At 36.3% G+C, this 121,896-nt stretch overlaps 1 protein-coding gene across 1 annotated transcript; it reads left to right on the plus strand.

The window, feature by feature from the left end:
• Positions 1 to 54,482: 54,482 nt before the first annotated feature.
• On the plus strand, positions 54,483 to 120,188 carry TMC2 (transmembrane channel like 2). Its single transcript, XM_074269531.1, has 20 exons — positions 54,483 to 54,528; positions 54,850 to 54,897; positions 66,084 to 66,429; positions 67,668 to 67,820; positions 69,584 to 69,674; positions 73,022 to 73,103; positions 73,261 to 73,367; positions 76,905 to 77,003; positions 80,190 to 80,332; positions 83,071 to 83,218; positions 86,309 to 86,497; positions 90,060 to 90,239; positions 92,792 to 92,941; positions 95,787 to 95,915; positions 100,952 to 101,019; positions 102,071 to 102,310; positions 105,234 to 105,359; positions 111,850 to 111,928; positions 113,198 to 113,309; positions 119,772 to 120,188. Exons 1-20 carry the CDS (start codon positions 54,483 to 54,485, stop codon positions 119,996 to 119,998), a joined length of 2,763 nt encoding a protein of 920 aa, XP_074125632.1. The 3' UTR covers positions 119,999 to 120,188.
• The last annotated feature ends 1,708 nt before the right edge of the window (positions 120,189 to 121,896 follow it).

The raw sequence follows: 121,896 nt of genomic DNA on the forward strand, positions 1-121,896 counted from the left end.
AGTACTCAAAGATATGGTTTATTTGTACCTCAGGACTTGAACACATCAAGTGCAGCTAAATGCTCTCTTACTATTCCTTCTACTTAAGTACTGATTCAGTATTAGCCATTTCTAGCCTGTGCTTTCCAGTCCAAAAATGATCTCCCTTGGTAGAAAACAGACAATATAATAAAAATCAAGCAGTTTTGCCTTTTCTCCAGGATGCTATCATTATCACACCCACTCCCAAGCAGTAATCTTATCTTTTATTTTTTTTAAATGTCCAATATAAAAGCCCCTATGTATATCTTACTCTGAGATTTTTCACTCTTAAAATTTTTACAGGACCATATTGTACTTTAGTATTCCTCTTCCCTTCCCATTTTTGCTCACATGTTCTATACATGACTTTTTCATATTAGTTTGCCTGATAAATTCCTTATTCATCTGCATTAATCTGTGTAGACTTTTTATCTTTCATCAGAATTATTACACAAGTTTTTTTGGAATGAGAAATGGATTGTAACCTGTGAAAAGTCACTGAGACAATGGACATGGTTAAATCTGATTGATCCTCCTATCAGTCTTCAACTTTTAATGTTATTATTGACCATCTTGTGCATCTCTCCTCCCTTAGTTTCTGTAATACTGCTCTATCCTGGTTCTCCTCGTGGTTTCCCAACATGGCCCTTTCTCAGTGACCTTTCACAGATTATAATTCATTTCTCACTCCAAAAAATTTGTGTAATAATTCTGATGGAGAAGAAGAGGGAAAAAAGTCTCCACAGACTAATGCATATGCACAAGGAATTTATCAGCCGAACTAACATGAAAAAGTCATCTATAAAAGATGTGAGCGAAGATGGTAAGGGATGAAGAATACTAAAATGTGATGTGGTCCTGTAAAGGTCTTTTCTCACTTATTTGTTAGGAATTATTGGTCTGTTATTATGGCTCTTTTCCTTTACATTTTGCCATAATTACTTTCTAAAAGATGTTCAGTTTTCCCTTGTTGTAACATATTAACAATATCCCTTGAAGGACTCATTTTTAATGTATAATCTTAACACCTTATGCCTATTGTTTAATACACTGTTCGTCAATAGCCATTATTAGTATTCATTTGGTCAGTCTTGTAATCTTGTAGGTCTGGACAAAAGCTACAGTGGTCAAAAATAATCCTTCAGGAGCAAAACTGATGTAGCTCCCAGGTCCTCCATGCAAAAAAAGTGGGGTGGGAGGTGGGGAGGTGGGAGGAAGGTTACTTTATAAGCTTTACAGAGCACAGTTTTCTGTTGGTTAGTGTCATGGAAACAGCTCTGTGTGGCTAGCTCTCCATTATATTGGAAGATTGTCATAAATTTGATGTGAAAGACTGTAGATAATACATATGCTCTGCTGGAAAATAGGATTGTTTTCAGCAAGGAAGAAAATCTAAAGCTGTAGAAAATATTTATCTTTAATGTTACATAGTCCAGACCCAACCAAACACACTTTTGGCTTTCCATAAGTCATAGGAAAGGCATCCTTCTATTTACCACAAGCACAGGGTTCATGATCCAAAAGGGTTAGTTCTTTGTGGTTGTTTCCCTTAAATCATCACTAATGTCCTTTTGAAGTCCCACCCTGAGGCAAAAAACAATGTTTTTTAATATATTTTTCCAGAGGCTGCTATTGTTTTGCAAGAAAATTTTTTAAAAAAATAAATACCAATATGATTCCTATATCCATCTTCCATATGTTACTTTATCATTTTATAAACAACTTACTTCAGGCCAGGCCTTTCAAATATGTACAATGCAATCTTTTCTATGGACTAATATATAACCTTGTTTCATACCTCAATGCAATATTTTCCCCCTTGGGTTTTCACCTGGAAATGAAAATTAGAATACAAAATTCTAAAACTCAAGAATAAAATTTGGGACAGAGTGGAGATGAATCAGAAGGGAAATGTGAGATGTTGGGCAGGGCTCCTAACTTCTCTGGGTCTCAATTTCTTTATCTATAAAATGGAGTTGTATGACTAATGTGAATATATGTTTAATATGATTGCACATGTTTAACCCATTTTAGATTGTTTGCCATTTTAGAGATGGAGGGAGAAAAAATTTAGAACTCAAAATCTTATAAAAGTGAATGAATTAAAAAAACTATCTTTACATGTAACTGGAAAAAATTAAATACTATTCAATAGAAAAAAAAACAAAATTAAGCCATTTTTTGTTGTTTTTTTTTATTAATTATAGTTTTTATTTACCAGATATATGCATGGGTAATTTTACAGCATTGACAATTGCCAAACCTTTTGTTCCAATTTCCCCCCCCCCCAGATGACAGGTTGACCAATACATGTTACATATGTTAAAATATATATATTAAAATAAATATATAAAATTAAAATTAAATTAAAATTAAATATATATAAAATATATATATAATAACAATATATTATACATGTCCAAACAGTTGTGCCATACAAAAAGAATTGGACGTTAAAATAGTGTACAATTAGCCTGTGAAGGAAATCCAAAATGCAGGCGGACAAAATTAGAGGGATTGGGAATTTGTGTAGTCGTTCACAGTCATCTCCCAGAGTTCTTTTGCTGGGTGTAGCTGGTTCAGTTCATTACTACTCTGTTGTAATTGATTTGATTCATCTCATTGTTGAAGATGGCCATGTCCGTCAGAATTGATCATCAAATTAAGCTGTTTTATATGACATTTCAATGGAACAATAGCTAAAATTTTTGTAATATTTCAAGGTTCACAAGACAGTTTACGTATGTTATTTTAACTAAGTTTCATGACAACCCATAGTAAGGTTGGAGGCCCTATAAATACATATCATTTTTCTTACTGATTGTGATTCAGAAGGAGTAAAAAGTTACCAGCAAAGAACTTCCTTTACCAAAACAGACTGGCACCTTCTGCACAAACTAGGGTTTTGGAGAGTTGCTTGAGAGAAAACGAATCACATGCCCAGAGCCATAAGGACAAAACATATCTGGGGCAGGACTTGAACCCAGATTTTTCTGTCTCCAACCAAACTAAGGGCTTCTGCAGCCTCTGGACCTTCCAGAGAAAAATGTCTTTACTGAAAAGCACATATAAGCAGACTAGCTTCCTACAAGGTATTTGAAAGCAATGACTCAAACAGCTCAGGAAAGTTACCACATTTCCATTTTATTTGCTATCCCAGATCCCTATTTTCATGAGTCACTGAGAGCTGGTAGCACCAGAAATTGTATGCTTGGCTGTTAGAACAGGAAATTAGACTATCAAAGCATAGAGTACTGTTTGTTCAAAGGCAGCCTGTTCCCATTCCTTACATGTCCTGTTAGGAATCAGGGAATGGGAATGCACATAAAGGTCTTTCAAGGCCCTTGGAGAAACAGCGTGGTTTAATGGAAGGAATATAATTTGAGAAGACCTGAGGTCCAGCTCCCACTTTCTGACACTTAGGAGCCACGTGACCATTCTGGACATTAGTTCCTTCATCAACAAAGTGGGCTATCCATATTGTTCTAGCTGGGAGCCACGTGATTGTCACCTGCTATTGTTTTATGATGAATTAGGTTCTTCAGAAAGAGCAGTTGAGCTTTTTGATCAACAGTTTTAAAGCTGAACATAAAGATTTTTGAGACTAAAAGATGAAGCAAGCAGGAGCCCAGCCACCACTCAGCGTTTATGGGCAAAGAACCCTAGACAAGGCCCCAGAAGAAGAGCTTACAAAGGAACACATGGTCCCCCAACATCCTTACAACTGAAGAAACTAATTGATATACAGTTGAAGAAACTAAACAGAAATATGTGGGAAAAAACAAAAGCAAGGTGATGTTTTAAATTAGGCACCAGGCTTGGAGTCAGGAAAACCTGAATTCTAATCCAGCTTCAGATACTTACTAGCTGTGTGATCTTAAGCAAGTCATTTAATCTTGTTTCTTTGGTTTATCCAATTGTAAAATGGAGATAACATCAGCTACCTCACAGTATTCTTGTGAGGATCAAATGTGCTATTTGTAAAGCATTTAGCACAATGTTTAGCATACACTGTTTATTTCTTTCTCCTTTGTCTCCCTATTGGAATATGAGCCCCTTGATAATCAGAGTCTGTATCTCCATAGATTAACTCAGTTCTTGATACATAGTAAGTAACCAATAAATGGTTTATAATTGATGATTAATGAAACATAATACAATAATGGCACTCTTTCCATGAAAGATATCAGTGCTTTTTTTCATAGTTCCCAAAAGCCCAGCTGAGATCATTACACCACGTCCTGGTAGACTGGAATGAGTGCTACAATTGACAGCAAAACAGAATCCTGACACATTCTATAAAATGGGGACTTTAATACTTGGAGTTGTCCCCTCGAGTACAGTTGTGAGGATTAAATAAGATGAAATGTATAAAATGAAATATCTTATTTTGGGAAAATTTTAAATTTATTTTAAACTTAAATAAAAGTGAGAAAAGAAAAACAAAACAGCCCCATGTACATAGATTATAAAAGAAGATTCAATGTAAAACAAAATAAATTTCCATTTAAAGAAAACCTAGATAATAAAAAACTACACTTTGTTTTCAGAGCTGCCCAGCTTGTCTTTGCTTCCTTATCAGTTTTCTTTTATTCTCTGTTGGACACTTTTAATTTTTCCCCTTCTCTCCTCCCCCCAACATAAAAAGGGTATAATTAAGCATGGAGATAGAGATAGACACATATATACATATACATATATATATATATATATCCATATCTATAAGCATAAAACATATATAGTCATACACATATATGTAAGGCAATACCATGTATATTTCCACTTGTGTTTTTCTGGAGGTAGATAACATCTTCTTTTATAGGTTCAAGATTTTCTGTTTTTCTAAATCAATCAGCTCATCATTCCCTACATCACTCTATTATTCCAACTTAATCACATCCTATCTGAGAGATTGTCTAGGAAAGTTTCTTCCCCAATTTTCTACATAACTTCTAGATTATATGGGTTTTATTTACACAAGAAAATTTTAATTGAAATTAATCAAAATTATCCATTTTATGCTTTGACAATGCTCTCACCCTATAATATAATTTAAGGTCTGATGTTGCTGAAACTACTTTCTTTACATCTTTTTTCCCTGGTTGCTTTGAAGTTCCTGATCTTTTGTTCTTCTAAATGAAGTTTTTTATTATATTTTCTAACACATATTTTATAGTAATTGACATGGCATTAAAAATAAATTACATAAAATTGTCATTTAAAATTATATTGGCTTTACTTACTCATGAACAATAAACATACTTCAGTTATTTATATCTGAATTTCTCTCTAAAAAAAAGTATTTTATGTTTATATTTATATAATTCCTGGGTCTATTTTTCAGGTATACCCCAGGTATTTATACTGTTTAGTTATTTTGAATGGTCTAAAACAATATTGAACATAGTACAGATACTTTAAGATTTTGTGTGTATTTGCAATTGTTTTTATGCTGTATTCTTCTACTTTTCCACTTCCATCTATTAAAGTTTATTCTGTACCTATTCCATCAGGTTCTTGCTGTTAACAAGATTGAATCTGGTTAATTGGGATTAATATCAGTGGCCACTAATTGGTTAATGTATTACCCTCTTCAGGAAACATATTTGCCCTTAACAAGCAATACAAATAGTACAGATAAAATGCAGAAAAGATGTCCTGATGAAGAGATTCTACTAGCAATTATTGCAGACACTCCTAAAGACAGATGAAAACAAAAAAGACCTTTCAATCAATCAATTCATCAATCCTTAAGCATTTATTAAATGTTGTGTGCCAAATATTATGCTAGGTGTCCAGTATCTCTGATTCTAGGTGAGATGTTAAGACAAAAAACTACATAGTCATTGTCCTCAGGGAGCATGTCTTAACTACTTTTGATTTTAGCAAGAAAAATTGCATTTCACTTTCTCTTCCCAGGACACCAGGATTTGGAGAGCTTGACTTTCAAACCCACCATGTCTTCATTTTTTTAGAAGGTAGTCCATTTTTGTTTTGTTTTGTTCTTAAAGTACTAGAAAAACTGCAACTGTGATTTTATTCTTCTGGTGCTCTAATTGACTGTTTGGAATGGAAAGACATTTCTTCCTCTACACTCCAGAGAGATAAAAAATTCAATTCATTAGTATGCAGCTGATAGCACCTTGACCATGAGTTTGTCCTTAGTTTAGCTGGCTCTTCCTTCTAGTTAGAGGTGCAATTTTTTTCCTCATCCTAGCTTAAAGACTGCTTGCTTTCTTTTGCAAACAAACCTATAAATTAGTTAAAATACCTTTCTCCCTTAGTACATTCTCAACTATAACTCTAATACTTTCTCAGCTATATACTATACCCATAATAATAAAGATACTTTTGCAGGGTGCTTTACAAATATCTCATTTTATCCTCACAACATCCCTAGGAAACAGATATTATTATTATCCCCATTTTACAAATCAACGAACTGAGGCAGAAAGAAGTTAAGTGTAGGGTCACATAGCTGGTACATGTCTGAAGCTGGATTTGAATTTCCATCTTCCTAACTCTGCATCCAGTGGTTCAACTACTACAGTCCCACCTAGCACCCTAATTTGACAAAATTGTCCTATTTGGAAGAATTCTCCTTCCACACAAGAAGGGCAATGCTGTCCCTGTCTAGTGTGGTATGTGATATTCTTGGACATTAAATTAGGGAAGACTGATTCCTTAACCTCTCCACTCAGCTTCATCTTGTATTCTCATCTCCAGTTAGGCTCAAGAATGAAAGAGTAAGGTTATCAAAGACTTCTCAGGGAAGAACATGACTCTTTCCATTATAGTAATAGAGTCAGAAGAATATAAAGTTCAAGCCAAAGCCTGCCCCATATGGGCAAACCTGCATTAGAGAATTAGAAAGGACCGATCCATTTGGGAGTCTTCAGCTCTGTACCACCAGCAGCCTATAGGCAATATAGATATAGATATAATATATCTCTCTTCTAGAATGGGTAGAAATGGATTTCAGGGCTCTTGGTTTTCTTACCTGATTACATGTGTCCTTCAATATAAGTCCTAATGTCTTTTAAACCACTTCCATCACCTGGTAATTCAAACCTAAGAACCAGTGGATTGGCAGGCTGATATAGCTGAATTGAGGCAGCTTCTGCATTTCCACAAAAATAGTCCTGATTTTGAAAGTACTCACTCTTGGGTCACCGTGCTGTCCAAATGGTCCAGTAGAACTGGAATCAAGAAGGTCCATCTTCCCAATTTCAAGTTTGGGCTCAAACACTTACTAAACAAGTCACTTCACCCTGTTTGCCTCAGTTTCCTCATCTGTAAAACAAGCTGGAGAAGGAAATGTCAAATCCCTCCAGTATCTTTGCCAAGAAAATCCCAAATGAGCCAATGAAAAGTCAGATGCAACTAGAATGAATGAACATAAAACAGAAGATCTTATAGGGAAATGCTCAATGTTTTTTCCCCTTCTTAGATGGAGGGGAGAGGAAGAAAGCGTATTGAAAATAAGAGATTGATATGACCTCCAAAATCAGATTTATGACAGAACGCTATAAAAAGAATTATAAGACTTGAAGCCTAGTTCTCATTTTTCAGGTTTAACTGGAATAAGTACCTAGAAAGTAGAGCCACAAATTAACTCAGGACACCCACCCCCCGGGGGGGGTATCAGAGGCTATCACTTTTGTTTCAAAAGATTAAAACTTTTCTCTTTGATTTAAATTTTTCTTAAATTTCTTAAATTTTCTTAAATTTTTGATTGAAATTAGGAAAAATAGAGTTGTGTGCAGTAGAGACTACCGAGATACTCCCTGGAGAAGTGAAATCTGTTCCTGTTGAGCCTATGGATCCTTTGCCTCCAGGCACAGTAGGCTTGACCATTTCACCTTCTGAGAGTGCCTACAAAACAGTGTCCATCCATACACTGATGTGGGAGACTGGAGAACATGTATCTAATATCCCAGTCACTAACACAGGCAGACAACGTGTGATTTATCAACCAGGAAAAGTAGTAGCATCAGGCTTATTGTTACGGACCCCTAATAAGCAACCTAGTGATAGTCGCCTAGATTTTGACTCCAATGAACAAAATCCAGGAATATATTGGACAGCAGCTGTGACAGCTGACCGACCTATGCTTACTATTTATATAAACGGAATACCATTTGAAGGATTGGTAGACACGGGTGCAGATCGTACAGTTATTAGAGGTGCCAATTGGCCCGGTCACTGGCCAAAGATTAAAGCAAACACCTATATGTCTGGGGTGGGAGGATCAATAGCAGCAGAAGTTAGTGCTAGGCCTTTGAGATGGGTATTTGAAGAAGAAACAGGAGCTTTTACTCCTTTTGTGGTTGAAAAAATCCCCATCAATCTGTGGGGAAGAGACATTTTACAGCAGATAGGATTACAAATAAGCACTTCGGCTTTTTAGGCAGGGCTGCTGTTGAAGGCCTACCTGCACTTTCACCAGTTCCTATTCAGTAGAACACTGATTCACCAGTGTGGGTAGAACAGTGGCCCTTAAGAAGTGATAAAATTCAGGCCTTATTAGACATAGTGAAAGAACAACTTGACCAAGGACACCTGCGGCCTTCTCTAAGTCCTTGGAATTCCCCAGTATTTGTGGTGAAAAAGAAATCTGGAAAATGGAGGATGATAACTGATCTAAGAAGAGTAAATGAACAGATGGAAACTATGGGAACTCTTCAGCCTGGACTTCCATCTCCTACTCAGTTGCCAAGAGAATGGCCTCTATGGGTTATAGACATTAAGGATTGTTTCTATTCTATTCCTCTAGATAAGGAGGATATGAAAAGATTTGCTTTTTCAGTGCCTAGTGTTAATTTGGCCGAGCCTTATAAAAGATATGAATGGACAGTTTTGCCACAGGGAATGAAAAACAGCCCTACTATGTGCCAAATGTATGTTTGCAATTATGGGTGTGCCACAAGCAATAAAAACAGACAATGGACCTGCATATACGTCCAAACATTTTACACACTTTTGTGCACAGTATAAGATTTTACATACCACGGGCATACCCTTTAATCCTCAAGGGCAGGCAATAGTAGAGAGAAGAAACAGAGATATTAAGACACTCCTCCAAAAACAAAAGAAAGGGGGAGCCACAGGTAGCCCTAGGGAACTTCTAAATTTAGTTCTCTATACCATTAATTTTCTAATTTTTGACAAAGATGCACTGGCTCCGGCAGACAGATTTTATAACCCACCAGAAGGGCAGTGTCCAGTGCGAGCATCTCCACTGTCCTTAGATAATCGCCAGGTGATGTGGAGAGATCCAGAAAGTGGTGAATGGAAGGGACCAGATAGGTTAACTGCCTGGGTGAGAGGGTTTGCTTGTATTTCTTCAGCAGGAGAAGGAATCAGATGGGTGCCAACGAGTCATATTCGCCTTGTCCATCAGAGAGAGACAGAAAAAGAGAAAGACCTCAAAATAAAGGAGAAGATCTAAGAAACATCTTACACTGAAAGAGCATGGCTAATAAAAAGACTGTTAAAGAAATTTAAAACCATCAGGAATCATTGGACTTCCTCACACAAGATGAGACTAATGGACAATGGACTTATGAACATTTATAAATTTTCAATTTATGATTATTTGATTATGTTATTTGTCATATACTTCTAGCATGTATTATGTTACTATGTTACTATGTGCTTATGTAATTTATGTAATTATGTGTAATACTTCCCATATTGATGGATTTATGTTTCAAGATCATGACTGTCCTATGTTCTAAATCAAAAGAAAGGGGGAGATGTTGGGATTACTAGGTGAGAACTCGGGTTGTCTGGATAGTGACAAGGTGAGAATTCAGGTTGGACAATTACAAGGTGAGAACTCAGGTTGACTTGATGGAAGGAGCAGGCTCATTGGCTGAGGTGGTTCTTCCCAGAAGCCCTTGCATTATCCCACGCCCATTCTCTGGGAGAATATAAGAGAGGACACCCAGAGATAGAAGAAGACTCTGCACTACATCTGGCTTGACGGGGCTCTCTGCAGGAAGGGAAGTCACTTCTAAGGACAAGAGTTAACAGCAACTGCCTGGAGACAACGGTTCACTACAGGAAGAAGAATCTGTCGGAGAGATTTGAGTAGAAGACACAGCAGATCTCTTCCCAGAGAGTAATCCGGCAGCTTCTAGAGACGACAGCTCACTACAACCTTCCACAATGCCTTTCAATTGGAGAACAGCTAAATAAGTTGTGGCATATGATTAAGAATTGACAAGCTGGCTAATTTCAGAAAAACTTGAAAAGATTTACACAAACTGATGCTGAGTGAAATGAGGAGAACCAGGAGAGCATTGTACAAGGCAACAAGATTATGTGATAATCAACTGTGATGGACATGACTCTTTTCAACAGTGAGGCCATTTAGTCCAATTCTAATAGACTTGTGATGGAAAGTGCAATCGGTGTCCAGAGAGAGAGTTAAGGAGACTGAATATGGATTGAAGCATAGTATTTTTCACCTTTTTTTTGTTTATTTGCTTTTTATTTTTCATAGTTTTCTTTTCCTTGTGGTCTGGCTTTTCTTGCACAACATGACAAATATGGAAATTTTTTTAAATGACTCTACATGACTAACCTATATCAGATTGTTTGCTGTCTTGGGAAGGGGGGAGGAAAAGAAAAGAGGGAGAAAAATAAGGAATACAAAGTCTTAATAAAATGAATGTTGAAAACTATCTTTACTTGATTTTTGGAAAAATAAAATACTATTGAGGAGAAAAAGAACAAAGCCCAATTATACTTAAAAAAAACCTTCCACAGTCTATCTTTGGCCTCTTTTTCCAGGCTCTGTGCACATTATTCTTTAATGTCAACCTTCCAATTAAACTGACCTGCCTCCTCTTCTGTCTATCTGTCTGTCTTTCTATATATACATACATACACAAACACACACACAACACACACAACACATGAAACCAAACGCTCTGTCTGCCTCCATATTTCAAATTAGTTCCTTTATTCCTTCAAAAATCAGCTTATGTTGTCTACTACAGAAGGCATATCCTGATACATACTCCCATGCTCCCAACTGCTAATACCCTCCCCATAAAAATATCTTCAATATGTTTTATATTTTATTTGGGGGGGGATAATAGCACCTACCTCCCTAGATTATTGTAGGATAAAATGAGATAATATTTCTAAAATGCTTTACAAACTTTAAAGCATTTGCTATTCTTATCTGACTGGTAAAGAATACAGTGCAATTATTCTTTTACCCATCATGCTGGACACTGTGCCTCTTTTAATGTAGCCAAAAAGGGCATCATTAGTTTTTTTAACTGGCCAGCATACTGAGTTTATAGTCCCCTAAAAATAATATTTGTTCTAAATTGAAGAGTTTATTATATACACCTTGGTCATCTTCACCATCTTTAAATAGGAAACCAAACAAGCAGCAGCAAGGTATTTGTGTAACCTATGAGTGAGCCAAAGGCCCCATGTATCTTTTGGAGACCTCTCATTTTTTTTGGTAGAGCCCAGACACTTTGGGGTAGGGCATTCTCACACCCAAGGACAAAACATATAACAATATTTTATTTATACATTAATGGACTTGGAAAGAACCCACATTTTATTCCACCAAGTGTCAGGTCAATAAGATACAATATTACATTTATTAAACACCTACTATGAGTCATAACTGTGCTACGCACTGAGGATACAAATAAGAAAAAGAAATATGGTTCCTGCCCTCAAAGAGTTACAGTTGAATGGGGAAAAACAATGCACAAAAGGAAACTAGAAAGCTAAAAAAAAAGGAGGTACCAGGAGGTATTCAGTGTGGGGGCATGAGTTTGATGAAGCTAAGCAGAAAAGTTGATGGGCAATGAGGATATAACTGAAAATTCTGAATCCTCTCTCAAGGGAAACTTCAGGAAGAGTTTGGGGTTTTTCCCCAATCTTTCAGTCATCCAATCAGAAGGGTAGAGGGAAGGGTACAGATAAGGGACTGAGTGTCAACACTGAGAAAAATCTCCAAATGCTGAGATTACTGGAATGAGCTATGAGGTCAGGAAAGTTGGATTTAAGCTGATGACTTCCTCAGGGGCCCGCCAGAAACCATACAGTATCTGGGATGTGCAGTCTTTTCTGAACTGGCCTTGAGCAAAGAAAAAGACTAGTGTTTGCTCCTCCATATTGGTGCCTTCTCCCAAGTCTGCATCTTGCTCTCTCTAGCAGGCAGCTTGCTCCCATTTGGTGCTCCCATTTCACATGCTCCCATCCCTCCTGAAGTTCGTTCTTCTCCAGAGAATTTGCTCAGTTGCCATTTGTCTTTCCATCTCTCATCTGCTTGGACATCTGGACCAAATTATTCAAATTATTCCAAGTCATTAAAAAAAAAAAAATCCAGACTCTGCTGTTCCCGGTACATCAGGGACAGAAGCAAAAGGTCTCAAAGACACAAATTTGTAGTCTGTGCTACATTTGAATTCAGAAAACAGAATAAACCCTGCACTGCTATGCAAATATGTACTTATATTTAGAGGAGGGCTTCTATCTGCCTATATATAAGTCAATAAAGATTTTATGCTCATCTCCAAAAGGAGATCATTTGAATTCACTGAGCTACAAAGAGCTGAAATCCTTCTCTTGCTACATAATTCATGGAATGTTTAAAAAATCATATTTGAAAGTTTTCCTTCTCTTATTCAGCTCAACAACTACTACACATGCATTTGTCTTTTAATTCAGTGTCACCTGAACTTGAAAAGTTCTTTAAATTAATGAGTGCCACCATGATTAGATTATTAGTAGCTTGATTATCTGTGGAGAAATATGTTACTAGAGCATAGTTTTTGCAGCTCTCTTTTCCATTCTTCAGGTACAATATCCAGATTGAGGATCATTTACTATAATAACTGATCTTTTGGAAAAGAACTATCAAAGAAGAATTGGGGTTTGCAACCATAGGTATGAATGAATCTCTACTCTTTCTATATCTTCCTTGTCTTCATTTCTTTAGAAAGAATCAGGAAAAATGATATGAGAGTGATTTGCATGCAGCTCAGAATAGCTCACCAAAAGCAATGGGGTTTGTATTGGAAAAAAAGCAGTTGAGTAAAACAAAAAAAGGCAAGAGGGCAAGATAAGGGATAAACACAGCAGAGACCTAGAAAGAACACAGAAATGGGAACCAGCAGACCTGAATTAGAGTGTTAGCTTTCCTCCCAAGGAGCTATGTGACTCTGAGAAATTCTTTCCCTTTTCTGGACTGCATCTTTTTTCATCTGCTAAAAATAAGAGAGGTGGATGAAATTATTTCTAAGGTTGCTCCCAGCTAAAATTTTGTAACGCTATGATCTCTGAAAGGATTTTTCTCTCTTCCTCCTTCCTTCCCTCTTGTTCTATCCACATTGAGTACAGTGAAATAACTATAGCTATGAACAAATACTGGGTCAAAAGGCTCTCAAATTTTTCAGTGTCATAAGAGTTATACAATTAAAAAGAAATCTTAGAAGCTTTCTCAGATTTTCTATAAGGCATAGATCTTGATTACACATGGGTATACAATGCACTGCTCTATAAAGTAAAGCTAATAGTTTTGTTTAAAGGTAGATTTTAAAAAGTGGATTTTCCAAATCTGTGATTAGCCTCAGTGCTAAATGGTACCCACAAATAGTTAAAAGGCCTAGGAATAGTCTTCCAGGATACTGGATAAATCCTTAGTAATGGATTTGTGGAAAGATATATATGAAAAATCACACAGTTGAGCTATGGATAGATTATAATTTTCACCTTTCAAAGATTGATTTTGATCAAATTGATGAGATTATTTATCTGTTGAAATATTGATATGAGTAAAGGTTTATAAGGCCCAGCTTGAAAGGAGAACCCCAGTTATTTTCCAAATAAGCTTAGTTTAACTTTTGACTTCATTCATGGATACCCTAAAAGCTCTCTTAGGCTCAAGTCACACTTTAAATCACCATCTGCTCAAAACCACAATTTGCAGGACCCCATCAGTATTTCTTTTACCAGATTAACCAACCATAGTAGACACAGAAGGGCAAATCAAAAGACATTTAATTAAACATCAGAGCAAAATACATAATTCCTCTCACTCTTCCCTTAATATATACCAAGGTAGACATTCCCATATTGAAGACTGAAGCAGGAACATGCATAGAGAACTAATGAATGAAAATCTGAAGAGAAAGAGCACATGCAGAGAGAACTCTTAAACAGGATACCTTAGGCTCCTACATCTGTTTTCCTACTAGAATCCCTCACTATAACCACAGCTGCTGCTATTTCCCATAAGTTCTCAATATCACTTGTGAGTCTTGTGATGTCATCCGGATGTAGGCTACTATGAACTCCTTGATGAGATCAATAATTTTTGTCTCAATTTCTCACCAGCAACAAAGTTTTTGGTCCTTATCCCCCACACCCAGGAGTGAGAATGTTTAAATAGCCAACATTCAATGATCCACACTATTAGAACAACAGAAGAAACGAGTGGAGGAAGAGAATTTTTAAAATAATTTCTGTCTCTATTTGCATTATTGCTGACATATATACTCCTCTCCTAGTTTTGTTGATTTATCTTCTTAGGTTTCTCTATATTCCTCATTCACTTTTTTATCACAGTGAAATTATATTCCATTACATTTTAGATTCCACAATTTGCTTGGTTGTTCCCCTGATGATAGGGGCACACTTTATTTCTAGGTGGGTTTTTTTTCATTTTTTTGCCAACACAAAAAGTGCATCTATGAATTGCTTATGGTATTCATAACTCCTTTTACAGTTCTGCCTTTTCTAAAGATGTAGTTTATAGACTATCTGAAATGATTCCTATTAATCATTGAGTCATTCTGTTCGCTCTCCCACCTCTACCCCTATTCTTTCACAACCTGTGAAAGAAAAGATCTCTCTGTTATCATCTGATAAGGATGAAGATAAATCATTATTTTCATCATTAGCCAGACCTTAGAAGTATCTTCCTTGTTCCCATATAAGTCATAGAAAAGAATTGAAATGCCAAAGAAAGAGCAGAGAGTAACTCAGACTACCCACTCTTCCACATGCATGTCATTGGGTTGACTTATAGATGAAAGTAGGCAACCTAAACCTGGCCATATTTGGTTAAATTGAAACAATTCTTAAAAATTGGGAAATTGGGAAATAGAGTTATGAATCAGATGGCTAAGGAGAAATTTGTTTATCATGTACCTGGGTTAACATTGCCCCCATAAAAGACGTGAAAACTCCAAATGAGGTCACAAAAAGTCAAACATGACTAAAATGAGTTGAATAATAATATAAAAGTTTTAGTTTTAAGATGAAAGAAAGAATAGGAGGGAGAGGGGAGAAGCAGAGACAGAAAAAGAGAAGGAGGGAGGCAGGGAAGGAAGAAAAGAGAAGGGGAGATAAGGAGAGAGATGGAGATGGAGATGATAATGAAGAAGACTAAAATACAAAATGCTGAGTAGTTTTCCAACCAGCAATTGATTTGTAAAGGAAAAACACTTTCAATAATTCTCTGGCTCAACAGAATACATCCTTTTCTCTCCTTTATATACTTTTCTGTTGTTTCACATTAATCAGCTGCTAGCACAAGGGTGGCCAGTATTTTTCCATCCCGGCACACTTCCAAATAGCTTCATAAAGTGACTACCTCCCCATGCATCCCCTGAATTCAGGCACTGAATATCATGAAGCAAAGGGAGCAGAAACAGTAGTAGTTAAGGCCCTCAGGCTGCCACTGCAGTTACATATCTTCCCCTAAGGTTATTCAGTTATTCACACACACAGCACACACACACACACACACACACACACACACACACACACAGCCCTTTCTTGCTCTATAATTAATATGTCCTGGTCCAATAGCTACTTCCCTAACATGGATTTTTATCATGACAAATTTCAACAAATAAGTAGCTTTCAAAGATTTTTTGAAGACTGTGATAGTAGCTTAAAGCATAGAAAAGCCATAGATTTCTATGTAGCCAGTAATTCAAGAGACAGTGTGGTCAAATAGAGTCAGAAAGAATGGAGTTTCAAAAAGTTATTTGACTCAGGGCAAAATTCTTTGTCTTTATAAGTCCCAATATCCTCATCCATAAAATGGAAGTAATATTACCTGGGATGCTTAACCGTGAGATTGTTTTGAAGATCAAACAAGATAATATCATACCTATGAAGGCTTTGAAAACTTAAAATGATCTATAAATATCAGGTGTACACATATTTCAGACCCATTCTTTCCACCTTCCAAATGAGACAAAGGAATCCCATTTTTCTCATCACCATGCAGGTGATAAGGAGACAAGTAGTTTATAGGAGCATAGATTTATAACTGAAAGGAACTTTAGAAATCATTGAAACCAATCTCTCATTTTCCTTCATTGTTTTGTTTGGGATCAACAGATTGTAAGTGTCTAGAGCAGAATTTAAACTCAAGTCTTTCTGTCCCTAAGTCTTTTGCTCTATCCACTGCTCTATCCACTGGAGAATCATGCTGAAAAACAGATAGATGAACAGATGTCACCAAAGTGGAAAATTCCTTCCAGAAAACAATCCTTCTCTCCTGCAGAGTAAGGAAGTACATATGTGTGTAGCCTAAGTGGGGCTGGAGCTGAGAGAAGTCCTAAGGAGATATGGAGACATGGAGACCCACTCTAAGTGATCAGTGGATTTTAGGGAAGTCATGGAGACACGGTAGGACTGAGGATGGGTACTGATCTTTATCCTATGATTTAGCACCTTAAACTTGAGCAATTTGGCGTTATTATAAACTGTTACAAATACATGATTTCCTACTTGATTTCTATAAATATTTGTACAGTTTGCCCTTTGGGTGTGTTTCATTGGTGGCAGGATCTGTTCTTAGTCTTTGAGAATCCTGAATAACAAGGAATAGTATAATGGAAAGAGCATAAGTTCAGAATCCTGATTTTGCTACTTCCATGCTGTATGACTTTGGACAAATCACTTCATTCTGCCTCAGTTTCTGTTTATATTGAATAATGGGATTGAACTAGATGATCTGTAAACTCTCTTCATCATCAATGATCCTATGATTGGTCCACGCAGAACCTTAGCTAGATAATTTTATCCCAGAATATTGAAATTTAAATATACTTCCCCCAAAAAATTAATACATATGATCCTTAAGCATCTGGAAACTACCAAGCCTAGTTCCTTTTTAGAAAAAAATAAATGGTATTTAGCAAGAATAAATAGCAAAAATAAAAAATAGGAAGAGAGACTAGATATACTCATGTATACATCACTAAAGTAATTAATTCTCTCTAATGCTCAACTGAATTTTTCTTGCTAACAATTTTTTCCACATCAGGAATCACAAAATTGGTTTAAGGGTGAATTTCTTGACATTTTCCCTAGATATGCTGCTTTATCCAGATGCCAAAATTTGACTCTGTTACCATGAACTTGTATTTATTTAATCATTTATCAAACAACAAGTATTTATTAGTGTTTACTCTCTACCAGGCACTGGACATATAAAGACAAAAATGAAATAGTTCCAGCTTTCAAGATACTTATATACTATCAGGGAGAATGATGTGTATACACACACGCACACACACACACACTAGTGTGCTTAGAATAATATAAATTTATAGTAGCCCAAATCAACTTGGCTGTATGACTTCCTCCGGGTCTGAATGGGACTGACTGAATATGAGTAAAGGAGACAGAGTATGGAAGCAGTCCAAAGTTGAAGTTTAATAAGGTCCAAGCAAATGATAGAACAAAGTGACAGAAGATTCCAAAGCAGAAAACAATGTGAAATCAATTCAGTTAAGTATAGGATTGAGATTGGAAATGGAAGAAAATGACATCAGAATAGATGATTGCCTGAAAAAATATTGAAGGATAGAGGGAAAAGTGATTGCAACAAGGAGAAAGAATAAATTTAAATGGGGTGAGTCAAAAGAAATGATGGAATTATTGGATATTGTAATAATATAAAGGAAAGAATACTTATAATGGTTAGATCATGGATGTGATCATTCCTGTGTATGACCCCGGTGAAATGGAGAAATGGATCATGGGATTGAAAGGGATTGATTGAGAGGCAAGATTCCAGAGATAGTTATACCTGCCTCTCTGTGAGAGACACATTAGGATACTTACCCACGTACATTATGTGTACATATAACCTACTTGGACAACAAACACATGCTTATGTGTCCATATAAGTTTAAAAAGAAGAGATATTCTTCTTCATTCTTATTTCCAGAGAAGGCACAACTAGTTCTAGATTCTCTTCCAGCCAAGACTCATGGAGAGAGGGAATCAACATATATAGGGGAACGATAGCTTCTCAATATGTCCCAGATTTTTAGCTTGTCCACCTAGAAACTTTGGGGAATTTCCCCATGGGTGAAAACTAGACCTCTTTCTGTTGGTTAAGATGATATTTTTCACTCTCATGTAAGTAGTTTGTTCACTCTGCATATTGTCTAATATATCCTAATCTGTTTTCTCTCTGCTATATACTTGCATAAATGAGTCCACCACAGTTCACTATTTGTGATGATCTTTTGCATAACTTGTTGCTACTGTTGTTGTTCACCCTTAATTCTCAAAAATGATCAATTATAAAATGAGGATAATAATGTTTTTGGATTTAAGGGAGCCTCACTCTCTCCTCCAGTATTATTGAAGTCCATTGGCAAAATAAGTAAAAATAACAGGCAATAACCCACAATGCATTGGGTGACCTATAACCAGAATCTGGAGGAAAGGGATCAGAATTGAGGATGTAGGCTTGGGGCACTTCTCCTTTAAAAATTAGTGACCATAAAATAGCTTACACCTAAAAAAAAAATCCCTGTATCCCCCCCTAACCGTGGCAGTAGTGAAATGAAAGGGATTCTAGAAAATCATTCCATAAAAGGGGAAGTAGAGTGGGAATCTAAGTGAAAATCTGTGTTCACTTTCTGTGGGGTAAATTAAATGGGACTCTAGATAAGAAAAAGAAGTATGACAATAAGAAATCAATAAGGAAAGTCATGGAAATTACTTATGGAAGAAAAATAGAATTGAGGGATAAGGAATGGGATAATGGGTCAGGATTCAGGATCACAGCTGGGAGCACCAGGGAAACCAGCCTTGACCATCAGATCAGCATGAGTAATGCCATTTCAGTCTTCAAAATCCCTTTCTCTATCCTCAGACACCTAGCAGCAGTGTCATTTGCAGGTTCATCACATGCTAAATATCAGCCTTTTAAAGCCAACCCTATTTTTTTACCTCCCTTTCATAATTCTTTACTTGAATAGTTGCCACTCAGAAGCATCTATTGCTGGGGGACTCTATAGCTTCTTCAGTGAAAATAATCACAGCTTTTTAAAAAGAGGGATAAATATGTTCATCAGCCCGTCAATGCTGCCCATCATGTTAGGGGGGAAGTACCAGGTCCTGGAGAAGCTGTCAGTCTCCTTCCAGTGAACAATTCCAGCTGTACACATAGAATACAGATGAGGCGAGGGCATGCTAGAAGGTGATGGCTGAATGGAACACAGGATGAGAAAGGAGGAGGTACAGGGAAAGGGGAAGTTAAGAGAAGGAGCCATCAATATCCTGACATCAAGGAATGAATTGTTTCTCTGGACTCTGGACTAAAAAAAAAAAGAGAGAAAAAGGAGAGGCTAAACTCATTAGCATTCTAAAAGTAACTAATACAGTAAAGCAATATTCATTCTCAATTGAAATTTCTAGATTGTGAATCTGGACACAAAACTCATTGGAAAAGGAAATTAAAGTCAGAAGCTGGAAGATCATTGTCAGATGGAGAAGCTGGAGATTACAGTTAAGGACAAAAAAAAATGTTTAGGAAAAAACGGAAGAAAAGAAAGTTATATTCAAATAAAAAGTATTCCTTTCAGAAGTTTTTGGATTTTTTTTTATTTTTTAATTTTTTTTATTTTTTTGCCTTTTAATAGAACCATGACCTCATCAACACAGTTATCACCCAATGGAAAAAAATATCCATCAGTGTATATCAGCACCTGTTGGGCAACTCACCTGAGGCACTGATAGGTCAAGTGACTTGTCCAAAGTATAAAGGTAGTATGTTGCAGGAGCTGGATTTGATACAGATTACCCTGATTCTGATATACCCAATATATTCTTTCCAGTATACCACATCTCTCTTTTTAACATATTCTATTGTCTGATCACACCCATATTTTCAGTTCCTTGAAAACACAGGCCTTGTTTTACTGATATTTATTTCTGTCCAAATGGTTAGCACTGCATTGGACTAGCTGAAAAGTCTTGGTGTAGTTTCAAGCTTTAAGCTTAGAACTACACTCTCAGGATACTTCATATTAGGAATTTCTTAAGTTTGTTAAATAAATGAATAAAAGATTTTTTAAAATAACATTTTACTTCTCCACCATTACATGTTAAACAATTTTTGAAACATTTTTTAAGTTTTTAATTCCAAATTCTTTGCCTTCCTCTCCTTCTGTTTCCTTGAAACATTAAACAATCTGATATAGGTTATACATGTGCAATCATGTAAAACATTTCCATAGTCATTTTGTACAAGAAGACAATTTTTTTTAAAATGAAAGAAAGTAAAAAATAGCATGCTTTCATCTGTATTCAGACATTATCAGTACTTTCTCTGGAAGCAGAGAGCATACCCTCAGGCTTTTGGGATTGTCTTGAATCATTGTATTTATAAACATATATTGTTGTTGTTGCTGTTGCTAATTAATTCTTGAATAGAACCATGAAAACAGGGAGATGATACCATGATATGCAAGTGAATTAGGTTTAAGTGAGGGAGGGTGTGCAAGGTCACCTTCCTCACTTTCCTCTCCAGAGCCATCTGAGTCCAGTGGCCAGATACAGATCAAGAAGATTAGAGATGGCTCTAGATGAAATGGGAGACCTTGGCCTTTTTAAGTTAAGGTCTTCAATAGGTCTCAATAATCATTCACAGTTCTTTGTTATACAATACTGCTATTACTGTGTACAATGTTCTCTTGGTTCTGTTCACTTCACTCAGCCTCTGTTCACGTAAGTCTTTCCAGGTTTTCCTGAAATCATCCTGCTTCTCATTTCTCATTTGCACAATAATATTCCATCACAATCATTTACCACAGCTCATTTAACCTTTTCCCAATTGATGGGCATCCCTGAATAATGAATAAAAGATTTAAAGATATACAATTCAGTACTTTTGTCACCAACATAAAACAGCTACCTGTGATTATTTCATTTACCATTCATTTATCTCTAGCCTTTAAAATAATCTTTTCTAATTTATCTTATTTTATTTTATTTATTTGTTTATCTTATTTTGTGTAACTAGTCAAAACCTCTCATCACTATATGTGGGTCCAGATTGCTTAGAGGGAACTTAATGTTAAAAATCCTTGCAAAATCCCTAAAATTAAGAGAAAAATAGTTTTGGGGAAGAAAAATATTTATAATAAATCAAACAAGGGGCTGACAGCCAAAATAGATAAGGAATGAGTATTCAAATATATGGGGCAGATGGGCCTGGAGTCAGGAAGATCTCAGGTCTAAGCCAGCTTCAGAAACATGGCATCTGTATGACCCTGAGCAAGTCAGGGAACCCATATTTGCCTCAGTTTCTTTTCTTTAAAACTGGGACACACTAGAAAAGAAAATAGCAAACCACTCCATCATCTTTGCCAAATATCCATATTTCCATGTAGCATCAGACACAGCATCATTTAATATATATAACTATGACTCGGGTATCCTTGCAGGCTGACCAATATAGAATCCTGCAACAAAATTTCATTCTTTGATTCACTGTTCCTATCTCTTGCCTTCCCCTAGTTGCACCATCACAGAGATTCAGAGTTTAATCCAAAACAAACTTAGCTTGTGTCTGTTTCTCTAAATGTAGATAATAGGGTCACTAATTCCCAAAAAGGCAATGCATCAGATGCAGGGCAATGTACCAAATACATAATGGTTTATAGAACAGCCTTTATTTCAACTCTACAGAAACTGAATAATACATAGAAGTCTCTTAGAGTTCACACCAGATACAAAAATACATAATATACTCAAACCACTCAGAATCACGTAGAAGATAAAACACACTTTGGGAGCTATTAAACATTACTCCCTTTCACCTCAGACTTGCTCTCTGAGTACTTCGCTGCAATAGCAGGGAGGTTCACAAGGGCCAGTTTTCTTGGCCCACATGGTATGGTTTTAGTTCTTTAACAATCCTGTGTTGGAAATCATCTTCCTTCTCTGAGAATCACATTGCTGAGGAAAGCTTCTCCCTTGGGAAGAAGAAGAATGTTAGCTGAGCTCTGGAACTTGAGATTATCCACAACTTTAACTTCATGGTTGAAAACTCCACTCTGAGGATCTCTCCTCAAGATGTGTAAAAAAGCAAGTCAGCTTCTTCCGTATAGGTCTGCAGGTCCTGAATCCATACCTAATTGCCAGAGTCATTTGGAATTCTTCTCCCCACCTTGTACTCAGAGGACAGAAAGATTGAAGGTGACATGGAGTTAGTTGAAGTCCAAGAACCTCAGGTCATATGGTCAATCTTCTTTAATTCCCAATCTTCCTTAATTCTCGTGCTTCCCCTCTATTAATTATTCCGTACTTTTCCTGTATATGGCTTGTATATATGTTTGCTTATTGTCTCCCCTAGTAGAATGTAAGCTCCTTGAGGGCAGGGACTATCTTTAATCTTTCTTTGTATCCCCAACCCTCAACACCATACTTGGCACATAGTAGGCACTTAATAAATGCTTATTGATTAACTTGTTGACAACTGTCATCGTGCTAAGTGTGAAACCTCTGTTTCACAACAGAGTTGATGTTCCTAGAAGAAATGGACCATGTATATGATGAGATTCTTGAAACTAGAAAACAGAAGTAGGGACTAAATTTAGCAATGACTCACAAAGAAGCAAATAATGGAGTTACTAGAATGGTTTCATTGTATAACCAAAAGAAACAAGAAATCTTTCATGAGATACTTGTCTTCTTGCTTTCTCCTGATGCTGAGAAGTTTAAGCAAAAACAACATGAAGATAAAAGCGGTTTATGTGCTAATATCTGTTAGCATGGAGGATGAGAAAGTAGCAACCTAGACCACAAACCAGGCAACATCTAACTTGATATTCAATAACTTCATTGTGAATATGGAAAAAATATAATGTTTAGGCAAGATAGATAGTACCTTCATTGATGGAAAAAAAATGTGTTGGAAAACATTGTTCAGATTTAAGAATTGAATGAGGTCAAATATTTGTATTGATACCTTATTTCTGTACATCACTGAGTAGACATAGATGTAGCAAGCCTTAAACAACATTTTAAAAATGAAGAAAGAAACAGAGAAATGGAGGAAAGGGTGGAAGGAAGGAGGGAGCAAAGGAGGAAATAAATGAGGGAAGGAAGAAGGCAAGGAAGGAAGGAGGAAGGGAGGAAGGAAGGAAGGAGAGATTGAGGACAGATGGAAGGAAGAAAGGATGGAAGAAGGAATGAAGGAAGGAGGGAGAAAGTAAAGAAGTAAAGGAGGAAAGGGAAAATGGAAGAGAGAAGGGAAAGAATGAAGGAAAGAAGAAGAAATTTTCTTTTATCTTAAATTCTGCTTATTGCCAGTACATAAATATATTTAACCAGTATAGATCAGTTATTGATGCAAAAGTTTGTAAGTTATCTCAGGCCAAAAAAAGGTAAGAACAAAACCCTGCTCTCCTTACAAATGAAGCGGCAGTTAAGGACACCAACACTATATCATATAACCTCATTTGCAAAACATGGTAGAAGAGGATAAACTGCCATGAGCAGTATTGCATTCCAAAATAGAGAAAAGTGGTAAAAGGGAAGATGAACCTATAGAATATTTGGCGAAAGATACGATTAAATAAGATTATCCAAGAACATCCATAAGTAAAACTGGAATCAGAAGAAAAACAGATGGGAAATGGAATTAATTTGTTGGTGTTTCTGTAATCATCTTGTCTCATCACCAGTGACAGTGAAGTTATCACATTTGGACTCTAACATCTCAGTACCCAAAGTGCTAACTAAGGCACTTAAGAAAATGTGTCTGAATATGAAAAAAAACAAATGAAATCTGTACTGAAAGCAACATCATTTAAGGCATTCAAGGATTTAGTTTCAAGCTATCTATCTAAACAAAAAAGGTTGCAGATGTTATTATTACCCAAAAAACAGTAACCAAGGAAATTTAAGCAACTATCGATCTACTTGCCTTTTTTCATCTCTTTAAGGTCTCTACAGGAATTATCTTTAAATGTATCGAGGATATATCAATGCAAATAAGAGTAGGAAATTGGCAGGCTTTCTATGAGACTTTTCTATCGCAAAGCACATCTTCACATTCATATGATTGATTTTGAGCAAGTCCAAGATCTCGTTTTGTTGATTAAAAAAGGAGCACATTTGACTCAGTGGAGCAAAATATAGTCTTAGAAGCTCTTTTCTAATATGGTGTCTGTAATGCATTTTGTTAAAATCATATAAGTTTTTTTAATAGTATTTAATTCTTTTCTAATTATATAAAAAGACAATTTTTTAACATTCATTGTTAATTTTTTTGAGTTTCAAATTTTCTCTCTCCCTCCTTTATCCCTTCCCTAATATGGTAAGCAATTTGATATTGGTCTATATATGTAAAAATGTAAAACATATTTACATATTAGTCATGTTGAGAAAGAAAAAACAGATCAAAAGACAAATACAAACACACACACACACATACAAATAAAGTGAACACAATACATTTCAATCTGTATTTCCCTGGATATGGATAGCATTTTCCAACATGAGTCCTTTGGAATTATCTTATGTCATTCTATTGCTGAGAAGAGCTAAGTTCTTCATAGGTGATCATCGCCCAATATTTCTATTGCTATGTACAATGTTCTCCTGGTTTTGCTCACTTTACTTTGCATCAGTTCATATAAGTCTTTCCACATTTTTCTGAAATCTGCCTGCTTATCATTTTTTTTTTTTGTTGAGGCAATTGGGGTTAAGTGACTTGCCCAGGGTCCCACAGCTAGTCTGCTCATCATTTTTAGAGCAAAATAGTATTTCATTTCATTCATATTCACCCATTCCCCAATTGATAGGCATCCCCTCAATTTTCAATTCTTTGTCACCAAAGAGCTATTGTAAATATTTTTATTCATATGGACCTTTTCCCCATTTACATATAAGATTTCTTGAGGGATATTACCACCAAAACAACTTTATTCAATACTTTTTGAGCAAGTCATATATTCACTAATGTGTGGACGGGAATATTTTATGTCAACTGGGAAAGATGGTGAGATCCTGCACATTTTCTTATTTGGGAATGACATGACATTGATTAAATCCAACCTGAGATCCAATGAGATCCAAAGCCTCTCAAAAGATTTGGCTAAGATTTGCCTGCAGAAAGTAAATACCAAATGATATTTGTTGCCAAGATTATGACAAGATAGATGAATAGCAAAATGAGTAAGTATATAAAATATAAAATAATTTCCTTGAATAACCGGATAATGTGTTGGGTCTATTCAAGATGCTCCATTGGCTCATTACCCTAGAAGAGAAATTACCAACTTTTTTTTTTTTGGGGGGGGAGAGTTATGGACCTCTTTGACAGCCCAGTGAAACCTACTACTAACTCCTCAAAATAATGGACAAGGAGGGATTAATTCAAAATTGAAATAAATTCTGAGTTTCAATTAGAGTTTAGTGAAAACAAAAATATTACATGCTTTCCCATCTAAATTCATGAATCTCCTGAAATCTATAGACCTCAGGTTAGAAATCCTATCCTAGAATAAGTATTAACTTTTTTCCAGCAAATCCCTTTGCAATCTGGCATGAGACTCCCTTTGCAGACATATCATGCAGTACTTCCCTTCACTTACTTCATACGTTCCAGTCAAACTGTCCTGCCTGTCACACAAGGACCTAAATCTCAAAGCCCCTTGGTATGGGACTTTCATCCTCTTATAGAGAGCAATAGTCCACATTTGACTGAGGATCAAGGAAGAGTTTGAGGGATTGGGGAAAAAACTGCTCTCTTTGGACTTTCTTGAGGTCTTTTCAATCTTGCTCTTTTTCAAGTGCTTCTGGCTTCCAGCTTAGAGAGAAAAGATGGATGATGCTTGCTGCATTTCAGGTTATTTAAAGGAGAAAAGTCTCTGAGATGAAGCAAACCTATGGGGATCAATGTTGCTGTCCCCAGCTTGCTATACTAGAGATTTCAGGGAATTTCCCTTTGGGTGAGATCTGGGATTTTCTCTTGGTCAAACTGAATTACCTCCCTCGCAATGGGACAGCTCTTTAATGCTATATTGTCTCACAAGCATTCTCATATGTGTACTTTTTCTGAATTCCTTTTTGCTGTTAATTTGGATAATTGGATTTCTTTGCTATTTGCTATGGGTATTCATTGTGGGTCTGGTATTTGGTGGAAAGGAAATCAAGCCTTGGATATAAAGTTAGGTCTTCCTTTCCCCTTTAATAAAGTTTAGCTTGAACCTGAAAACTATATTCCCCTAACCTAGTATATTTAAGGGAGCAATTAGATATGATTCTACCTTTGTACCTCTTATCTCTGAGAAAAGCAGACTGGCCAAGTTTTTGGTCTCAATCTCCTAATTCTCACTATGGCAAGAAATAACATTTCCATTGGAGAAAGATGGAGAAAAACAATTAGAGATACTATTCTGGCCTTCCTTCAAGGCATACAGTGATTTCATGCTATAGGTTGGGGATGGGGGGCAATTTCATTTCTCTTATAGAAAGTGTTCTTTCTCCATCTCTATGCTTTTATAGAGACAGTTTTCTTGTGCCATACATGAACTCTATCTTCATCCCTCCCTCTCAAAATCTCTATCCTCCTCTGATATAAGGTCTTTCCTGATCTCTCCAGTTGTTGGTGCTGAGTTTGTTTTGTATGTTCTTTCATAAGTATATGTTATAAGGAGGTGATTAGGGCCAGTCCCAATAGATTTGTGATGCAGAGAGCCATCTGCATCCAGAAAGAGTACCATGGGGACTGAATGTGATCACAACTCAGTATTTTCACCTTTTTGTTGTTGTTTGCTTGCTTTTTTCTTTCTCATTTTTTCCTTTTTGATCTGATTTGTGCTGTGCAGCATGATACACATGTTTAACATATATTGGATTATTTGCTGTCTAGGGTAGGGGGATGAGAAAGGAAAAGAGAAAATTTTGAAACACAAGGTTTTACAAGGGTAAATGTCAAAAAAACTATCTTTGCATGTATTTTGAAACTAAACAGCTATTATTTAAAATACTTAAAAATAATAAGTACATGCTGTTTTACATATAATGTAAGCTCCATGAAGGTGGAGATTGCTTTATTGTTGTCTCTCTATCCTTGTGTGCACCTATCATGATTCCTGGCACATAGTAAAGGTTGAATGTAAGTTTTATAATGAGTTAACTAATTAATGAAGCACACAATTAATTAACTAAAGTACAAAAGTAGGCTGGATTAAATTTAGGAAACATCAGAGGACATTGATTATGACAATGACTTGTCTACAAGAAGTGATATAAAATATGTCACTAGATATAGACTTAGAAATTAAGGAAGATTAGCCAGATAGTAAGAGCAAAGGATGATAATATTGTGCTGATGTCCACACAATAGTAAGAGTCCTAGAAAAGTCATGTAGCCTTTGGAGCTAGATTCTTGTAGTTATGTGAGGAACAATTAAAAAAACAGAGAACAATGGGGCAATATTTATAAAGGCAATAATATAGAAAGTGGGCTCAAATTTGGTACTTGAGAAGATTTAATTTCATGAAAAAAAACACCAAAAAAAGGCTTAAAGAAGGAATAAACAAATATAGAGATCATGAATTAAAGAATAAAAGTTCAGAATAAACAAAAAGAAGAAGGAATAAGGAGAATAAGAAAGAAATGCTTCTTAGAAAAGGGAGAAGTAAAAGAAAACAAATTTAAAGTTGGAGGAAAAGAGAGGAAAATTGTCAATTAACAATTTAACTGAAAAGGAGGAAAAGATAGGAAGAATCACATAACTATATCAAAGAAAGAAAATAAACAAATACATTAATAAAAACTCCAAAGTTAGGGGAAGTCTTGCTAAATGGGAGAAGGGATAATGGGAGGATGAGACAGTGAATGAGAATAAGGCTACAAAAAATTAGATTAAGCAAAACTAATTATAGGAACAAAATATTAACTTCAAAGAAAAAAGGAAACAAAAAGATCACAATTACAAAATATTCTAGAGATATGAATGTAGAAAACTATAAACCTAATTGGTGTAACTTCAAATGGATTTAAAAACACAATAAAAATGAGAGTTAAGATCAAAAAACTTCCATAATATGTTGCTTAAAAGAAATATATCTAAAAAGTAAAGGTATGCATAAGATAAAGATGAGAAGCTAAAACAATATTTACTATGCATTAGGTATAGCCAATAAAAAATGCGATGAAGTTAAAAAAATGAAAAATTCACAGTATAATTAGATTTTTAAAAGAAAAGTTCATAAGTATAAAGAAATTTTAAACAATTGAACCAATATCATCCTAAAGCTTATATGTCTCAAATGTCATAGCATTTAAATTTCTAAATTGAGGGGCAGCTAGGTGGCGTAGTGGATAGAGCACCAGCCCTGAATTCAGGAGGACCCGAGTTCAAATCTGATCTCAGACCCTTAACACTTCTTGGCTGTGTGACCCTGGGCAAGTCATTTAACCCCAGCCTCAGAAAAACAAACAAAACAAAACAAAACCAAAAAAAAAAAAAAAATTCTAAATTGAAAATGAAGTGTTAAAAAAAAAAAAATCAAATAATAGTAATAGTAGGTAGGTGGCGCCATTGTATATAGAACTCTGGGTCTAGAGTCATGAAGAATTCAAATTTGGCTTACTACCCTGGGCGAGTCACTTAACTCATCTGTAAAATGAGCTGGAAGGTAGCTAGGTACTTTAGTGGAAGCCAGGAGGACAAATGTGGCCTCAGACATATAACTAGCTGTGTGACCTAGGGCAAGTCACTTAACCCCAATTACTTAACAAATAAAAAGAAAAAAAAAAAAAAAAAAAAAAGCTGAAAAAGATAAATAGCAAACTACTCCAGTATCTTTGCCAAGAAAATCCTAAATGTTGGAGACAACTGAAATGACTCAACAATACTAGGAGGATAAATTGAACAAATCTTATAGAAAGATAAACATAAGGGAAAATCTAAAATTGTACAAATTGTTGAAGAATTTAGCACAAAAAATTATAACACCTTCTGAGTGGGAACATCAAATAACATATTTCTCATCACCACATGGTCCTTTAAAAAAAAATAGGCCATGTATCAGGGCACAGAGAAATTGCAAATAAATGTTAAAAGGAAGAAATAAGAAGCATATTCTTCATACCCCATAACACAATTCTAAAAGTTATCAATACAAAGATCATGAATAAAAGATGAAGATTTAAGTGGATTCAATATTGAAATTCTAAATAATAATGGGTCAAGGAACAAATCATAAAAACAATAAATATATAAGAGACAATAACAAAGATGAGACAACAGATTTAGAAATTTTAAAATGTAGCCAAAGTTGTTTCCAGGGAAAAAAATTATATCTTTAAAAATTTGTTTTGGTTAACTGAATGTGCCTTTAAAAAAAATTAGAAACATCAATAATCACAAAATAGGAAATGTATTTTTTTAAAAGAGAAGAGTATATAGATTGGAAATCAAAAAGGAAGTTTATAGTATAAAGCTGATAAAATTAAAAACTGGTTCTTTAAAAAAAAAAAAAAAAAGATAACAGAATTAATCCACCTTTTACCAACCTAATTAAAAAGAAGAAAATAGAAAATAAAATCAACTAAATAAAATATTAATAGGATAAAATTACAAAAGATCCCCCCTTCCTCCCAAAAAAGGAATTATCAAAACTTATTGTGCACCAGAAATGAGAACATAAAACAGAGCATTAAAATACAAAATAGTCATCATACTAACAGAAAATCCAAAAGAGACCTTAAATGACATAATTTCACAAAAGGAAATAGAATAAAATTTCCCCAAAGGAGGTGAAAAAAATAAACCTTCTTCATTCAGATGGGTTTATAGATGAATTCATCAAAATTGAAAGAAATATCAATACTTTATATATTTTATTATATTATATTATATATTACTTTATTATAAAATTTAAGCTCAAAAATTGAGAAAGCATTCTAAACATACACACACACACACACACACACAGCACACCACACACACACCACAAATCCACGGACCCCAGTTTTAAAGACCTATTGAATTTGGAGAACCCAAACGAGATTCACCAGCATGTAATCTGGTTATTATTGGAGCTTATGTAACTGAAGCTTCAAGCGCCACCTGGTGTTGTGAAAAGGTATAGAATCTTCTAAGCCATACCTTCTAATGGGAAAACACTCTGAACGTTGGGGTCATCCATGAATATCACACCCAAGTCCTTCAAAGACTTCTTGAGAACACATGTGACTGAAAATTGAGGTGAGTTAATTATATAATGACAGAGAAGTGTAACAGATGGACAGCCTGAAGGCTACAACAGTTTTCCTAAGATGCTAAGAGAAACAAATAGACAGGGAAAGAAAGAATGACAAGAGAAATAAAGAGGAGATGGGGAGAGACAGAGACTGAGACAGAGATGGCAAGAAGCATGTGGCTCTGGCAACTAGAAAAAGAAAAATCAGCAAAGACAATGTCCTGGACGAAGGAATATCAGAGTCCAACAAATATTAACAAACCAATTTCCCCCAGAAACAAATCCCAATTGGCAGATAAGCGGGCAGAGCCTGCCTAAAAACTGGACAACTTGTTGGATTTGGCTAATTCTGGAGGGAAACCAGCATCTAGGTGGCACAATGAATAGAAGCCTAGAGTCGGGAAGTCTAATTTTCTTGAGTTCAAATCTAGTCTCAGACACTGACTAACTGTGTGATCCTGGGCAAGTGACTTAACCTGGTGTGCCTCAGTTTCCTTATCTGTAAAATGAGCTGAAGAAAGGAAACCACATCTCTACCAAGAAAACGCAAATAGGGTCACCAAGAGTTGGACACTACTAAAAAATGACAAATAATAACAAGAGGAAACCTGGTCTAAACAGGAGAAGTCTAAATTTAATGAGAGAAAAATAATAGTTCTCTTATCTAATTATTCTATTTCTTTTAAATTTCCCAGAGTGGGGGGAAGGGTGGAAACAGAGCAGACAGATGGATGTCTTTCCAGCAGAGGTGGCTCAATTGGATGCTTCTCACAAAAGGTTATTTGATGTTTTTATGCATAGAAGGCTATCTCGGTAAATGTTGTAGATGCTGGCAAAAAGCTCTGAGAAAACAAAGAAACTAAATGCAGAAAGGTAACCAAAAGAAGAGCCTAATATCCTAATTAGTAAAGATGTTGGGGAATATTATTATTTCTTTGTGATTTATCCAGGCATTCATGCATTTATTTTGATCATTAATTTAAATTCAGCAAGATTTAACAGAGCCAAGACATATTAAATACTACAGTATTAATTTAATAGGTTAGTCTTCTTAATAGCTGCTTATCCTGAATAACTTAATGTAATTTATGCTCTAACAAATGCATAATGATGTATATTGTCATTTCTAATTCATGAATTTTATCCTTAAAAATTCAAAGTTATACATACATACATCCAAAGGCAATTTTTAAGAAGTCTATAAGAAAAATCACAGGTGGTACATTTCTCATAGCATAATAATTTTCTTGGGAATAAAATATTACATTGGGCATATATGGCAATATTATAAAGGGAACCAGTTATAATTGTCACTGATGTGCTGTGACATATATGTGTGTGTGTCTAGATATATATATATACATAATAAATTTATATATGTAACATTTTAAAGTCAATTTAAAAAGTCATACATTTTAATTTTAAAATTAATTTTTTAAAGTATAGATAGATAGATAGATACTATCTAGATAACTATAATACAATAATAACAAATAATCACAGCATAGCAGGCACTGAAGAGACTTATTAAGACTTATATCTCTCTACAACATACCTGACAAGTACAACTATCTTATGATGTATTGGAACCTCCCTGCCACCCATTCACCAAAGGGAAATGTGATGGATTTGAAATCCTTGTATTCAAATCCCAACTCTGCACTTACTAAATATAAGAGAGTCTCCATTTTTTTTCATTTGTCAAATAATGGGGTAGACTCTCCTGGCTTTAAAGCTAAATTCCTAGAAGTGTAATAGGGATATCAGCTGGACACTATAACTACCAAGTCAAACCAAGATCACGTGAGTTTGTTGCACTTTTGATTCATAATGAGCTTGCTATCTCACTTAGCATCTCTTTCACAATATGGTCTAAGCTCAGCAGACCTTCCCCAACTTTATAAAGTTACTTTTTTTTACCCCAAGTAGAAGATTTTATGTTTTTTAAATTTAATTTTAGTGGATTCCACTTAATCTTTCTCCACTTGGAAGATTCCATAATCTTCCACGGCCCTACAAATGTTATTATCATTTTAGAGTTAAATGACACAGTGGATAGATTGTAGGACCTGAAGATTTGAATTTCATTCTGGCCTTTGATGTGACCATGAACCAGACACTTAATTCTGTCTGCCTCAGTTTCCTCACATCAAAATGGTGAAGAAAATGATGGCACCTGTAAGAGATTACATAAACAAAAAGGAATAAATGTCTATTTAAATTGTTTGCATGCTATCTTGCCTTCAATTAGAATCATTTTCCTTTAAAAATTTTTAAGTTTATTTCTTGAACAACCTTCTTACACATATAGATTTAGCTACATAGGATCTTTGTTTCTTTTCACTATTTAAAGGCAGTGATGTTGAGTCAGCATATTACAGTGAAAGATCATTGAATGTGGAATCCAAAGACATGGGTTCAAATCCAGCTATGCCGTTTACTTTGTGTGTGACCACATAACTTCTTGGGTCTTGATTTCTTCAACTGTAAGATCTGAGCTGTGAACAATATGATCTGAGATTCCTTTCAGCTCTAAAATTGAGAACCCATGATCTTACAGTTATTTATAAGCAAATTGAATCATATTGATACATGATGTTTTCATTATTGACTTGAGAAAAACAAAAATTAATGATGTAGAGTTGGGAACATAGAAAATAAGACATTCAAATTCAATTCTCTAAGGATGACATATAAATGCAGCTAGTCTGGAACTCAGGATTGAAGCCCAGATTTTAAAACAAAGGACATTTTAAGACAGATTTCCAGAAGCCAAATGTATGTTTTCTCAAGGAAACACTGTTTGGATTATAAAGTTTAATTTCAGCCATACAAATTTATGGTTGTAGGAATAAGAGAGAATTCTGATTGCAGTGGCAAAATCTTCAGGATGGGAGGGAAATAATTTTGAAATAAATCAGAACCTTGTCCTTGATCCCATGGGCCATATTTGATGGTCCACTCTTCCAGGAAAGAATTTAAATACTATTCTCTCTCAAGGGACTTCATATATATGTTTTCTTATTCTTAGTCAACCAAATACAGGGGCTAGGTGGAGGGAGCTATCTTTGGTGCTGATAATGATCATAAACAGCACTGTATTCATTTAAGAAAGTAGCCTGTCATGATAAATAGACAGCTGGACTAAAAGACCTGAGTTCAAGTCCTGTCTCTAAAATTCACTCACTATGTGATCCTAAACAAGTCTCTTGACTTCTCAATGCTACAAGCAATTCTCTAAGAATATAAATTGTATTCCAATAAACTTGGGATGGAGCCTGAATGTGGATCAAAGCATAGTATTTTCACTTTTTGTTGTTTGTTTTCTTGGATTTTTTTTTTTTCATTCTCATGGTTTTTCCCCTTTTCATCTGATTTTTCTTGATTAATGTAAAAATATGTTTACAAGAATCACACATGTTTAACTTATATTGGATTGTTGATGGTCTTGGGAATGGGGAGGAAGAGAGGGAGAAAAAAATGGAATACAAGATTTTGCACAGGTGAATGTTGAAAACTATGTATGTATTTGGAAAAATAAAATACTATTAAAAAATAATAAAAATTGCAAAAAAAAGGTGCTGACCTGCCACGGTACATGAAGTTCCCCATTGGAAATCCCACCAAATGAAGCGTCAGATACCATCCTTTTCTTAAAGATGTTCCAGTAGCAAGGGTGTTTTCATATACATACTTGATCCTACTGATCCCTTTCTATAGGCTACATACTTCAGGCTTTTTCCCCAACAGAAGGATGGAATTACCCTAGTCCAGAGGCCCTTTCTTACCTAGTGCTCCTAAGACCAAGGATACATAGTGGTTAGATGATGTTTGGGTTATATTTTATGGCTTTTGAGCAGAGCAATGTAAACTGGCCTAAGGGGAGAATACCCAGGTAAACTTGACCTCATTAGCATCATGGCCCAGTCAATTGAGTTAACAAGTCAAAGAATAATTCTGAGATAGTTCTTGTGCTTTCACCAGTGTGATAACATTCCCTACCAGTGCAACATGTACTTTTTATGCCATTCCAGTCCATTTTCTTTTCATTCCATAAATCTTATATAAAGGATCCATCCAATGTGTACGGACTTTTTCTTTTGTCTCTTGCTCTTACTAAGAACAATCCATCTCCTTTTTGGATTGAATATTTTCTGGAGAAAATCTTTTATGCCATATCAATAAATTACAAAGCATTTGTTAAGTGCTCACTATTTGCCAAGCCATGAACTAAACAATGGAGAATCAAAGAAAGGCAAATGACAGTCCCTGCTATCAATGAGCTCACAATTTTACACACACCATCCTTTTTAATATCTATTTATGTTAAAAGTGTATCTCTTAACTGTTTTTTGGAAAGTGGTGATTATATGATTGCAACCAATAATAAAACCTTTATAAAAATGGAATACATATGTGTGCCTAAATAGATAGATAGATCAATCTGAATATTACATAGATATACTAATTAGATAGTTGTGGTATCATGGAAAGAATACAGAATTGGGTTTTAGTCCATTTCTACCAATTAATAACTGTGTGACCTTAGGCACATTATTTTACATCTCACAGTCTCAGTTTCCTTATCTGTAAAATAAGGATTGTTATCTTCTTTATCTTCCATGTTCATTATAAGGATCAAATAAGACCATGTGACAGCATTTTATAAAATATGTCATGCTATACAAATATAAGATTTTTAATGTTGTTTGTATTGGGAGCACGTCATAGAATTTTCCTCACTGTTGTCCACCTGGTTGACAACTAATTAATCAAACTCCATCCTGTCCCTAAAGTGCTAACAGATTTATGCCAGGAAAACTTATTCTTGGTTGTTATTGATTGTACAACTGAAATCACCAATTAGGGCCTGAATATAATTATTTGGGGAAAGAAGTCACTTGGGAATCAAATAAGCCAAACCTTTGTCCCCATCTGGTTTTCTGAGCAATGAATGTCATAGGCCCAGGAACCAGCAGCTGAAAACTATTGCTTTATTGCCACCCAAAAGAAAATAAGCACTCTCTAGATCCGCAAAGACCTACCTCGGTGTTGCTCCAAATAAGCTTGGGTCCTCACCCACCAGTGCATTGCTGTCCAAAGGAGCTGCCACAGGAGGGAGCTCTGGTTGTCTTTAGGAAGGAAAAACAAAGCTTCCAGTGCTTCCTTAATATTGATTAAAAGCTGGCATTTTTCCATTCTCAATGGAAAAAGGAAGGCAGAAGAGATCCAAAGGACAACTGAGAATAGAAAATTCATATGCCTTTTATACAGCATAGTCTGGAGGGGCTGGGGCCCCACTTGGTCTACATAGTATGAAAATCCTAAAGCCCAGTATGGAAGAAAAGGGATGTAGAAAGAACACCTTGCTGAAAATCAGGAACTGTGCTTTCCTCACACTCTGCTATGTACTACTATTGTGACCTTGGATTAGTCAGTTATTGAATCTTACTGATCTCAGCTTCCTCATCGCTGAAACAATAGCTGTTCTAAAATTCTGATTCTATAACTGAGCAAGTGAATGAAGTGGATGAATGAATTTAAAAAATTATCAGATGCTTACTATGTAACTATGCTAAGTGCTGGGGATCCAAAGCCACATAGCAAGATAGGCCTATTCTCAGGGAACTTACATTCTAATGTATCACATAAGCAAGTGGTAAACAGGGAAAGTTGTTTGGGTCTGAGAAGTCACAGGAATGATGAATGGAGGCAGAGGGCAGGTCCTTTCCAGAACAGTAATATTGACTGAGAAAAGAGAAAGGTGTAGGAACTCTTGTTAATTAGTATTACGGGGCCTTATGATAGGAATTGGAATGTCTGGTAGACAGAAGGAAGAAGGAGGTCTTTCCTTGTCAGGGAGGGAACTGGAGACAACTGGACTCAACAAGTTGTGGGGGAGGGAAAGGAAACATCTTATGTAAGCTGATATAGGAGACTTTTATGTTAAAAAGAAAGGTAATGAAATAATCTAAGTTAGGGACTGTGACAATCGAAGTTAAGGTCAGCTGAGTCACATATGCATATGCAATTTATTGCTGAGGCTAGTAATTACCAATAAAAATGGGTCTTTTCAGCTCCTCGGGAAGCCAAAAAACCACAAGGTGGGTCTTAGCAGCCTTCATCTAGTTTAGAGAAGTACAAGAGAACAAAGAACAGGACACATCTCCAACAATATGATGATTATGAAGTCTGAAGTGTCATTGATGATGGAAAACAGTGAGATTGAATGGAAATCAGGGATGCAGGGATAGCAACAACCCTTCCTGCTATCTTATACGTCCCTGTGCACATTCACACACATACACACATCCTTTGTGGTCATGTCCACAATCCCCCTGATTTAATTCCTCCTCTGAATATCCAGGAACCTGAAAGAAGTGCTAAATGTAGTCAACGTGAATTATCCACACAATAAATAATCCATTTTCAGAAAATTGAGCCAGGATTGTGTTAAAACTCATCATTGCAGTACTTCTGACCAAGGAAGCAAATACCATAGACACTAACCAAATAGAATCCATGAAAAATAAAAATGTATCTTCTCAATCCTTCTTTTTTTAATTATATGCTCCTCACCATTAGGACTCCTGCCATCAGTAATGCATGTACTGAATTGTTTTTTCAAATGCTTAAGGATGATGGATTCAAGTTGTCATTTACACTTTCATAGCCATGTTTTATATTTGCTTTGGATTTATATTTATATTCATGACATCCTCATGAATATTTTTACATTTATAAAATACCTGACTTTGGTTAGGAGCATTGTTTATGAACCTGAGGCAGAGAGAAGCATAGGATCAAGGATCCAGAGCTGGAAAAGTACCCTGAGACTTTCTAGTCATCTTCATTCAGATGGTCCATGAAAGCAAAGGAATTAGCCAAGATCACATAGTAGGTATAAAGTTGGGATTCAAACTGAGTTCTTCTGACTCCAGAGTCAGTTCCTTTTCCTTGGTCAAAAAATGAACCATACAAAGATTTAACTTATAAACTTGGCTTCATTAAAACTACATTCTAACCAGCAAAATAATATATGTATACCTTATATACTGAGCTGCAACTAGGATAGAGTAGCTGGCACTTTGTCCCAGGATGATAACTTTAGGGGGCATCAAATGTATGTGGTGGTGACTGCATTTGCATTTCTTTAGCATCATAGAAATAACAGAGCTTGCAGAACTCTGCAAAAAAATAATTTGATCAATTAAGAGCTAGAAGGTATCTATGTGGAAAGACGTATGCTAGTAAATATTTAACAGCTGACTCCTGGAAATATGCACATGACACGCTTTTAAGGTTAATCTGTATTATTATTTTCTTCATTGCTTTCTTAAGACTAGACTGCCAGCAAAACAATGAACTAAGCACTGATTTGTAGCATTTGCCAATTTCCAAGATGAAAATCCCCACATTGAAAATTTAACAATCAACTTTCATGAGGTGGCTCCAGCCCAAGCCTGCTTTGAGGGAATTACTCCCACCACCTACCACCTCCTTCTCTCAGTACTGAACCATGGCATTGAACCAGTCCCTCTCTCTCTCCCTCTCTCTCTTATCCAGACACACATATACACATATACAATAATATACAATACACCCAAGAACAGTTTATGGTTCCTATCCCTGGCAAAAAATTCCTACTTATGGCTCTGTCATGAGGAGTTGCAAGTTTAAAGGACTCTGTCATCAACTTCAAAATATAAAAAAGTAGGTCATAATAGTTTACAACATAAGATTAGCTGATCCTAGCTCAAAGAAAGATTCTGGAACAGTGAGAAATTATTTTTATAAGCCTTCTTGGAAATGAAGTATAATTATGTATACACAGGGATAGCCCCCATGTGGTGAGCCAAATGGTGCAAGGTGTACCGACCACAGAAAACAGGTTAGACTTCTCTACTGTCCTGCCTCTAGATGAAATAAGTGCATTGAAAGTTATATGCAGTATATTTGAATATATTAAACATGTATTAGACTACCTGTCATCTAGGGGAGAGGGTGGAAGGAAGGAGGAGAAATTTTGGAACAGAAGGTGTTGCAAAGGTCAATGTTGAAAAATTGCCCATGCAAATAAAAAGCTTTAATTAAAAAAAAAAAGAAGTTATATGTAGGCCCCCAAAATGAGGCATACCCCAAAACTGAGAGACTTGATAAACAAGTGGCCCTTTCTTTAGCAAGACTAAAAAGATCGGCACACAATGGAGAGAATTGTTGTTGTCCCTTCTGTGCATTGGAGGTAACATGGGAAAATTCTAAATAGTCAGGAAATTGTCACTATCAAATGTAAATTAACTATGATGTTGAAACTATAACATTCCATGAGGCTATGCTGTAATGATAGATATTTCTGATAACTAGTAAGAAATCTAGACCCAAGAGACTTTGGATGTGTCATTCATTAATTGATTGAGTACCTATAATATGCAAAGCATTGTCTCCAATAAAAATGAGAATCTCTGGGGCATGAAAAAGGCACATTCTCTACCAGAATAGATAGTTCCCTATACCTCCAACAAATACCTCATATGTTATTCCACCCTCTTCACTCAAGTTCCGTGCTCACCATGTAACCTTCGATTGCTAAGGTAGTTCCTCAGTACCTTGATACCAGGACGGGGGTGTCCTGGATAGAGAACACAGGTATCCTGATCACTGGAAAGCTATCTCCCCCAGTATAAATTATTAAGTTGACATTTTGGTTTACAACTCAATGTCTGGTGAGTTTGGTTACAGTGAATCAATAGCCCTCATGGGAATGAGTAAAAATGAATTGCAGTAAAAGATAGGGACCAGATTTCCAGTGACTCTACCCCTGTATAACCTTGCCTAAAAATAATCAGCTGACTTTACCTTAACTTTACAGTATATCCCACTTAAGATAACACATTCTACCAATGAATCCAAAGCAATTCTACACTTTACATAGGGATTTCTTTTTAGTTTTGATACAGAGACCACCATTTCGCCTTGTCTCTCAGATATATATATATATCTTCATACACAGCTCATTTTGTGGGGCAATTGTAGCAGGAGACAGCCCTAGCCATGTGCTTTGGAAAATACAAACTAAGGTCTCTAAACTCATGGCACTGTGGCATAATAAAGTGGGTATATTGGACTTCAAATGAAAAAGGAGCCATTCCTATATCCTAAAGAGATCTTAAAGAAGGGAAAGGGACCCATATGTGCAAGAATGTTTGTGGCAGACCTCTTTGTAGTGGAAGAAACTGGCAACTGAGTGGATGTCCATTAGTTGGAGAATGGCTGAATAAGTTATGGTATATGAATGTTATGCAGTATTGTTGTTCTGTAAGAAACGACCAGCAGGATAATTTCAGAGAGGCCTGGAGAGACTTGCATGAACTGATGCTGAGTGAAGTGAGTAGAACCAGGAGATCATTGTACATAGCAGCAAGACTATATGATGATTAATTCTCTTCAACAATGGCTCTCCTCAACAATAAGATGATTTAAATCAGTTCCACTTGTTCAATGATGAAGAGAGCCATCTACACCCAGAGATAGACTGTGGAGAGTGAGTGTAACACAACATAGCATTCTCACTCTCTCTATTGTTGTTTACTTGCATTTTGTTTTTTTACTTATTTTCTTTCCTTTTTGATCTGACTTTTCTTTGCAGCAAGAGAATTGTATGTATTGTTCACACATATTGGATTTAACATATATTTTAACATGTTTAACATATATTAGATGGCTTGCAATCTGTGGGAGGGGTTGGGGGAAGGAGGGAAAAATCTGAAACACAAGGCTATGTGAGAGTCAATGCTGATAAATTATCCATGCATATGTTTTGAAAATAAAAAACTTTTGAAAATTAAATTAAATTAAAAAAAGAAGGAGGCATTTAGAAATTGGGGGAAGGGTAAGAGATATTTATCCTAGAATCGAATAATTCACCTTTCTAACTCTCAATACATTGCCTATGATAGCAAAATCTAGATCCATAACCTATAGTAATAGAGTGGGACACTTACTCCTATACCCCATAACTCCTTCCTTTCACTATGGGAAACCTCAAATCTCCATCTACTGAACAGATTCAAATTTGCTAATCTTCATTAATGTCTTTCAATCAATGGGAATTTAATAACGATCTAGCATATGTCAGGCACTGTGCTGAGATACAAATGCAAAGAATGAAACAATATTCAGGACTATAAACCATTTTATTCCTATACTACTGATCAAACAATCCTTCGATCAAAAAGCATTTATTAAGTGTAACCTAACTTACTAATTGTATGACACTGAGCAAGTCATCCAACCTTTACCAGCCTCAATTACTTCATACATAAAATAGAAATAATAATAGCACACACCTCAAAGAATTATTGTGAAAATAAAATTTAATAAAGTGCTTTGCAAACTCTAAGTACTATAAAAACCCAAATTATTACATGCTGTGCTAAGAACTGTGATAAATGCTGAAGTACCACTGAGGAAATGTCTTATCTAAATGTTACAGATTATGTTATGCTTTTTCTTTGAATTCCTAGAACTTAGCATAGTGCCTGGCACATAAAAGGTATTTGATAAATGCTCACGACTTAACTGGCTGATAGAGTGACAGAGGCAAAAAGACAAGTTCACATTGGCAGCTTCTGTTCTCACATTTGTTTTTCTCTAAGAGTATAATATGGCCCCTTTGGCTCAGCTTCCTCTCCAGTAACATAACCCACCTGGTTATCTTTCTTGGTATTATATGATCTTGCTTGAAGTATCTCCAAACTGCCTTATAATTTTCATCATTTAAAACTACATTGTAGAAAAGTATTTTAAACATCATGCTCTCTGTGGACAGAGATCATGGGGTGATCTTCCTTTAAGAAACTCTGGATTGGTCAACCTGACATCTGGGGGAAGGAAGGAGGGGAAAAATTAGAACAAAAGGTTTGGCAATTGTCAATGTTGTAAAATTACCCATGTATATATCTGGTAAATAAAAACTATGAAAGAAGAAAGAAAGAAAGAAAGAGAGAAAGAGAGAAAGAAAGAAAGAGAGAAAGAGAGAAAGAGAGAAAGAGAAAGAAAGAAAGAAAGAAAGAAAGAAAGAAAGAAAGAAAGAAAGAAAGAAAGAAAGAAAGAAAGAAAGAAAGAAAGAAAGAAAGAAAGAAAGAAAGAGAGAAAGAGAGAGAGAAAGAAAGAAACTAACTCTGGGATGTGGTGAGAAAAGCCCTAAACTTAATAAGAGATCATGGGTAAGAAGTTCATCCTTTCAGCCTCAGTTTCTTCAGCTCTAAAATTGGGATAAAATTCCTACAACTTCTCTCATTCAATTATTACAAGGAACAAATGTTCCTTCAAATTTATAGAATTATTTTCATAAGAGCTATTATTATCACCCCTTTTTCCCCACACAAGCCTAAGTACATTGATTTCCCCATGTCTCCTAAGAAAGGTAAAAGCAACATGGTGCCGTGGGCAAAGGATTGTAGTATCAGAAGATGTGGATTTTAACGCCAATAATGATACCCCCTGAGAAGTTGGACCAGTCACTTCAGCTCTCTGAGACCAGATTTTCTCCTCTATAAAATGAGGAAATTACATATAAATCATTGGAGAAATATTACTCAGAAGCGGGCCAGGCCAACAAAACAAAAATGACAATTCTACCTAAATTAATTTGTTTTCTCAATATTATATCAATCAAACTCCCAAAAATATTTTTCAGAACTAGAAAAAAATAATACTAAGATACTTTCAGAGGAACAAAAGGCCAAGAATGTCATGAATTATCATGAAAAAAAAATAAGTGGAAACAGAACAGGTCTATCAGCATCAGATCTTAAACTGTACTAAAAAGCAATGAACATTACAAATAATTTGGTGCTGTTTAATAAAAAATGTTGAGCAATGGAACAGAAAAGGTACAAAGTATGCATAAGCCAAAAAAAAAGACTAGCATAGTCTGATAAACTCAGTTACTGTAGGAAGAGCATACTCTTTGACAGCTGCTGGGAAACCTGGGCAGCAATCCAACCGAAATTAGGTGTAGACCAATATTTCACACCACATACCAAGATAAGCCCCCAATAGATATATTTCCTGAATATGAAAAATCATATTATAAACAAATTAGAGGAATAAATTACTTTGGGGATCTATGGTTAAAGAAAGAATTCATGATTAAACAAGTGATAGAATCATACAAGATTAAATGGATAATTTTGAGTACAGTATAAAATTTTTTTAAAGTTTTGCACATTATTATAAAAATAAGAAAGATAACCAGGGGGAAATCTCTACAATGAGTTTTCCTGATAAATATTATATTTTCAAGATATATCAGGATTCAAAATTATAAAAACAAGATTTCTCCAGTAGATAAATGATAAAGGGAAATGAAGAGACAGTTTCCAAGGAATAAATCCACAATCACAGGGGAAAATGCTCTAAATCACCCTCAAATCCCCTTACATCTATCAGAATGACAAGGAGGACAAGAGAAAATGACAAATATTGAAAGGAGTATAGGAAAACATTAGTACATAGTTAATGGAACTATGAAATGGTCCCCTATTCTGAAAAGTGATTTGGAACCTTGCCCACAAAGTACTGAATTGTGTATATTCTTTGATGCAAATGTAGTACCATAAGGCCCATACTTCCCCCCCCCCCAAAAAAAAGGAGGAAAAAGACCCATGATGTACAAAAATATTTTAGCAGCTCTTATCATACTAACCAAAAGTCAGAAACTGATGGGAATGGTTAAATGAATTGTAGTGCAGGAATATAATTGAATATTATTGATCCATTAGAAATGATTAAATGGACAATTTCAGAAAAAAAAAACTAAGAATATCTTTATGTGCAGAATGTGTAGGACCAGGAGAATAATTTATACAATGATAATAACATCATTAAGCAAAACAACTTTGAAATACTAAACTGATGATAAACTGCAAGTCTAAAAGATTGAAGATTAAAGTCACCACTTATCTCCTGACTGAGATTAGATCAATTTAATATACAAAAAAAAAAAAAGACATGCATTTTTGGACACAGCTAATAAGGGGAATTTGTTTTGCCAGACTATGTAAACATTTATTGAGAGAGTAATTTTTAAAATTTGTTTGTAGCAGGGGGTAGCAGGAGGCCTTAATGAGAGGGACAGATTAATTTTTAAAAATATAAAATTTAAATTAAGATCGTGAAAAGCTAAAAATTGTAGTAAAATGAAGAGATGGGACTAGGTGATATATGAAATCCTTTCCATTCTCTGTCATTGTAAGTCTACTCCAGATCTCAAAATCCTTTTCTGTAAAACGAAAGAGCAGGACTGTATGACCCCTGGGGTCTCTTCCAGCTCTCTGTGATCCTATGGTCACTCTGGACCTCAGTTTTCTCTTCTGTAAAATGAAGAGATAATATCAGATAACCTCTAAGGTCCCTTCTAATTGTCAATTGACAAATGAAAGGAACTGAGATCCTGACTTGGAGAAACCTTGTAAAAGATCTCCCTAAACCCTTGCTACAACACTTTGACATCCTTCAGTTCCCTGAACAGAGTGAACCTAATTCCACTGACCTTTCCCTGAGACTCCAATCTTTGAAAGTTGGTATCATTTCATGCTGCCTTATCCTACACCTTATCCCAAGCAATGATATCTTGCTGGCTGTAGTATGCAGTAGTCTGGTGACTAATCCAGTTCACATTATCCAGATGGAGTATAACCTCCCAGGGTAACTGTATCTGCTCCATTGTATTGTTCTGCAACCTTCTCCTAATGCATTCAGGTGTCTTGTAAGGAGATAGCAAAGTTGTTGTTTACTTGTTTTCTTTTTTTCCAATAGGAGAATACAGCAAGAAAATTGTCACCACTGTACCTCTTCAACAAGTTGCGTTACAAACTAAAGACCAGTAGGGTTGGACTCCCAAAGACCCTTGACTTTGGTTTCAAATTATATGGTTTTTGCCTCAAAAAATCTTCCATTTGTTTCTACTGATGTTGCATTGGAAGTCAGTATAAAGACAATCACATTAAGTTGAATCACTGCAGAATAAATCATTGAAAATAAACAACAGCAGGACTTTTGATCACCCTGCAAGAATATTGGTTAGTACACTTCAATTATAGTTGGGGTTGCATGGGGGGAGGAACTTCTGAGTCAGCTATTACTTATGGATGAGTCTAATGTTCAATAAATGTAACTGAAGTATTAATTAGCTAAAGCCCTGTGTTAACGAGAATGAAAGAAAAGAAACCAAATATCTCATTAAAAGTTAAAAGGCATGTTGTTTTCACCACTGGGATCTGGTTACACTTTTCTCAAACTAAACTGTTTTTACTTAAAAACTGTGAGCCTGTGAAATGTCAATCAAAAGGCATAATGCTACAAACTTGTTATTAGTCAATGTGATAGAGTGAGATCGACCAGTGGGCTGCAAGCTGTGGGGAGAGCCAGCTAAAGAAGAAAGGGAGAAGAGAAATATCCTTTCCTAGACTTGCCCCAAAGACTTGAGCACCATATCTCGAGTTCATATTGATATCAGTTTTAGATTCATGATAATACTGCTAATTTATGGGAGATCAGATCCCCAAATGAGCAAACTTTATGCCTCTACCCTATACATTCAAGTAGTATTTCGTGCTCACAAGGTCCAATACTGTGTTCTAGTTTCTGAAAATATAATTTTAATAGTCCTTACCCTCAAGCACCATATATTCCACATCACTTTCAGGATAGGGTAAAAGACTTTGCTGACATATGGGTACATGCTCAAAATTTATCATCCACTATAGTGTCCTGTACTCTTACCTGCAGGGTCATTCTTTTGGGTTAAAAATTACTATTTCTAGAAGGACACAATCAGAAATGTGTTATAAATAAAGAGCAGAATGCTGAGAAAAAGGGTCATAGGGAAAATCAACTAAAATATGGGAGGCAGTAAAGCCCAATAAAATAGGCTTTTTTCAGTCAGTTTGATCAAAAATGTTGTAGTAATAGTTTAGAGAACAATTTGTTAACCAACTGATTCAGTTAAATCAAATTATCTGTGTGAGAAAAGGTATTATTTCAGATAATTAATGCTTTTTCTACTTTCATCTTCTTTAACTTCTCTCAGCATCTCATACAGTCAACCTACACCATCCTACTGGATACCCCCTCCCACATTGGCTTCAGCAATTAGACTCTTTCCTAGTTCATCTCCAAATGCTATAATTGCTCATTCTGTAACTCTTTCACTATCTTTATCATCTGTGTCTCTGTGTGTATTTGTGTTATTACTGCTGCTAATCAAAGAAAACAACTTTAGAAGAGATCATGGAAGGAATAGCTCATTTTAAAAATTGTTTACTTAGACTTAAAGTTGGATTTTAAAACCACAGCTTAAAATGTAAAAAGTATCGACTCCTGGACATAGAAGGGGAAAGAAAAGAGAAAGAGTAAGCACTTAAAAACTTTGCTCTGTACCAGATATTGTACAAAGGATTTTACAAATATTACTCATTTGATCCTCACAAAAGTGGTTAAATGACTTGCCACATAACTGGTAAGTACCTGAGTTAGAATTTGAATTCAGATCTTCCTGACTCCAACTCAGTATTTTATCTACTGCAGCACTTAGCTACCACAGCCTAACAAATGATAGTCATTTATGTGAAATTTTGACAATCCTATCAACTATCTTTAAATTAAAAGGGAAAGAAGGAGAAAAATATTTGTGTATATTCACCAAGCTAGATATAATAGAACATATTTTAACAGAAAATAAGAAATTGTGTTAGAAATTTTCAAATATTCATGGAGAAATTTTTTGAGAAAGAAATAAGTAATAAAATTCATATCTCCAAAGGTCTACAAATCTACAAAAGTTTGGGTAATTAAAAAAATGAAACAGAATTCCTAATTCAGGGAAGCAAATATGACATAATAAGTATGGCTGAAATTGGTGGAAAGATGAGGCTCAAGACTAAAGCAAGCTCCTAGAAGACAAGATTGCTTTGTATTTTAGTTTATGTCCCCATTGCCTAGAACCGTGTCTTGAATATTTTGGTTCAATTCTATATTTTCATACTATAAGTTACTCTCAATGAGGAAATTCCCTCTGCCAATTTTCTGGAAATTAACATAACTAGAGATTATGCCATACCCAAAAGAAACAGTGTAAATATGAGAGAGGGGAATAGAGAAATAGTATAGATATGAGGTAGAAGTAGTGTAATATTGTTCATTAAGAAGATATGCTCATGTGAAGAAATGCAAGAATGAGAGAAGGAAAACACATGAGAGAAAACACATGAGAGAGAAGCAATATTGTTATTCAAGTATGCTGAAGAGGAAATAGCTCTAGGAATGCCAGGAAAAGATCCTGGACTTATCAGAAGGCTTGCTTTAACAGAGGAGATTTCAATTAGTGAGAATCTTATGTAACTTTCTGTCCAAAGTAGAGTTGCTAATTATTTTGAATTACCTTAATCTAAATTTCATCCTTCAATAGGTGGGAAACTAAGCAAGCAACTACTATTCCATATGACAGTTTCACCAATGAGGAATGGGTTGACAGTTTTGGAATCAAGGGAACCTTGGAGGGAAGTGACCAAATGATCTTAGAATTTCTAAGAGAAGAAATCCAGACATAATCCGACATGAATCCATCATTTCAAAATACAGACTTTAAAGCATTCAGATAAAGCCTAGGTAAAATCAAATCCTGTGGTTAAAATTCCATTGGAAAATTTGACGCAGGAGTAACAAGAAGTTCTTAAGCATGAAATATTCAAGAGAATAAACTGGAAATATATAAAAAAACCAATATCCCTAATGAATATAGATGCAAACGTTTTAAATAAAATATTAACAAAGAAGCTATAGTAACACATAAAAAAAGATTAGACATTATGATCAGGTTGAACTTTTTGCCAGACATGTGGAGTTATTTCAATATTAGGAAAATTATAAATAGATTAATAACAAATAATGAAATGTTCAAGGCAAACAAATTCAATGAGGAAGAAAATGGAGAGCTGTTTAAAGAAGTTAATATAAAAGAATAGAGAATTCAATGGCCAACTTAGACTTTTCAAAAACATATAAAAATATGTAATGATACATGAATACATGGCCCTGTAAGAGGGAGGTAACATAGTCCACGGGAGAGCACTGGTTCTAGTGTCAAAGACTCAAGTTCAAATCCTATCTCTAATGCTTACTTTACTGTAACCTTAGACAAATTATTCACCCTCCCTGGGTCTCAGTTTCCTCATCTGTAAAATGGAAAAGTCACACTAGGTAAATAAACTCTGAGGACCATTGTAAGTCTCCATCCTATGATCTTTAAAAAATAGCCGCACTAGTACTAACATTTCAAATGAGATGAGGCTGGTAAGAAAGGTGAGGATAATATAGATAAAGATAGATGAATAGATAGATAAATAGATGGATAGATAGATGAATGTATGTGTGAGTATATATTTGTGTGTATATATATACATACATACATATATGAGGGGGGAAGTTAGAAAATATATATCTTTTCTTGTTGATTTCAAGGAACCAGACGCATATGAACTGTATTTCCAAGTGCTGTCTCAATTCTCAAAAAAGAAAAAGGAAAAGGAAAAAAAGAGCCTAAAGATTGCAAATGAGGCCTGTGAGTTTAATTTCAACTTTGGCCAAAATTTTAGAATGTATTTAAGAGTTAGCTAATAAGCATCTAAAAAGAAAATCACTGATCACAAAGGGCCACCACAGCTTAATCAAGAACAGGCCACACTGGACTAATTTTATTTCCCTTTTTGGCAGTTTTACTAAACTGATAGATTAGACAATGCTATAAATAAAACATTCCTAGGCTTAAACAAAGCACTTGACAAAGCCTCTTATGACACTTCTGTAGAGATATGTAGGCTACATGATAGTACAATTAGATTTGGAAATGGTTTTGTGAATAGAAGGATAATCATTAGTGATTTGCAGTACATTTGCAAGGTCTTTGGCTGAGTGCCCCAGTGATCTGTGTTTTGCCCTGTTTATATTTTGTCATTGATATGGATGAAGGCATAGGCAGTATGCTTTTAAATGTACAGATCAAATATCCTGGTCCAGACCTAACTCAGGCCAACCTAGCCTACCATATAATCCCAAACTGTCAGAAATATCCAATGTAATATATGAGAGAGTGCCTATCCAATAATACTTTGAGGGAATAAAACATTTGACTGAATAAAATAAGGTTGAAATTAATAAGAATAAATCTGAATGCTTATACTTGGGTTCAAAAGATCAACTTCACAAAAGCCAGGAGGAGAGAGGGATGACTAGAAAGCTGGTCATGGGTGCTAGATTTCCATCAACTACAAACTTAAAAAGTTAAGAGTATGATATAGCTACCCCTGCTCCTAATTGTAATTTGATCTTGTGCTGGAATATCAATTCCAAAACACTTTTCTTTGATCAGCTCAATTCTGAGCTACTATATTCCATTTTGAGGCCCCATTTTAAAGATGTTGATAATCTGAGGAGTTCGTAGAAAAGAGTTAGTGATCAAGTAGGTGAGAAGGACTCAAACTCATGCCATATAATCAAATCAAGGAACTGGAGAAGGGAAATGGGAAGAGAAAGGGACATAAAAGTTGTTTATAAACCTCTAAAGGACTTTTGGGTAGAAAATGGGATTACTTTTATTTCATTTGGTTCCAGAGGGCAGAAAAAAGGAGCAAGCAGTAAAAGCTGCAAAGAGACAAATTTAGATTGGAAGTCTGGAAAATTTGTAATGATTTGAGTTAAGCAAAAATATTTTTTCACTATATTTTTATAGTGAGTTCTCTCTCACTGGAATTTTTCAAGCAAATTCCAGAAGATCATTTCTCAGGACAATATCAAGGGGATTCTAATCCCAGTTCAAATCAAATTTTATGACTTCTAAGCTTTCTTGAAACTCAGATTCTGTGATTATTTATATTTTTACAGTTATCTGTGATGGCAACTTATTTCCCTATTAAACTATTAAGTCCTTAAACACAGAGACCTGTCTTGTTTAAACATATATCCTATGTAAATAGTATATGTGGTGTGTAGCATAGACTGTCTAAACTTTATAAACCTAGAAAGGGTCTCTAGACTTGTTACCTGTTTCACTCTCAGGATACCACATTGACAGACTCTGACCAGAAAATGGAATAAGATTGTAAAAGCTCAAAGGTGACTTTTTCAGGAAATATGTGCTTTGTTAAATGGCTAGTCCTTTCTTTTTAAAGCATCATCTTGATTGTAGCTTATTTTCCAATTTAGCCACTATTCTCAGAGCCCTCTTTTTCCTAAATGTAGGCTGTATGTGTATTACATTCAACTTATGGGACTCCAGGCCAGAAGCATTTAAAAAAGACTTCTCAGCCTTGTGAGCTGTCCATTCACCCAGTGCTGAAAATTAGCTCTAGTTCATGAAGCTCTAAGAGACCAGATATTGAGAAACATAAGACATTGAGTCTATAAGATATCTAATCTATTCTCCATTCTAGTTCTTTTATATGTCATTTTCCCTGCTTCCAAAGCAATAATCAAAGTAGAAGAAAGATGTTTGTAATACTTTTGGCATTATTTGTCTCCATCTTCAGTCAAAATGAACCATGATTTGATAAGAACTTGATTTAATGGAGATAGGGTTTTATTCCAGTCTTAAAGAGTCTCATGAGAGAATAAATTATTCTAAAGTATGAATTAACAGGAGAGGGACCCCAGGTGCTGCTGGTGGAACATGAGGCTTTGTCCTGTGTCTGTGAGTGAGATCCTTCTTCTGTATCTATTTCCCATCGTCTCTCTCTATACTTGAGTCTCATCTTTCCATCTCCCTTAGATAGTAAGATGGAAAGGAATGAATGGTTCACTGGCTTTTCCTTATCCCTAATAAGTTAATGCCTAAATATCTTTTCTTTCATTTAGTCATATTTTCTCCCTCTTTCCTTTACAAGCACAATAAGTATTCTCTTTAGCAGAGAAATCAGAAGAAAAATAAATTAATGAACTATAACTTCTCACAGGCATCAGCTATCAAGGAATTAAATCCTCCAACTTGGTAGGATCACTCCTAGAATCAAGAAAATTAACAGCAATGAAACTGGGTTCACTTTGGAAAGAGAGCCCAAAGGTTAGGTCAAGTTGATGTTGACACCCAAAGAAGACATGAAACAGGCAGAAAAGCAGTTGGGAGAGTTGAGAGTTAGAACTAGGAATACAGTATCAAAGAAGATACTGAGACGCAGAAAGTGTCATGGAACTGATATTTTATCTGGCTCAGTGGGTGACCCTCTAGATTCAGACATGTTACTAAAATTGCATGCAATCCCTAATTCTAACAGGAATCTTCCAGGCTTCCTCCTGGCTCAGCCAACCCTGCTAAAGTCCTCTGCTGTCATATATTTATTGCTTTCTCCTTTCTATCCTGTAGCCAATTAACATATGGATGTTTTGTCCTGAGCTTCCTTGTGATAATGCTGGCCTCTAGAATGGGTGTACCACATTCAAGGTGCTAAATAAATGTGAAAAGCAAGATCAATACCCCAGCATCAGAGACTCCCTCTACCCTGTAAACAGGTTTCTATATAAGCCTTCATTGCTAACTTCAACAAATAATGTGTTGGTGCTGCTCTCAGACACATTTCTTCTTGAAATAGTTCATGGTAATGAGCACAGAAAAGAATAGCAACCTGTCTGAAGGATCAATTCCCTTTTTCTTTCCTGTAATAATTAGAATCTGTTCTGCCAGATTCTATGTCCCAGGAATTCAAAGGAGAGGGTCAGTGTTCATAAGTTCACAGTCAGAGAATCCTCAAAAATTAGTCTGGCTGTGAGCAAGTGAGCATTAAAATAAAAAATATAACCTACATCCCTGTGGCTAAGATTCTCTAAGCCCCAGATATATAAATACAAGTCAATCTAATCCAAGAAGGTTTTATTAAGTACCTAACATGCATGAGGCATTGTGCTAGAGACTGGGGTTAGAAAGACAAAAATAAAAGGATCCCTGTTTTGAAGGAGTCTACATCTACCTGGAAACTATCATCATCATCATCATCATCATCATCATCATCATAATCCTTACCATTATCACCATAATCAAACATTTTTAGATGTACAAAGCACTTTAAATATGTTATCACACTTAATTCTCCTAACAACCCTGGAAAGCAAGTATTATTATTAATTCCATTTTATAGATGAAAAAGATGAAAAAACAGGAACATTAAGTAAAATATCCAAATTTACACAGCTATCTGAAAGAGGTAAATATATGAAGGGTCTGTAATCAGTTAGTAAAGACATGTGCTTTTGTCCTTCTCTGTAAAATTGGTCTTCCTTGGGAAAAGAATCCCCAAAAATGGCCAAAAGGATAATTCATCTCTATCTTAACTTGATTAAATGTCAATTAAATCTAAGATCTTGGTGAAGTCAACAAAAAACTATATATGCCACACACCTGTTGTGTACAGAGCATTATGCCTGGAAAAGATTTAAATTAAATTGGATGTTGTTGTTGCCCTTGTTGTTCAGTCATTTCAGTCATGTCTGATTCTGTGATGCCATTTGGGGTTTTCTTGACAAAAGATACTGGAGTGTTTTCCATTTCCTTCTCCAGTTCACTTGGTGCTGTTATCTTTTATTCCCCACCAAAATGACATCACTAAGTTAGATTTGAGTTACAGTGTGTCCAACTATGGATGATGAGACCAATATGAACTGAAGACATTTATGCAGCCCGCCGGGTTATAGCAAATGGGCTGAGGGGCAGAGACAGAGTGTGAGTTTTTGTTTTTACTGTAGCCTGGCTCTCCAAGAGTCTGAACTGGCCCCCTATTTAAAAAGTTTGAGGACCACTGCTATAGACTATATGGACACAAATAGTCCCTATGAACATTTGGAGTAGCTTCTCTAACTTTGAGAATCTTGCACTTCTTCTGGGCTAATTCAATTCTGCTTTGCTCATAGAGCACAGCATCTTCTGTAATGAAGGCATGGACAATCCTGTGTCAGGATCTCCCATGTCATACACTCACCACTAAAGTTCTTAAGAGATACCTTGACAGTGTCCTTTTATTGCTTTTTCTGACCATCTTGTGAGTTCTTGTTCCCTGTAAGTTTCCCATACAATAACTTTTTTGGCAAGCATACATTTGGCATTTCAAACAATGTGGTCAGCCCAACAAAGTTGGGCTCTCTGCAGCAGAGTTGGAATACTTGGTAGTTAAGTTGGAGAAAAGACCTCAGTTTCTGGCATCTTTTCCTGCCAGGTGATCTTCAGAATCTTCCTAAGACAATTCAGACAGAAGCAATTCATTTTCCTGGCATGACACTGGTATAAAGTCCAGGTTTCACAGTCATTCAACAATAAGATCAGCACAATGGTTCTGTGGACTTTCAGTTTTGTAGTCAATCTAATACCTCTTCTCTCCCCTACTTTCCTTCAGAGCTTCCCAAATACTGAGCTAGCACTGGCAATGCATGAGTCAATCTCATTGTCACAGTGGACATCCCTGGAAAATATACTGAGGACTTATACAGAGCATTCAAAATTTCACCATTTGATGTCTCTGATGGTTCCACATATGGATGGTGTGGTGCTACATGATGAAGAATTTTCTTGGTGTTAATTTTTAGGCCAAAATAAGTACAAGGAGCAGATAATCAATCCATACTTTGTTGAAGCTTCAGAGACTACATTGAGACACTGAGGTCATAATGATATAATAAGTGCCAAAAATTCTTGTTGAATTGAAAAATAGTACAAAATAAGGCATGATAAGTTCATTAGAAAGAGAATTAATTTCTCTGTGCTTTGGTTTCTTCATCATAGAAATAAAATCTGAATCTAATCACAGATTTTGAGCTGAAAGGAACCTTAATGTTCTTGTCCTTAATATTCCTCTCCAATGATATGGAAAAGGTTCATCAAATAGTCTGGTGTCAAAGGTGTGCCCAGTGAGACAAAGGGCCAGACTAAGAGGGCTTCAAGCTTTTCAAATGTTTGGGGATTTGTTTCTAGTTTCTAAGTGCTCACTGGAAATAAGTTTAGGCTCAAGTCAAATTTACTTCAGAGCCCTAAGGAGCAGGAGGAAGGAAAGAGTGATTGATAATACACAAGGCATGTTCATAATCAAAATGCCCAGGCATAGCCCGAGACACTCAATGTGAGATATAGAGCAGACATTTTAAGGTGTTTATTATTATATACCAGCCCTGAGAAATGGTCACACTGAGCAATGATTCCATCAGTGGAAGCCAGATTGATCAAGCCTCCTGGCCGAGTCCTCCAATCAGCATCTATCCTATAGCCTAGACCATAGCTTTAACAGCCAAATGGGCCATCACAAATGGGACCAGACACCTGAAGAAAAGGGGCAATTCATAAAATCCAAGGTGTCAGAGACTTGGAAGAATTAATAAAGCATGCAACAACTTCCCCAAGGGAGTTGGGTGTCCTTAAATAAGCAGGTCATCCTGGCAAATAGGCTAAAATTTCCAAGCACACACAGGATATTCATCTAAAAACTCTTGCTTTCCCAGACACCTCTGTCTGAATGGCATGAGAGTAAGAGCAGCCCATGATAGATAACGCCATACAGTGCCTGTTGTCCAGGGCCTTGCTTCATGTTTAAATAATGCCCTGTAACCTAAGGCGGGCCAGAGCTTGGCACCAAGGAAACAGGAGCAGAAAAGTGTGCAGACTGGATTGATCGATACTCAGCATGTGTTCTCCCATTCCTCTTCTCCCCTCTCCCTTCTTCCCTGTTTCCAGTGCCCTGCCTTTGGCTCCCAGTCCCCAACTGCCTTCTGTAAAGGCTTCAAACAAATTGACCAATCCCCCCAACACTAATCCAGCAATGTTGGAAATGGGACAATGATATATACTATGATTTGCAACAGCATGCGTTGAAGACCAAGACGGCTCTGGAGGAGACAAAATGACCCAGAAAAAGAAAAGCCAATTAGAGGTCTTTATGGAAGAAGGTGGGTCATGGGACTCGGGATCTTTGGGGGCCCTCCATTTCAATATCATTTATTAATGGAGCTATTTATTATTTGCCAGTAAGAACAGCCTTTTTTTACTGTTATTTATGGTGGAAAATCTTATTTAAGACCTTTCAAAAGGACCAGAAATGTTTAGCCTCTGGGGAATAAAAAGTTTCAAGGCTTCATCAAAGGACAGGAGTCTATCCCCTAGATGTAGTTAGTTTACAGACACCTAAGGGATTCTGAAATAATAGAGGGAGGAAGGCAAGCGTCCTACAGGAAAGTTCCTTCATCCTGTATTCCTTTGTCTTCATGCAGTGAAAATCACCGTGGATAAGCCTGTGAAGAAGAACTCACCCAGCAGAGGTAATGGAGGAAATTGCATGTCCTGGGATATATAGTTATGTGAAAACTTCTTTTCTGTGTTGTCTATCTGAATATTAATGGAATTGCTTAGGAATATGATTGTGCTAGAATTCTTATGAGATTTCTTTTTATTCCTTTTTTATGAGCTAGTCTCCAAATTTCCTTATAGGTTGAGGATTGGCACCTGTGAAAGGCAAGATGGAGTGAATAGATTACTGAATTTGGAATCCAGATGCCCCAAATTCAAATCCTGCCTCAGATCAATCACATGACCTTGGGCTATTTACTTTTTGATCCTTAATTTCTTCATTGTAGAATAAAGGGATTTGGCTTATGATCTCAAAGCCTTGTTTTAGTTCCAAATCTTTTGATCTCATGAATTGAATTTCTGACTTAGGTACCAGGATACCTAGCTTCTAGACCTAGTTTCTCATAACTAGTAAGCATAGCCATAGGTAAGTCATTTAACCCCTCTGTGCCTCAGTTTCCTCATGTGAAAAAGAAAAGGATTCTATTAGATGATCTCTGAAGTCCTTTTGCAAGCCTGATATTCTATAAAATCTAGATTCTCTTGCTTTTATTCTAGTTGCTTCCAAAGGGGACAGTAAAGGATCTGAGAGACGATGGTCTCACTTAGAGATGTTTTTGAATTGACAGGATTCCCAGAAATGTTAGGAGAATGTGTGAAAACACTGAATCCTGCAGTACATGCTAGAATCAGCAAGTAATTTTCCAGATCAAGCTGACATGGTCAGACTTGATTTCAACCCTATAAGAGTCATTGTTTATAATCTATATCCCTTTGTGAAGACTGCCTTCTCCAAATGTAATCACTGAGGAAGCTATTGAACAAATTGATATTGGTGGAATAATCTTACTTAGAGCTGCTGCAAAAATTCACCCTTAAGTGGCAATAGTGTGTGAACCAGGAGATTATGAAGTGGTATCCTAACAACTGACATATATATATTTTTTTTAAGTTTGCAAAATATTTGACATATGCCATCTTTTTGAGCCTCACAAACAGCCTATAGCATAACTCCTAAAATTATCTCAATTTGAGTATTAAAAACTGAGGTTAAGAGATCTGAAATGGCTTTCCCATAGTCACATAGTTGGTATCATAAGTAAGATTTGAATGTGGGATTCCCACATCTGGCATTTTCCTTTATGGCAAACTGTCTCTCAAAAGGAAATATTCTGGATATCCTTGTTCCTCGTGGGTAAAATTATTCCACCTTTGCGCACAAGAGAATATTTGCAACACCAGAATTATGAAACACAACCTAGATTTTTAACATTTTAGTGGAGCTTTATTGTGGAACTTTTAGATTGGTTCCCTAATAGCAAGGCTACTAGACATAAAGTTTATTTTCTCATGACCCCAAAATGAGTCTAGGGGAAAAGAACATGTTAAATGAAGTCACTTAAAGGAAGTAAGAGATTTAACACTTAGGAGAGGAAATAATATTTGGCAAGTTACAGGGAGGAGAGTGATTGGAATTGTTCCATTTGATCCAAGAGAGCAAGACTGTTGACTACGAGTTGAAGAACTCATTGCCCCAGGCAACTTTTTAGGAACTAAGTCATGGGTCATTTGCAGATCCACTTTGGGAGGAGGGGTTTCTTCATGAATGGTCTCTGATACATCAATGAATTCAGTGGACTAGACCCCCCAAAAAAATTCTATGGAAGCCAAAATTTTATGACTTTCCTGGCCCATAGTAGGTGCTTCATAAATGTTGAGTAGATTTACCTACAAGTTGCAAAGAAATGTAGATTTGATGTAAGAAAATACTTCCTAACCAAGAAAATTACTCTGAAGCAAAGTGAATTAACTTAGGAATTATTCAAGCAGAGATTAAATAACTTCTTATTTGTCAGAGGCTGTAGAAGGAATTTGTGTAAAGGTAGAGGTTGTAGATTTGTAGTTTTAGCCCTAGAAAGGATCTCAGAGTGATTTAGTCAAATCCCCCATTTTACAGATCAGGAGACCAAGGTTTATGTGGAATAAGTGATTTGTTTAAAGTCACACAAGTAAGTACCCATCAGAGGTAGAATTTAATTCCAGTTCCTTGGCTCTAGAGACAATGCTCTTTCCATAGTGGTTTACCATCTCTGAAATCCTAATCAACCTTAAGTTTCCCCAAAAAGCATTAGTGTAATAAGTGACTGCTAAGAATTTTCTATCTGATCTTTGATCAATATGATCATTGATGGGATGGAAAATTTGAGAATAAGTTGAAAAATTGGAATTTCGAGCTAGGAGGCACTTTGTAAATGCTAAATCCAGTACCTCCTTTTACTGATGAAAAAAATGAGTCCCAGAGAACTTGTGAGCTGCTCGAGGTCATTCAACTAGTGAGTTATAGAGAGACAGGATTCTTTTCCCTCCAAATTAAACAAATAATACATATAAAATAAAACAAATAATAAAATAAAAATTTTACAGAGGTAAAACATATATGACCCAACCCTTCAAACTTCTGATCCTGGGGCACATAACTTATTTAATGAAGTAGTTTAATAAAGGTAGCAGGGGATAGAGGAGAGAGAATCAGCTTGAAAGCCAAAAAGGTCTGGGTTCAAATCTCATCCCAGATACCTAAGGTGATCCAGTATATATATAAATCACTTAACCTCTGGAAGTAGTAATGACATGGGTAATAGAGGGAGTTAGTCACCCAGGAGTTCCCTATTCCAGAAAAGTTGTACATAGACTCAGTCCCTCTCAAAGACAGGCACTGAAAATAAAACATTTCTGTTTCCACTGTATTCCATGATGGGGGTGTTACTTATGTGTCATGGACATGGAAAGAAAATAAGCTACAGCCATATTCTGGAGCTTAAAATAAGGAGCTGATCTGGCCAGATTCACATCAATTTACTACCTATACAATTTGGAACAATTTACTCACCTCTGAATTTCAGGGATCAACCCAAAGATCTATCTACTAATTTGTAACTTAGGTTGTGACCCACTTGTGTGCAAGGAGTCTCCTCAACCCACACTAATAATATAGCCTTGACGAATTTTAGCTATTTCAGTCTATTCTCATTATTCCTCAGATTTCTCACATTGCCTAGACTTGTGATAATTGCAGACTATTTGCAATAAGGAGAAAAAAATGAACAGTGGGAATCATTAAATCCCCAGTTTTCAAACAGCGTAACTTTGCAGCACCACAGATGGGTGTGTGGCTCGGGGTGCTATTGCTGTCATTGTTGTTGTTGAGGGTTTCATTTAACTTCAAATATTGAAAACAATCACTCTGACAGGTTTGGGGACCTGTTTTCCACTTACTTAATGATTGTCTTTGGCATTCATTAAGAACCCACATCCTCAAAAACCCAAAAATATAACACACACAGAGTAATGGCTACAAATGTTTTCAGGGTCAAGAAGATTTGGTTTTCAACTGCTGCCTCCATAACTCTCCAGTTCTGTCCTGATGAGCCTCAGTTTTTTCATCTATAAAACTAAAATAATAATATGGAGTGTCCCAAAAGTCTCAGTGCAATCTTAAGTTTTAGTAGTTTAGTAGTGGGGATGCCTTTAATTGTAGTGCATCCATCACTTTGTAAAGTGTGGTATAAATGAGATTCTATTATTATCCTCACCATCATCAGCATCCCCTTAATCCCTTAATAAAGCCTTTTTTTCCTGGAAGAGGAATTACTAGGTCAAATACATCTTCATTGGGGAAAGAACAGTGGGGATAAATTGCATTTCCAGAATTTAACACAGTGCCTGGCACATTGTAGGTGTTTAATAAATGTTTATTAAATTGGATTAAATTGGATTGGATGATTCAAGGAGAGGTCACTGGACTCGATCAGAGAGGAGAGTCCTTAAGGGTGGAAGAAGGAGTTCTACTGGGGCCAGATGGAGAATATAGGACATAAGGAAAACAAACTGAAGAAATAGAAAAAGGAAAAGGACAGAGCTCTGACTTCATTGGTACAGGGAACTTCTAGTGAAAAAACTTTTTTAATCAGCATGTTCTGCAACTTTGAGTTTTACAGAATTTCCAAAGACACTTTCCCTGAGCCACAAAGTCAGGATGTATTAAAAACAGTATTTGAATCCAGGTCTTCCTAGATCCAAGATTATATACTATACCAGAAGTGTGGAACAATATACCTCTGTATACAGCCCACAAGAATCCTTAGTGCAGCCAAGCCAGACTAAAATGCATTTGGAAAACATTTAACAAAATAAGTAAAAATACAATAAAACATAGATAATGTTCATTTGTGTCTAAATCAATATGTAGTCCTCAGGGATCCTCATGTGTATTATTTTAATAATAATAATAATAACTGATATTTATAGCACACTTACTATATACCAAACAATGCGCTAAGGCCTTTACAATTATTATTCATTTGATCCTCACAACAATCCTGGGAGGTAAAGGGAGGTGCTATTATTATCTGCATTTTACAGATGGAGAAACTAAGGCAAACAGAGACAAAATGATTTCCCTAAGGTTGTCTGAGGCTAGAGTCTTCCTCACTCCAGTCCTAGAGCTCTATCTTCTTAATTTGCTTAGTAGTACCCATTTTCATTTGAATCTGACACCACTGCATTATGCTATGCTGCCCTTAGAAATGAAAGCAAAACCAAACAAAAAAATGGTAGTGGTTCCCAGATACCCCCAGCATCCATTCCAATAGTCATTTTTCCTACATTTACTTTCATTTCTCTTCCTGACATTTCCTTGTCTCCCTTCCCAACCTCTAACCCCCAGGTCCACTGTAGCCTGGACTATACAGTCCTCCCTTCTTTATTTTTCCCTTCACTTCAGCTCTTCCAGCTATCCTGATGAAACTAGAACCAGCATGGCTCTGTTATCCAAGTTGCTCCAGGGCAGTAAGGAAAGGGGATAGACCGAGATATATACATACATATATTAAAATTTCCCTTTTAGAATCATTACCAAACAAATCATTTGATTTTCTTATCCCTCCTGTCTACATTTAACCAAAAAGAGGAAAAAAAGGAAGAATCTTTTTAAAGAATACGTCTATCATACAAACTTTCAAAATGGATCAGGTCTCCTCCTGTGCATTCAAATATGCTATTTACTTGCTAAATAGATGTAGTCAATAATTTTCTGAGGATGAAAGCCTTCTCCCTTGCTGGTTCCTAAGTGCTATTACATGCTATTTCAATATTAACCTGTGTTTTCTTTATTCCTTTTCCTTGGCTTATGAATAAGGGATCATACAATGACAGGGTAATAGATTTAAGCTGGAAGAGACTTTAGAGCCCATCAAATCTGACCCTTTCATTTTACAGGTGAGGAAACCGAATCCCAGAAAATTGCAATATGTCCAAGGTCACAATGCTAGTTAGTTGAAAAACCAAGACTAAATCCTGCCTGGAGAATGAACTAAAAATTGAATGGGATGATGATAAAATCCTTCCCTGCTTAAGGATGGACTTTCTCTGCTTTAAGAATAGCCAAGAACATTTCCCAAGGCTATTAAAGGAAACAACTCAGGAATTAGACTATTAATAATAATTTATTCAGTTGTAATTATGGAACCATGGCACAGGGTAGTGAGGAGATAGAATTCACCCTAGGTGTCAGGATTCTTGTTCGTCCTTCATTTCTGAAGAGGACCGATGATATCCTAGGGTGATGTCTTGACTTGTATACCAGGAAGATGTAGATTCAAATTCTGACTCTGATATATACTATATGACTCCAGCAAGCCATTTTGAGTAGCTCACTACAATCAGAGGTTAAGTTGCAGACATATGCCCATCTGCATCCATAAAGAGAATTTCCTCACTGGGACCAACAAAATCACATGTATGAACAAAAATAATAATGACTGAGCAGCTAGTTCTGCTAGGCACTGTGGAAATACGAATGAATAAGATAAGTTAGGACAGCAGAGTGGATATCCAAGCTAGATTTACTAGTCAGAGAAACTGGTTCTGCTACCTGCAATCTCTGTAACTTTGGACAAGTCACTTAACTTTTTCTGGTCCTCAGTTTCCTCAAAGGTAAAATGTGAAGGTATTGACAAATAATATTAACATCTTAATACCAGAGTTATTATGAGGACCAAATTCAATCTTTGTGAAGTACTTTGAAAGCCTTATGCTCCATAAATTATTGTCTAAATGAGTAGATGGCCCACAGTGTTCCAAAGAGAGGAAGATATGAGAATTTTGAAGCCTGGAGAAGAATAAGACGGCACCACTATTAGCTAAAAGTACCTATGGGTCATAAATGGCCCTTGATGCTCAGTTGGATCCTAGTCTCCTGTAGCTCCTGCTAAATGAAAAAGAGAATGATTATTAAGGTTCATAATAATAATTCCTCAGATACCTGTTAGCTATGTATCTCTAAATCACTTAGTTTGTCTACCTTTGTATCTTCATTTCTAAAATGGGTATAATAAAGGTTATTAAGAAAAAATAATAAGATGTATCTAAGTACTTTACCAACATAAAACTGTATAAATGGTATTATTATCATTGCCATTACACACATTTGTGTAACATCTTAAGACTTATAAAGTGTTGTCCTCACAACAGATAAATGTAATAATTTTTATCCTCATTCTGAGGATAACTGACACTCCAAGAGGTAAAGTGTCTTGGCCAAGGTCTTATAAGATAGCACAAATATAAGCAATTGCTGTGTTAGATTGTGATCTGATAAGGCAGATTTAAATCATCTAAATTCATATTAATTCTGCCCTTGAAAGTGCAATCATGAAATATAAAAATGATAATGACCCCCAGTTAAAAAGAGAAAAGTCTCTAATATGTACCGTTGGTTTAGGCTCCTAGCTCTTATTCAAGAAAGGCAACTCTATATGGCTCCAGTAGCTTTTCCACATCCTTATGCCATAAAAAAAAGGGCCAAAAGCAAATCCAAAGGATAGGACCAACCCCCAGGTATTTATAAGACCTAAGACTACATCAGTCCAATGAAGCCTTTAACTTTAAGCTTAAAAATAGGTTCCCTCTAAATCTCTACATCCCTCTAAATTAAGGCAAAGAAGGCAACTACTAGTTCCCCTGTTCTCTCCTTGGAATTCCAACCACCTGAATGAGTAGCCAACATCACTTCTTGTTTAAAAAAAATAAATCCTTAGCTTTCACCTCTTCAGTATCCCAGAAAGAAGTATGAGTTTGAGGAGAGGAATTCAGATCCTCACTGCTTCCAAGGTCATCCTGATACTTTGTGGGTATCTCTCCTTTTGTAAGGTCTCCTTTTAGTCTGATCCCTGCCCCAAACCATACAATGTTTTCTTACTTCAAAATATAAGCTAAAATCTATAAATCCCAGAAGTCTGGGCAGGTTCAGGCCATTCTTGCCCATTTCTAAAAGAGACATTATTCTGTCTTGTGCCTGATGCAGGTCTCTGTGACTCCAAATCACTTGCCACTATGCCATCCTACCTCACATAATTCCTGTATCCAGGAGTCCCAGAAACATCAGTCCTTTAAAATAAAGGACTGATAAAGTCTTTTAATATGTTTCCAACCAAGAAAAAATGCAGGGGATCAAAGGGACTATGCCAAATCCAGAGATGTGTGGATAGGTGAGGGATTGGGGAGTAAATAAGTGGGTGAGTGTCTAGGAAAAACTCAGGTATGACAACTAAATAGGGCATTAGATTGCATCTAAGTCAGAGCACTCAGTCTATGGAACAAGGGTTCCATAAAAGTATCCTTTGGGAGCAGAATGTTTTTCTTTCCTGAGATGACACCAAGGAAAGCACCCTTAAAAAGTATTAGACATTATACAAATATGAATTAATCATCAGTGAAGAGAATAAGGCTGAAATAGGTTTGAAGGACATGCTGTTAGAAGTGGACAACTCGCCTTTCTGACTCTGCTTTCCATCCTGTAATTAGCTGTGTGACCCTGGTCAGATCATGTCTTATCTCTGAACCAGAGCACCTTCATCTAGAAAGAAATAGGTTGTACCAGATGAACTCTAAAGTGGATTCCAGCCTGGCATCTATGCTCCTGTGACTCAAAGTCATCTGGAATTAAGGATATACTTGCATAATAGACCTGAGCAATACACATCGTGACTGCAGAGGAGGATGACTTGAATCCACTGGAGCTGATAATTGCATGAGACTCTTGTTGGGAATGCTGGTATTTTGTACTGAATATCTTGGTGAACAGTCAATGCGTGCTAGTTCTATTTCTATCTATGACCAAGGGATTTAAAAATGAAGAAGTATGATCAAAAGGAAAAGCATCATTAATAAAAAATGTTCAAATGAAATGGAAGTTTTAGGAGACTGCTAAGAGATAAGAGTTAACATTTACATAGTGCTTTAAGGTTTGTAAAACATTCTACCTATATCATTTTGTTTGATCTTCACAACAATCCTAGGAGGCAGGGTGGTATAATAGATGGTGAACTAAACTTCAAGTAAAGAAGGCTTGGGTTCAAGTCTTACCTCAAACCCATAAAAGCTGAATAAGCTTCCTCTGCTTTAGGATTTTTTTGTAATTAATAGTATTTTATTTTCCAAATACATGCAAAAAGACTTTTTCTCTCTCTCTTCCCCCTCCCTCTCTTCAATTCAGCAAGCAATCCATTATAGGTTAACCATGTGCAATTCTTCTAAACATATTTACATATTTGTCATGCTGCATAAGAAAAATTAGATCAAAAGGGAAAAAAAATTAAAAAGGAAAAAATCAAGCAAACAACAAAAAATGTCAAAATACTATGCTTTGATCTATATTCGGTCTCTATAGTTCTCTTTCTGGTTGTGGATGGCACTTTCTAGCACAAATCCATTGGAATTGCCTTGAATCACCTCATTATTGAGAAGAGCCAACTCCATCACAGCTGATCGCCATATAATCTTGTTGCTATGTACAATGTTCTCTTGGTTCTATTCACTTCACTTAGCAACATTTCATATAAGTCTTTTTAGACCTTTCTGAAATCATCCTGCTCATCATTTCGAATAGAACAATAGTATTCCATAATATTCATAAACCATAACTTCAGCCTTTCCTCAACTGAGGGTATCCACTCAATTTCCAGTTCCTTATCACCACAAAAATATCTTTGGAATACAGACCCAGTAGAGATACTGCCAGATCAAAAGGTATGCACAGTTTTATAGCCCTTTGGACATAATCCAAATTGTTCTCCAGAATGATTGGATCCATTCACAGTTCCGCCAACAATGTCCCAGTTTTCCCACGTCCCCTCCAACATCTGTCATTATCTTTTCTTGTCATCCTAGCCAATCTGATAGATGTGTCTTAATTTGCATTTCTCTGATCAATAGTGATTTAAAGCATTTTTTTCATATGACTAGAAATGGTTTTAATTTCTTCATCTGAATATTGTCTGTTCATATCCTTTGACCATCTATCAATTGGGGAATGGCTTGTTTTCTTATAAATTTGAGTCAATGCTCTTGTTGTTGTTGTTTGCCCTTCATTCTCAAAAAGGACCATGACGTCAGGGAGGAGATGACATGACATGCAAATGAGTTAGACTTAAATGAGGGAGAGCTGTCCCAGATCACCTGCCTCAGTTCCCCTCCAGAGCCATCTTGGTCCAGTGACCAGATACAGAGCAGGAGAATGGGGGACAGCCCTGGATGAAGTGGGAGATCTTGGCCTTTTTTAAGCTAAGATCTTCAATAGGTCTCAGTTTGATGAGGCTGCACCCATTCAGTGATTAAAGCTATGTAACTATTCTCTTTATAGTTTAGAAATAATGTCTTTAGCAGAAACACTGGATGTACAAACAATTTCCCAGCTTTCTTCTTCCCTTCTAATCTTGGCTATATGGTTTTGTTTGTACAAAAACTTTTTAATTTCATATAATCAAAATTATCCATTTTGAATTTCATAACGTTCTATTGTTTTTCTTTGGCCATACAGTCCTCTCTTCTCCATAGATCTGAAAGGCAGACTATCTCTTGTTCTTCTCATTTGCTTATAGTATGATCCTTTATGTCTAAATCATGAACCCATTTTGGCCTTATTTTGGTATAGGATGTTAGATGTTGGTCAATGTCTAGTTTCTGTCATAGTATTTTCCAGCTCTCCCAGCAATTTTTGCCAAATAGTGAATTCTTATCCCAGAAACTGGAGACTTTGAGCTTATCAAACATGAGATTACTAATCCTTGACTATTGTTTCTTATGTGTCTAATTTATTCCACTGATCCACTACTTTGTGTGCTTCATTCAGTTCTTTATAAAAAGAAATGGTGGACTGGATGACTGTTAAGGTCCCTTTTTTGACTTGCAAGAGCCCCATTGCTTTGCTTCCCTCATCATATGGAAAAAGTTCAAATTCCTGACTTTGGGCAAGGAGAATTCTGCCCCAGGAGAGATTTGTTAATAGATTCTAATAGATAGAATAGATCTATTATTTTATCTCTGTATTAGGTCCAGCTTCAGGCTGCTGATATCCAAATGGTTTCTGGTCTCAGTAATGTTTGCCTAGACAATCCCATGCCATAAGTAGGAAGGGAAGCTAGGATAGAATTCCCAGGATAGAATGGTGGTACAGTAGATAGAGTACTGGGTCTGGAGTTAGGAAGACCTGACCTGAGTTCAAAACCAGCTTCAGACACTTACCAGCCATATGATCTTGGGCAAGTCATTTAACTTGATGCTACAATGCATCAAGAATGTTGCTACAATATGCTACTTCCCAGAAATTAGAGGTATAAGAAATACCAGATGAACTCACTCCTCCCTATGGAGGCCAGATAGTTGAAGAAAGCCTGGTTTATAAAGAAAAAAAGCAGAACAAACCATTATCCCCCCCGCCCCGACAGGAAGGCTACAGCAAGAAAATAAATAATATTGGTGTACTGAATCACACGCTTAGTCTGAACTGTTCCTCACCCTGAGAATGTAGTTATGGCAGGACTTGCTTGCCCATGGTGTCTAGATTTTGAGGTAAGGCCTAGATTTGGATCTTTTGCATTCACTTCGTGCTTTTCTTGGCTTTTCAGTAAATAAGGTTTCAGTGACTCAAAGCTTTCTAAAGAGAACAATGAGCTTGTTTTACTTGCTATCCCTCAGGTAGCTTCCTTTCCAAATTCACCAGAGGAAATTGGAAAAGTCCACACACTGGGATAGGTGGATTCCCTATCCCAGAATGTGAGGTGAGCTGATCCCTTCTTGGTCTTCTTCTATCTCTGTGCAGATTTGGTGGACGGGAAGAGAACTTCCAGAAAGCCAATACCAAAGGCAGAGACTGCAGCAAACAAGCCACAGGTTCCTTCCAATAGGAAGAGGAGATCCCATGAGAGCAAAAGGGAAGAAAAAGAAGGAGAGAGTACAGAAATCAAGGTCAGGATTCCCCAGCGGAAGAAAGATGTCCGGAGGAAACGCCGTGAAGTATTTGGTGAAGATGAGTGGAGCAAGGCAGAGAAGTCTTGTAATGGGAAGAGGAAGAAGGACTGGAAGACTTCCCACAAAGAACAGAAAGAAGCCAAAAATAGAGAAAAGCAAATGCAGAGGAAGAAGGAGAAACAGCTGAAAAAACACAGGTAGGGTAATTTACCTGTAAATTTAAGCTCATCCAGAAAGGGGGCCCCTAATCTGGGACTGTGGATCCCTAAAGAGATGGTGGATGAATTCAAATGGAGAAAAATTAATTTTTATTTTCACCAGCTTTGTCATCTTGTGTCTTTAATCTTATGCATTTAAATATATCCTCTGAGAAAGAGTCCATAACCTTTACTGCCAGGAAGGTCCAAAAGGAAAAAAAAAAAGTAAAGAATAAAGATTCCACTTTAGAAGGACCAAACAAGCTCATTGTTTAGAAGGACCACTTCTCCCTCCTAATTTGGAGTCATCTTGAAACAATTCAACCTCAATGATTCTAATCCTTCTCTGCTCTCCTTTGGACTACTTACCTATGCTGTATCCTAGGTAGAATACAGGAGAAGGAAGAGAAGAAGAAATTCTATCGTCAACTTGATAGTTATTAGACACTCTGAGAAGCACAGGGAAAAAGTAGATAAAGCTAATAGTCAAAATAATTTGTCCCCACTCCCAATGAGCATTACATGTCACCTAAAAAAACTCCTTATTGGTTGCTTTATCAGTATTAGATTCACTTTCCTTTAAATCTGAAAGCAGATGTTGAATGGTCACTTATCAACAGTATAATCCAGATGATTTCTTCTCAGATATTGGTTGAATTTGATGGCCTCTGAGATTATTTTCATCAGATAGATGCTGTGACCCTGGGGTTAATAGCCCTGGAAAATCGCCAGTGCTCAAGAACCCAGATAGATCCCAAGTAATACAGAGCAATGGTTTGTTATGGGATCCAGAGGGAATCCTACCCTTCCTTCTCAATCTAGCATTGCTAGGTGGCAATGATGGAGCATAGGGAGTATAGCTAAGTGTGGAACACATAATAACCTTCTTCACTGACATAATTGCTTATGACCAAGATAACACAATGGGGAGAGCTCTGATTTTGGAGTCAGGAACATTTCACACCAGAGACTTCTTGTGTGATTGTGGGCAAGTCCCACAAACTCTTAGTTCCCTTCTGTTTAACCCTCACTGTCTCAGTTTTCTCATTAAAGAGGTATAAAGAAAATAGCTGGTAAATCTTAAAGCATGAGTGTGAAATACTGAACATGAGTGTGATCTGCTTATCTCTTTATTTCTTACATACTTCAGGTTCCTTGGAATATGGACAACATCATAAAACAAAAAGCCATAATTAGATTTTTTTTAATTCTTCTCTCTTTCTGAAATCTATCTCTAGCTCTTCTCTATCAATTTCCAACTCCTCAGATAATGAGTCCATTGCAGAGGAAGAAATGGCCCATATCATGGAACAGGTTGAAGAAAAAAAGAAGGTCATAGCCACTATTCGGAACAAGCCTTGGCCAATGATGAAAAAATTAGAAGTTCTCAGGTGAAGTAGAGTTTTGGATCCCTTTTCTACTTGGATCCCTTTTCCCTCTCCCTCCAACTCCCTGCCAGGAGCCACCAGACTCAGAGAATGGTTCTGATGCTGGCTGCATGTGAGGATTCTGAGAGGAATCCCAAGACTCTTGACCCATTCTGCGGAGGAGCCCAAGCCTTTCTCCAGGAAGGAGACATTATCTCCGTGGTCTCTTATATTACAGCCAAAGGCGGCCTCTTCGGCATCCCCAGGTCCAGTCAAAAACTTTGGACCAAAACACAGCCTTCATCACAGTGAGAGATGAACCAAAGCAATCAAATACTACAGAAGTATAAGGCCTGGGCCTCCTACCATTGGTTTTAAAGTCTGATGGGTGAGATAGGACTACATTCTGGTATCTAAGACTACCTCCTTTCAGAAGCTGAATAACAATGTATATTTCTATATTACTTTCAGGTTCACAGAGACTTTTCTCAGAATAATCCCTTCAGGGAAGTAATATGAGTATCATTATACCCATTTTACAGGTTTAGAAAATGAAAGATAAAGGTAGTCATATGACTTAGATCATTCTCAGGGGGTGAGGGTAGAATCTGTGATTTTACTGTTTTAGGGATCATTCCCAGACAGGAAACTCCATCTAATAACATTATTTAAGAATTTGCAAACTCAAGGCATTGTCTGGGACATCTAGAGGTGAGGTGATTTGCCCAGGGTCACACACAAGTATGTATCAGAAGTGGCACTTGATCTCATGCCATCTTGAGTCCAAAGCTGGTTTTCTAGTTCCTATCTTCTATTCCTTAGTCATACAAACAGTGAGTCATATAACCAGTAAGCATCAGGACGATTAATAGTAAATGAAAGTTCTTCAGAAGAATCTTAGAATCGAGAACCAACACTTACGTAAGTTGGCTATTTGACCCTGATGATTTATAGTCTTAAAAAGTGGCCAAAAGCACCAAGAAAGGAAGACCAGAAAAGACGCCAATGCACATTAGTAGGAGTTTTCTCATTCCAATGAAAATACAAATCTGAACCCAATCCAGAAAGAGAAAGACAGAGAAAGAGATAGACAGATGACAGAGAGGGAGAAGGAGAAGGGGAGGGAAAAGAAAAATCACCTTTTTTCTACCATTTTTGACCAGAATATCAAAATATTCCTCAAAATGAACTTTGATTCCAACTGATATTGTCCTTGACTCAAGGACTGATTTGAATTAGGAGAATGGGCACAGCAAGCGACATCCTTTTTCCTCTGGGTTCACCAGTGAAACCCATTGAAGCTAATTCAATTCACTGTGTTCTTACAAAGTCCCTAATCTATGGAAGGCAGTGTTCTGGGTCATTCAGGTGAAGAAAGACCACCCTTTTGTGCCCTCGAGAAGTTACCCCATCAAGATGAAAGCTGTATGCACAACAATAAATTAAAATATGATTAAGTTTATTGGAAAGGTCAGAGTGATGCTAGTGACTCAAGGAGAGGAAGCTGCTTCTCTGCTCCTATGGGAAGATTTTCCATAGAAAAAGGGCTGAATCTTGAAGAAAGAGTATGATTTTTTAGCTTGACCCCTGTGAATGTATATGCATTCTCTCAATGCTCTCTCCTCCTGGAGAATATTCAATAGATGGGTGAGTTCATATCTTTCTGACTCAACACCTGCACAGCTATTAAAGCCGTTTTAGTATTATTAAGCCACCTGCACATCTTCAAAGAGCCTATTTCTTTTATGTTTCGTTTTTAATTAAGTGCCTGCCCTATTTTTGACTAGGGAAGCCCAAGCCTTTGTAGAGAAGTTTGAAGGAGCACTAGGAAAGGGAAAAGGCAAGAAATTCTACGCCTACAAAATGATAATGAATAAGGTATGTGCCGTATCAATGAGAGAGTAAAGGGAATGGGACACTTTGGTTTCTGGGTCAATCTTGTCTTTCTTCCATCTTAATAATGACTACATTTGTTAAGAGCTTCTGTTCAAAGGCATTAGGGAAGCCCATTATCAATACAAAACCTCTAATCCATGTAAACGCTTCTCAGATGTAATGAAAATGATCTCCAGAATGCCGATATGAGCTGACACAGAGTACTAAATGCCTCGCAAGGGCTCACACAATGAGTTGCTGATAGAAATGGGAAGTGGATCCAGGCTCCTTCTTCCTACTTCCATGCTCTGTCAATTTCTTTCCCTGATAAAGTGGCCCTCTATATAAACTTGGTTTCTCTCCAGCTCATTGTTCTAAGAGAAACTCTCTCTTACTTGAAGGAGTGAAGAGTTCTATTCCAGCTATAATCTAGAGGGGAAAAAATAAATCCTATGAGCAAGGGATTCATTATCATTTCTTAGGCTAATTGTCCAAAATTTCCCTTAGGCCACCTGGCTTGACTGTGTCCCTTTTCCTATCTTGCACCTGGTCATGCATTTATTGCCTCATTTCTCTCATTTATTAAAAACTAAAAAGTAAACAGGAGACGGAATTGGCAAGCCATTGCAGTAACTCTCCCAAGATAACCTAAATAAGATCCAAAATAGTCAAACACAGCTGAAACAGCTGAACAAGATTTCATTATTTACATAGAATTTGTTTCTTACGCTATTCCTATAGGTTGCTGAGGTGTAGTAAATAACAAACCAGTCTCAGAGTCGAGAACTTGATTCAAGCTCCATCTAGAACATACATCTCTGTTTCCCCAGGAAATTCTCTAAGGCTCTAAGAAACGCGACCATTGCATTGGTGGAACCATTTGCCTCACTAAAATGCTCCCTGCACCAATTAAATCAAAGGTCTAATCCAAAAAAAAAATATATATATATATATAACAATCTCTACTCTTATACATACTGTCCTTGGGTTTATTGTTTCTGTTTTCCTGGTGAGATCTTTAAGGCATAAAAAAAATTTCTGTCATATTTTACAAAATGCAAGCTAAGGTAATGATAAATTGAATAACCATTCAATATCAATGCAATGTAACAGATACAGTGGCTGCAAGTAGTCTTTAAAGAATGTATATTTTGGGTCAAAAAGCCAACACACCTCCAAGACACAGTGTATTCACCATTTATTAATGGTCAAAAATATGACATGACCATTCCAAAAAGAATTAATATAAACTGTTAGTTATCATTTGAAAAAGTATTTGTTCTCAAACAAAGAAATATCATTAGAAGAATTGCTAAAATGTAAAACCTTTTTAGGAGAGTAATCTGGTAGTATATAGTAAATGTTATAAAATTAATCATTTCCTCTGACCTAATACTTCTGTTATTGAAAATATCCCTGAAAATATTCAGGAAAACAGAGTAGCATTGTTGAAATTGCAAAAATCCTGGAGTGAAACTAGAGTCCAACAGTAAAGAAATAGCTAAGTTGTGGTATTAGTAGTGCCATTACTACTATTACTACTACTACTACTACTACTAATAATAATAATAATAATAATAATAACAATAACAATAATAATAATTAATCTATATAGTACTTTAAAAGTTACAAAGTTCTTTTCAACTAATATCTCATTTTATCCTCATAACTCTGAAATGAAGGTGGTTTTTACTATCCCCACTTTACAAATGAGGAAACTGAGGCAGAGATCAAGTTACTTGCCAGAGACACATAACTACTAAATCTCAGAGGCTGAATTTGAATTCAGCTCTTCCTGACTTAGGTCCAGCCTCTTCATCACTAAACCACCTATCCATAGTGATAAATTAATGCAATGGAATACCATAATATAATGAGAACAAGTATAAAAATATACAAAACTCTTTTTTGAATTATTTTAGTTTTTTTTCTTTTTTCATGTTTTTTGTAAGAAATTGCTCTTCAGAATAAAGAGTAAGAAAGGATACATTGGGAAGTGTAATTAATGTAAAAACAAAAGATATCAATAAAATGTATTTTAAAAGAAATATTTAAAATGAAAAAAAAACAGAATCATAAATACAAAGTTCACAAAACTATCACCTCCCAAAATGAATTGTAAATTAGAAAGAATAGACAAAACATCCTGGTGAAGGCTTAGAAAAAAAAATTGAAAAATTCTTAGAATATTTTATTCATTAAAATAAATGTAAATGTAAATAGTTACTAGGCAAATTTAATTAGTTTTGTTGATAATCAATGTCAAGTTTGTAACAAATCATCTTAGTTTTTAAAGCAGGAATTGTTTGTATATTGAAAAAATTTTAACACCTCTAGAGCCTTAGACATAAAAACCATCTATGTTCTTTTTAATTAGATTTAAAAAATAAATTCAACCCACATTAATTAGAATCTTAGCATGTATGAAGCAATTTACTGGGCACTAAGTAAACCAAAAGAAAATTTAAGAATATATTCTTTTTTTATGACTCATACAATATAGGGAATCGGTCTTCAGTCTTGACAAATAGGAAAATAATAAAGATACAAGGTTAGAATAACTCAGAGTGAGGGAAACTGCCATTTACAGTGTTGGAAAAGCCTAATTTGGCTATGGTTTCATTCTCTCCACCAGTCCATCTGTGTCTGATGATAATACTCAAATATTCAAACAGATCTGGGATCTTATTAAAGTGAATACTCTTTCCAGTGACACAGATTGCAGCCCATCCATGCTTTCCCATTGTCTTGTCCATGGATTTCCTATTTATTAGTGAGCTCCCTCATTAAATTCACATTTCTATAGCACCCCAAGGTTTATAAATCACTTTTCTCACAATATCCCTGAAATATGGTGCTCAAGTACCATGATCCCCATTTTACAGATGAGAAAGCTGAGCATTAGAGAAATGGCAACTAGCAATCATTACTCAAATAGTAAGTGTCACAGACAGGATTTGAATCCAAACCTTTCCTGACTGCGAGTCCAGCACTCTTTTCATTGCCCCATCCTGTCTCTCCATCATAGATAAATCACCATCTTTTTCAATCAGCCTGAGATCCCAAAATGATAAGATTTCAATTATGTTACACTCAATTTTCTAAAGCTGTATTTGTTCTGTGCTGTTCCACTCTTTCCTAAGATAGAATTGTGCTGTTCTAGCACAATACTTGACACACAGCAAATGCTTAATATGCCATAGCTTCTTAATTGCTGGACCAAGATGACTCCAATTGATCAATGTCCCCAAAATGGCCTACCATCCCACCCTCATTCCCCACCTCCCAAGTAAGGCTTTTTCCACCTGCTGCTCTAACAAGGATGTTACAGGTCAATTGTTTCCTTTCAGAAATGGATCAAATTTAAACGGGATTTTGATAATTTCAAGACTCAATGTATTCCATGGGAAATGAAGATCAAAGAGATTGAAAGTAAGTGTTTTGGGGCTCTTTTATTCAGACTGATAATGTTCAGCCGTGCAAGAGTTTGGATGATGGGGTATATTTGGTTTTATGTTCTGCTTATTGCATAAATCCAGGTATTTCCATCATTCCCAGTCTTGAATGTTTTTCTTTTCCCTCAACCCAGGTCACTTTGGTTCTTCAGTCGCCTCTTATTTCATTTTTCTTCGATGGATGTATGGAGTGAATCTGGTACTCTTTGGTTTGATTTTTGGTCTTGTTATAATCCCAGAGGTAAGAATAGAAGTCTCTTTATTTGTAAATAATGATTGAAGATTTAGCCTTAAAAAAAATCTTAGATATCATACAGCCCACAACAACCTCCTATCTTATTAATGAGGAAACTGAAGCTTTGAAAGTTAAGTAATTTGTTCAAGACTATATGGATGAAGGGTGATGATGATGGTGGTGATGGTGATGTTTATATAGCTCTTTTTTTTGCTGAGGCAATTGGCATTAAGTGATTTGCCCAGGGTCACACAACTAGGAAATATAAAGTGTCTGAAACCAGATTTAAGCACAGGGCTGGTGCTCTATCCACTGTGCCACCTGGATGCCCCTATATAGCACTTTTTAAAGTATTTATTAGGTAACAATCAGGATTTAGACTCAGATCCCCTAATTTCAAATTCAATTATTCCTCAACATGGTAATCCTAAAACAGACATTTATTGAATTTCCATGACATATGGTAGAATATAGGCTTCTAGAGAGCAAGAACAGTTTTGTCTTTGTATACACTATAGGTGCTTAATAAATGTTTAATTAAATTAAAAGAATATGCAGTCCATCATACCAGGGTGCTGATTCTGTGATCGTGAACAAGCCAAAATTTCTGAGAGCCTCTGTTTTCTCATCTGTTCAATTGAGATAATAATACTTGTATTCTCCAGCTCACAAGGTGGCTGTGAAGTTCAAATGAAAAAGAGTGGAAAGTATTTTGCAAGTCTTAACACAATATCTAATTGTTAATTGTCATTATTGCTCACATTTACTGCCTTGTTCCATTCAACCTTTACAATACACCTGAGAGGTGCCCAAAGCAAGTAATATTATTCCCAATTTATGGGTGAAGAAAACAAGGCAAAAATAATTGAATGACTTGCCCTTAGCCTCTTTAATCTGAAATCCAGGCTCTTTCCAACAGAACACCAAGTCCATTAAATGCAGCACATATCCATAATTAGGCTGCTTTGCTTATGCTACTAGCAGTGTCTTATGAATCCAAATGCATTCTTTGAAAGGGCTACAGAATAACGCACTTTCTACATGTAATATTTTCTGCTGATTTACCAATCAACCTTACAATAGTTGGCCAATAATCATTCTGTTATAAATGGCTTAATGAACACACTGGCCCTAATTCTACCTTTCGTCATCACCCTTGGGACATATTGCTGTTTAGCCATTCATTATGGAATTCAAAACCCTCAACACAACGCAAATTAAAATGGATGAGTTAGAAGTGACTGCCAGTGTGTTATAATAGCCCCAGACTGCAAATGCAAGCTCCATTATTTATAAGCCCTTGGTTCTGAACTATACATTAGCTATAAAGCCTACTTACAAATATCTTATTAACTTAGCAGGACTTCTCATCAGCAAGCTTCATAATCAAATGTAACTATTCAATTGAATGCTTCATATATTTATTAAAAGACACCATTTCCTGACTCAGGGGCAGGATGATTTAAAAACTTACGGATATAGTAGATTGAGAACTTGGCTTCAGAATCAGAAAGCTTTGGATTCAAGCCTCATCTCTGCCAAGTACTGGCTGTGTGACCCTAAAGAGATCTTATGAGCCCTTATTACCTTCAGGAAACTCTGACACTAGACAACAAATGGGCAAAGCAACAGTCATTCTTTTTTGGTAGATGCAATTCTCTATGGAATCATGGAATCATGAAAACTAGAAGTAAATAAAGACATACTGTATTAAAAAATAAAATAAAAACTTCTGATATTGTATTCATGATGGTAATACTTGCCTGAAGTCTCCAAAGAGGGGAATAAAAAAGATTTATGGACATACTTTCACATCACAGGGGATACTAAAAATGCTCCTGGTAGCCAAAAGAATTAAATTTACTAATCTCTCCCAATCCCATCTGATGAGCATTCATTAAATAAAGGTCAAATCCAGGCCTGGAGATGCAAAGACAAGAAAAGAAACAGTCCCTCCCTTCAAAGAGCTTATATTCGACTTGCTAACAAGAAATAATTTAGGTGCCAAAACAAGAATTCATTAAAATGCCAATGACATATTAGATTTTCTGCACAATTTCTATGCATGTCCTGATTTGGGAGGAATTAGAATTTAAAAAGATATAAAAGGATTCTTCTTCACAGAAAGAAATTAGGAGCTGAAGTCAAGAGCTTAGAGGAGTCACTACAAGTCAAATGGAGGGGTTAAAAGTATAACTAAGATGCTAAGAACTTGCTGACTGGCTGACTTCTCAGAAAAAAAGAAGATGTGAAAGTCATTTGCCTAAGGATAATAGTGTAATTGATCTACTTATAAGGTTATCCATCTTCCAGGAGCCTCCTCAAAATGAGATTCAGAGCTCCCTAAAGAGACACAGTTCAGCAATCTTTCCAATATGCCAACAGCATAGTATGATGCGAAGGGTGCGAGCAGAATGTTCATCCACCACATCCTAGATGCCTGAAATTCTGCTTTCAAAGACATGCTTTGGGTTTACAAAGTTTTCCGATCTGTACTTACAATGCAAATATGAGTAGTCCACTCATATACACATACACACACATACACATGCACAGAGTTGCATAAATATTTCATTTTTAAGTGAGTTATTGGAACTTTGAAAGCATTTTATAATAAAAGCAATATTCCACAAGGGAGTAAGGTTTCTGGGGCACCCCACAAAAGCCTATTTAATTTGTAACATAACTGAAATACTGTTGACAGTGATGTTTCATATTTAAAGTTGCCTGGAATTTTGGAGGCTATCTCCTATGTTTTACAGTCACAAAGTCACATAGACTGTAAGCATCAGAAGCTGAATTTGAATCCTTTTGTAAGCTTGGATCTTCTTGTATTTCTAGAAGGGACGTCACCTTGCCCCATTATCAGTGAACATCTTTGTAGATATTTACCTTAGAAAGTAGAGAATAAGGCTAGGGGATAGTTTGCCCAGAATAAGGTCTTAAAAAGAAAGACAGGTATTAGAAGTAGAAGAAATTGAACAGGTAAAAAGAATTCCAAAGCACAGTTGACCCACTTCACCATCTCCCCTGGGCTTGTATTACAATAGTAATATGACTGTAGGTAAATTTTTCATTCTATTTAAACCAGTATGTTGCTCTCTTCAAAGAGAAAAAAAATTTTCAAACCTATATATTCGAAACCAAAATCACTCAGATCCTCAGAGTAATTTTCTGTAAATCACTGTCATTTTGTAACACAAAAGTGCTATCACACTGGGGTAATCTCCTGCACAACAGTATTTGAAAATGCAACTAACTGTGGAACTCAATTTACTGGAGAGAGGCTGATAATTTTATGAAAGCTAGTATAGTTGGAAGAAGACCCCATTCTGAATGTCTGTCTGCTCCTTCTACAAATAAATTACCGAGTTTGCTTGGAGAGGTTTTACTGAGACCCATCAGCAAATTCAGTAAACAAGAAAATAATGGAAAATGTATGTTCCCTGTTTTGGTGCAGTAGAAGCTACAGAGAAAGGCACACATATATGTGGAATGGAGATAAAGACAGTGAAATAAAACGTTAATCCTTCTCTTAACTAGGTTTTAATGGGTATGCCCTATGGAAGTATTCCTAGGAAAACTGTACCCCGAGCTGAGGAAGAGAAAGCTATGGATTTTTCAGTTCTTTGGGATTTTGAGGTATGTATAAAATCCATCCATGCAAACTATTTTTGGCATTCTGATGCACTCATGCATTGTATTACTTCTTCACAAAGGCTCCATTTTCCAATCCTAATAGGGAGACATTTATGATTTTTGGAAATATGTTCAAATTCAAATTAAGTAATTAAAAAGCATGGAATTTAAACAGATAGCTCCATCTCAGACTTGAAAAACTGGGATAAAAAATAAACCAACATGGAGCAGAAACTCAAATGGGAATCCAATACTTCCAAATAACCATTAGAAGATGGAAAATGGATTCTAGAAATCATTTCTATATTCTGTACTTCTCTACCCTGACTTCATTTTAGCATCTTGGGCATTCTTCATTCCTCCTTGTTTCTCTATTGGGAAGAAAAGGCTATTTATTAACTGGTGGTTGATGTGGAACTAAAGGCCACAAGTCCAATGGCAATATGCCAGACCCAATCCAGAAAACTTCAAATGTTAATTAGAGATTTGCCTTGTCAATTCTCAGCTATTGCCAAAGACTCTAATCTTCATTCAACAAGCCTAGGGTCAAAGTTAATCCATAGTCCCCAAAGTCACATCCAAACATGACGGGAGGAATCCCTAAAGTAGGGAGTTGGTGGAAAAAAGAGAAGACAGGATGTGATGGAGCGTAAGAGCCAGTATCCCTAAGGTTTGGGGGATAAGGGCTAAATACAATTGATCTGGAGTTTTTGGGGATCCCTTCAACTGACCCAAAGAAAACCCCATGCAGTATAGGTAGCAAAAATTCAAAAATACCACTAGAAAATGCTGTCCAAACCCAAGATGCTTCTCTCACAAGCTGACTCACTAAGAAAAGGTGATTAGCTGATGGGTAATGTCCTTTCTCCAAGGACCACTGAGCCATCCATAAGTCACTAGAGTCAAAATAATCTAATACAAGTGTTTTCTGCAGGGAGAAGAGTGAGCCCTCTTTCCCTATTTATCCTACACTGGCCTCCCATGGTAACATCACTTCTTCCCCACTCAACTCCAGGGATTAAAAACAGAAATTCTCCAGCAGCATAGAACACCAGCTCTAGAAATAGGAGGACCTGAGTTCAAATCTAACCTCAAACACTTGACACTTACTAGTTGCTGACCCTGGGCAAGTCATTTAACCCCAATTGCCTCAGCTAAAAGAAAAAGAAAGGATAAACAAATGTTCCCAAGAATCAAGAATTGTATCTTTTGTCTTCTACTTCCAAACCTAAGTCTAACATCTGGATAGAATTATCTTATGAAATAGCAGGGATTTCTTGCAATAAAGCAAACACACATACACACCCTCCCATCCAATACTAACCTTAATGTAAGTGATCAAGTGTCCCTAAACTCACAGCATATTTCCAGGATTTTTTCTCCCATAGATTGGTGGTCCAAAATCAGAGACATTTCTCCTGTCCCAGAATAGTTGGTTTCTTTAACCATACACTGATCACACATTCAATGTATACTGGCTGAGATTTTGATGGAACCTAAGAAAAATAATATCCACAAATGCTATAGCATTTTATTTATCAGTGTCCAGACCTTAAGAACATAAGGGGGGAAAAGCAGTTTTTGTGAAGCTGCACTAAATTCAAACATCAATGCATAAAGGAAATATATAAATGATCTAGAATGGCTTTACACACACACACACACACACACCTTACTTCTAAATGTAACCCTGTTCATATCCTTTGACCATTTATTAACTGGAGAATGGCTTGATTTCTTATAATTTAGAATTAATTCTCTATCTATTTTGGAAAGGAGGCCTTATCAGAACCTTTGACTGTAAAAATGTTTTCCCAGTTTATTACTTCCCTTCTCATCTTGTCTAATGCCTTCATTTTTTATGAAATCCATTTGTGTGTTTGAATATTGTATTTTTAAATTTATTTTTATATACATTGCTTTATGAATTATGTTGGGAGAGAAAAATCAGAGCAAAAGGGAAAAAATCATGAGAGAGATAAAAAAAAAAACAGAAAAAAAGAAGTGAAAATAGCATGTGTTGGTTTATATTCAGTCTCCATAGTTCTTTTTCTGGATGCAGATGGAATTTTTTGTCCATAATCTATTAGGCTTGCCTTGGATCCCTGAACCACTGAGAAGAACCAAGTCTTTCATAGCTGATCATTGCACATTCTTGCTATTATGTGTACAATGTATTCCTGATTCTGCTTGTTTCATTTAGCATCCATTTGTGTAAATCTTTCCAGGCCTTTCTAATATCAGCTTATTCATCATTTTTATAGAAAATAATATTCCATTATCTTCATATACCACAACTTTTTGAGCTATTCCCTAATTAATGGGCTACTCATTTTCCAATTCTTTGCTACCACAAATATGCTACATTTTTGCCCATAGGTCCTTTTCCCTCTTTTATGATTTCCTTGGCATACAGACCTAGTAATGGCACTGCTGAGTCAATGGATATACACAGTTTTATAGCCCTTTAGAAATAATTCCAAATTGGTTGGGTCTCCAGAAGAGCTGGACCATTTCACAACTTCACCAACAATGCATCCAATAGACTTATGATAGAGAGAGCCATCTGCATCCAGAAAAAGGACTATAGAGACTAAATGTGGATCACAACATAGCATTTTCACCTTTTTTTGTTGTTTGTTTGCTTTTCTATTCTTTCTCATTTTTTACCTTTTTGATCTGATTTTTTTTGTGTGTAGCATGATAAGTGCAGAAACATGTATAGAACAATTGCATGTGTTCAACTATATTGGATTCCAGAGAAGGGAGTGGGGAGAAAGAAGGGAGAATATTTTGGAATACAAGGCTTTGCAAGGGTAAGTGTTGAAAAATTTTAAAAATTCATAGCAGATCTTAAAAGTAAGGGAGCTAGGAAAAAAAGAAAGTCCTGCTCTCTTTCCTTTTCTCTACCCCAAGCAATATTTAAAGCAAAAATAAAGCATAACAATAAAAAGCATCTGGGTTTCTGTACTTCATATATACACATACACACAAATATATATATATATGTATATTTGTGTGTATGTGTGTATATATATATATATATATATATATATATATATATATATATATATATATATATATATATATATATATATATATATATATATATATACATGTTGCACATTCATTAAACTAACTGACATAAGTCACCAGAGTAGGAAACATTTGACATTTTCTATTCTGCAGGGTTACATCAAGTATTCTGCTCTTTTTTATGGCTACTACAATGACCAGAGGACAATCGGATGGCTGAAGTATAGATTGCCAATGGCTTACTTTATGGTGGGGGTCAGTGTGTTTGGTTACAGCCTAATGGTTGTCATTAGATCGTAAGTAGATTTGATTTAAAACTTTTTGTTTCCTCTATGTTAGCTAACCCTTCAACCCATAGATCACTCACAAACTTCCTATGCAAAGCTCACATGTTTATCCAAAAGACCAATTATACTGGAGCCTCTCTACCTGCATAGCTCATGATACAAGCTGTGTGACTGTGGGCAAGACACTTAACCCCTCTCTGTCTCAATTTCCTCATCTGTAAAATAAGGATAATAATAGCATCTACTTCCTTAGATTGTTATGATCACAAAAAAAAACATAATATTTGTAAAATGGTTGGTAAACCTTAAAGCACTATACAAGGGCTAATCATGGTCAATTGTATTGTCCAGTACTGCACCATGGACAGCTCCCTCTTTCCTTCCTTATTTTCTACTGGAGCAAGGAACATAGAAAAATCAAATAATCTCTTAAACCTAACATGAAATGCTAGCACAATATAGGCAGGCCTGGTTTAATATTCTACTTGGATATATCACTAAAAACTAAACTTTTTTCTTGGGGAGGAGAAGGGGGGAGAAAATGGAGGGAAGAAAGAAAGGAGAGACAGAGACAGAGAGAACTAAGGAAGGAAGGAAGAGAGGGAAAGAGGGAGAGAAGGAGGGAAGAAGGGAAGGAGAAAAGAAGGGAGGGAAGGAGGAAGGAAAGAAGGGAAGAAGGGAGGAAAGGAGGGAGACAGGAAGGGAAGGAGGGAGAAAAGGAGGAAGGAAGGAAGGGAGGGAGAAAGAAATGAAGGAAGGAAAGGAGAAAGAAAGGAGAGAGGAGGGAAGGAGGGAAGAAAGAAGGAAAGAAGGAAAGAAAGAAAGCAAACTCATCAATTTTTCATTCTCCAACCCTGTCAAATCACCAAATTGGTCCTGGTTATACTCCTCAATTCCTACCAATGCTGATTTTGTTCCATCTTGCCTAGAGCATTCCCAAATTCACATGAAGTATTATACTTGTGAGCCAATATTTGCATTTACATGAGAACCCCATAATGAAAGAGCTTTAGTTTTTGTCATCTATAAAACAGGTGTATTATCTCTACTTCCTAACTCACAGAATTTGCATTTCAAATGAGATCATGGAAATGAAAGCACTTTGAAAATTATAATGTCCTATATGAAAATAAGGTATTGATATTATTATTTCATATCTTCTCATCTTTTTCAGTAGGATTCAGAAGGAAATAATCTTGGGTAACTCAGAATCTGCAATTCTTTTCTATATATGTTATGCAAACTGTTATTATTGGTGTAAAGTTCTATGATACTAGAAGTGGTTAAAAATTAGATTGGAGTTGATGGCCTCTAAGGTCCTTAAATGCATAGTAATCTGATCCTAAGAAAATCAAGCTAGGATGAAATAGTGAAGTATCTAATAGTTAACACAATAATGCTTCAAGGCAATCTAGATTTATAAAACAGATCTATCTAGTAAGAAAAGGGGAGCTATTACTTCATAGAAGAATTTTTCAAAATGCATTAGGATTCCTTTTAGTATCAATATTCTTTAATATTTTGTGAGGGGAAACATGATATAGAGCATAGATTCCTAGTGTCAGGAAGACTTGTGTTTAAATTCTACCTCAAGCACTTGCTAGCTGTGACTCTAGGCAAGACTTTTGACCTTTCTGAATCTCAATTTTGTCATCTGTAAAATGATGGCGCTAATACACCCACTCCACAGGGTAGTGATGATCAAATGAGATAGTGTATGTCAATTATTAGGAAAACTTAATGACACTATGGAAATATGAATTATTATTACTTTGCAGCTACAGAGAATAATAATCCCGAGCCTATGGGTAATATTCTCATGACACATACCACAATTCCTTTATAGGAGTATATAGTATAGTATATGGATATAGTATATGGAGTATAGTAAATGGATCTTCAGATGCACAATAATATTTATCATCTGATGGCCAGTCTTTTGGCTTGTGCACATTTATTCAGAGCCTGGGAAATGTGTGCTTGTTTTGTTTACATTTTGATAACTATTTCACCAAAACTGTTTCCTTTATAATCCTATATATTCTATTTTATGCATTTAAAAATATTCTGAGAAGAAGTTCATAGGCCAAAGGAGACCAACACACACACACACACACACACACACACACACACACACACACACATAAACAAATGTCCCTGATCTAGGCTAAAGAACAGGCTCATGGTTCATTAATGGACCCATATTTGAAGCTATTTTTCAGATTGGCAGAATCTACCAAGTCTTATGGGCTACTGCCATAGACTCTAATAACCCCAAACCATCTTCACATCATGAGACACCAACAGAGAATGGTAATAGTGATTAAACTCGCAAATCCAAGTGTAATTTCCATGTTATACATATATTATATAAGTAAGGCATCTGATAACATCAGAACTTAGTCCTAGCACACACTTGCTGTTTGACCCTTGGAAGGTCCCTAGGTATCTCCATATTTGATGGAAATAAAGAAGGAAAAGGAGTCGCTCCTTTTTTACTTGACAAGCTTCACATTTGGAAATGCTGAAGTCCAGGAGATAAACTCTCTATACAGATCTATACAGAGCATCATCAGCCTTCACCAAGATTCCTGCTTTGCTGGCATTTTATACTATAGGATTTCTGTCTTCCATATTCTCCAGTTCTTTATAACCTTGGAGTTCTGCTAGGAGCATGGGCTCAGGGGAAATCAATGCAGCTGATCAACTGCATTGACTCTTGGTCCCAAGTAATGTTTCTCTTGCAGCATGGCTAGCAATGCCCAAGAAAGCACAGGTGAAGGAAATGGTGACAACTTTACTTTCAGCTTCAAGATGTTTACTAGCTGGGACTACTTGATTGGCAATCCAGAGACAGCTGATAATAAATATGCATCTATTACCACCAGCTTCAAGGTAGCCTACTGGGGAGCATTTTTTTCTTGGGGAAATATCCTATCACTTCAGTACTGGCAGAAACCATCTTGGATAGAGCTTTAGGAAGAAATTTCCCTAATAATCTCAAGACATAAATTGTATAAGATAGAGTTAACCCTGTATTTTAAGCCTTAAGGGGGGAAATTGATTAATGAATGATTTAATGAATTAATTGCTGATTAATGAATGAATCTCTTGTTAGCCATTTTTTACCATCATGGAGAATTATCTTCCTTTTCTCATTCCTTCTTTCACTATTTCTCCTTGTTTTCTATTTCTCATTTTTATTATATTGTTCATTCTTTCTCTGGTCTGTACCTTCAGGTTGGCCCCAGAATGCCCAAACCATTACTTAGCATTTTTGGTAATGGTAAGGGACAAAAGAAGTTCTTGACTACTAAGCAAAGAACCAGGTCACTCAGCAATAAGCAAAAGTAATATTGTCTATTTAGTGCAATTTGAGAGTCATTAGGCAGGGAGCAGCTAGGTGGTATAGTGGGTGAGCACTAGCCCTGAAGTCAGGAGGACCTGAGTGCAAATTTGACCTCAGACATTGTACCCTGGGCAAGTCACTTTTTTAAAAAAAAAGAGAGAAAGAGAGAGTGTGTGTCATTAGGCAAAAACCTTGCTTAAAAAAGCAGTCCCATCTTTGGATCATAATAAGCACTGGTAAGGGGCAAAGTAGAGTCAAGATTTGAATTCAAATTCAGCCTCAGATGCTTACTACCTGTTTGGGTAGTTTCCTCATCTGTAAAATAAGTTGGAGAAGAAAATTGCAAAGCACTATAGTAGTTCTGTCATGAAAACCCCAAATGGGGTCCTAAGGAGTCAAATATAACTGGAATGACATAACAATAACCAACAATAGAAGAGGAATAGTGGCTGCACAATTATTTCTAAGGATGGTCCTGCCAGCAATCTTCCTGGTCTGTCTTCTCCAACTACTAGAAACATACTTGCTATGGGGGCCAAACAATTATAAAGAAAAAAGCTTATTGTTTTTAAAGAATGTCACAAAGCAGTGGCTCCTGATTTCTACTGAATCAAGTCAAAATTTCTACTTTTTAAGACCTTCAATACCCTCATTTCCCACTGACTCCCAACACAAATCCCTTGTACCAGACCATTCTCCACCACTTTTCTAAATGTAAAAATCATATTCCCACCTCCATGCATCTGCTTTGCTCTTCTGCATCCCCACCCAGTAAAATGTACCTCAAAGTTCCAATGAATTTTTACTTCCACCAAAACTTTGCCTGTCTACTCCCTAGACTCATCATGATAATCTTTCTCCTCAGAATTCATTTTTGTTTTTATAGTTTCTTTTGACTAATTCATCGAATTGTAGAAACAAAGCTCCTCAGAGTTGAAAGGGTCTTTGGAGATCATATTGCCCAACACCCTCATTTGACCATTATGGAAAAAAAAACAAATTATAGAAACCAATAAAGGGACTGAGATATGTCCAAGATCATGTGGTAAGGGACAACATGGAAAGGCACTGGGGTGTAGTTAGAATAAAGAATCTCAGCTCTGACACTTACTGGTTTTGTGACCTTTGGCAAATCCCCTTAACCTCTCCAAATCTCAGTTTCTTCTAACATAAGGCTAATCATACCCAGAACTCTCACCTCACAGTGTTGCTGTGGGATTCAAATGATATCATATGTGTAAACTCCTTTACAAACATTAAAGCCTAACATGAAGCTCAGCTGTTTTTATTAATAACAAAGATGAGATTGGGGAGTCTCCTTTATCCCAGTGCTATAATGTTCCACTGGAAAAGGCCTGCCCATCTTACATTCCCAAGTAACTCCACCAGATCTCCAGCTTCTCATGTATCCCCCATTGTGCCTTGTATAGTCCTTAGCACATAGCAGATGATCAATAAGCTCTGGTTGGTTAAAAAGATACCTCCTTTTGCCCATCAATTGGGAAATGGCTGAATAAATTGCAACATGTGGTTATGATGGAATTTTACTGTTTCATGGGAAATTAATGAGCAGGATGCTCTCTGAAAAAAACCTGGAAAGTCCTCCATGAACTCAAATTTACTGTATACAAAGTAATAGCAAAGTTCTGGGATGAGCAGTTGTGAATGGTTTTGCTATTCTTAGAAGTATAATGATCTATGAATACTCTGAAAGCCTTATGATGAAAATCCTAACCATACCCACAAACTGTGTCTGAATATAGATTGAAATATTCTCTCTCTCTCTCTCTCTCTCTCTCTCTCTCTCTCTCTCTCTCTCTCTCTCTCTCTCTCTCTCTGACTTTCTCTCTCTCTCTCTCTCTCTCTCTCTCTCTGTCTGTCTGTCTCTCTCTCTGTCTTTCTTTCTGTCTCTCTGTCTCTCTCTCTGTCTCTCTCTCTCTTTTTCTCTCAGTTTTTTTTAGTGTGGGAGATCTATGTTTTCTTTTATAATATGACTTTTATGGAAATATTTTGAAATGTTTTATATAACTTTGCATGTTCTCTGAGAACAGAGACCATTTTAACTTAGGTTCTCAGAGTCTAGCTCAGAGAACAGAGACCATTTAACTTAGGTTCTCAGAGTCTAGCAGACTTGAATATTAGGAGGCTGAGGGGGAAAGTGCTCACAGGACTTTATCCATTTGAAGAACTCCCAATATAAAAGCTCCCTCCACTTATGCAAATCCACAGCTCAGTCATAACTTATACCCTTAGAAAATTATCTGGGTCAGTGAGAGGTTGGGGCTAGTCACAGGGCTGACATGCATCACAGATAAGACCTGAATCCTAGTGTTTCTGATTCCAAGACCAATCCTTTGGCTTCTCATTTTGCCCTTGGTTAGCTGTCAAATATGTGTTGAGTGGATCACATGACATTATGCTTCTGGGGGGGGGGGGAACAAAAATTTCTAAGGTTCCTGCCCTCAGCGAGTTTGTAGTTTATTGTAATTTTTGATGCCTGGTCATACCTTCCATTGGAGTCTGACAGCCAGGCTTCAGTTCCAGTTACTCAGTCATCATTTTTGTTAATTTAATATTTTTATTAATTTATTTGTTAACATATATTATAATTATCTATCTACATGCACACACATAAGGAGTCTATTGTCGATGAACAAGAAAGCAACAAAGAAGAAAATATCCACCTGACCAGATTCCTCCGGGTTTTGGCCAACTTTCTCATCATCTGCTGTTTATGTGGAAGTGGCTATCTCATTTATTTTGTGGTGAAGAGATCCCAAGAATTCTCCAAAATGCAAAATGTCAGCTGGTACGAAAGGAATGAGGTAAGAAAGAAAAGGCTGAATTATCACTCATATTGTATCAAATAATACACACAGTGAAATCTGACTGACTTGGGTTGATAGAGATCCGGACAAGCAAAGCCAATCTAAGAAAGTTTGAACTATAAGTTTTTAGACACATTATATGTATATGCATATATATAAATATGTGTATGTATGTGTGAATATGTATATATATGTGCATGAAGATTTATATCACATATGGCAAAATGAACTTAGCTTCTGAGCATTGCCCATTAAGAATTCCTTAAAGGATCTTCTTCAATAAACAAAAAATTATAATTATAATTATATATAATTATAATTAATATAATTAATGGACCAATTATCTATAGTTTAAAATGAGTGCTTCCAGAGTGTAGGGAAATAATTGGATCTCTGAAATCAATTAAATATTCTTGCTTTTGATCTTATTTGCCATATTAACAAGCTTATCAAACTCATTCCTACTATTATTATAAGATCAATTAATAAACATTGATTAAGTACTTTTTTGTGACAGGTAAACTAGGCTCACAGCAGCTAGGAGTTGTAATCGATAAAAGCCTAGAATCAGGAGGACCTGAGTTCAAATCCAGCCTCATACAGTCACTAAAGGTGTGATCCTTAACTGTTTTTGTCTGTTTCCTCTTCTGTCAAATGATCTGGAGAAAAAAATAGAAAGCCACTCTAGCATTTTTGCCAGGAAAACCTTAAATGGGGTCATGGAGACATTTCTGAAATGATTAAACAACAAAAATGAGGTGCTGGGAACTAAAGAAGCAAAATCAGAACAGCCCTTGTCCTTGAGGGGCTTATATTTGATCACAGACAGCAATGTGTATAAGAAAATAAAAGATATAAGAAAATAAAGAATATAAAGTATAACAATAGATAGATAGATAGATAGATAGATAGATAGATAGATAGATAGATAGATATAAAAGTATATACCTAGTAAATACAAAGTGATTTCAGTGGGGAGGAGGCAAGAGCATCTGGAAGGGAGCAGGCGAATGATCAGGTAGGAGCTACTTCTTGAGCTGAGCTTTGAAGAAAGTTAGGGCTACTCCAACTGTTTCTCCTGCTGCTCCTCTTCCTGCTTCTGTCCCTATCCCTAGTCTTTCTCCAACTTAGTTAATTCAACACTACTTTGAATTCCCTCTTTCATTAAATGTTCACAGTAGCCTAGGAAATAGGTGATACAAGAAGGTCAGCTTGACCCTGTGTGAATAATCATTAGTAGACCCAGTGTTCAAATTGGCCTTGATCATATTTTGCATTTCCTTCAGAAAAATAGAACCTCCTTGAAAGGCATTTCATTTTTAAATTTGTAATCTGTAATAATTCCATACACACAGTAGGCACCTGATAAATTTTCATTGAATCATAATTTTACCGAGGAACACGGGCTGCTTGAAGAAATAAAGCAAGTCAAAGAAGAGAAATAAATGAATTAGGTGAATAAATAAATGAAAAAGTGCCATACTAACTACTGAGAATACAAATAGAAAATGGGACAATCACATTCTAATGGAGGAGACAACCCATGAAAGGTTTCAGTTACAAATTAGCTGGAAATTTTTCATGATCTTAGGGTGAAGCAACAAAGTAAAATAATAATTTCTATTGATAAAAATGAGATTACTTTCTGGTAATGAACTATTTAACAGGACAAGGACCTTACTGGCAAGAGTTTTCCTTTCTGGGTCTTCATTAGCAGGGGCTACAGCCCCTGTAGAGGCAATGTCTAAGGCTTCTCAAGGTGATGGAGGGCTGGCCTGGGGAGGGTCACTGATACAGTCGTCCCAGTTTTGATCCACACAGTCAGCATGAAAGGCACAAACTCAACCGGCCTTTGTCCTTTTTTGCACATCAAGAGTTGCAGAGTCAGGGGCAGCTCTATGAGACAGCACCCAAGCAACTCGTGCTGTCATTCCCCAAAGGAAATAATAACTAGCAGTGGGGAGAGGGACGGAGCAGGGCTAATTCATCCGGACCCAGCCGTGATGACAATTGTCTCATCCTGCACTATTAGCAAGCTGGAGAGGCGTCAGATTGGACCACTGAGACTGAGACTGTAGAAAGGAGCTCGGGAAAACTCTCCCCAGGATCTGCTGCCGCCACTGAAGCCTTGCTCCCATCTGTGTTATTAACAGAGAATAATTTCAAAACACAGCAGGAGGAATCATGTTGCTGTTCACAGAAAGGAATCATAGGTGCCTTGATTATATGAAATGATGAAACAGTTTCTTCTGATTGAGGGCTGCTCCCACTGACTTGACGCCCACTGCTTTTAAGAATGGAGGAGCCAAAATAAAAGGGCCTCATAAGACTACATTTTTCATTCATCCATCCATTCATTCACTAAGGGTCTACAATAATCAGAGCACTGCATATAGTTTTTGAGCTAAAGGAGATCTCATCTGGATCAACCCCTGTCACTTTAGAGAGAAGGCTAAAGTTGAGAAGCATTTGGCAGTAATCCTGGGAGTTGAACCCCAGTCCTTTGGCTCCCCAATCCAGCATTTGTTTCATTATATAGTAAATCAAGGGGGAAGGAAGGTATGAGATAAATGAGCCATTCTAGACCATTGCCTTTACCTCTATGGTTCCTATAAACACAAATCAATCAATCAATAAACATTTATTAAATGCCTACTATATGCCAGACACTGAGGTAGCCACTAAAATACAAAAAAAAAAACAAAAAAAGCAAAGGACAGTCCCTGTTATCAGGAAACTTACAATCTAATGGACAACCTCTAACAAATTCTCATGAGGGACCTAGGTGGTGGAGTAAATAAAGACTGGAATTTGTATCACAAGGACTTGAATGTAAATCCTGCCTCAGGTTCTCACCAGCTGTGTGAACCTGGACTGTCATTTAGCACCCTAGCACAGGGTTGTGGAGAGAAGCAGACAAGTAATGGAAAGTGATTTGCAAACCTTAAAGCACTACTCTGATGGCTACAGGCTATTATTATGATTTTAATAATAATGCCAGGTCAACAGGTGGGATTTCCATTTCTCCATCTCTGAAGAGATTAAAAATTCAGGTTGTCTCATGAGCCAAACATCCCAGTGATCAAGCAAATAAGTAACTAAACGATACTAAATGACTACTATCTGACCACCATATCAGAGAAGGCTAAAATGGCCCTGTATGAAGTATGTCATCTTTGTGAAACGATAAAAGTAATAAACACAAGCCCCTCCTGGAGCGGACAATGCATAATCAAATGTAATCAGCCAAAGAGTTCTGTAGTACAGACAGATGCTATAGGAGTTCAGAGAAGAGAATTCAAGAAGCTTAAAGCAGTCAAATTCAGTCATAAGCAACAGGAAATTATTTCCCAATATTCCATCTACAATCTGAGCTGCCATCTTCTAGCAAATCCAGAACTGAGGAGATGGGCAAGGAGCTGGATTTGATATTTTAATCCTAAGTCAAAACATTACTGAGTCAAATGGGAATAAAATGATGAAGTTTATGGTTGTACCAGCAGGGATTAATAGTGATTTTTAAAAATTTACTCATTGATTGATTCCCTCCATTTGGCAGGTTGAAATTGTAATGTCCCTGTTGGGGATGTTTTGTCCACCACTGTTTGAAACCATTGCTGCCTTGGAGAATTACCACCCTCGAATTGGGTTGAAGTGGCAGCTAGGACGCATTTTTGCTCTCTTTCTTGGAAATCTCTACACATTCCTGTTGGCCTTAATGGATGACGTCCATCTGAAGGTAAAAAGCACAAACACTGTCAAGGGCATGTCCCTAGAATATTTGCTATCTGATTTTTTTTCTTATATCTAACAAAGCACAGTTTGGATTTGTATAATCTTATGGCAATAATAATTTATACTGATATTCAGCTGAATGATCGTATGCATGATGTCTAGGGAGTCAGCCTTTGAATCAGGAACTCCTGAGCTCAAGGACCACCTCTGACAGACACTGGACAAGTGGATCTACCCCCTCAGTACATTGGTAAACTCTCTAAGACAATAAGTTGCCAAGTAGATACAATATGCATGTGGAAAAATTTTTCTCACTGGCAGGTCCTAAAACCTATAAAACCACAAGTCCACCCCCCAAAAAATGCCACTTTATGGAGAACATGACAACCATGAAAGGTAAAATATAGGGGGTGTTATTTCAGTTTTACAGAGGAGGAAACTGAGATTCAGAGATTTGTTCATGGTCACATAAACTAACAAGCATAGAACTAAGACTTGCACGTGCTCCAAATATAATGCTGTATCCATTGCCTCCCAGGATGAGACTGCACCACAAAACTACATCCTTCAACGTCATCATCTTCAAAGTTTATGATTCTGACAACATCCCTTTGAACATCCCTAATAGTAAAAGCTGCTTGCGTTCTCAGTTTCCAATAGCCCTTTTAGTATTTAAATTAAAAGGGCAAGTTTTGAAGATGGAGATCAATGAGTGTTTCTTCTTTTTTGCTGTTCCAGGTGAATGGTTAAAAAAAAAAAAAAAGCTCAGGACAGGTAGATGATTGAGTGGATTAGAACACTGGTCTCAGGAGAAACTGAGATCAAATGTGACCTCAAATACTTGACACTTACGAGCAGTATAAACCTGAGCAAGTAACTTAGCCTCACCCAAAAATAAAAATAAAAAAATCAGGTTAAAAAAAAAAAAAAGAAAGACTAAGATGAATATCAGGAAACTCAAGCTTCTCTTCAGCTCAGTCATCATTAAACTGGATTTACCTTGCCCAGCTGTTAATCTGTCCAAGCATGCAAAATTACTATTTTCTCTTATTGTAAATTAAGGGAGTTAGATTAAGTCATGTCTGAGTTTCCTTCTCATTCTAAACTCTTATGCTTCTAGGAATTTCTAAGTTAATATCTGAAATACTGAATTACCTCTAGCTAGATAGTCCCCATGCCTGTGTCACTGATCATTGGCATGGCAGCCAAAGTTCAAGAAAGAGATATTCTTCTTCTTGCCAGCAACTGAGAAGAAGTTCTGTGCAAAGGCATTAAAACAACTGATCCTTCAAGACCACTTTGGGGTAAAATACCATATTTGATCACCTATACTAACCAATTCTCTTCCCTGACTTCTCTGTGCTCTACATCCCATTCTGCAAGCCCATCGTTAACCATTTTTCCATCTTTTTCTTATTGAACATCTTCTCAATCCTTTCCTAGCAATGTATCCTTTTGAACCTCAACACTGGAGATTTGATTTTTTCAGTGTCATCTCATGAAGATTGACCTAGGTCCTCTTCTCTTATTTATACCCATTGCCTAAGTTTCTATAACTACAAAATCAGGATGACAAAACTTTGTCCCTGTACATCTTCAGATGTTCCTTTCACTTGAAGATCTTGAGACTTTTGATGGTCTAGACCAGTGGTCCTCAAACTTTTTAAATAGGGGCCAGTTCACTGTCCCTCAGACTGTGGAGGGCCTGACTATAGTAAAACAAAAGCTCACAGTCTGTCTCTGCCCCTCAGCCCATTTGCCATAAACCAGCAGGCCGTATAAAGTCCTCAGCTGCCGCATCTGGCCTGGGCCGTAGTTTGAGAACCCCTGGTCTAGAGGCAAAGGGAAACAGATCCATAGTTTTATCAGTATAAGGAACTCCAGGGAAAAGAAACACCCTGTATCTGCACCAGCCATCAGATTACAGTCTGGCTAAGGGATTAAGTGACTTGCCTGGAGTCACACAGCCAGTATGTATCAAAAAAAAACTTGAACTCAAATCTTTTTCTACATTCCACACTGCTTCTCGATCATATATTTGAGGAAACTTATACAGTTCTCCATTACTTTCTCTAAAATAGTCACAATTCAATCATAACTCCTAACTTTTCAGAACTCTCAAGGAGACCTACACTGATTGAGGAAAGGAGAGTCAAAGAAGAAAGGTCCCCTTTCCCCAAACCCAGGTATTAGAAAGGTGGGATCAAGAGGTTGTGAAATTGTGATGAGGGTTTAGATATTAAAACCATTCCACTGCCTATGCAGCATCCCTTGCTACTCCCAGGTGCAGTGTAGCTATTTGGGGATAATGACTTATTTGAGTCATAAGTGATCAGCCCAACAATATATTATGTAATTGCTGGACTTCACCAGGAGCAAATGGGTGACATAGTGGATAGGGCACCAGGCCTGGAGGCACAGTCAAAACTAAGAGCCAGATCTCCTGCTTCTTCTCCTGGCTTTCTGGAGCTGTAAGCTACTTTTCCTTTGATGGATTCACAATTGGATGGATTTAAGTTAAAATTTAAAGCTGACTTTGTCAACTTTCCTTTTTAGCTTTCTAATGAAGAAGCAATAAAGAACATCACCCATTGGACCCTATTTAACTATTACAATGTCTCTATGTGGAATGAAAGTGTGACTCGGCCCCCACTTCATCCAGCAGATGTGCCCAGAGGTTCTTGCTGGGAAACAACAGTGGGCATTGTGAGTAAATTAAAGATGCTTTGTTCAGTCATTTCATTTGTGATCCCATTTGGGGTTCTCTTGACAAATATATACTTCTCCAGCTCATTTTACGTCTGAGGAAACTGAGGTAAATGGGGTTAAGGGGCTTGCCCAGAGTCACCCAGCTAATAAGTCTCTGTGGCTGGATTTGAACCCAGAATTTCCTCACTCACCACTCTACCTATTGTCCCATCTACCTGTCTATATTCTATCACAACTCAGTTGCTTTTCATTTGTTTGCTTATCACTTGGCAACTTTTCTAAATAACAAAAATATCATACCTACTTTCTTTGGTGAATTCTAGCCCCCAATCCCATTTTCTCAATTTTCCGTACCATTTTTTCACATGCCTTTTATAATCAACAAATACCACTTAGGCAGTCTCGGAACATAACTGAAGCATTTGCTTAAAAAAAGGAATCCTCTCTCCCCCAATCACATTGGTTGTAATGATTCACAACAATGCAAGGTATTATGCCACCTAGACTGGTACTTCTTCCTGGTGTGTATGACATATGCACCCTGAAAACAAAATTCAAGTGTTCCTTGTCCATCTAAATGATTTATCTGCCTTTTTCCAGACTACTGAATGACCTATGTAACTACTGTGCCATCTACTGTGAGTTTTGTCTTTCAACAAGTTAGAACACCAGTCTAGACATTTGTCAGAGAAAACGCAAGCCCATGGATTCAAAAATTGTATATTTTTTGCCATATTGCTCAGCTTTAGTGGCAAAGTGGGGGATGGGATATAGAAAGGAGACAGTATTTACATACTGTACTAGACCAAGGCCAAAATTCAGAAAGCCATTCGAGCTGACACGGAAAAGGGAGCATGGCATTTCTTTCCCAGTACTTCCCTTTGTAGAATGAAATCAACAAGAAGAACACACAAAATTATAATCTTAAGGTACAAAAGAAACTTAGAGATCCTCGATGTAGTTCAGCTTCTAGTGGCCAAGACTGACCCAAGTCCCAGAACAGGGTTGGGAAAAATTGGGATTGGAACCTCACTTCCAACACAGGCTCTTTCCAGGGTATAGTCCCTCCCTCAGTTGACACCCAAGCCAAAGCTAAACAGGAGGAATATTTTTTTACAAGATCTAGTACCTTTTTATTATATATATACATATTTATTTAGTAAAAATATTTACTTAATTATAATTCATAATAAAGTTTGTGTTCCAGAAATGCTGCACTAACATTTTCAGAAAATAAAGAGAATGATGGGGAGGAAGACGGAAAGAAAAGCTTTTTAATAGCAACAACTTCTGCAGATTTATCCTGGCTTCTCACTGATCTATCAGCGAGTCTCCTATAATACTTCAGCTCCTCATTTATTTTCTTTCTTCTTCTTGGTTATTTTCATCTCATCCTTTGTAATAGCTTCTTAATCAAGTGTTGCATTTTGTTTCCCCTTTCCCATACATCTTTCACACTGAAAACAGGATATTCATAAATCTAACCACCTCTGTTCAAAATTCTTCACCATCTCTCTATTGTCTAGAGTAAAACAGAAAAGCTCCTAAGCTTGGTATTGAAGGTCTGCCTCTTTCTTTCTGAAATCTACTGGGCGATCCTTATTATCTCCTTCCCCCTTCCACCCAAACTGATCCAGAATTTGGTACCCATATCACAAGTGATCACCCTACCTATCTCCTCCACTTCTTAAAATCTTTTCCTTTCTGCAAGGAGGGGCTGAGGTACCACCTATTCTATGAAGCCTTTCCTGAGCCACAAAGGAGTTGTTGCTCCTTAATGACATCTCATTTTGTCTCAACCTCTTCTGTTCACTTATCAGCTAAAAATGTTTAGTTATCTCCACTCCAATGTTAACATTCCTGCTTGATGAGAATAGAGACTGTTTCTTCAACAAGCATTTAACATTTATTTATCAAGTGCCAACTATATGAGAAATAATGGAGACCCCCCCCACCAAAAAAAAAAGATTTACATTTTATTAGGGGAAAGAATGTATAAATAAGTATACAGCATGCAAATGTGACAAACATGGTGATTTTTTGAGGGATGAGATTAGCAGCTGGTTAGGGTGAGAGGATGCGATTAGGAAAAATTTCACACAGAAGGTGGTGCATGAGCTGAGATTTGGAGGAGATAAGGGCTTCTAAGAGATCAAGGGGAGGCAAGACTATATTCCAAGAATGGGGACATTCAGGGCAAAGGCTTTGAGGTGGGAAATAGGGTGGTCAACTCCTTCGAACACCCCCAAAGCCTACTACAAGCCATTGTAAACACTAGATTTTTATGAATTCCTATTGAATTGACTGAAGCTCATGGCCTACCCTATATACTCTGTGTTGCTATGGAGAAAACTGGATTTCTGTTATTAGCAAAGCACCCAAATGTGATGGCAAGAAGCAGCATTTAAAAAATATCTGTATCAGGTGGAAGGCAGACACTTGCAAACAGCTATTATTTAGTCCATCCTGCTTTCCAAGGCTTTTAGAACCCTCCTGTTCTGTGCCTTCTAATAACTAGGAAAGAGGTAGAGCTTTTCTCAGTGTACTGAAAAAACATCAAGAAACAGAAGGCGTTGCTGTGATTTGATCCAAGATGCCAAAAGAGCCCCTCACTCTTGAGGTTTTCTGTCTGTTTTTGAGTCCTATCTCTGAAATAAGGAATGAGATCCTGGTTGTCGTTTCAAAATAAGCCACAAGGACCCATTTCATTTCCAGGATAGAAACCATTCTATTACTCCAAAAAATCAGTGAGTAGAAGTGAAAAAAGAATAACTGACATTCTTAAGGAAAAGTGAGGGAAAACTGCAATACTGACTGTCCTTTTCTTTGCTTCCATTTTCAGGAATTTGTGAGGCTCACAGTTTCTGACATCCTGGTGACATTTATAACCATTCTGCTGGGAGACTTCCTTCGGGCTTGCTTTGTCAGATTCATGAACTACTGTTGGTGTTGGGACCTGGAGGCAGGATTTGTAGGTCATTGTTTTATAGGCTTTGGGTGCAAATGTTCTTAACTCCTTTATTTTATTTTTGTATGTAGGTTTATAGATTTTTTAATGCCTAAGGACAGCTTATTTGCTATTTCAGAGAATGAAAGTGTCTATTCTGCACATTCTGCAGGCCAGGAGATTTGCTTGGAAAGGAAAAACATAGCTTATTCCAGTTTAATTTATACTATGAACTTCTAAAATGGTGGTCTGTGACATAAGGAAAATTTAGTCAATACATTTAAGTATTACTTGGATGGATGCCACGGAAATATGAGCATGGCAAGAATTATTAATAAGGCCAGAAGAGCAGAAGAGTAATGGAAAGAGAGAAGAAAACAAAAATAAAATCATAAGGAAAGAAGAATAAAAAGAAAAAAATAATGTTAAGAAGGCTTTTGTTATTTCAGAAAGTATTAGACAAACCAAATAATGGTGTGACTCTTGGTCTATTCCTTTGAAATAAACCTTCAGAAAGGCCCAGGCATTAATGATATATGTACTTTCTGCAAATCATTGTGCTAGGTACTGGGATACAAAAAGAAAAACAAAACTGGTCCTTTTCAGTTAGGAAATAGGATGTTACTATGGCCTTTCTCATTTTCTTACCTAAATGGAGCAATGGCCAATGGACTCAAACTACAATCTAGCTGCATTAGGGTCCTTCTTCTTAGTTCGGTCATAAAGGGCTGTAATCACCATTTAAAAAATCCTTCTTAGATAGTCATCTACTAAAGTTCCAGTCTTCCTACAGCTTCTCCAAGTGGGACCCAGTGAACTAAAACACTAAAATATTCTTAGAATTGGACAAGATTAGAAGTCATAAGTTAGCTTTGTGCTTTCTCCTCCTCCTCCCTTCTTCTTCTTCTTCTTCTTCTTCTTCTTCTTCTTCTTCTTCTTCTTCTTCTTCTTCTTCTTCTTCTTCTTCTTCTTCTTCCTTCTTCCTTCTTCCTTCTTCTTTCTTTCTCTCTCTCTCTCTCTCTCTCTCTCTCTCTCTCTCTCTCTCTCTCTCTCTCTCTCTCTCTCTCTCTCCCTCTCTCTCTCTCTCCCTCTCTCTCTCTCTCTCTCTCTCTCTCCTTCAAGGTGTATCTTGATTGTAGAACTATTTTTAGGAATATACTAATAATTGCACCAAACTTAAGTCCTTTCCTTGATAGAAAGTAAATTGGCTTATGAACTTAGAAAATTAATGACTTATGAATTAAGGGTTCTCTTTCCTGGTTGTAAGACTGAAGTACCCAAGCCAGAGATTTGGAAGCCAAACTGTATTTCTCAAGTAACTAAAATCTCTGAAAATCTAAATGTGCATTTTCTCCACAGCCCAAATTCTGATGTTCCTATTGTCTCCACGGAGGGTTACTTAAGCTTGCTTGGTACTCCCTTGGCAAATACAAAAATCCAATCCAATTCCAGAGTATGCAGGGTTTTTGAAGGGTTTTACACCATAGGAAATACTCTAGGCTATCCTAAATCATTGCTATTCCACTTCACAGGCATCTTTTTATGGAGAAACATAAAACATCTATTTAGAATAGAAGTGAATAGGAAAAAATACAGAAAGTAGCCCAAGCCTACATTCCTTGTTAACATAGCTCTTCTGTATCACTCTCTCCCCCTCTAAATTTGGGGAACTCTAAATTTAATAAATTGTGTAATATCTGAGCAGAGATGTCCCTCTATGTACCTAACCCACTGACAACCAAAAAAGTTACCAGAGGAGTAGTCTTGAATTGCTTTTTGGTGATTGTCAAAGTAAAACAATGTCTTTTGAAAGCTTGTGCAACATTTCAAATCTATAAAACTCTTCCCTAGCTCTAATTTTTTATTGTTTTTAAATAATAGAAATCTCTTTTCTCTCCTCTTGCCCTTCTAACTCACTGGAGGGAAAAAAGAAAATAAAAACAAATTAATTGTAACAACACAGTCAAGAAAAACAAATTCCCTCATTGTCTAAATAAAAAATAAAATATCTCATTCTATGCCCTAAATCTATCATCTTTTTATCAGGAGAGATATAATATGTTTATTTCATCATTCCTCTGGAATAATTATTAGTTCTTATATGGATCATAGTTCTTACAGTTTTCTGAGGTGTTTTATTTTAAGTATTATTGTTATTGTAGAAATTGTTCTCCTGATTCTGCTTACTTCACTATACATCGATCTATAAGATTCTTTCTAGGTATCTTTGAAATTATCTTTTTCCTCATTTCTTAGAACACATTCTATCAGTCATTCATATACCACAAGACATTCATCTCTAATCAAAGTATATTCCTTTAGCTTCTAATTTTTTGCTACCACAAAAAGAGCTTCTATAAATATTTTTGTATATATAGACCCTTCCTCTTTTGTTAATCTCCTCTAAATATAGAATTAACAGTGACATGGTTAGGTGAAAAAATGTACACTATTTAGTAATGTTTATGTATAATTCCAAATTGTTTTCCAAAATGCTTATACTGTTCTACCAGCAGTGCATCAATGTACTTGTTTTCCCATAATCACTCCAATATTTCTGTTCCCTTTCTTGTCACCTTTGCCAATATGATAAGTATAAGGTAGTACCCTCAGAATTATATTAATTTGCAGTTTTCTAATTAGTATTGATTTAGAGTTTTTCCCACATAGCTAAATAGCTATAGATAACCTGAATTTCTTCCTTTGAGAATTACCTAGTCATATATTTGGACTATTTATTAATTGGGAAATAGCATGTATAAATATGTATATGTATATATACATACACACATATGGGGATGAATGTATACATACAGTGTATGTGTATGCATATATATAACACACAAACACACACACACACATATATGTTGAAGCTATTCCTTATATATCTTAGAAATGAGATCTTTATCAGAGATCTTCTACTTGAGATGAAAAGTTAGAAGGGATTTTTAAATTTTTATTTACCTCATTAGTTAAGGTCCTTTTCTTCAATAACTAGTGAGAACTCCCTTCTTTTTTAATTCTAAAAGCAAGTAGAAAAAAAGAAAAACTAAAAGAAAACTTTTTTCCCATTCAGTTGTGTTTTTTTTTCCCTTCCCTTAGCATATAGATTTGTGTACTATTTTAACCATAATGTCAAAGTCTCCCACTTTCACTTTATTCCCTCAAGGGATTTCTTCCTTTTGAGACTTTCAAGAAATTTTCTTCTTTTCCCCTTATTTAGAAGCTTTCACTTTCAATTCCTGGAGATCAGGATTTTATCTGCTGCTTGTCCAAGAGGGTAGGTCATTTGGTAATTAAATTGTTTAGTGATGGAATATAGTTGAGTTCTAATGTTTCCTTCTATTCTATTTTAATTGGCCTCTTCCTATATTTTAGTCAATGCCATTACTTGCTTTGATTTTCTGGGCCTTGGGCTGGGGCTGTGCATACAAATCACTGACTGTGACACTATGAATGTTGCAGTTAAGACAAAGTGCACTCAGTTGCAGAAGGCTCTTCTGGACCTTATCACATTTCTGTCCACCCTGCTGTTAAGAAGAACGTTTCCAAGTCATCTACCTAAAGGAAAACCTTTTCCTAAGGCTTTTTTTTTCCTCCCCACTTTCCCCAGAAAAAATAAGAAAAATACAACATGGAGAAACAGTCTCATATCAAATCCTTTTTTTCCCCTGTTCTGCTGTGTTTGGAAATATATCTTTTTGGTATTTATGTTCAATTTTTTTTAATTTTTCAGAAAAAAAGTGCAAACCATCAACACAACACAATGAACTCCTATTACAGCTATTGTTGCAATGGATAGAGTATCAAACATTGTTAGGAAGATCTGAGTTTAAATCCCATCTCAGACACTTACAACTATGTGATCCTGGCCAGGTCACTTGACCTTTGCCTCCATTTCCTCATCTGTAAAATGATGATAATAAAAGCACCCACTTCCCAGTGTTGTTGTGAGGATCAATTGAGATAATACTTGTAAAGCACCTTGCAAATCTTTACAATGGTAGTTATTAATTATTGTTATATAAATACTGTGCATAGAGTACTATTCTAGGCAGTTGATAAACAAATTTTAAATAAGGTCTGATTTTAAAATGTTAACTACATTTCAGGAATTAAGTCAGACTAGAGATTTAAGAGCTATTTAAGACCTGATTATATATCAAAACATAGACTCTGGAATTCTTTAAGGAAAGCTTTGGATTACTATCATTTCTTCCTTCCTTCTATATTTGATTAAATTTCCCCCCTTTTTAATTTAGCTGCTTCCTCTACTCCTCTCCATAAATCTCTTCCTCAGCTTCTTGAGAAGCCCAGCCTTAAGGATGCCTATTCTCTAATCCTTCCTTCTTCTTTGCTCTTAGATACTTTACAAAATACACATTGTAGTGAAAAAGTTCAAAACAAAAATCAAACACCTAAATCAAAGTCAACTCACTGCCCTCCCTGGTAGGGTTCACAGATTCATTGATGCTGGTGAGGAAGAATTTACAAGTATTCTCTTTGTTTTTCAAAGATTTCTTTTCATCTCACAACTTAATGAATGAGACCAATCTACTTATTTTATTTAATAGATTCACTCTTTGCTTGTTTTCTCCAAGCCACATTTATAAGAGTGGAAAAAATAAAGCCAGTCTTCTATCTTAGCTCCCAGTAGATGCCCAAACTAATCAAACAGACCAAAAGAGAATGTTTAAAAACTACAACCCACAGAAAAAAGCAAGTTCCATTTCCGTTTTCACAAGAGACTAAGTCTCAGTCAAAGAACATGTATTAACTGCTTATTGTATATCAGAAACAATGCAAAGATACAAAGAAAAGTAAAAACAGCCTTTGGTCTCAGAGTTTACATTCTAATAGCCGGTGATTAGCTTTAATAACATGTTTATTAACTCTTAAAAATCCAAGGAAATATCAAAGGAAGTGAGTCCCAGTGGGAGGACGGTATTGACTGCATCTTCAATACCAAGAGTGTGTTTGCTGTGACTGATCACTGGACTATAGCTAAGCACTGGTTGAATATTTAATTATGCTTCCCCTCTTTCTCCTTTTTTGGGCAGCCCTCATACTCGGAATTTGACATTAGTGGAAATGTGCTGGGTTTGATCTTCAACCAAGGAATGATATGGTGAGACACTTCTTTGATTTTTAGGGGGCACTTGCTTTGAGGAAATAAGATATTGGAATTAGATCCCTGATTCAATCAGTAACAATATCATATATTTCTACCATGTTTAACATGTATTGGATTACTTGCCATCTAGGGGAGGGTTTGGGAGAAGGGGAGGAAAATTGGAGCAGAAAGTTTTGCAAGAACTAATGTTGAAGAATTGTCCATGCATATGTTTTGAAAAATAAAAAGCTTTAATAAAGAAAAAAAAAGAAAAATGATGTCAATATGAATGATGATCAAAAGCTATTCATTTATATAGCAGATCAGAGGCAAATCAATTCCCTCTATAGATCTCAGTTTCCTTAACTATAAAAATTATTGTTAGATTAGATATCAGCTTTCATATTCATTGATTTTATGTCACCTTCCCACTTGGTATCATATTGCTCTCTGGACTTTTCCCATCTGGCTCAAGTAGGTGTCCGTTTCCTCAAAGAGATATCAGCCACTCTGGGACCATCCTTTTGCTATTTTCTTTAGCTATTTCTCTTGCCTGAACAGAAAAAATTAATTTGTGAGATTTTGACACAAGTATTAGTGATTGATTGATCCTCCCTCTAAATGCTCTACTTAAAGGAAACAATGAAAAAGGGCATCAGTAGTTTTTGACAAATACCCTTCTGGATTTTAGAATTTCTAGTCTACTATTAGTCAGTAGCTTTGGCCCTCCATTTAAAGGGCTCAGATAAATTTCTGAACACCTACTTCATTTTATATAGGTAAACTTTCAGATGAGACACAGTGATTTGCCAATGGTCAAACAGCTGGGCAATAGAGAAGCTAAGATTAGAACTCAAACCTCCTGATTCTGTCTGTCATCTTCTCCCCCCTGCCTTATTGCCTGCCTTAAAGTTTCATTGATAAACCAGATAATATGCTTAATGGAGCTCCCCTACTCCTCTGCTCATACAGCCTTCCTCCCATTACTATCAGAAGACCCCCATTGGTCCACTCTTCCTATTCCCTTCTGCTTCCGTTCGTCACCAGTTCTATTTCTGTTTTTCAGGATGGGCTCCTTTTATGCACCTGGATTAGTGGGCATTAATGTGCTACGCTTGTTGACCTCCATGTATTTTCAGTGCTGGGCAGTGATGAGCAGCAACGTCCCCCACGAACGGGTTTTCAAGGCATCCAAATCAAATAATTTTTACATGGGCTTGTTACTGCTGGTCCTGTTTCTCAGCCTCTTGCCAGTGGCTTACACGATCATGTCTTTGCCCCCTTCTTTTGACTGTGGACCATTCAGGTATAGTGCACTCTATAAAAAGCATTCGAATCTTGATTATATATGATCAAATCCATAGCTTGAATCCAGACTTGAGAAGGAGCAGAAAGTTCAAGTCAGAACCCTTAGGTTTAAGTCAGAGGGCTGCTTTTATTATTTTGTAAACAAAACAAACATCCATTAGACACCAGCTATGTTTATGACACAGTTGTAGGGGCTGGGAATACAAAGACAAAAGCAAAATATCTCAGTTCTCAGTAAGTTTCATTCTACTCCCCACCTTACTCCCACCACAGCGCTTGGTCACCTATAGGTGAAAGGTTTTCTAAGAAAGGTGGGCTGAGATAAGGATAATTTATAAGCTATTGGAGAACCCCCAGAATTTATACACTGACAATTGGATTTAACCTCCCAGTAAAAGCGACACTAAACTGGACAATCCAGAAGTAAAAAGCAATAGCAGGACACTGTGTTGGTTAAATATTGCTGGGGGCTTGGCTCACCCTGTAACAAAGCTTCACTGACTCGAGCCCAGTCCACCTCTGCTTCCCCAAGAGCATTTTTCCCCATGTTTCTGCCTCGGCCCTGGCTGGCCCTGGCATGCTAATCAAGCCCTAATTGGATCCAGAGACACAGCATCTTGTCTGAGTCAGAGGAAGGCAACAAATCTGGACAAAATGAACCCTTGGTTGCAAGGTCCTGAGCTTTTACTAATGAACAGACCTTTGGCTAGAAATCTGCTGAGGGCTTAAGAAATGGCCCTGTCATCGACTTGTTAAATCAGCTATTGTACTCCAGGGCACACTTATTTCCTTCTGTACACAAGACAGAATTAGGATTTCAAAAATATATTTCAGATTCTAAATTCATTCATTTTTAATTTGATTATACTGTGTTGGGGATGGAGGGGAAGCAGGCACCCACGCAATTTACAAATCAAATCGCTCACATTTTGTGCCTTTTGGGCATGATAGCTACTAGTAAGAAAACATCACAGATTCTGCCCATTCAAATGAAGCTTAGTCTTGCTCTTTGGTGCTAATAAAAGAAATGGAAAATGTAAGCAGGGAAATCTACTGCCCCCCATACCATATTTTAGACTTCAAATTCAGCCTATCTTTCAAGTTAACCATTTGCTGAAATTATAAACAAAGAGAAAAAACAATAGATGGATTGATCTTTCATTGCCATTTTGTTCTATTAGATTGTAAACTCTTTGTAAGTAGAAATTATATCATTCTTGTATTTTTCATCCCAGGGCCTATCTGGAACATAATACATGTTTAGTAAATGCTTGCTGATTAATTTATTTCCTATCTCCTGCCCAAAGCTTTGCAGAAGTTCTAATGATAGATGATAGACAAAGTCTAGGCCCCTGGATAGAAAACTGGCTAACAAATCAGACTGCCAAAGGAGGCCTCAAACCTATACCAGTCTCGCTCCTGGCCCTATGGAGTCAACTTGGATATATTCTCTGATCATTATAGGTTTACCCCTCTGTGTAATTGAGATAGCAGTGTAAGAGAATATATGCAAAGAGATATATATTCACCAAAAAGATAAACCAGTGAAGGAAGGTGCCCAAAACAATGACTAAATAGGAGGATTTCATATATATGATTAATTTTTTCAAGTTCTTCTATTCCCATATTTAATTCCAATCGCACCAATTCTATCAAAGCCCAACATACTCCAAAGCCTCCTTAATAAAATCTAATGTTTGTAGACTTGGCTATCCACACTAGAGAAACAGGGATGAAAAATGTATAGACTATGACATACTCCAAAGCAAGAATCCCATCAAGTTAGTCTCTCAAAAAACATAAAATATGTAGGACAGACCTTGCAGATGCACAAACAAGAAGCAAGAGAATTTTCTAGTAAATCAGACTGGATCACATTTTAGAAGGTACAATATGTACTTACAATGATCCTAAATATTCTGTTATTGTACAAATCCATCCCTTTAAAACTATTATTCACTTTGTATTATTGTATGATGTTATTCAAATGATTTGAACCCTTTTATCCTATTTTCTCATCTGTAAAATATGAAACCTAATTACAATGTTATTATGCAAATCAAATCATATAACATATATAAAATGTTTTGCAAACTCTAAGGAGTTTTATAAATATTAGCTATTAGTATTGAAAAGTTCATGTTTGTTCATGTAAGTTCAAAATGAAATGAAATATTTTAAAATAAACAGAAAGGAGGCCATGTAAAGACATAAACTTATATAAAGAGTGAAACTAAACAACAGAGAATTAAGTACATAAATATGTAAAGAAATCAAGAGAAGATCTAGCTAGAAAAAGGAAACAACCATTTGTTAAGCACTTACTATGTGCCAGGCACTGTGTTCAGTTCTAGAGACAGAAATTCAAAAAGAAAGTCAGTCCCAGTGTTCAAGTGGTTCACATTCTAATGATGGAAGATAGTACAAAAATGGAGCTCAAAAGCAGGAGCAGACAAAGATGTCAACACTGAGGATATCTACTGAGTAAAGGATCAATCACTTGTCTGGGCCCTTCTCCAAAATGGAGGTTCTGGGAGGAACCGATGGTAGAATAGGGGTGCAAGCATGGAAGAATGGTAAAATACATGATGAAAAAAGGAAGGAGAAACAGAAGAAATCAACAGAATGTAAATATATGATCATCATATCACTATTGTGATATGTGAATGACATGAAACTATAGGAAAGGAAAGCAGAAAACATGGATATAAACTAAAACTTCCATTTGAAAAGTCTATATTCTAATGATAGTCTTTCTTTAAGGAAAGAGTTATTTCTCTGTTACATTAGCAATGAGACTTGACGATTCTATATTGACAAGAGAACACAACCTGAAATAGCAGGAACACAATTGCTATTTATGTAAATCATAATGATGATAAAAAGTTAAATGGGGCTAACCAATCCTCTCTTCTTCCTAGTGGGAAAAACAGAATGTATGACGTCATCCAGGAAACCATTGAGAATGATTTCCCAGCCTTTGTCAGCAAGATCTTTGGCTACATAGCAAATCCAGGCCTGATCATACCTGCCATTCTACTCATGGCGTGAGTTGGATGTGGACCCCGTGTACTTGCATGCCAGTGCCTTGTGAAAAGACCCTAGTCTTTTCTCTGCAGCTTATGTAACTCTTATGATGTTCTTCTGGAAACATGGACTCTTTTGCTAGTCTCATTTTCTCGGTTCCCAAGATATTCTATAAACAAATCCGTTTCCTTCTTATCTCCAAACTTCACCCAAAAAAAAGATCCAGAAGGCATGTGGCCTCCTATTTGGCAATCCCTAGAGAATTTTTCCCCATAAAATAAGAAAATATGAGGGAAGGGAAGTAAATTCAAAGTAGTGGTGGTCAAAATACTCTTATCCTAGTGTCATGAAAGTTCCTTCTCCTGGTTATGTATGACACCTCCCCCAGTAAAACCAGTCCATAATGGAGCAATGCACAGAGGGATGGAAGACTTTTTGTTCTTGAACTGCATTTGGTCAACAGGATCCCACTGAGTGGAAAAAATTAGGTACTAATGAAATTATACAATCATGTTTTGATCACTCACAGCAATTTTAAAAATAAAAAGCTTTCCTATGTTAAAGGCACTCTCTACCCTCTATTTCTCTCTAACTCACATAGTCCCCCCACCTTATACTGCATCTCTTTTTGTACATTTATAAAATACAAATTGATGCTAATATTAATTTAAATAAAATTACACCAGAAGTTACAATTACACCAGAAAAAATGTAAATGCCTTCTTACCTGGGGATTATCAATTATCCACACCTGGGTACCCCTTCTTGGTGTGAGTAATCAAGAGTTATCTATATTGGATTAACCCTCTGGGATCTCGAAGATTAATTATTTAATTTTAGCTCTATTTGTTACTGTTTGTAGAAAAGTCTTCCTTCTTCCAGAGTATTTCTTATTGTGACCCCACACTTGCACATATGCAAAGGTCAGCTATCTCTGCCCTTCACCATCCCAGTAATCAAAATTTTCCCTCAATCTTCTCCCCACCCTTCTGGCTACCTACAAACCTCCCCGTACTTCCTGAGTCTTCAGTAGTTTTACTTGCAGCTAATTTACTGAAAAGCACAATATTCTTGAAATTCAACTCCAGGATTTTTAGGAGAGAGCCTTTTAGAAGGCAGCAGAAAGTCAATACCAGGGACAGCATGCCCCACAAGTTAGAAATGCCCTCAAAGACACAAGGATTGTCAGATTTTACATGGTAGTTCTTACAAGTCACCACCTTTTTTTCCCCATGATTCACTTTCCAATAATACTTTAATGATTTCATGGCCTATAATAAGGGCATGGTGGCAAAATGACATTAGACCAAGTCCAAAGAAATATTAGACTCAGGAAATAACAACAAAGGGAGAAATCCACTGAACAGTACCCTAGTGAATTAAAGAAATGAAATCACCTTGTCTCAGAAAGAAAGCAGAAAATATCACCAAACGAGGTCTTCTGTCACCATGGTCCCAGCTCTGTTCTTTAGTAACAACCCAAAGATGAAGCCATTAGGAAGTTGTATCCTAGGTTACAGTCTCCAGATGCCTTCCAACCTCATTAGCACACCTTACACCAGCTTAAATGCTGGACAAATAGGCCTTTGAAAAGTTGTACATTCCAAGGTCCAGAGATGCCCACCAACAACTGAAAGGGTTGAAAGTAGTTCAGTAGTTAAATCGCTCTGCAGCCTTGAAGATGTCACTTAACTCATTTATTTCAGTCTCTCCTTCTGCAAAACAGACATAATATTTACCTATCTTACTATAGAGCTATGAGAAAAACAGAATCAATTTAATTATTGCATTTGGAAAACAAAAATATTGATTAACAAAAATGAATCTCTCAGGTAATAGAAGAAACTACATTTCAAATTGATAACTGACAACCTTGTCTTTGGGGAAAGTCTTCGGATTCAAACATGGCATAGATCAATATTATATTTAATGAGCTACTTAATTGGGGAAAAATAAAAATAGCATTATTAACAACAATAAACTTTTTTTAAATCCTGGAAAATTCAAAAAAAAGAACCAAATTAGAATTGGAGCATTATCATAAACCAAATTGTCACCCACAATTGTCTATGTCTAAACATAACAATGATCACAAAAAATTAAGAACCATGTTTTAATAGACATTATCATACTGAATTTCCATAACCCCTCCAAACAATGTGAAATGAAAAGTTTTCAAGGCATCAAGCCATAGCAGAATAAGTCAAAAGCAAGTGGGAATCGAAAGGTACATACATAAAACTTATATTGTCACAACTGTGCCTGAAGTGAATCTTTAGAAGACAAGCTTGAAACTCAGCACTTTCTTTTTTCCTATTTTTTCCCTTTTATCTTTTTTATTTGAAAGAATAAAGGAAAAAAAGGAAAACAGAAAAGAAATATAAAACAAAATAAAGCAAATCAAAAAAAAAAAAAAAAAAAGAACATTGTCACATGCCCAGCAGAACATCAGGGAGGATTCAAAATATATAACAACAAATTACCAGATCAAAAAAATATTTTAGTAGAAGAAATTATATTCATGAATGACCATTTTTAAAACTTCCTTATAAATTGTTTTTGGGTTCTCTGCTGTGCACCTTATTTACTTTATTCTTTTTTCCCCCTTTTGTCCCCCCCACCAAGCAAGCTATGTTTAAGACAAGATATATTTATGTAAACACATGTAGATATGTAAATACATATATATACTCACACATATACATAACCCAAATACACACATCTTTCCTAGCTGTCTCTTTAATTAAATTCTGCTCCTTAATTTGCCTTGCTATTACTTAACCTTCTCCTACTCAATGATCCTCCCTTGTCTTCTTTCTTCACCCTTGTTTCCCCATCTACCCATTCCTCCCTCCTCATTTCTTTATAGATTTGGGAAGGTGCTATAGCCTTCAGGGTATATAGGTAATGTTATCTATTTAATTTATTCGAAATATGAGTAGATTTTCAGAACTACAAGCCCTCCTCCCCCCCTTAATGCCTCTGTGTCTATTCTTTTGCACTTCATTTGTATAACATGATTGTTTTTACCTTAACTCTGTCAATCTTTCTTTTTGAGCTACCTTATTGTGGATGTGAATCTTATATATACATTTCTATATTATACATATAAATATATAAAAAACATAAATAATTTGTCCATATTTAAACAGTTTTTCCATGTTAAGTTTCTTAAAATTGATCTTTCATATAGGCTCTTATATGTTAAATTTTCTGTTAATTTCAGATTTGGTTGATAGAAAATCCTGAAAATCTTCAAATTTGTTGAATATCCATTTTTTCCTCATTCAGGATTATAGATAGTTTTGCTGGATAGTAATACTTTTGGCTGCAGGCCTACTTCTTTTGCTGGTCAGTAGATATGATTTCAGGACTTGTTTTCTTTCATTGTAGTTTCGGATAAGTCTTGTACAATTCTAATTATAACTCTAGTGTATTTGAATTGTTTTTTTTCTAGTTTCTTGCAAAATGTTCTCTTTGATCTGGGGGTTTCAAAATCTGGCAATAATATTCCTGTGTGTTTTCCACAAAGGATCTCTTTGAGGTGGTGATTGATGGATTTTTTTTTCCTATTTCTACTTTCCCCTCATATTCTATTACTCCAGGATAATTTTCTTGGATTATTTCCTGAATTATTGTGTCAAGGTTCTCTTTTTGGTCAGAACTTTCTGGCAGTGTCTAATTATTCTTATATTTTCTCTCCTTGATCTGTTCTCCAGAGCTGTTATTTTTCTTATATTTCACATTCTATTTTCTCATTCTTTATAATCTGTTTTGTTGTTTCTTGGTCTCTCAAAGCTTCACTGGCTTCCCCTTGCCCAATTCTAATTTTCAAAGCATTATTTTTATCTCTGAGACTCTGTACTTCTTTTTCTAGTTGGTTAACTTTTTTTCATAAGCTTCTTGGATGGTTTTAATTTTTTCTTTATATTTTCCTAAATGTCTCTCATTTGATTTTTGAATTCCTTTTTGAGGAATCCTGCTAATCTAGGCAGAGTCATTTTATGTTACTCTTTGGGGCAGAACCTTTTTTTTTTTTTTTTTAACTAAAGTGTCCTCCTCTAAAGATAAATCCAGTCCTCTCTGTTCCCATAATATGTTTTGATAGTGGGGTTCCTTCTTCTTTGCTGTTTCATTTTTTTAATAAGAGATATTAATGTAAGAACCTCTAATCATGAGGTGGGGAATGGTGCCTCAAGTTTCCCTTCAGCTCTCCACTCTGACTAGGAACCCCAAAACAAGAGCTCCACCCTCCTTCAAGTGCCCACAGCCAGCACCCTTCCCTGCTGCTTTTTGTCCAGGGCTGAGTCTCTGCAACACAGCTGGGCCTGATGTTCACAATCAATTGAGATTTCCTCAGTCTTCTCTGAATCAGACCCTCAACTCTACAAACAGTCCAGGAAATGAAAGTTTCTGTGGTTCCTGCTAGGCTCCAGCCATACCCAGCTAGTCTGAGGGGTCCCCACTTGATGTTTCTGAGGAGATAGCCCCAAGCACTTCAGACAACTTAGTCCCCAGCCTGGAGCCTTTCTTCAGATCTAGGGTTGTACCTGGAGGACCCTTATTCAACCCCAAGTCTTCCTGGTTTTTCACCAATCGATGTTCACCTTGAGGCACAAATTTGTTCTATTTGTGGGGGAAATTGGGAGAGCTTGAAATTTACCAACCTACTCTGCCTTCTCCCCAGAATCCTTAAAACCCAGAAATTCATTCAATTATAAAAATCAATCATGTTAGCCTCCTGTGTGGGTACATCAATAATAAAAGAGCAGTAAAAAGAATTTGTGTATCACTTTTAAGATTTGTAAAAATGCTTTACAAATACTTCTTTTGATTCTCACAACAAATCTAGAAGGTAAGCACTGTTATGATTCCCATTTTACAAATGAAGATATTGAAGCAAAGAGATTAAGTGACATAATGCAGATCAGACAACCAATAAGTATCTGAGGTTAAATTTGAATTCAGGTTAACACAACAATAGATACAGCACTCTATCCAAAATACGAGCTGTCTCAGGGTCATTTTAACCAAACATTACCCATAAAAAGAGAGAGAGAGACCCGAAGACAGAGAGAGAAACAGACAGCAAAACAAAGAGAGAAAGCCAGACAAAGACAGAGAGACAAAGAGAAAAAGAGATGAATGAAATAATTTCTCACATTCAAATAGTGCAATAAATTTACAAAGTACTTGACATACATTATGTCATTTAAATTAACATATATATATGTATGTATGTATGTATGTATGTATGTATGTATGTATGTATGTATATTCTGTTCTATGGTTAAACTCAGGAACAATGTACCAAAAGTAGCAAAGTCATTGGGGAAAGTCAGGTAGTAGAGCACAAGGCTTGAAGACAAGAAAAGCTGAGCTCAAATCTTGCTTTGCTAGCTCTATCCCCTTGGAAAAGTCAATTATCATCTCAACCTCGATTTTTTTCTCTTAAAACAGGAATCGAGAATGATCTACCAGTTACCTGATTCTACCTACTAGCTACTATTATATTATTCTGGACTAACCCTAATTCAGTCCAGTTCCCTGGTAGTTTATGATCAACATTGGGGTGGAAGGAGATACATGTTGGTTATTTGAAAAGAATCTCCAATAAGGATGTGCCCAGAAGATGCTCCGAATTGATTCAGCTGAATGAATCTCTCTTTCTTCTGAGTCAGCCATCCTGACCCATTAATCAAGTGTAACTGGAACTCCTCATTTGTTGAGGGGAGTTGTTATTTTCAAGGAAATACTCTTTTTTAAATTTTATTGAACATACTTTTTTTAGTTAAGTATGTGCAAATTGTTTAAATATGTTTCAATATTTGTCACATTGTATAAGAAAAATCAAATCAAAAGGGGGAAAAAAACACAAAAGAGAGGGGGGAAAGTTTGCTTGGTTTTTTTTTAACCAGAAAATGATATAAAAAACATGAACCTTTAATTCCCCCCCCCCATCCAGTTTCAGTCATATGATTTCAAGACCTTTTGAAGAAAAGCTAGCCTAACTTTCATGGGAGACAGGGTTAGAGGACTGCTCTAAGAACATGTCCTGCTCTTCCATTAAAAAGTGAGCTCCTTGTGGGTAGAAACTATGTATTTGCCTTTCTTAAGCCTGGCACTAGTGCCCAGCACTTAGCATAATACCTGACACACAAGTGTTTAAGAAATACTAATCAAATCAAGGAATGAATGAATCTCCATGGTTCAAGAAGTTTTAGAGTAGGAATGGGAACACCACCTGCTTTCAGGCCTCCCACCCCCAACACTCACTATTTTCTTCTCTCTCAAGTCACTGTCAGACACCCCTTACCACTTGGAATCATCAATATTCTCCTCCAACATGGAAACCATTTTTAAAAGACTTTAGGAAAATAAAAAGTACCTCTTTCTCAGCTAAAGAGGCTCCAGGCTTCTGTCCTCTGGATCCTTGGAAAACTGAGCAGCATTGGGCTGCATCTATGATTATCTCCAAAGGTAACTGAGCCACATATTTATCTTTTGCAGCTTGGCTATCTACTACTTGAATTCTGTTTCTAAAGGCCTTTCACGAGCCAATACACAGCTGAGGAAAAAAATCCAAGCAGTAAGTAGAATGGATGTTTCTTCTTGTAGAGTATAGGGATCGATTCATTCATTTTCAGAATAGATTTGCCTTATAAGCCCAGATATATTAATAATACTAACGATTTTAGCTAGCATTTATATAGTAATTTAATGTCTGCAAATCACTTTACATGTCATCTCATAACAATCCTGTTAAGTGAATACTATTATAATCCCCATTTCGCAGAGGAGGAAACTAAGGCTGAAAGAGATTAAATGTCAGGGTCACACACTCAATAAGCATCAAGGGGAGAATTTGAACTCAAGTCTTTCAGACTGTACATCCAATACTTTATCCATTATACCACCTAGAGTTAAATCAAAGAATTAGTTGAGAAGGAGCTCAACAAAACCAAATCTCAATTTCAGCATCAGAAAAAGAAATTAACATTAATATTGTTCAATAGTATTCATTCACATATAAAACTATTTGGGAGTTAATTGCAATAATGGTAATGATTTATAACAAGTGAGAATGTTAGCTCATGCCAAATTAGAGTGGAATTACAATGAATTCACCAACTATGGCATGCATGATAAATTTATAACCGGAGCAATTCAGCCTGATTAAAGCTAATCCTACAATAATACTTCAAGAAAAGCCTGTTGTCATAATAACATATTACTTAATCTCCAGAGCCCAACTCATCTGCTGGACCTCACACCAAGAAATAGCCCAACCCACTCTCTGCTTTGTCTAACAATAATAACTTGCATTTATATAGTAAGTCAAAGTTGAGAAGATGTTTTATATATTTTATGCTACTTTATTCTACAAGAATTTATTAAGTGCCTACTATATGCAAGGTGCTAGAAATACAAAAACAAGGCAACATGTGTCTATGTGTATAAAAGTATATATACTGATAATGTGAATACACACACACACACACACACATACAAATGTATACCTCTGTCTTTGTATCTCTAGTACACATTGGGATTTCCTTGAGGGGAAAAAATACACACATTCATAAACACATACATATGTAAATTCCTTGAAGGAAATGACATACATCAATGTATGTGTGTCTATATGTGAATTTGGGTGTGTATATACATATGTGAGTATATACATATACATGTGAGTATATACATATATATACACACATATCCATACACATTTAATCTTCCAAGAGAATTGAACCACACTTTTATCTTTAGCAGATCATCTATATGTATACTTATGTTCATGTATAATATGTATATTTATTTATTTTTCACATATATTAATTTATCATTCCTCTAGCTCCGAGAGGCAGAGAAAACAAATAAAAGCAACAAAGCCAGTGCAGCCATGAAAAGCTTACAGGACACAAACAACTTCAAGAATATGAACCAGCTCCAAGCCACTGAAGAAGGTAAGCAGTGCTAGCATTACCCCCTCACTCCCCTTCAGCTCTGAATCCATTCAGACCAGGAACAGATGGAGAATGTTCACTGAACTTTCTGAATGTTACTGGGTGGGGCTGGGGAAGTAATATAATCTTATGAAGGAAATGATTAAGATATTTTGGAGTTTAAGGGCTCTATTTCTTTCTTAAGGACTATACTACAAATCCAAATCCCTCTGCCTCTCTGAAACTTGAATATTGTATAACTAGAGCCTGATTAGTGCAAATAATTGATTCCATGAAGTAGTCACATATATTCAAACTATTCAAAGTTATAATCATGAAAAATATACTGAACAGTTCCAACTCACTGGACATACACCATGCAAATTCTAATAATGCAACCATTTATTCACATTAATTAGGACCTGACTCTATAAAGGAAAGAGTGCCAGACACATAAGAATTTCTATGATCAGAGGCAAATTACTCGGCTTTTCTGAGGCTGTTTCCCTATCTCTAAAATGCAGATAATAATCCCAGTAGCTCTTCTTCAATAGGTTGTCATGAGGCCCCAAGGACATGATATTCATAAAGTGCTTTGTAGACTGTAAAACACTATAGAAATGCCAGCTATCATTATGATTCTTCCAGCATTCTCTCCTGTTCCCCATCCCTCTCTCCTCTCATCTTCTCAACTACCAATATATTTCACTACAAGACAACCTGATTTATTTATTCCTTTTAACCAGCAAAGCACTCCAAACTGTTGACAGAAAAAAGCATTCACAAATGCCTTTAAAACTCCCTTCAAATGCACTATGCTGTGCCAGTCCCTTATGTATTGGTTTTAGAAAAATCAGCTCAAGAGTTTCCAGGAATCTCTAAAGATGATTCCTCTATTCCATGGGAGGAGGGTTATGGGGTTTCGGGCAATAGGGGAGCTGAAGTGAGGCTTTAGAGAATTTCCAGTGCAGGTTTTCTTTGTTTTCATGCTTAAGGAGGAGAAACAGATAACAATCAGGAGCTTTTCTTTTTTCACTTTTCTTTCTCTTTTGAAAAGGTAACAGTTCAACTCAACAAACATTTAAAAACTCCCTGCTACACACCAGGCACGCAGCTTTGAGGCACCTAGACAAAAAGGAAGGGCGTTGTAACTCTCAAGGAGTTGACATTCTACTGGGCAAATATAGCGCAGACATAAATAAGCAAACACTAGGTCATATTGAAGAGGGAAAGAGTTCTAACAACTTGGAGGGATCAGGAAAAAAAAAATTTATGAAGAAGATGGCCCCTAAACTGAGTTTCACCTTAAAGAAAAATCAGTCTAAAAGGTGAAAATGATGAAAGGCTGCTATATAGATATAATGGAGGTTTGTGTAAATTTATGGAAATGGAAGAAGGAATGTTTAATTCAAGGAATCAGAAGTCTCCCGATTTGACTACAATATAGAATATAAACTCAAGTTGTAAAGGGAGGGAGTTTGAAGCCTGTCTATTCAGGGACTGTGTGCTTTCTGCTTTCACATCCTTGAAGAGGGAACATTTGGGAAAGATAAATAGAACCTTTTAATCTGCCATTCACATTTTGATGGGAGGAGGAAGAGCCTGGAAATTTACAAGATCAAAAAATGGCTTGGTAATAGATTGTTATTACAGCACATGAGAGATTGCCAACCTGACATCAATACTCAATTGATAAGACAATACCTGTTGTGGTAATTGAAGCTCATGAGGACATCTCTGATCATCCCAAAGCATCAGGGCTCCTCACTACCTCCAAACACCACCCAGCCATGCTAGCCCTGATGGGCAACCAGCTCTATTGGAAACAATGTGCCAATTGTTTAATATTTCTTAGACAGGTTAGGAATTAATATGAAGGAATATAGCCCAACCTCAGAAAAATCAATAAGGTGGTGATTGGGAGGATTCAGAGTGGAGAAGAGGGAAGCAACATTACTCTGAAACAATCCCTTCTCCTGCCACCTCAGGACAAATGACTCCACTGCTACTCATCTAGAGCTAATTAAAATATGTGCCAGCTGGGAAGAAATAGAGATTAGTTCCACTCATTTTGTTAGCCATAGTAAACCATATAAGAGAGGGCAGATTTATTTATTGCTACTTTCTTTACATAAAAGGACATCCTCCATTTCTACTTCCCCCAAAATTATCCTGATTTCTAAACATAGTCTCAAGGGTGAGACATGTTTACCTACAACACTAAATGTTATCATAATTTCAAGAAAATATGATAATTACTTAAATGCCATTCATTTCATGGTACTTAGCTTAACCAAACTCCCAAAGCTTGTTTTAAACCACATACACCAAGCAAAGGTAAATGTTATCACAAAAGCTGTGAGTGAAGGTGCATGGACGCTTGAACAAAGGATTCATTCTAATTTTCCAAGGACCTTCCTTATGTTGGAATCAGAGTGAGCCTTCTGCACGTAATCTCTGACCAAAGCACAGATGAAGAGAAAGAGATCAGAGCCTTGGGAAGTTGATGGGCTGATTCCACCTATCCCATTTGTATCAAATATGAAGCAAATACTTTGCAATAATCTGTTGTCTCTTACTGGCCATGGCCACTCAGAAAAGAAAGAAAAATACAAAATGATGTTCAGTCCTTCTGGAATACTGATTATTGATATTGATAAATTTGATCAAGAGCAAGTGATTGTATTGCTAAAGAGCAAAGATGGCAGAGAGTGCCAAGAATTACAATTTTTAGACTGTGATTAACTGACTATTGGTACTTTTCAATGTCATATCCTTATCCACTGATCAATCCATCAATCAATAATCTTTGTTAAGAAATTACTATATGCTGGGAACTGGAGGTAAAAAGAGGAAAAAATAGGTCCTGCCTTCAAGAAGCTTACATTTTAATAAGGGAAATGGCATGTACATAAATAGATACATAGAAAGATCAGATAAAAAGTAACCTTAGAGGGGGAGGCATTAGCAGCTGGAAGACTAAGAAGGACTTCCTATACAACCAAAGCACAGATATAATCATGAAAAAATGTCATACTCAGCAAAAACACAACTTTGCTATAAATGCAATACAAGACAAAAAAGGAACTTGCACCTAAATATAATGGTTCATAGGTTCTCCCTAGAGAAGTAAATAAAGGAATTGGCAAAGTTGGTTTCATCATGTATTTAAAGATAACATCATTTCACAAAATTTTAATCATCTCATGTTCCAGTATTTCATAAGCATTTACTCAAAGATCATTCTAAAGATAATTGCAGCTTTTATAACATCATCACAAAAGATAAAGAAAATAGAGCAATTCAATAAAGTCAATATACTCCTATACCTAATATTCTATGGCTCTAAAAAATGGCAGAAGGAAGGAAAATGAAAAATATGATAAATAATATGGTTCAGAAATTAAAAAATGAAAGGTCATTCGATCTTCTCTGTGTAGGGAACTGGGAATTACCTAGGTGGCAAGCACCAACTGATATAATGAAAAGGGAAATTAATTATAGTCTCACACACAAATGCTGCATCATTTCTGAATCAGCTACCTTGTGCAGTCAGACTGCCAACTTATTAAGGCAAGGATCAAAATTGATACCAAATTAGAACAAAAATGAGAAAAAGAAACATAATATATAATTAAAACTCCAATTGACTAATATTTAACAAGCTTATTAAAGCTCATTTCAATTTATTTAAACTACTTTTAAATGCTGAAAAATGGGAAGTGGATAAAAGAACAGAAGTCAACATAGACAATTATTATTTTCTTTAAAAAGCTTAATCTATATTAATGAATCACTACAACAAGCCCAAAATACCATAGAAACTCTCTATCAATGGGCATTTAATTTATTTGCCAAACAGAGTACTATAACAAGCAAGGGCAGCAACAACTTGAGCTTAAAATCTTTTTGAAAATCTTTTTTTTCCCCCTGAGGCTGAGGTTAAGTGACTTGCCCAGGGTCATACAGCTAGGAAGTGTTAAGTGTCTGAGACTAGATTTGAACTCAGGTCCTCCTGAATTCAGGGCTGGTGCTCTATCCACTGCGCCACCTAGCTGCCCCTCTTCTTTAAAATCTTAAGAAGGAAAATACTGGAATATTACAAATAGTATTGCCTCATAAAATAGTGAAAAGTAATGGAGAGAAAAACAAATGTACAGAAAGCTTGGTGTGAAACCTAATTAATCTCAAATGGTCCCAAGAGCATTTACGACTAAGCCTAGAAGGACAACAGATGAAAAAAATATAAAAGATTCATCAATATTTTTATTGATGAATAACAATTTAATAACAAATTATTCTTTTCCATCAATGACAGTGGAACTACCATATTCAATTTCTTCACATCATGGTCCATGTTATTTACTCTAAGCGGAAGAAGGGATAGCATTAAAGTAACCAAAGATGAGAAAAGCATTTATACTAGAATAACTATACACAAAGGAAGTCCAACCTGGGGACAGTATAAATGTGAAGGTGTTGACAAATTGGTTCTCTAAATAGTCAAAAAGAGAAAAAGATTATGAGTGAATGAGAGAAAAAAGTCACACTGTAATGGAAAAATGATTTAATTTAAAGTCAGAGGATCTCAGTTTAAATGGCTCTGTCATTTACAACTTCTATGACTGTGGGCAAGGCAGTTCCCTGTTCCAAAACTAAGTTCTTCGCCTGTCATCAGTCAGTCAACAGGTAGTTATTAAGTGCCTACTATGTGCTGGGCACTGGGGAATACAAAGAAAGGCAAAAGACAATCATTTCACAGTCTAATGGAAGAGACAAGGTGCAAATAACAAAATATGCACAGGACTAATAGAAGATAATCAATAGAGAGAAGGCACTAAAAATAGGGGGAATTGAGAAGGTTTCCTACAGAAAGTAGAGTTTTTTCTAAGATTTAGCTGTAGAATGAAGGAAATGAACTATTTGTCCTACCATGTTCCTTCCAATTCTATATATATATATATATATATATATATATATATGACTATGAGTTTCATTTTTATTTATTTGTTTGACCCTACAATTTTCTACTACAGAAATTGACTGAAAGGTACAAAATATATATTCACTGTTTGCTATTTGTTGACTATTAAAAATGTATTTGACTTGATAAAGCAAAATGCTGCCTCAAGTAAAAATAGGTTCCTTCAGCAAGGTTGTCCCATGGGCTATGTATTAAAATCACACAAAATTCTGTGTGTGTGTGTGTGTGAAAGAAAGAGGGGAAGAGGAGAGGAGAGGAGAGGAGAGGAGAGGAGAGGAGAGGAGAGGAGAGGAGAGGAGAAGAGAGGAGGAGGTGATTAGGATTAAGTGACTTGCCCAGGATCACACAGCCAGTAAATGTTAAATCTCTGAAATCAGATTTGGACTCAGGTCCTCCTCTGCACCATCTAGCTGCCCCAAGATTCTTTGAAAGATGTAACAAAGAGGTTTGCTTGACCAATCTCTGGTCATTAATATCAATCAAGACATAGGACAAGGAGAAGAATGTTTAACCAAAGATATTTGCCATTGTGTTGGAGGATGTCTAGTACAGAATCCAATTTAAATAATCATTCCCTATAGATGGCAAGATCATTTTAATGCTCCTTTTTTGCTGATAATATTGTGTTGATAGTATCAAGCCCTAGAAACTCTTAAAAGATATCAATCTATAGTGACTCAAGAGTTCAGCCTGACTCCCCACACAGGAAAAATTAAATGTGAAATGCCTATTTTCTAAATTGTAATATGCAGTTGGATGGATAATCCATACAGCTGGGTCTGTTCTGTGCATTTCTCTTAGCACTGTGAAAGGATGTGAAAATAAAAAGAAGAGCAAGATAGTTATACATGAAAAATGCTTTTAATAAGTCCTAAGCTTTTTCCTGAAATAAAGGCCCATCTCTTTGGATCAATATTTTTCTGGCTCAGATGAGATGATGTCTTTAAAGTGTTTGAGAAACTTGAACGAATTATAGAATGTCAATTTTTTTTTATGGTAGATGTGTAGGCTATAGCATATTTACCAACAAAGAACTAGACGGAAGTAACATAAAGCATATGCACCCTAGGACCAGAGAAAAGGGCTTAAGGTCCAGGAGAGGAACCAGTCATGTAATAAGAGTATATGATAAACAGTTAGCAAAATGTAGATTTCTCTGGTATCTCTGTAGAGTCAAGTGTTATATGGGGCAGCCTATAACATTTGGGGCTGGAGGATTTAGGGGAAGGTATGGATAAAGATAAAAATGTATGAATGGCAATTGAAAATGGATGTAGCATGCAAATGTCCATAGAAAAAAATTTTATCCAGAGAAATATGTTGAGCTTTATTTCATCCAATAGATCTAAGAGTGAACAACTTTACCAGTGCATTATTTTCATTTGAGGAGGGAGTGAAAAAAATGAAAAATAAAGAAGGGAGGGAAATACACTGGTACTTATATTATTTAATCTTTTTGTTCATTTCTCTTCTCTTCCATTAAATTTCGTTGCCTCAAGGAAACAAGTCGGAATCTGATCATCAAAATCACCCTAAGAAGAAAGAGGAGGAGGGCAGCGGGAATGTTAGCTCTGGCAAAGGAATGATGTTACCAGCTACCCTACGTCTGGCAGTAACCAGACCCCCTGGTCCAAGGCCTGGAGCACCCCCACCTGGGCAGCGCCAGCCCCACCTGCAACCACCGGAGTCTTTGCTGAGAAAGGGAAAGGGGAACCCAGGACAATGACATGGAGGGAGAGTTGGAGTGGAGAGCAGGGCCTCTTGAGTCCTCCCATCACTCCCCTCCACACAGTCCTTCCATTAGACCAAGCACATACCATTTCTTAAAATGGGTTTGTTTTGTTATTTCCAGTCCAGGTTGCAGCAGAGTATCAATTGTGAAGGGATGATGATTCAGTTTTATTTTAAAACAAAGCCAGGTGCCTTCCCTAAGGAAGTCATAGTTACTTTAGGTTCCATTGGTCTAAGTTTAAAGCAAATGGACTTCTAGGATTTCTTGAGATGCCCATCCCTGGGAAATGGGAGCAGGACTGGAATCCGCCATTCTTGGCTTTCTTGGTGTGTGTGTTCGTGGAAAGGACAAATTTCTGCTATCTGAAATATTTGTACTATGACCAAAGATAGAGGGAAAAAATGGAGTCCAAAGGGGCTGTCTTTGCCAGCACAGATATCACCCCACCCTATCTCCTCCATTATTAATTAATCAGCACTTATTAAGTTCTTACTACATGCTAGGCACTGTGCTCAGTACTGGGGATACAAACTAAAAAAACAAAATAATCTCTGTTGTCAAAGAGCTTACATTCTAACTGGGGAGCTCTGTTCTCTAATTCTGGGGAGGAAGTGCTAGGAGTGGTGGTTTGGGAGCAGAGAGAAATCAGCACCAGTAGCTCAGGGACCTCAACCAGCCATCCCATTTTAACTTGAAGCATACAGACCTTGTGGGGTAGAGGACTGGGTCCTTGTTCTGTTCCAGCAGCTCTGACTGTGTCGTCTTACAGCCAGCTCACAGACCAACCTCTAGAAATCCAATTAGTGTCTAACTGGGCTTGAAAGGAGGTCTTCTCCAACCCGCATCAACAGAATCACAATAATTGGTGTTAATGCTGGATGCAGTCAGTTGTCCTATTACAGGTGGAGAAAGGGACACAGAAAGATGAAGCAGACTCATCGTGGTGGGGAGGAAGGGAGGAAGCACACAGAATCAAGAAAAGGCTGGCACAGATTGCCAGAACTAGAGGGGACCTTATCCCAGTAAGGGAGCAAAGGCAGAGAAAGTCAGTGACTGACTTACTGAAGTTTTGACAATCAATTAATCACGGATCTATCACCAAAAAAAACAAAGGACCATAGGACTGTGAGATGAAAGAATCTTGGACCATAGAGACAGTGTGGTGGAGTAGAAAGAGCCCTCAAATTTAAATAAGGAGTTCTGGGTCAAAATCTCAACTCTACTTGCTACTTCTGTGAGCATGAGTGAGTCTTCCTATTCCCACAAGATTCTTGTAAAGAGTAATAAAGAAAAAAAGATAAATATGTATATATTCATTCATACATATATACACATCTATCTATATCTACATCTAGATATAGATATAGATGTATTTATACATACTATATATATATATATATATATACATATTACATGTATACATGTATATGTATTTATATTTGCTTTTTAAATGTAAGCTACCATAAGATGAACAGAAGGCAGTGATTTGTCCAAGTTTCATGGTCAGTAAGTGACACAGCTGGGATATGATTCCTAGATTTAGAGAATTATGGGATTTTCCAAATGAATCCAGTTTTTGAAGACTTTAAGTTTAGCCAATGCTTGACTAAAGTGGAAGAGACAATTCCTGAGTAGAATATATACTCCATCTTACAGAATGGACAGAAATAATTTGATTTCATAAAATCATAGAGTTTATATAGGCTCAGAGTCTTAGGGCTAGACCAAACCTTAACTTACTTTTCACATGAAAAAATGGAAGTTCAGAGAGTAAGGGGTAGATCACAGAAACATAAAATCATAGAAATGCAGGATTGTGTTATTTAAGGCCAAGAAAGGAAATGCAAAGGAAAAGAGTCACACAACTAAAAGGTCCTGGACTAAATCACAGA

Source organism: Sminthopsis crassicaudata, chromosome 5 (genome assembly GCF_048593235.1).
Source record: "Sminthopsis crassicaudata isolate SCR6 chromosome 5, ASM4859323v1, whole genome shotgun sequence".
NCBI classification, from domain to species: domain Eukaryota; kingdom Metazoa; phylum Chordata; class Mammalia; order Dasyuromorphia; family Dasyuridae; genus Sminthopsis; species Sminthopsis crassicaudata.

What these genes read in the sequence shown, in the direction of transcription:
- TMC2 (XM_074269531.1), top strand. Translation starts at nt 54,483, where the DNA reads ATGACCCAGAAAAAGAAAAGCCAATTAGAGGTCTTTATGGAAGAAG. An exon ending in GGGAAACAACAGTGGGCATT is followed by an intron (nt 92,942 to 95,786) that starts GTGAGTAAATTA and finishes TTCCATTTTCAG; the next exon opens with GAATTTGTGAGGCTCACAGT. An exon ending in GCTCCAAGCCACTGAAGAAG is followed by an intron (nt 113,310 to 119,771) that starts GTAAGCAGTGCT and finishes CGTTGCCTCAAG; the next exon opens with GAAACAAGTCGGAATCTGAT.